The 142,865-nt window shown below is 39.6% G+C and overlaps 6 protein-coding genes across 13 annotated transcripts; 3 read left to right on the top strand and 3 right to left on the bottom strand.

Annotated features, from left to right (window-relative positions):
- Nucleotides 1-21,829: 21,829 nt before the first annotated feature.
- On the bottom strand, nucleotides 21,830-36,853 carry SLC40A1 (solute carrier family 40 member 1). Its single transcript, XM_086751506.1, has 8 exons — nucleotides 36,583-36,853; nucleotides 36,306-36,373; nucleotides 31,628-31,787; nucleotides 30,641-30,756; nucleotides 30,197-30,323; nucleotides 26,787-27,029; nucleotides 24,289-24,954; nucleotides 21,830-23,190 (listed from the first exon to the last, which is right to left on the bottom strand). The coding sequence occupies exons 1-8, from the start codon at nucleotides 36,623-36,625 to the stop codon at nucleotides 22,871-22,873; spliced, it is 1,743 nt and encodes a 580-aa protein (XP_086607632.1). The 5' UTR covers nucleotides 36,626-36,853; the 3' UTR covers nucleotides 21,830-22,870.
- Nucleotides 36,854-60,616: 23,763 nt separating this feature from the next.
- On the top strand, nucleotides 60,617-65,414 carry ASDURF (ASNSD1 upstream open reading frame). Its single transcript, XM_086750425.1, has 4 exons — nucleotides 60,617-60,701; nucleotides 62,093-62,146; nucleotides 64,316-64,391; nucleotides 65,275-65,414. The coding sequence occupies exons 1-4, from the start codon at nucleotides 60,633-60,635 to the stop codon at nucleotides 65,343-65,345; spliced, it is 270 nt and encodes an 89-aa protein (XP_086606551.1). The 5' UTR covers nucleotides 60,617-60,632; the 3' UTR covers nucleotides 65,346-65,414.
- ASNSD1 (asparagine synthetase domain containing 1) lies at nucleotides 65,368-70,085 on the top strand. The gene is made up of 3 exons (XM_010126929.2): nucleotides 65,368-66,834; nucleotides 68,435-68,616; nucleotides 69,756-70,085. Exons 1-3 carry the CDS (start codon nucleotides 65,368-65,370, stop codon nucleotides 70,015-70,017), a joined length of 1,911 nt encoding a protein of 636 aa, XP_010125231.2. The 3' UTR covers nucleotides 70,018-70,085.
- Nucleotides 70,086-75,939: 5,854 nt separating this feature from the next.
- OSGEPL1 (O-sialoglycoprotein endopeptidase like 1) lies at nucleotides 75,940-80,308 on the bottom strand. 3 transcript variants are annotated; one of them, XM_086750422.1, is made up of 8 exons: nucleotides 80,202-80,308; nucleotides 79,700-80,061; nucleotides 78,650-79,037; nucleotides 78,267-78,471; nucleotides 78,038-78,186; nucleotides 77,394-77,524; nucleotides 77,175-77,246; nucleotides 75,940-76,089 (listed from the first exon to the last, which is right to left on the bottom strand). In XM_086750422.1, the coding sequence occupies exons 2-8, from the start codon at nucleotides 79,909-79,911 to the stop codon at nucleotides 75,999-76,001; spliced, it is 1,248 nt and encodes a 415-aa protein (XP_086606548.1). In that variant the 5' UTR covers nucleotides 79,912-80,061; nucleotides 80,202-80,308; the 3' UTR covers nucleotides 75,940-75,998. The 3 variants fall into 3 exon arrangements, with proteins under 3 accessions (XP_086606548.1, XP_086606549.1, XP_086606550.1); XM_086750423.1 differs by lacking the exon at nucleotides 80,202-80,308 and having other exon boundaries at nucleotides 78,650-79,035; nucleotides 79,700-79,897; XM_086750424.1 differs by lacking the exon at nucleotides 80,202-80,308 and having other exon boundaries at nucleotides 78,650-79,032; nucleotides 79,700-79,897.
- A 440-nt stretch (nucleotides 80,309-80,748) lies between these two features.
- ORMDL1 (ORMDL sphingolipid biosynthesis regulator 1) lies at nucleotides 80,749-88,112 on the bottom strand. Of its 2 annotated transcripts, none has more exons than XM_086750790.1 (4): nucleotides 87,962-88,112; nucleotides 86,290-86,470; nucleotides 83,696-83,847; nucleotides 80,749-82,179 (listed from the first exon to the last, which is right to left on the bottom strand). In XM_086750790.1, the coding sequence occupies exons 2-4, from the start codon at nucleotides 86,461-86,463 to the stop codon at nucleotides 82,044-82,046; spliced, it is 462 nt and encodes a 153-aa protein (XP_086606916.1). In that variant the 5' UTR covers nucleotides 86,464-86,470; nucleotides 87,962-88,112; the 3' UTR covers nucleotides 80,749-82,043. The 2 variants fall into 2 exon arrangements, with proteins under 2 accessions (XP_086606916.1, XP_086606915.1); XM_086750789.1 differs by lacking the exon at nucleotides 87,962-88,112 and adding an exon at nucleotides 86,601-86,898.
- Nucleotides 88,113-88,119: 7 nt separating this feature from the next.
- PMS1 (PMS1 homolog 1, mismatch repair system component) lies at nucleotides 88,120-136,273 on the top strand. 5 transcript variants are annotated; one of them, XM_086750788.1, is made up of 13 exons: nucleotides 88,120-88,153; nucleotides 91,373-91,526; nucleotides 96,302-96,484; nucleotides 98,565-98,667; nucleotides 100,208-100,371; nucleotides 110,421-110,537; nucleotides 114,349-114,471; nucleotides 116,380-116,523; nucleotides 117,898-118,793; nucleotides 123,983-124,438; nucleotides 124,985-125,115; nucleotides 133,035-133,195; nucleotides 135,889-136,273. In XM_086750788.1, exons 2-13 carry the CDS (start codon nucleotides 91,395-91,397, stop codon nucleotides 136,078-136,080), a joined length of 2,802 nt encoding a protein of 933 aa, XP_086606914.1. In that variant the 5' UTR covers nucleotides 88,120-88,153; nucleotides 91,373-91,394; the 3' UTR covers nucleotides 136,081-136,273. The 5 variants fall into 5 exon arrangements, 4 of the variants coding, with proteins under 4 accessions (XP_086606914.1, XP_086606911.1, XP_086606913.1 ...); XM_086750785.1 differs by lacking the exon at nucleotides 88,120-88,153 and adding an exon at nucleotides 90,141-90,259; XM_086750787.1 differs by lacking the exon at nucleotides 88,120-88,153 and adding an exon at nucleotides 90,141-90,259 and having other exon boundaries at nucleotides 133,035-133,202; nucleotides 135,889-136,095.
- The last annotated feature ends 6,592 nt before the right edge of the window (nucleotides 136,274-142,865 follow it).

Below are 142,865 nucleotides of genomic sequence, written 5' to 3'. Positions count from 1 at the left end.
CTGCATAGCCAACTGGAGGTACCTATGTTCAAGACAGTAGTGCCTCCAAGTACACTGGGGATGTTTCAATACATACATGTTTCTCTTTCACTTCTGGAGAAACTAAAGCAATCACAATTGATGATCACAGACTCAGAAAATATGTGCCAAAATCAAAATATCATGTGAAACTAGACAGTTTTGAGGTCTGAGAGATCCCAAAGATGAAAGCTAAACACATGATCCACAACTATTTATGCTATCGAGAATGCTGATCTCACATGGGAACAGTAATTTTGCTGTGGACAGTACATGGAAGCAGTTTGGTCTACTTTAATATTTTGTAGTTTTTAATTTCTCACACGTGGCTTTTAAATTTATATTTTTCCATGTGCAATATTTTTTCTTTTAGTAAATCAAAGCTGAAAACCATGCCTAACTTTGCCTTAATCCCAAGAATATATTCTCCAGATCAAAATCACATGATTTAAGGGTCATTTTCATTCCTTAACTGTTACTTCAGAAACGTCTGGTCATTGAACCGGTCACAAGCCAGGGCACTTCTCTCCTGCTACCAGCACCTAAACCGATGAGAAAGCTGACGCAGCAAATACACTGTGGCTTGGCTCGTTTACAAAAGGGGATCTTTCGTGCTTAGCAATCTTCACAGTTGTGCAGGGAAAGGACAGTTTGACTAACCACAAAAAAACAAAACAACTATTGAGTAATGCTCCGTCTTCATTTTAGCGCTCTCACCGAGTCCGGTTTTCAACATATTTTTCAGCTTTTCCTTTAACTTTTCATACACCGTTTATTTTAAGTATTCTGCCAAAGAATGAACCACCCAGTAGATAAAGTAAGGGAACTGGGTTTGTAGCTTCACTGGAATATATTCCCACAGAGACCTCCAGGGCCACAGAAAGGACCGAAACAAGAAACAAAACCAATCCTTCATCATTTACTTCCCACAAAGCATACCGTGTGCTGCGTGGCCTCATTCCACTCAAGCATCTTTTAGACTGTCGCAAAGTGTAACTTTGGTCCTAGACAAAAATCTATTTTTAAAAAAGAACTGTAAAATATCTGAGATGGAGAAAGCATGAAGCACGCCGCTCACCGAGTGCTTTTATTTTCCATTTGTGATGTATGGCCAACTATATGACTGCAGGAAAAATATACCATTTTTCCTATTAAAAATATGCCTATACCAAGGATTCTGTACCATGTTTGAGTTCCAAAGAGGAAAGACATTCTGACATTAGCAACTTACACATTTCTTTTCCTACTGACAAACTGCAACTTGGTTATATTAATCACAAAAGTAGCTGTAGAGTCTTTGGGGCTAATATGAAACAGGAAAAGTATTTCCTTCCTCTAGTTCCTGAGAGCTGACTTCCTTCATGAGACACAATATATTTCATATGGCCGGCCATGGAAGCAGCTCTCCTGCTCTCAGCCCCACCACGTAGCCATCCTGACAGAAATTAAATTGTGGAGGAAAAAAGGAAAAAATTTAAAAAAAAAAAACAAAAACCCAGAACATGCAAATTCACCCTGTCCACTGCTGAAGGAGAACAACGGAGTGATGACTTCCATTATGCCCTGGTTACCTGAAACAGTTTAAATTTTCAAGGTTTTCTGCCCCTTACTATGCAAATTAGCCACAGATGGATAGAGCCACTAAAGAGTCTGACACGTGGGAGAATCGGACTGAGCAGCGGGGTTAATGGAGTTCATGTTATTCCCCTTGGATTTGACTCCAAGCAAGTCTGGCAGTCTGAACAAACAAGTCAGTCTGAAGGCAGGCGGAGTCGTCTACGGGCAACTGAAGAGATAAGAATAAAGCACAATGTCTAAACTGGACTCCTTAGACACTTTGTTTTTAGTTCTCTTTCCAAGACCCCTTTCTTGGGCTGGCACAGAAAGAAATGCATCGCACTGAAGAACTGAGGGTCATAAGTAGAAAAAGAAAATATAGAGGTTTAAAGTAAAAAACTAAAATAGAAATGTTAACAGCACTGTGTAACAAGTAGTTAGACACTAAGGAGAGATATTTAGTTGTTACTCCTGAGTGGGATTCTGCCCGAGATGGAGGTTTGGGGCCGAGGGGTGAGACTTGCCTGTTCTGAGAGGAGCCTTTGCCCATCTGAGTCAGCCAGCCAGGAAGACAAGGGTTTGCATCTGCAATAGCGCACATCTCTGCTCTTGCTGTTACCAGCGTAACTCTGGCCTGGAACGCAAAATGCTTTTGCTAACTCAGCTCCTGACCACAAAGAACCTGAGTAGGAAAGAAAACAATTTTTGTCTTAGTTTTGCTCTTGAATCTCACCAGGACCTATCTCCATTTAAAAAACTTCAAGTCTAAAGAGCATTTTAAGAAAGGGTTATAATAGAGTCAAAGGTAATACTGAAAACCAACTGCTCTCACCCCTTTCTGCATGGAGGCATACAGCTGCCTGAGAGAGCTACACACATACTGGCTCGAACGGAGAGTTTACTGTGAACACATTACAAAAATCAAAGCCATTTTAAGCTTCTCGGAAAACAGAAACAACAATCAATTGACACAAGTTTCGGAATGAGTGTGAATCTCAAAAGCAAAACATTCACAACTGGCTCTCTGCACATGATCTGCAGAACCAGCGATTTTCACCGGCAGAATTGAGAGTATGGCAGTCCAGGACGGTCACACCACCACGGCGGCAAACGCCACACACAGTTCCACCAAGGAATCACAGACCAGGCTTTGAGCTGTTCTATGATTCAATCAGCATGAGGGTAGAAATATTACTCCCCACATTTTTACTAGTTAACATTGAACTCTTACTTGGAGGATGAAATAAATTGTCTAATCCTCGGATCAAAAAGTCAAGATTATTATGGAAGGTTGCCTCTGTTCAACGGTTGTGCATATTGATAGACTCTTCCAGTACAATATGTAGAACATGTAGATTTTTATAGTATGAGTAATCCCATTTCTGGTTTTAATTCATTTTTTCCAAGTATTTTAGTTGCATCAGAAACACGGTGTTGAACAAACACATTTTCAGACGGCAGTTCAATCCATTAAGCATAAGACAACAGGCCTGTTTGTTTTGTTTTTGTTGGTTTGTTGTTGTTTTTTTTTTTCCCTAACTCTTACCCATAGGAACATTGCAAGCAGCAAGAAGAGTATGATCCTGAGGGATAAAATTATAGTATTTAGGACTAGACCTCCCAGATCCCCAAAACTGGAATACTTGGAGATGTATCAGACTGTAATCACGCTACAATCACACAGCAGGTAAGGTATGGAAATGACTGCTTTTATAATTCTTTGCAAAAGTTGAAGGATTTAGCAACAATTAGCAGTGGTCCTTAACCTGAAACAGCAAACCATATTTTCTTTCTGGTGAGCAGCTGAGTTATTAAAGTTTGTAAAATATACCAAGATCTATCAAGAGAAAGCGTACTAGGAGCGGAAAACACATCACCACCCACATGTTATACAGACCTGCATCAATTTTACTCCTTTGAAATCTAGTTTGAATTAAAGACTACATAAAACTTTGATGTAAAGCAAATAATTACTCCACTCAAAACACAAGTTGCTTTTGTGCTTTGAAGATGCGTGGCAGTACAGAGCGGGAAGTCACAAATGATTTCCATGGGAAACACATGACTCCACAGTACTCCTATCATCGCTCAGACATCTACTCCTGGGTCTTCTGATTACGTCTGAAAGGATGTGAAACCCCAGAAATATTATTTCTTGTATATTTTTACATGTCATGAGCACAATGAATGTGATTGCTCCCAAGGGCAAGTCACAGAGCATGCTTATTGCTAGAAGGAGAACACACTAAACTCCGGGTTTGATCTATTCAAGGAGACTATTTACAGCTAAGGTTTCCTTTTTGAAAAAAACTTCCCCTTCTGAAATATCAATTATTTTGCACATTTAGAGTCTGATAGTACATGTATGCTTACATGAGGACGCACCATTCTGCATGGTGCGCATATCATGGTTTTGGGTACGAAATAGCAAACCCTGATATAGCATAGCCTACTTTCCCTTGAGCATGCAGTTCTCCACCAGAGAGAACCACCAAAACTAAGCTGAGAAACCCACTTTCCCTGTTTGTAGACGCCCGAGTATTTTCAGGACTTCTAAACAAAAAAAAAAAAAAAATTGCTTTTCTGATGCTGTAGTAAATAAATTTTAAAAGGCAGAAACGACACCTGACCGACTACCTTTAGCAGATGACACGTAAGAAAATGTGTTCTTACAGCTTTATAGGCAGACAGAGCACATGCTTTTACATACCTTCCTGGATTGTATCCTGTTCTAGTTAAGTTTTCACGATGCCCCTCTCCAAGCGTCTGAACATCTTTGCAGCGTTTTCCTGCTCAGTGCCTCTTAGCAACACGCAGCCATTTCGTATTTCGTAGCTGCTGCCTGTCACCTCTGCTCTTCTGGCAAGTGTCTCTGTGATGTGCCCAGTAACCTTTGGCCCATCATACCAATTCTACAAAACCACTTCTTAACTAAAATGTCACTTGAGAATCACTTCTTATCCTAGCACCTGAAATTACTCAAAACAAATATTATACATGAATTTATAACTCATAAAATACTTATCTTCAGTTTTAAGTTTCTCTTTTTTTTTTTTTTTTTAAATTTCTAGTCCACGTTAGGGAAAAAAAATTACTTCTCTGAAAGTGTGTGAACAGGAGCTAGGGGTTCATTCCAGACCACATGCAAGGTGAAAGAGCACATTCGCTCTCTTCAAGGAAAAAAAAAAAAGATCATGTGAGGCATGTGCCAACTTTCCATAGATAACCAATAGACAGCGATTTGACTTCCTAATTGCATTTCTGTTTTTCCAAGGGCAGAGGAAAGAGAAGAGCTTCAAGGAAATGAAACTCCCCAATGTCAAGTATCAGCATGAACATATTTGCTATATCTGTACTGAGAAACATGACTTTTCTTTCAGTACAGAAATAGCAAATATTCTAACAAGTGATCCTGAGGTAAGGGGTACCACGTGAATTTTGTGGTTCACATAGAGATAATGTTTTGGAGTTGACAGATTCTTGTTTTAAAAGTCATAGTAAACCCTCCTGATGTTGAATAGGCACTGGAGCAGGCTCTTCAACGGCCGACGCGTCCTTGCAGATCAATCTGCTCTCCCACACAATGTTTCTTCTGTATCAGAGGCTGTGTGGAAGATATATATTTAATGGCTGAGGTGAAGTTCATTGTATTTAATTAAGCATAGATTTTGTACACTACAGATGGTTTTTTATACATCGCTGACCTCATATCCACATCTTTTTGATGCGCATAGAAATGTTTTACTGTACCCTGCATCTCTCTGTAAGGAAGTATTTCCACTATTTTGTCAACAAATTCATGTTTGAAGCCTAACAAAATATAATGAAGACTACTTATTTTCCATCAAAAGTAGCTTAAAAATTGCCAGTAGTAGATACACAATGACAGGACTGTGGTGTAAGAACTAAGCCCTGTGTCACAGTGTCTTTAGAGATGCAGAGCTCCAGGAGGAGGCAGGGGAGATGGCAAAGGAGCTCTGAGCCATTTCCTAATGAATCCTTTTAAAGTGCTGCCACTTAGGTGGAAGCTCAGGAGAGGAAGAACTAGGACAAGCCAGGACATCAGGCTAAAGATGATCAGCAGGTCTGAATGTTAATGCAACCTTTAAAGTTGGTTGACTGCTGGTTTATAGAGAACCTTTGTATTCACTCTGTTAGAGAGCAGGACAGCTGGAATTTCCACCTTGTTGGTAGTTGTTAAATAGAAGTTTCCCAGAATCAGACAAATTTCTGTTGCTTTTCTGCAATGGGTGATGAACAACAATCTGTTCTCAAAACATGAGAGCTTCTTTTAGGGTATTGGTTATTGCAGATATTTTCTTTCTTGTGTCCACTCCTACATCTCAGCCAGTCAACAGAACTTACTTAGGCTCCTCTGAAAAACTTCTTCTATGCACATTTTTCACTTGCAGTCTCTCAACTTAAACTGTGTAGTTTTCCTAGCCTCTGTTTAACTCAAACCAGAACCAATAATGAGCACTATTACAGGCAGAGAGAGAAATAAATATTTGAGCTGGAGTGCCACTAGGTTCATAAAGCTTAAATCATTCTAGAGATTGCTCCCTGTCATTCCTTGTAGGTGCAGCCTAACTTAAAAAGGAAACTTGAACTTGGAAAAAATCTAAAAATCCTAACAACTGGATTATTGCTATTTTACATCAAAGCAACAAATTGTTTCCTACTTCAGGAGCTACGTTACTGTGTTCTGCAACAGCTGTTTTGTGACTCGATAATCAGAATTCAGGATTGTGATTTAAAGCAGTGCAAAATATATATTACTAGTCATAAACCTGCCTTACAGTAGACAACACACACTTCCTGACCCTGTGAGTAGAATCTACTCATGTCAGTGAAGAATCAAAGCCTGCAGTCGGAAGGGCGGACTGTTATTCTCTGATCAGCGTAACTGCCATTCTGACGATACTCGACTGGTACGACAAGCAATGCTTTTAGTTCCTTCTAACTCCTGACGGCAATAGTCCATTCAGGGAATCTATTTGTGTAAAGTGCTTGCTGCAACAGTTTAAAATGAAAGTTTACTAAAAAAAAACCAAAAAATTGTTTAGGCCTCAAATCAATAGTCTCATCAGATTTATGGCATCCAACCTTTACCTTTATATCCTTCTCATTCTAATAACAAACATTTTCAGACTCTGAAATGAAAGATGGCAAGATTGTTTTATCTTTCGAATAATGGAAGGTTCCGTACAGATTTCTCTCTGTTCTCATTAAACACTGTTACCCAGGTGAGGTGATTTCAGAGCCGGCTTTCAAAGGGTGCCTGGTTTTCCAGGTGTACAGCACCACCTGCGTGTACAGTTTGAGTAGCGTGGTGTTTTACATAGAAGAGTGAAGCTAAAGCAGGTAAAAGCAAGTCACGTCTCCATCCGGAAACACAATGTGTACTGGTAAGGGACTTTCATACATGGAGGGGGAAAAAAAACCCAACCAACCAAACCCCCAAAAACCCCAATAAACAGAAAGAAAATGCTGTCACCACCTAGGAATTTCACAAGCACTTTTGCTACAAGAATCTAAAATAAGTGCAAGATATTGAAAAATCATTACTTTTACTAGCACTCTGGTTTGCCACAGATTTCTGTTTAAGAGAAGCATCTGTTTGAAGTGTTCCAAACTTCCAATCAAATTTCCATACTTAAAGAATTTCTCAAGGAACACACACGGCAGTATCAAGAGTTAGTTTTATTTTTTCTCCCCACAAAAGAAGACCCAGGTATAATGTCAGATGTCCTCTGTCAGCTTTCTCAGAGACTAAAATAGGGAGACATTCAAAGCAGCCGTGGCAGGGCTCCAGCAGTGGTAGGAGGAAAGCTTTGTCCCGCCTGCCAAGAATCTCAGCGATGGAGAGCACAGCGCTGAACTTTGCCTTACATAGTGGCTGGCGAGCCCAGAGATCTGGGAGGCTTTCATATTTTTGTTTGGCTTTACTTGCTTACAACAATGTAAACTCTGCGGGAATTCAGAAAAAAAGCGCTTTCATTGTAAGTTACTAATTCATACTGTGTTAAACCAGTAGTCACAGGTCAGCTTTCGTTATGGTATCCAGCTGCTACACATTTCCTTTAACATACCTTCTCATAAATACTTTTTTTCCCACCCTTTATTGACTGATAGGGTGGCTTTATTCATCTCTTGCCCTAAACAGCCCTGCTTTGCTGACGTGCCTCACATGTGCATTTCACTGCCAGTGTTTAACCTTGCCTGTGAACAGCTGCAGGAACACAGGAGCCCCAAAACCTCCACCAGCCTTTTTCTTAACTTACCTTTGCCAAAGGACAACTGATTTGTTCTTGGAGGGGTTCTATTTTCTTAATTCTTTGGTTTGTTGCTATTCTGGTGCCCTGACGTGACACAACATTCATTCTTACCGTTTCATTTTCATACCTCTTGTAACCCCCGAAATACAAATCACCAGGCTGGAACTATAGCTTTAAGGAAGTTTTGTTGTGACTTTGGTTTAAATCACAGAACAGCTTCAACCAAAATAAGCAGATTTTCCTCTTCACTTGAGTAAAAAAACAAAATCAGTTGTTTGGGGTTTGACATTTAAAAACATTTTAATGTTCTACTTTGCAGAGTTACTTTTGTTTAGAGAATGTTGATTTTTAAGTCATGCTTTGGATAAGGCTCAATATTTTGGCTTTCCCAAAATATATTTTGGAGTGTGGGTTCTTTTGTTGTTAATTTTTTGTTGTTTTTGCCAAGAACATTCAAGTTTTTGAGGCTGAGCAAGACTCATGTTTTTGGGGTGGTTTTTCTTTTTTTTCCTTTCTCAAGAAATCTCTTTTTCCCCAGTTCCCACTGAACCAATATCTAGTTTTATTGCCTAGATGTAAACTTTACTTTAGTTCTATATCACGGATTGAATCTGCAGAGGCATTCAGGTGCCTCACTCCCATATGAACAACAGGAATCAGTCAGTTCCACTGATTATTCTCTGCTTTCCCAGTGAGCACTGTGCTATCAGGTCGGATTCTTTCCACCTCCCATTCCCTGCCCCTCCCTACAAACAAAATACCATTAATTTTTTCTCTGGAGTAATCTGTTTGATTTTATGCATACTGGAAGCTGCCCTTTACAAACCCACTAATCTTCACGCCCCACAGAAGCCAAACGGGCCGGGCAGTTCCTGGCCGGGTTGTTTCTGCGGGGAGCTGCAAGGCCACTTGCGGGGCCGGGGCCACCTCACAACTCTGTCAACGGTAGCAGCTCCCATGGGCAGCATCTTACATACAGGCTCTTCCATCTTACACACAGGCTTTTCCATCTTACACACAGGCTTTTCCACTCCATGCAAAAAAAAAGGGGTGGACACGTCCAGGCGTATCAAGGTGTGCTGCATCCTATTTTCTGCCTGAAAATTGAGGAGCAGCTGTAAAAGCTGAGTTTGGGGGACAAGTGGGCTCCCGCAGCAAGGGGGCCAAAGTGCTTTCCCACAGCGAGGACCGTATCAGGATTCTGACCGGGGAAGCTGAAGGAGGAGGTGCCCCTACACACGGTATTAGCCAGCTACCCAGCGAGATGGCAGGGCAGTGGGGAGAGGGGATCTGCGCAAAGCGTTCCTGTGTGAATGACAAAAGGGGATTTATAAACTGCTGAAGTGTCCATCACGTGAGTTTTGTTTCCTTTTCAGTTCTACTCAAGCTTTTTATGACAAAGGCAGCAAGAACACTGCTTGCTGCTCACGTTGCTGTATTTCTGATGCTGCACAGACCTCAACACATGGCAGACACAGTAATGCACATCTGACCGCAGATAAAGCAAGAGCATCTCACACACGCATCCCGTACTTTAAGACAGCTGAATCCTACCTTTTTCATTATGCTTATGTTCACACAGATGCTGTCAGATCAAATTTCCAGCCTTACAGCTGAGCTCTGATCACTGTATATTTTTGTTGTCAATGTCAAATGCATAACTGCAACCAGAACCCAAATCCAGAAAATACATACAAGTTGCTTCCTCTGTGTTAGTAACCTTGAGAGGATTGCTAATCCTCCCACCTGTGTGCAAAGTGACATAAAAGCAGCATGGTGCAATACAAACGAGTTGACCATGCCAGGGCTATACTTCTTGGGCTTCGGGGCTCTTTAGTTCACATTTAATTTTCTCTCAAGAACTGAAGCCCCTTAAAGAGTACCATAGACAACTATATTCAATGGAAATACCTTTAGAGATCAGTGTACCCATTTGACTGAGTCCTCTCACTAGATTGTGTAACCTAACATACCCCCAGACTTATTAATGGGTGATACATTAATAGATTTACTATATAATCACAGATAAAGTAAGAGTGGAAAACTGTTACTAAGAAACATGTGATAGTGAGTCTTAAAATACTCCGGGATAGGTTTGAACTACTTGCTGGCTAGGAAACTGCTGAATCATGCCCGTCAGCTCATACCCAAAATATTATTTCATTTGGCAAAGCACATACAAGCTATTAACATTCTTTATTGTTGCAAGCCTGCTGAACAGCTGCTGATCCACAATGTATGAAGAACGACTCTCCTAACTTTTCTGCCTCCTTGAGAGCAAGAAAATAGCGAGGGTGTTTTCTCCTACAGTACTTCGCCCTTTGACAACATTAGCTTTTAACAGAAAAAGAAAGTCCCCAAAACATTTTCAAAGCATTCAGTGAGCTTTCAGAATTTGAGACAGCTTAGAAGAAACTTTACTTGTCTTTTTACACACATAGCATTGATGGGTAGCAGATACCACCCGTCTCTCAGCTGTAGTCCTCTCTGGTGAGAATGCAGTGTTGTCAGTACGTGGTCTGCAAGTTATTTCTTAGACCTAGGAGAAGAAAGGAGCCTTTCTTGATCATTTAAAGGAGATGATTGAATTAATATGAGGAAAGTGGTTCTCTCTAAGATCCTGGAAAAGGTGACTGCTTAATGCTGTTAACAAGGAGGGAGAGGTTTTAGAAAGTTGAGTTCAAAAGCCCCAGCTGGAGTTAATTATGCTCTCTAATAGGCTTTGTAATGACTGTGTTTCCTGGCCTTTGGCATCCCATAGGCAGAAGGAGAGACAAGAGTGGCCCTGTGAATTTCTCTGGGTGCCTCGTTACCTTCTCCCTTATTCCTTCTGCCCTGGAGTGACGGAGCCCTAGACTGAAGTCCTAGGTTTATCAGCAGAAAAGGTGCCGTGCAGGCTGCTGGTATGAGCTTGGCAAAGTCCGCCTGAGATGGCTGGGCACCCCTCTTCCAGCAGCACGAGTTTCATCCTCTTTCTGGCCCCTGTGCCAGTGTGCAGGGTCTCTTGCTTTGGGGGTCTCTTGCTGTGGGGGCTCTGACGCATCACGGCTGCTGCTGGCCCCACCCAGGAGCGCTGGCCATGCTGGAGAGATGGGTCATGCAGAGCAGCCCCTTCATCAGAGCTGCTAGGGGTCAAGAGAAGCCCAAGAAGGGAAGAAATATTATTGCAGTTTTCTCTGGTCAATCTGGGAGTGTTACTTCTCACCCCTTCGGCTGACCAGACCTCCTCACTGACTGCCATCCATGTGATATCTGACCATTTAAAACACGTTGGTGTTTTTTAAAAGAACACAAAGTACATTACCATAAGTATATTACCTTTTAGCCATCTACCCTGCAACCTTCATACGAGGGTTTGGGTATCACATAATGAAACATTCTCACACACTTTTTAATACAGGAGAGGTCAGAAAAATGTCTGTGGTGACACAGCCACCTGAAGTTGCAGCTCTTGCATTTTGTCTATAACTCACACATAATCATGTAATTTTTCTTGCATATAAAATCCATCTTTGAAGAGCAAAATAATCTCTAGGCAGGAAGCGTGGGCAGCCCGTCTCTCCAGTCTTCGTGGAGGGCAGTTTACTCTGAAAGCAGAGGATGGTATTTCCAGAGTTTCCTTTATGGAACTTTAAATTGTGGTAGGTTGGGCACCTGAGGTCTACTGAGGAGACATCCTGAGTTAATCTGCTGCTTTAGCAAAGCTGCCGGGCACAGGCCATCTGCTGTATCCGCACTGCATCGGGGGTTATAGGTACTTTGTGCTATATATTTCTGCTATAGAGAACGAACCCTCAACACATGATAATGAGTTACCTTTGTGCTGCGAGTTCCTCTCAAGTTCATGAGTAATTCACTGAACTCTTCAGCACAGCTGTAACTAGGTAATTCCTCCCGGTCCCTGCTGAATAGGTTACTCTTTTTTTCCTGAAATCCACAAACACGTTTTGCTTCTTGGTCCTACTTTTTTAGATTTCAACAGCAAACAAGTGAGACTATCAATCCAGAAATGGCAATCTCCTGCATTTATCAAGCCAAAGACACAAACGACTTGTATTAATTAACCTTCAGCCGGTATCATCAGGATGGCACAGAACCATCTCACTCCAGATGACTTCAGAGGCAGGAGCAAGATCTAGAGGCAGTTTACTGTGGTGAGACAAATGAGTGCTTCAGAGTAAGGTGGCAGGGAAAGATGGGAACATCCACTGAATAAAGTAAAGGTCTGAAGGATGCAGGGATTTAAACAATGACTGGAAGCAAGGTAGTCACGTGAAACCGATGAATCTCACTCTGCAGTATGTGTGTGTCCTCTGTCACATGCTCCTGGCGGGCTGCCATACTTCTCACTTCCTTAGCGCGTTACGCATTTTTATCATCCCAGTCTGAGCTCTCCGATATGCTCTTCTGCAGGTGCTGGACAAGTATTCCTTTACAGAAACTGCTTTTTCCCATGCCGCTCTTGCTACCAGCCATAATTTGTTGCTCTGTGAAACCCAGTCAGAACTGTCTTTTCCACTTCTAACCAACATTTGTACTTACGGCTTCCAGAATTGGTTTACTTTCCCCATCCTATTGTTTTGTGATCGTAGCCAAACTTCTGGTATAATTTATTTGGCACGATGCAAGATATGAACTGCTGACTCATCCTCAAGCACATCTAATAATGCCTTGTATCACTTCCTCAGGATGGTCTTGCGAAACTGATCTTTCCCTTTTTGTTTGGAACAGTGTTATTCGCATTAAGAGAATTAGAAGACCAAAATGGTCACAGAGAAATGATTCTCTGAACATATATCTTTATTAATTTGGTACAACGTTTGCTTGTTGTTCATTCCAAAGGTGAAGGTTATTGGAATTTATAATAGCAGTGCATGGAGGTCTGCACAGAATGACCTTAAGTAATGCCCAAGTATGATCCAAAATAATGCTGCACACACTCCGTAAACTACAAAAACGCAAGTTGCTGCTGCCTTGGTCATCCTGTTTGGCACCAGGCTACAAGTAAGGCCTGCACCCTGAAGCTTAGGCCATGAAAACCACTGATAATCCTGCTGAAGTGCCACTGATTGGGTAGCTCCTCTAAATCCCTCTTTTCTGGTGTCAAATTTGTCAATGAATACAAAACTATCTTCAGCAAACAGGTGATGCACGGGAAATGTACTTATCCAGAAATCAGCACCTATCCTGCACACACCGGTGCAACTTCTGTGGATTGGAGCTCTGTGGACGTGGAGGTGCGTGGCTGGGGTTGAGGAGAATGCTGATCTGTTCTTCAGTTCCTTTATCACATTTAAGAGGGTTTACAATTCCCAGAAAGTGCTGAGGTTATAAATATGATCTTCCAGCACTTCTGTTTCCATGCTCTGACACTCATCTAATCCATGTCCTCTGTGGCCGAGCGGGGAATGCCAGCTGGACAGCAGATGCCACATGGGAAAGAAGAACAAAATCACTCTGAGGTTACAGCTTTCTGCTGAACATCCAGCTACCAGCCTCGGTCTCTTCTGTTTGCTCTGTTCCATTTAGATAAGACAACATTTGGATTTTACCACAGCTAAGCAAATAAAATTAAACCGTACGTTCCTCTATAGCCCTGTACTTGAACTGGCAACCTATGTTAGTAACCCAAGTAAATAAGTCAAGTTACCATTTATTTACTGAAAATGTAGTCTCAGCTAGCAAAGCAGAACTGGATAAGAATTCATTATTTGTAGAGAGAGGCTATACCTAAGCATTCACCTTAAGAAAAAAAAAATTCTGTTACCGTCTGATCAGGCTGCTTTTGCTTTGAATCCAAAGATGAGACATCCTCAGGTCTGATTCCTCTGTTCACCGAATTCCTCTGTTTGGAAAATCTATTCCTCCTTGTGTCCACACAGTCACACAAAATTAAAGAAACAGAGGAAATAAACAGTGGGAGAACAGTGTCTTTTCCCTCTTTTGGCTAAGTATGACCCTAATGACACAGATTTGGGGGAAGGCATTAAAGGCAATGAGCCGTGTTTTATTCTTTTGTAGATTATGTGGATTTTGCACTGAGGCTAGTGGTATCTGCTAGCTTCAGGCACTAACTAGAGCAAGGAAGGCAGTGGAAAACAAAAGAGCCAAAGCATGACTCTACTTCTTTGACAACTGAGAACCCCTGGAAAGGCCATCCTGGGACAGTAAAGGCAGTAAAAAGGCTGTAAAGTTAAAGGTTCTTGAAGTCTGCATGACAAAAATGGCTGTTGCTTTGTAATAAGACATACAGTAAGAGAAACATTCTGTCTTAAAAATAAGTAAATAAAGGCTTCTCAACACATATGAAGTTTCTTGGTATTTCAGATGGGGAAGAAACTTTTCAAAGGACATTCAGGAGACTTTCTTGTACAAAACGTTTATCCAGGGAGAAACATTTATTTTTTTTCACCTTCCTTTCATGGCCATGTACTACTTTTAGTGCTATTTTGTGTGTTTCTCTCCAGAAACTGTTTGTATTCCATCTGCCTCGCTGTGTGCAGGGGTTAGTTCCTCATGCCATCCACACTCAGTCTAGTGACACCTGATTATGCTACTGAAATCTGCAGAGGGCTTCTGCAAAGCGGCTCCGTCTGTGCTCAGGCACCCACCAAGGAAGCTCTGCAGCTCAGATGGGCCGCTTAGTGTTTCTTTGGTTCCTGGCTGTGTCACAGTTTGCTCCTTTCAGGTACGGCTGAGCAATGCCAAGGTCAGTACAGGATGACAGGGAGTCATTGCAGCCAAGCAAATTTAAAAAAAAAAAAGGTCCTAACGTTTCAAGTAATTTTTATTACTCTGAAACTTTTGTCAAAACTGTCCCAAAGAATGGATTCTTTATCTTGTTTTGTTATCTTTAGGAGATAAATGCACTGCAGCACACTTCATACTGTAAACAGTAACTTTGACTGGCCCAGTAGCAGCTGAACAAATATTTCTAACAGAAATATAACTCCTCCTCCCTCTTTCTCAGCTGGACACACCACATATTTTTATAACTCCCTGTCAGTTTTTATGTCCAATGTGGTCAGTCAGGGGAAAGAAGCTCCCAGAAGTAAAGGAATCCAAACATTGCGTTTACCTTTTCAGCAGTCTTAGGACCAAAATGCGCCTTTCTAGGAGCAGCCCCAAAAACCACACTGTCCAAATTCTCCAAGTTAAGGTCTGCAGCTCTTACTGAAATCAGCAGGCTACAGACAGCTAAAAAAGCTTAGATATAAAAGATTAGATGTTAGGAAAAAAATTTTTACATTGAGGGTGGTGGAGCACTGGCACAGGTTGCCCAGAGAGGTGGTGGATGCCCCATCCCTGGAAACGTTCAAGGCCAGGCTGGATGAGGCTCTGAGCAACCTGATCTGGTTGGAGATGTCCCTGCTCCTGGCAGGGGGGTTGGACTGGATGGGCTTTAAAGGTCCCTTTCAACCCAAACCATTCTATGATTCTGTGATTCTAAGGTCAACGAAGCAGAATGTATAGGATATGTACACATACAATGCAGGCAGGCTCTGCACAGGAATATTATATGTGAGCATTTTGGAAAACAGTTTTGGCAAGTCTGCTTAATGAAAACAGGGAATATTTGTACTGTTGTACCAAAACAACTTGAGGGAAAATCTAATATACCTGTCATGCTAAATCATTCCGAAGACTTTGTTTAGTTAAAGAAGATTGTCTGCTGAAATTATATGAACATTAATCAAGAGGCATCAGTTTGAGTCCTTCTGCTCAAGATAAAATAGCTGAAATTGTTTGAACTGTATTGAAAATGTTAATGTGAGGAATGTGTGTTTTCTTCACTTTAGGTGTCCTGCTTAAAGAGGATCCTTAGATGAAAAGGTGCTGAAGCTGCTTTACTTGTACGTTCTAAGCATAAAGAGGATTTTTTCACATTGACCATTTTGTTCTTTCAACCACATTTTAACTTTCTACCTTCAGCAGCACCCCTTTGAAGATCTGCTGTATTGGGAAAAAAAAAGCTTTAATATATAAAAGATGCCTGAATGCTTTAATAATCCTGCAGAACAGCTTGGAATAGTGAATTCAGAGATTGCTTATAAACTGAAAGCAAACATTAAGGCATTAAATGAAAAGACACATTTATTGATGGACAAGCTATCCATCGGACAGATCTCTGGAGGGAAAGTGACTGGTGGATAGCTGGTGTGAAAAGCCAGTGTGAACTAGTCTACTCTCTCAGCAGTAGTTCTAGAGGAAATACTGAACTGGAAGAACTGCAGAAGTACACTGCATGCAATTGGAGAAAAACAGAGATGGAAAAATGGTACCTGCTCTTGAAGATATTTGGGATTAGAAACTCCATAACTTCCAGGGTTTCAAGCATGCTGTAATCTAACTTTGTTAATGCTTTTCTTCTCAGACAAGACTACACATTATTCCCATCCCCCTTTACATAGTCCAGTATTGTTAGCACATCACCTCTCAGTCTCTAAATGACCCTAATTCTTTCACTCTTGCCTTGTTTCCTACAGCTCTGATTACAGCTGTTGCACTCTGGTTAAAAAAAAAAACTGATAACGTGGCTATTGAAGACAGACATAAATGAAAAAAGGGATGCAGTACTCCATTTTTCCCAATTCCAAAGAGAAAAGCAGCCTGTACAATTCACTTCATGAACCATACACGCTATAGACCTGTTCCCATTTAGTTATGTTACTTATGTTTGGCCTTTGTTGTGTCATAACCTCACAGTTCTTTTCTGCAAAACCAGACAGGTTTTCCCTATCCAGTCTTTGAGCGGACTGTTGGTCCTGCCTAAATGTAGTACCTTGCACTTTTCTACATTGGATTTCATCTTATCTTTTTCTGGACCATTTTATCAGTTTGTTTAGATAGGCTGTTGGCAACAGACATACAGCCGTATTGCACATCACATTACAGGCATAACACATTTTTACCCATTTTTTTGAAGGACACAGGACTTAGGCAATCACACATGTTCGCTGTCACCCCCATCACTTCCTGACAAACAGCTTTTGAACCACTTGGTTAATTCCATCTAAATACGATGAAAGAGAAAGGTCTCAAAGATTGACTTTAACAGTTTCATGAGAATCAGCAGCTGGGTAAAGGAGAAGCCTGAAACCGTTTCTGTTCCCTGAGGGAAAGGCCTTTGGCATGAGCACAAGACTTGTGTGTGCTGTTGGTTCTGTCAGCTGGCTCATCAGCCCCCGGGCACGCACGGGCCCGCAGCACACGCGTGGCTCCTGAGGATCAGGCAGAGCACATGCTCTACTCTGCTCTGCTGATAAAACAGGGAAGAGGGGAGCACTGCAAGGAGACCTCATGGAAGAGCTAGCATTACACCAGGCAGGGCTGGGAGCTACGGTTACAGCAGCTGTGGATGTGTAGGGAGTGAGGACTCGGAAATAGAGAAAACCATGCTTTGTTAGTCCTGCTGTTCGAGGAAGAACTTATTTTCAGACTCTGGTAGGGCGTTACTGGGATGTGGATATTCTGTGTATTGTCCTTCCCCTAACTGAAGTGGAAAATGGCTTACCAGGAGCAAAGTGAGTGTGTTTTCTGAGCCAATCTGTACAGCTTTAACACGTGTTTTGCTCCTTTGAGTGGTTTTGTTTTTTTTTAAAATGAGTTAAGCTTAGATACTTACTGAAGTTGTAACAGCAGCATCTACTGTACATTCTCTTTGCCTTATCTGCCAAAGGAGGAGAATCAGATTTTCTAAATATACATCAAGCAACTTCCCATGTATTTACAAAGGATTAAGAACTCTTTAACTCTGCATGTATGGAAACAGATTGCTCCATCACTCTATACCTAGAAGAGTGGAAAGCACATGGTTGCATGCTTCTCTTGTGACCAAATGAAATAAAGTTTAACTAGAGAGAAATATTGACCCACACAAGGACAGGCTGAAGTATTTGAAAAAGCATTATTGAACAGCATGCACTTTGTCCATGCACTTTGCAAGCCTTTAAGCAAACATCCTTGTTCAGTTCTTTCTGCCCTTCAGAGTTGCAAAATATAGTCTGTCTTATTTAAAGCAGAAGCTAAAGGGATAGTCTTACTCTAGCAATAAAATACTTTTAATACTACAGTGATTATTACACCATGCAGTTAACAGCACCCACAAGGAGGAAAAAGAATGTGTAAGTACAGAGGGCAAGACAATGTGGACTATCACTCTAATGCTTACTACTACCTTCCCTAGTATTAAGCACCGGAGAAAGATAGGAATGCAGAGTGTAGCACAATATATTCCTCAAGGACCAGAAAACAGGTCAATCTTGAGGCAGATTTTAAAAAGCATTATTATTAAAGCCTGTTCATTTCTACTACAGAACGTTTGATTTCTTTATGAAGCTTTATCTGCAAATTGTGATCCTTTGTAGATTAAGAGTTTATATATATGCTTTGCAAAACTAATTGCATAGGAGGGTGTGAAAGAAGCCTCTGTCCATTGGGAAAGAAGGGTAACATTATGATGTGAAAAGATGTGATCTTTGAACAGGGGTCACTGAGGGAACACTCAGCCAGCTTACGAAGGACATGAGCTAGCTCTGCTGGCCTGGGACATACACACCATGTATTTTGTAGAAGCACACACAGCAGTAATTGTAGTATTTTAAAACTACTGGATGTGAACCTAGTTACTCTTTCAGAGTTTCTAAGAGACTGTTTTCTCATTAAAGAAACAGAAATAGTTTAAATTGAAGGGACTGAGTTCACTTTTTCCTTTAACAAGATTCAATTTTCAATTTTTTTTATCATCAGTGCTCAGTTTAAGAAAATCCTTTTGAAAATAAAAGCAATTAAATATTCCAGAGCAAAATAATAAAATATGTAATGTACAATATGCATTGCCTTCTACAAGCAGGGTTGTTATCTCAACTACCTAGTAAGCAAAGTAGAGCAACAAGCAAGTAAACAGTGGTAGGTATCTTCAAGCATTCTGCCTTTGGTTGCTGAGTACTGAATTCCACGGGGTCTTAGAAAACTCAGAACTTTCCGAAATGTCAACACTTGAGTAAAGGAAAATAGTGAAACCATCAAATGGTAAACTGTAAAGGGCCTTTTTCAGTCTAAAAAGTGTTCTTTATCCATTAAGTTATCTACACAAAACCATTCAAAATTATTTGGCTTTGTACCTACAGGGGTGGATCAGTGTAACTAAATTTTCAAGTCAGTATTCTAACACTTGTCTTAAGTGAAAGAGGTAAACATTCCTAAAAATGACAATTGGTAATCTGACTTAACATTGACATTTTGGTAGCTCTTATTAAAGAGGAACATCACTTACTCTAATGCTACCAAAGTCTGATCCATGGAACAAAGCCTGCAATTTTAACTCGCCACATTCTAATTCCCACATGGGAATAAGTAACTGTTACTAATTCTCATTCCCACAGGAGAATAACATGGTAATAACGTAACTGGGGACAACCCATAAAGGTATTCCTCTAGGAAAACATCTAGTCCAAAGAGGAATCAGTTCAGGGAAATGCTAGTGAATGAGAACAGTATCATTCTTAAGATCAATTAATCAAGCAAGCATATCCTAAATAAATGTAACAAGAAGCAGTCCTGTATGAAATACTCAATTGAGGTACTATTCAAGACTAAAACCAGAATATTACAGTATCACATTTATTTGTGTCCACTCTTACGCCTAGCATCCTCACCTACAGGTTGCTGCTACCATCATCTCAAATTCAATATGGCACAAAGATGACTGGGAAGGTAAAATAATTTGCTTTCTGTTGCTCAGCAAGCCAATACACAACTGCTGTGTCACCAATGCTGGTCCTCAGCTGAGGTTGTAAGTCCACAACTTCACTTTCAGCTACAGCGTCCCAAGTTACCACTGTGGGTGGTAAATAAAAATCAGGTCACTGAAGACAGAGCTATAGGGTCTCTGAAAGGCTTGTACTACACTTGTCACTTGCTTCCTCCTCAAAGCTATTTGTTTGTGCTCCATCGCTGTTTCCATCCTATCACAACAGAAAACCTTCATCTACAGGATCCATGCTAAGTATAGCCTGCTGAGACGCCCACAAACCAAAAAACACAGGACAAATAAATTTTTATGCAAATTTATTCATCAAGCTTTAACAATAGTAATACATAAATCAATACTATGTCCAGCATAAGGTTGTATAATAAAATATGCTCTTCTGGTAAGATTGATTTCTAGTGCGTACATTTTAAGGGCAGTTTTCATCCAAATTGGACACATTTAAAAAAAATAAATAAATACAAGGCCAAAGATGCTTACTTAATGAAAAGTCCTGCTAAGTAAGACTTCAGGCTCCACATTGCTTCAAAGCACTAATCAGTACAGGTGCCTGTGTACATCTTAAGACTTATACACAAATGGGTTGTGCTCAAGCAGCATACATTTTGACATCTGACTCAGACCAATACATGGAAGATTTCCAATTCAGATCTCCTTATTTCTCTTAAAGCTAGCATCCACTTTTCTTTCTCTTTTAGGATTGTCTTGCCTTCCAGCTGTGTATCTGCACATATGAATCCTAGCAACACTGTGTACAAAATACAAAGGTCCAGTCCTGTCTCAATACTACTTTTTTTTTTTTGGCTTGAGATGCAGACTGCACTATCTAGCAGAACTATTTATGAAACAAATTGCTACTGAACTAAAACAAAGGCTACACTGCTCTTGGGGGAGGAAAGAAAAAAAAAAAAAAAAAAAGACTTTGAGAACAGATAGGAACATGGCACACCCCCAGCTCTATTTGTCATGTTTTTGGAGCTCTCTAGATTTGAGTACATCCCCTCTGGGACATCTGGTGCTTAGTGCTACACCATTAAGCGTCAGGCACACTAGGTTCTGTAGGCTACAGACGGTCCACAAGAAGCTGCATCTTCAGCTTTTTTTTGCCTGACGGCCAGTGAGTCCAATATATACAGTGGCATCCAGATGTTCAAAGCACTGTATAGAGGCATTCACTGACATTTGGGCTACCTTTACTTATATTCAGGAATATTAAAATCTGGTCCCAAGTTAGATTAGCTATACATGAAAAAAAAAATGTATTTGGCAAATCAGAGGTATTTTATTTACTAATGTACTTATCGCATACTGTATAGGCTATCCTTTGGCATATTTATTCTACAAATCTAGATAAGCTTGTTTTATTGTCTTCTGACTTTTAAATTCTAATGGCAAAATTCCCTTTTCCTTAAGAAGTTACATTCAGGATTGAGTCACAAATTTTAAAACTACTCTAATTTACATATTTTACTTCATTATATCAAAACAAAACCCAAAAGTTTGGTCAAAGTATAAACACTTAAATCTAGTGAAAACATCCCTGAGAAACTTTCAGTAACATAGCAGTAATGATTCATTTTGGTCCATTAGAGGAGAAAAATTGTTACATCCAGTTATTGAATACTGAGGGCTACAAGTACATTGGCTGTACACTGGATTCCCACTCATTCACTTTCACTTCTCTTACAAAATATTATATCTGAGACAAAAGCCACTAGAGGTTTTTTTTACATTCTATTTAGTTTGATATACAATATAATTATTACAAATTTCAAGATCAATGGCCGAGATTCAGCCCTGGCGTAACGCCTTTAATGTCAATGGAGTTCACACATTTACATTCCAGGGTTGAAGTCTGGCAACACAGGCGACTGTGTGAAGGACAGTACCTAAAATAAAAAACCTTACAGAGGATACTTTTCACAAGTTGCTGACGTATGCTTTTGCATGCTACTTATTTTGCAAACAAACATTTTAGAAAGACTTAAGTTTAGAAGTCATACTTTCATGCTATAAGAAAACTCAGAACACTACTGGGTTCAACTCAACTGAGAGAGCAAAGTGTGTAGAGCAGTCTCCACAAAAGTGCACATAGGGTTAACACTGACATGTGTTAGTGCACATGCAGGGAGAAAAAAAGAAAAAAAAAAAACACCAAAAGAACATCTTGAAAATTAGAGGGATGTATCATTCTTCATTGCTCTGAAGTTGCTTTAAAGGGCCACACAGTTCAGCATCTCACTGTTTTAGCGGTATTTTAGAACCAAGTCAAAACTCACATATGTACAACATAAATGGAAGTAATCCACTTTTTTACTACTTTTGCCTGGAATACTAATAATTTTCCAATGTATCAGGTTTTAATAAGATTTCTGAAAACAATAGCATATGAAAATAAACTAAAGCTGCTTGCACTCTGAGGCAAAAAACTACGCTAGCCCTAGACTTGATCTTTCTGTACCAGTACTCCTGACCTTAGCACTTTCTGCCACATCAAACCTGAGCAGACCTGTCATTTGCAACTAAAAAAAGTCATGCTTTATAATGTTACATTAATAGCTTCTGCTAAAATAAGACTATGTTTTACTTTATGAAGTGCAACAAAAGTGTAATACAATATCTTGTACCTAGCTCTTGTATAATTTGTACTGAAACATGCAAAAACTACATAGGTGTTTCTGTAAAGTTAAACCAAACCAGATGGAATACTAAAAAGCTGTACTGGGAAAACACTGGAACTTAAGAGCCTGCTTCAGGAATCCAAGAAGGATGTTTATACCAATGTGAGAAGACAGGGAGTAGAACTGTTAATGGTAAGGGAAAACCAGATAAAAACCACACAAAACCAAATCCTGCATATCAAATTATCCTAGAAAAACTCTCGTTTGGCTCAATGAGCCCAAAAATTGTTTAGAATTCCTGAACAAACCGAGTATGTACAACCACTAAACAGTATCACTGCAGTGGTCAGCGACAGAAATTCAACATTATTTTTGTGATCAAAAGGTAGATGTATGACTTGTGGGGATCCTTTGAAACAGCAGACATCAAGATCCAACTAAGTGTCCTAGTTTGAGAAAACATTTTTACAGGGTGACTAAGATGAATTCTAGCTCTTTTGGAACAGCTTCTTCAAACAGCTAAGTTACACATTCAACTCTAGAGAAACACCTTAGGGTTGCAAAAGGCAGTATATGTGTTTAACCATGATATCTGTGTAGCAGGTTAGTAAAAGAAGTGGATCCTTTCAGACAGTAGATGTATTACCAGGTCGTGAACTGTCAGAGATTGCTTTGGGATCAGGAGTGCAACAAACAAAAAGTTGTTTTCCCAAGCTTTTTTGAGCAAATCTGAAGTACATTATGTGGCCCATTGCAACAAAAGACACAGAAATAAGAACCAATAAACCAAAAGCTTCAGGGTTTGGGGCCAAGATGACCATGATGAAGTGCAGCAAATCAAGAAGATAATTCATGGAGTTTTGGACACCGTTTATGATGCCTCTTTCAGATTCTACCACATTTTCTTGGAGCAACTGTGTGACAGTCAAATCAAAAGACCAAAGGCCTATGGAAAGGAGAAAAAAAAAAAAAAAGTTATCCATACAACCAGGCTTCTCATGGTAAGCTTTCATTACTGGCACAATTCAATTCATACTTGCAAACACTCACTTCTGCCAAAAACGCGGAGGACAACCTAGCCTCTTGTCAGACTAGAATGGATTTCACACTGACAGTCAAGAGCAATTTACTTTCCCTTTACTAGTATCTCCTGAAATAATACATTCAGCTTGACACATTAACTTCCGTTCCTTACTTAAGTAACTGTTTTACAGCTATTTACAGTTGCTATTACAATCGCTAAGTTTTGCATAAGATGCTTGCAAAAAAAAGTCAAACACATTTTAAAACTATGCAGAATACATAATACTTTAATAGTCTCAGTTGGCATTAGCTTCCATACTGTTTTAGTCCATTAACTATTCAGTTTTAAAAGTTCACCTTGCAAACAAACTAAATATCTATGAATCAAGTACTTTCTTCCTCCAAAATTCAGCAAAAGCCACAGAAATCAAGAGTACAAAAATTCTACAGATGAGAATTACTGTTCATTACATTTATGTATTTGACAGCCTCTTCTGTTGACTAACAGTACACTAACCAGAATTTCCTCAAAAAGTTAAGCTGTAATCCAAATCAAAGTTTCTGTTCTAAACTCTTCCAGTGGTCACAAAGGTTAAATAGTTTATTTAATGAATGGATTCATTTAGTAAACTACTAACTACTAACTACTTTTACTAAATTTTACTTCATTAAGTAAACTACTAAGTTTCCTATTAACAAATGGTTTCATTTGGTTGTGAATTAAGATAATTTAGAGATAAGCATTCCAAAAACCAAGTTACATTCATCTCCAAATGTGGTAACTTTTCTGCTATTAGCGACATATGGTAGGCAAGATTTTAGTCCTATAGTTTCTGCACTGGTGGTATTACCACAAGATAATTTCATTTTTATGCAAAGTGTAACGAATTAGCCTTAGAAATATAACACTTCAACTGTAGCCTACAATTGTAAACTTAAATTTATATTTAGCTGACAGGCACTGTGATTTCTTGAATTAAAAGCAGTCAATAGATCAGATTTCAACAGACATAATACTTACCAACTCTAGCAGCAATGACTCCTGCAAACAGGAGGCTAACAGAGATCAAAGGCACGGGCTCAGGACTCATCTCTGGGTCGCTGTCAGCAGGAGTAGTAGACCCGTTTAACAAGTTGGGCATTCCAGTTGCAAAAACCATTTCAGGCTTATCTTCTGGAGATGCGATAGTAGGTAATGGCTCACTTTCAAACAGCCTGGCACTGATGTCAGCAAATGGGGAAACAGTCAAATCCAGAGGACTTCCAGGCATGAACACAGAGATGGCACATAAGACCAGACAAGCAAATTGAGCAACTCCAGAAATAAGGCCTGTGCGAACCAGGCCGCATTTCCGACGAAGCCAAGTGAAAGCTACTGTTCCCATGATTCCAGTGACTGCCGAGGCACCCATCAGGAGGCTTAGCACAGAGCCACTCAAACCCTGAGTGTATGCATAGCCTGTAGTAATACAATCAAAGCCCAGAACAGTCATATACAGAAATGCAAGACCCATGCCTGCAAGAAAAACTGGCTGGTTGTAGTACGCAACCCATCCATCACGAAACGTGATGAAGGGTTCAGCAATCCGGGCAGCGCAGCTGACTTCCTTCTCCTGTTGAGGCTCAAAGCCAGTTACATCTTTCTCAACAATTAACTGCACTCCTTCAGCAGGTTTCACATCACTCTCTGTAAACAGAAACGTAACCATTAGATGCAATCCTGCCTGGAAAGTGCGGAGTGTAAACTGCAAGACAATTGTTCGCAGTCAGTAAGTTCACTGCAGCAGAAGTGCATCAGTTATATTCTGCAATCAGCCTTCCTCTGATTATGTAAACATTTTAAAGTGTCCTTAAATCCAATCTGTATGGAAAGATCAAGTGAATTTTATCCTTATCAATTTAAACTCCTGCTTGTTTAATTAAACTGTGGTAGGAGAAAGCATAGCCTGCTTCTTTTCAACAGGCTTGTCACTGAATGCTCCATTTCCATAATGAAATTGTTTGCTTAATGAATGCCAATGTTAGCTGGCATTTTAACAAAGCTTTGTATGTTTAAATACACTAACCACAGAAAGCAGGGAATATGTAAACATCTGTCAATATCTCATGTCATGGTAGAAGAAGCAAGGCAGAGATGCTTGCTGAAGCACACCAAGCCAAAAGCTTTCAAAACTTGACTTAAAAATAAAAGTCTCAGATCATGCTTTTCTGCAATTTCATTTTCACTCTAATGTAGGAGAAAGGCACTTCCACGGGTCACAAACAAATTAAAAAAATCCACAGCAGTATTTAGATTAGCAATGTGGATAGAAACGATACAAGCGTTTGGATGCCTGAACAGTGTCTTTACACTGTCAAGTTTGAAACAAACTCCACATACAGCAAGTTAGACACATGGAGTTCTTCTGCAAGTGTTAAAAATGCAAGTCTTCTACTGAAATCAGAACACTGCAATAGGAAAGTTTAAGAGATGTCCCCTACATAGTGACATTTGCTAAATGCTTCCTTCCTCCGGAGCATTCAAGAGCCAGTTCCAATCCTATGGAGCCTCCTACGCTCTCTACCTTGCTCCCCTATCCCAGGCTGCCATCAGCCTGGTCCAGTGGCTTACTGGACCAGCTATTACCACAACGGATCTGCTGGCTGGGAAGACGATCTGTCTCTTCAGCACTTCTATTAGCAGCCTCCTATCTCACTATCCATTAAACAAAGGGCAGATTGCTAGCTAGCTTTCCAAGAAAAATCAGAAATTCTTTATAACCTTTCTTTAAAAAAAGATCCCACAACATGTTGCAGCTGGGAACTCATAGCTTGAGCTTTCAAGAGTATTCACATACTGCTATCTTAAAAATGGGAAAATGCTTAAGTTTTCTGTTCCAGTATCTGATGTGTCAAATACTTCTTAACAAAAATCCGACTCCAAAACAGTTTTAATTTCTGATATTAAGACTATCTAAAGTAATGTTAATATCAAGTTTAAGGTTGCCTATAGTCACAGCCATCTACACTGCAAATCCCAGTTGTTCAGCTTGGCAAAAAGGTCAAAGTAGGTGGGGTTTTTTTTCCTGCAGCATGTGGGACTCACTGAAGCATGTAAGAATAGAAATATTACTCTACAACCTCCTGAAAGCCTGCTAGCACTATGCATAAGCAGAGGTGAGTTAGCAAGGAAGAGTCCTACGCAGGCTGTTTTGCCTGTAGACACTACAGACAGGCTTTGTCAGCTTCTTAGCTATGGTACAGATGGATAGGAGCATTCCTCACTATCAGCCCTAAGTAACAGGGCAGGCTTACTCTAAAGGATTAATTAAGAGGAGAGAAATCATTCTTTGGCTGCACAAAGTATTGTTACTTAGAGTCTATGGTTATCTATATCCAAAATCTGAAATCTTTGAGCTATGAGTAGAAAGCCATACAGCCTAAAAGCAGTGTCTGTAGAAGACAAACATCAACACTTCAGTTTGACTGATACAGTGCATATACTGTGAATTTAAACAGTTACTTTTGCGTTTTCAATACCTTTCTTTACATTCAGCTGTTTCAGTTCCGATTCGTCAACTTTTGCAGATTTGAGAGCCAGAGTAGGGGTTTTCTGATAAACCTTCCAGAGCAGCAGGTATTCCACACACATCGACATCAGGTTCCAGCCAGAAATGAATCCACAGCCAATCATCGGGGAGCCAAATGTCATTATCTGACCAACTGCCATTGGGGCCAAGATGTTGGTCAACTGATCAATTCTTCTTATTGTGGCATTCATATCTGTCAGAAATGATTTGATGAGATGAAGTAATTGCTGAATGCTTACAGTGAAATATTCACTAACATAACTGGGGATTGGACATGTATACACAACAAGCTAAGAAGTCTTGCTCCAACTGTAAGTAGTTCCAGCAGGAGCAGGAGTTAGATTGCTAACCAGAGGCACCTTTAGAGTGTTCCAACATTTAAGTTTACTGGCACCATCCGAAGTGTTTGTAAGCCAAATCTCTACTCCCGCTAGTTGTGCCTGTATGAGGTCTTTCAGGTTTAGCATGCTGGCTTACAGTGGAAGCGTACTGCTGCAGGTAAAACCGTTAGCCATGAGACCAGATTGCCCTCACATCCTAGTGACATTACGGACTCCTAAGCCTGTCTCTGTAACATTCAAACCCAGCATGCACAACTCCAGACATTAAGAGGAATCTCGTATGGTGGAAGTCTTCCTGTAAAGATAATTTTAGCAACTACTAACTCCCAATACTGGACCCTGTATTTCTTAATCTTCTCTATTTATGTCTAACAACTGGTGACCACAGTATCCACTGTGATAGCAGCAGACCTTTGAAAGGGCTTTAAATTTCCTTATCAAGTCACACTGCCTACAACTGCCACCAACCACTCTCAGAACTTACTGAGCAAAGTCCTCGCTCCTTTCTGTTCCACGCTTTGATGTTTATGGTCAAAACAAGCAGCCCATTCTTAGCATCTTCCATTTACTGGTAGGAAATGTCTCATTCTCCCTAATCTTATCAGCTGTAGTGTCATTACACCCTCTGGGCTCCTCTAAGTTTCCAATTAATGGTACCATTATTCCACCTCTAGGAGTTGCTAGATGCTCAATGGTTTTGCACAGCAGGGTTTCAGGCTGCTCGGAAATACATCTCAAACATATTTGAGAGTCCTCCTCTGAATACGTAGAGAATTACTCCATGCCATTCAAAGAAAGGCTTAGGTTATTCTACTTAGAACTCAAAGTCAATTCAATGTTAACTATTTGACTGTTAACTAAGATAAGTAAGTTAGATGCCTGCATGATATTTGGCTTTAGAAATTCCAAGAACTAAGCTTTACTTTTTGAGTTATTTGAGGAAGGCTAGTATTTACATTCAGGAAAGGTACAAAGAGTGAATGGGAAAACTAATCAAGCACAAAGAAGGAAAAGCCAAGGCAATTTTTATTTCCCTATGCCACTAACTTATTTAACTAAGGCTCTTCTTTGAGGAAGGTAACAGTGCAGTGACGGGCACCAGTATTTGCCACAATGTCATTGCTAGCATTTAATATTTTAAGTTAAGGAATTTCAACAGTCTCCAAATAACATGATGATTAGAAACATAACAACCTTATTCAGCCTGGAAGAGATCATTTAGATAGATCTGTTGAACTAAGGTGCTTAGTTCAATAGGGGGTTTTTTTTGTTTTAAATTAAGTTACGTGAGAATTTAGAGTAACCTCTTGCCTGATTTTTTAGTACAGAATACAAGTAGTCATATAATTCTGACATCATGACGCAGTACAAAGGCAGGACTGCCTCCCATGCAACAGTCCTCTGCAGGTGTGGTCTGTACCTTATCTCATGTGTATTAAGTAGTACATAGACTGTGGAGACTATTTGTAATAAGATGTGATGAAAGAAGAAAGGTTAATGAGAACCATTAGAACTTTAAGGCTTTTACAAATGAGATGATGTTTTCCTACTTGTGAGTCACACGCATGAAGAAAGCTAATCTGTACTGGTGCTCTACAAAAGGCATGACGTAGAAAAGCACTGCAAGGTCAAAATTAAAGACCATGCTGGAAAATCTGTACACTGCGAAATGAAAGCAAGACACTTTCAGTGCATCTAATTAAGAATTAGCCTCTCCTGGATGAGATGGGGAAGTAAGATTCCTTCACTGGAGGTAAGCATCAAAAATAAATCTGCAGTACAGGATTCAAATCCCTAAAAGGACTCTGGCATGTAAACTGAACTTTATGGACATATTAGGCAGCTTCCTACAGAATTAGGGTCCAGAAGCTGACCTGCTGTCTAGGCCTGGAGGAATCTAAACGCCATAAGGGTCAGACTTAAAACTTCAGTCCCAGAGTTACTTTAGTGAGCTATAAATGTCTTGGCAATGTTAAGCTGCTCTGTGCCTTGCTTGCACTTCATTATCAGTTCCTCTATCTGGGAAGGCTTTAGGTGCCCTTATAGGGTTGATTTAGAGCCCACATATAGCCTGCCCAAATTCATCACAAAAAATGCTGCTTCCCACACTGTGACAATCAGAGCAGCAGCACAGCCAAGGATCAATCATACATCCCTTAGTGTGAAAGGCCGTGCAGCTAGGAGTAACCTCCAGCAAAGGAAAGTCAGGTTCAATGCATCCTTGAGGAGGATCCCAAACAATCTCTCACATCCAAGTAGTGTCATGACCACCAAGCTGCAGTAGAATTTGAATGGGAACTCATTCTCTCTCCTAATAATGCCATGCCACTGTGCAAGAAAGGGGAAAAAAGGAAAAATATTTACTAGGCAAAAAAGAAGATTAAGTCTGTAGTCTAATACCAAACGTATCAGATTTCAAAGGAATACCGAGCTTTCAGTTCCAAAGAAAAGCATTCACAGCCCCGAGTTAGACGTCTAATGCTAGCGAAGTGCAAGATTTCAAATATATCTGCATGCGCAGCATTTCCTACTGGCAATTTCCTGATCCACCTACTTTACTGTTCTGGACTTCATTCTCATGTACCTCTGTCTTTGATCCCTACGAGAGGAGCCCAGTTACGAAACAGTCTTCTGTTTCATTCCAGGGACCTAAAAATAAAGTATTGCAACACTTGGCTTTAAGTGCCTGGAAGTTAAATAGCTTTTCTATTAAGCACTGGTTATTTGATTTAAGAGTGTGGTGTACATTTATTTGTTCAGCAAGAATAAAGTTTTCCTGACAAAGCTGCAGTAGGACAAAACAAGTTTAGAGATGCCTAAGTGAACTGTAACAACAGTAGCTTCTAATCTGAGTAAGTGCACTCCAGAGCAGGGAATAGGAAAACAAAAGGTACTCTTTTTACCTGCTGTTTCTCAATATCTGGAACTCAAAGATGTGCTGACCTCTGTAAAACGCTAATCTAAAAATCAAGCTCGTAAAGTAAGACATTTAAGGTATTAAAAAGGCAATATATTTCACCTGCCAGTTTGCTTCTGTCTTCCCCTGCAACCACAACAATCCAGTCCCTCTGAATTGTGATCGCTGTGGCAGTGCTGGCCAAATTGGCAATATTTGCTATTGTGATAACCAGGATATAGCACATCGTCTAGAGAAACAGGGGGAAAAAGTTACAACATAAGAAACTGATGAAGGGGTATCTCCACTCCTATCCTGTACATCCAGAAAAGACACTTTTACATTTGAATCCATTTTAGTGCTATTCTTCAGACAAAATAAGATCAAGTCTGCTTTACAGGAAACAATCACCTTTGATTACTCAACTAGCTTAAAGCTCCCTTGCCAGTTCTAGCTCACAGGAATGTCTAAACAGACTAGAGAGAAAAAATAAAAATTGATCTGTCTACCACGCTCCCCAAAGTTTCTTTGTAAGTTAATTCCTTATTAACAAGTTCAGGCACTCACAAGAAGCCATCCATGGTATAAGGTCAAAAGCTGTGTCTTAAACAAGAAGACAACCATCAGGATAATACCACAGAGGATGACAGACGCATTCTGTACAACCAAGGATGTCTGGGCCACTGTTTTAAATCAAAAGAGAAAGCAACAGTTATAAACATAAGAATGAACTAATTACATGCTTAAGGAGGCTATAATTAAGGAACATGCACAGATTCTTTAAATATTTTTATTTTCCTATTCTTCCCCCAAAAATATAAGATATCACATTAGATATTAAGTATTAATAATCTAATCATATTAGATTTTGAGTATTCCATTGTCTTAGAGAAACAAATTAATGTCTGATGTAACCTCACAGCTCTTAACAACTTAAAGTCCAAGTAGGTCTTTCCTCAATCATAAACCAAACTCTACCTGTTTAAACACTGACACTGTATTTAAAGGGGTAAAAACAAGACTTAGCTTGAGTCTGTAAAATTTATCTTCAGCATGCCATGGAATGATACTACTTGGTAAACTCTTGGAAAATAAAAATGTGTATGAAGAACTCGATGCCATGTTATTTATAAAACAGACTAGAGCACACGTATTTAAAGTCTGCACAATGCAAACGCAGTGCGTGTTTACACTTAAGTGGAAGATGTTTGTATCCAGAAGACAACAAATAATGCAAGTGTATGTTAGTATTGCCTATAAAGAACTTGGTCCGTAGTACTTAAAGTTACATGCTTTTTACCTTCTGCATTCCTGCATATCTTTACATATTGCACAGGGTTAGCCTGAGTAGTGGACATATTGTGACATAAAACTGTTTTTCTCCTGTCTTTGACACTATCTTTGTATAATCATTACCACTCTGAAACACCATCCTTAAAAAACTGAGCAAGCCCCGTTCTCTTATTTGACTTTGAGGAGTTAACTCAAACAGCTTTAGCTTTTTACATTAATTTGATCCATCCTTAAGTAAATAACCTGCTCTAGGCATCTAACCTTTGAGCCTGGAGTTCTTGTCCACCCAGTCTCCAATAATGGCTCCCAGGAGAAGAACTGATCCCGCCACAACCAGTCCATAGACTGCAGTCAGGAGTAAGCTGTTTCCATACAGCTCAACCAGGAACACAGACACAGCAAAATGCCACATACGGTCTCCCTTTAAGAAGAGTAACAGAGAGCACACAGACAACATTACCATACGCACTTTGAAAGCACACGAGCTGACTATTTTACCAATGCGCTGACGAAAGTCTGTATTAAAATACAGGTTTGTTACACAGGAAGGTGGGGGTGTGGGGTTGGTTTCTGCAGTTTTGTTTTGGTTTTTTTTTTTTTTTTTTATTTTGGGGGTTGTTTGGTTTTTTTACAACTACATCCTGTCACCATTGATTTTATCCCAGTATCACTAAGATCATCTGTCTTAATCAAGTGCAACATTACAGCTTGTAATACCACATCCAAAATCACAGATATTTTCTGTTATAATATTACAGGACAAAGTCTATTACCAGTCACATCCAACAAGTTTCAGAAAGTTTACACAGACTCTCCAGCACATATCAAATACAGGCAACGGATTTATTGACTACTAATACTGTTTAAGTAACTTTTCAAGATGTCAGTTTGCTTTTAGATGATCAACTCTTAAAAGCTGCTTTAAAACACAAAAGTCAGTCAAGTCAAAGCACGTCGTACTACAATTTGGAACAGACATGGGTAAATCAAGGAAGGTGGTGTCCTAAATGTTAACTGAAGTTTCTAAAGTCAATGGACTTAAGCTCTTTTTAATAATGTTAAGCATTGGCCCATTCTCAGAGGTAGAATATCAGAGCTAGTTTATCCTATTGCAAACCCATTGCTAGTTCAGCCTATTTAGCTTATTGTTAGCTTAACCTAGTGCTTAGAACACAAAATTTTCATGTTCTGATACCACTTACTGAAAGTTTAAAAAAAAAAAAAGCCCAAAATGCTAAATATGTCCAAGGGAAGGAATTTCCCTACCATTTCAAACATGTTAAACATGTTCAGGTTTGCTACCAAGCAGACCTGTGCCTTGCTAATGACTATAACGAGGTTTTTATGTTGTCGCAAGGTAGGAGTCATATCTCACTTAATTCTTAAACATATTGCAAGAAATGCACTACAGAAAATGCTTTATGTAATCAATAACAAAGTAGATTAATAGAAATCATTCATACTATTCTAGGGCACATAGTTTGTTTAATAAGGGTCCCTAATATTAGTCTTTTATAAATCAAACTGTTTTATTCTGCTGCCTTATCTTAAATACACAACTGCTATGTGATACAGCAATACAGTACAAATTTCCAAGGACCTCAAGTATTCTAAAGGGCTGGGGGAGGTGTAACATAAGAGGACTTTCATATAGCAAAGTCTGCCAAATCTAACATATCACGTAACACAGCAATCAATACATACTTTAAAAGCATGCTATTTAGAGGGTCAAAATAACCGCAGCTTGAAAAAAGGCTTCCACGTAGCACAGACACACAAAAAGAATTTGCCTTTTAATGTTACTGAATTTCTCTGAAGGAGATTTCTTCAAATACTATAATGTGTAAACAATTCATATTTGTCTCCTTAACCATTTAAGCAGAAAAAAAACAATTACATCCCAGTCATGTGGGAACAAAATTTCACCTGTTAAAAAAAAAAAAAAACCAAAAAAAACCACCTGGGTATTTTATATGTTTTCTAACTAAAGCCAATTACAATATGCAAATATAAGCACAATCTTAGATATGCCCTCTCATATATAATAACCCAATTTTCACTCTCCAGAGGCCCCTAAAGTCTTCTTTAAAATATGTTCCACTTTTATTCCACGGTTAGGAGAAGTACATGGAAAGTATTCCAGCAATGAATCCACAGGAACATAATTTCCCAAGTCTAGCATTCAGTTAAACTTAGTATGACCTGAGGTACCTCTCTACCAAATTTCACTGAAAATACATGCAGGTGGATTAACTAAGTTTTTATTAGTCTGGGTAACTGTTTATTAAGCTAGAAAAATAAGCCAAGAGAGTACTTTCACATTAAAATTTCGTACCAGAAGTTTGAGGTTTTTTTCTTTATGCAGAGATGTTTCAGTTACTAAACTCTGACAGGATGAGACGATGACCCTTTTTTTTTTTTTAAAAAAAAAAAAAAAAAAAACAACAAAAAAAAAAAAGTATGTGAAAGTCAGTCCCAGCCACTGCCACCAGAGTGAAAAATCTAACCTCACTTGAAACTCATAGGAAGATTCCTTTGACTCCAGTGAGATCGTGATTTTGCTATACAATTCATTTAAGGAGCCTGTGAACTCTGGTCAACCTTACCCAACACATTTACCCATAGCGTCTTGATCAGGCCAAGCCACACAGATAATTTTTGTGCTAACTAAAGCTGTTCCAACCTGGAAGCATGAGCTTCTTTCAAGAATTAAAAACCATACGGAGCAAGCAAATACAAATTAGTGCCACAGAAGAATAAGATTAGTGAATTACAGAGGTTTGAAGCAGGTTTGTAATTTCAAGCTAAGTTCTACTGAAATTTAAACCATAAATACTGCCGTCACAAGACAGCAAAGCCTTGATCATATATACTTCATCCCACTTTAAAATGTCTCAAACCATGTATATTCAACCCTTAAATAAATAATTACAGCTGTTTAGGCTCCCCATCCTTTTAAAGATGATTCTCGCTCTTCTGTCATTATAACTACACTACCCTTACAGTCATCTCAGACTGAATGCATACAATCCCATCTCAGAACCGAAGACCACAAGTTCGCCAGTAGCCAGGCTACTGCCTACTGACAGGCCTCCTGCGGGCCGAGTGGCACAGGTAAGGCTGGCAAGTTGCAACCGGCCTCCTGGTAAGCATTAGGCCTGGCACCAACAAAGTGAACCCAGTTTCTTTCTCTACTGCTGATTGACAGATAGCAATGAATTAAAAACATAAAGGTAACAGCATAAGGTCAGATGCTCCGGGTCAGCAGTGCAGTCCAGCCTATGAACACCACTGAGGCCAAGCACACCTTCAAATGCTTTAGGGAACAAGAGCCTAAGACATAGTCCAGACTTTGTTCGAATCTGAATTGTGGAAATGTGACACATTTAATCATTTACAGCTTCCCTCTGTATTTGGAAATGGCTTAGTAACACAGAAACCAAATTAGTGCTCTCAATTACAGCAAAACCACTTTTCTATCAGGTTTTGTAATGTGGACAGCCATTTTAGAACAAAGATGATCTATGACTGTGAATTTTGAAGATTAAGGTGCTTGTTTATTGTTCCTGCTAGCAAAAACATTCAGACTACAGAAATACTAAAGCTTAGGAGATACAAAAGGTGCAGCCTTGCACCCAGTTCTGGCAAAATAAGCTGTATTTCTGTTCTTTCAGCAGGTTTGGATAGGTTTTTTTGGACTCAATATTTTTAGCACAAAAGAAAACACACTGCAACAAGGAGCCTGCTATTAATATTGCTAAACAGCTGAACAGACATCCTGCTGTCTATTGTTGGCCATGGTGTGTGACGTTGTTTCCAAACTCTACTTTGTCACCTTTACTCGCGTACTCTGAGAGCAGTCCCACTGCCAAGCTCTGAAGCACTCGTCAGAGAGGAGTAAGCAGGGCTGGCCAAATCGCCAGTTAGGCACTTTGTGGGCCTCACCGACAAAAACTGTTGCAGGAACAACCCTGGCCTCTGAAAAGCAATGAGCCAAACAGAAACATTACCACTCGGCTCCTCCAATATATTAGTAATTGCTAAAATCCTGCACTTGTTTAAACAAGCGTTTGATACTACTCCAAGCCTTCTTCTAGTAACAGAAACTTCAATATGACCTTTCAGGCTAGTGAAAGCAAGAAGCTGCCAGAGTTCGGCACAGCAATGATGTAACTGTAGATCAGCTATTTGCTCCATGTTATACAAAGCACACATTAAACCAGACCAAATCCAGGACTAAAGACAAAAGAGGGAATATTAGGGAGGAAACTTTCCCCTTCTTTTTTAATTGAGCCATTGGATGGAGACTTAAGGTTTCATTATAAGATACATATATTCTTAATTTTAATACATGGAATAGAACCAGATTGTCTATTTTTACTGCGTATTTAAAGATTATTTTTAGTATCCTTCAAGTGAGTAAAAACTGGTGTAGTAAGTCACTTTAGGACAGAAGGAAAACATCTCAGAGGGTAAACATTTTGATATAAAGAGACACACCTCCCGACACTCTCAACAGGTTCGCTAATCAGGAGTCCATTACTATTTCCCATCAGTAAATGTAGTAAGTATACAAGTTCTTCAAATACATCTTGCAACGGACCATCCTTCACTTTGCTATGGACTCTGCTTCATTTCTTTCACTCAGAACTTACCCTGCAAGTAGTTTCACTAGTTCTGTAGTTACTTATCAACATTTAAAAGGTGCAGAACCAGGAAACTGAGTACTGCACCACCCTGCATTAACGAAAACGGAATCTACCGCAACATTTCACGTCACAATTACAAAGGCTTTTACCAGCAAGGTGTTGTAACAAGACTCTGTCTTTGGGGTGGCGTGCTATTTCGTGAAGGTTTTTTGGAAAGTACCAGTAACGCTGAGGCAAGTCGTAGCTGGATTAATAAAATCCTACTGCTACCAGGCCAACGTTTTACTTACCCAAGTGGACAGTGCATGTCCCAGATAAAGAAGAAACTTTGCAGACGTAAAATAGGCAACCACAGATCCTAAAGGAGAAATAAGAAACAAACGCTAAGGGAGACTCGGGCACGCCCACGCGTGTCGGCACCCACCGGGCGCTACTCGCTGCCGCGGACGAGCCCAACGCCGTTCCCCGAGCCGGGACGCGCCGGCTTGGGCAGCCCAGCGCCCGCGGGCAGCCTCGGCGGGGCCCCTCGCCGCCCGGCCCGGCCCGGCCCCCCCGCCGCGCACTGACCGCAGGGCCGCCGCCGGCCCGCCGGCTCCGCTCCCCGCGCCATGCCGGCCCGCTCAGCCGCTGCCAGAGCCCGATGCCGAGAGGAGGCGGGGGGACGCGCGGCTTCGCTCCGTGTTGCCTTCCCCGACTTAGCCAGCACTGTAGCTGAAGTCGGAAAAGCCTTGGCCTTATGCGCCGCGGGTGGACGGGGACGCTCCGCCGCCGAAACGGGGGAAGAACCGAGCGCCCTGCGACGCCCGGCTCGGTCTGCGGGGCCGCGGCTACCGGAGGCGCGGAGGCTCCGGGGCTGGGCGCTGGCTCTCGCACCGCCCTTTGTAGGAAGCTGCGGGCCCCGCCCCCGCCCGGCCCGGCCCCGGGGGCGGCCCCTCGCCCCGCACCGCCCGCACGCCCCCGGGAGAGGTCGCAGCGGGGCCCCGCGGCCGCACCGGGCTGCGCGGTGGCCTCCCCCGTGTGGTTTGGCTCCCGCTCGTTGCCTTCGTCTTTTCTGACACTGTTACAAGTATGAAATGCTTGAGTACACAAACACACCGAGAAGCTGGGGTTGTAAGGTAAGCACCGCATAGCACAAGACTCTGGCTGAAACACCTGCAAATGACAGTGCTTTCAAAAAAAACAAACCCCAGGTACCAAAATTTTAGCTATTTAACTGAAATAAGCTTCTGTTCTAACAAAGATGGTGCAGAAGTTGCTCATTTGATGGTGGCTCAGATCAAGTATCCCAGTTCCTGCCATAAATATTTGTTTCGCAGCCTATGTGACCTACTTCTGGTATTGACCACCAGCAAAACCTGCCTTTTTTTAGAACTTAAAAAAAAAATGTACAATAGGCTAGGTTTTTTTTCAGGATACTATGAAAATAATTAAGAAGTATCTGCCCTCGTGCTTCAGAAAACATAATGATTGCTCTGGGTTGCTGGGGCTGAAATATTTTTTTTCATTGTGTAATACTGCAAAGTTCCGTCCTGTATGTGTAAAATTGCTTTGGGCTTGTTTGTGGTTTGTTTGTTTGTTTTTTTTTTCCCCCTCAAATATATAGGCCATCCCAGAAGCAAATGCCTGACGTAAGAGACCAATAATCTGTTCTGGTTTTGCCACTCCTGTGATCTTGTTCAAAGTATTTCTTGTATTAATTAGATGACTTTCTATGCATGAATCACAGTTTATCCTTTGCATAAAGGGAAATACACCTTGGGAAAAAAAAAGTAATACAGAAATAAAAATTCATATAAACATAGGAAGCCTAAAATTACTATTTTAATGGGATTGGTTATCCTACGTGAGTTAAGTGTTTCTTCTTATGGTATGTTCCTTAGAAAATGCCCCAAAACTTTGCTCAGATTGACACCAAAAGTAGAGAAAATTTTCCGGATGGCTCATCTTATAAAGCCTTACTGGTTAAACTCTATTCTTCTTTACTAACCAATAAAAAGAATTTTTTTTTTCCCTAAAACATAACATTTTTATTATTAGCCCATATTAAATAAATAACCCACAGTTTATCAAAATCAACTGATACTTTGTTGGTTTTAAGCCTATTAACTGTCAGTGCTTGCATCTTTACTGACAATTTTGGTGTACTCTGCAACTTGGTGCACTGAATTAACTCGGGTTTCTCCTGAAGTAAGATCCTGACTGGTATCTTCACTTATTCATACCTTAAGCACTGAGGGGACGCACAATTTCTAGCAGCACTGTGAGGTGCCTGTAGTGGTCCATACAGGCCAACACACGTGACTTGCAGCTTTTCCACCCCTGTCCCTGGTGGCACTTCTGGCCACCGTTGCCGTTGGTCACGGGACCAGGTGGGTCTGGGGTCAGATCTGGTCTGTCAGGCACCGCACGTAACACAGCAGCAGCAGAACTGGATCCTAAAGAGATTTACTCTCCATACAGCAACACTAGGAACGCTTACCAGAAGAGCACTGCTGATTAGGCCTTTTTTGTTACTACGGAACAACTTGGATGAATTAGAGTTTAAATAATCATTTCTGACTGAATGCTCGCTGTACCTTACACATGTGCATTGGATTATATAGGTGAAATCACCTTCATTATTTTTTCCTACTGGGTAATGCATCTTTTTTGTGATATTTAAGGCATGAGAAAAGGCCAAAAAAACATACCTACCATCCTTTGAAAGTTAAAAAGCAATGGTTCCAGCATCTCTCTGGAATTTCTCATATGGAAGTATGTATAGTCTATCCAGTACGCACACAGTGAATCCGATGTGTCTATGAAATGTATTGGATGTCAGTGAAAGATCGTACTGTATGCAACCTGGAACTGATCTGCACGCAACAGTCAGCCTGTCCACAGTGCACAATGTGTGATGCATACTGCAAATAAACCGTGCCGTTCATACGCGGTACGTCGTGTATGTCCCAGACGTACCACAGTCACTGCACATGTGAGACAGAGTCAACCAGTGGAGCTGGTAGGTAGTGGAAATCCGTTTTTTTTTTCTCCTGAATTTGCCACCACTTTGCTGCATGATCTTTCCCCAGATGCTTATTAAAATGTCTGTGCTCAGGTTTCTTTCCCTGTCAAACAGGGAATGACAGAACATTCCTTACCAGACTGATGTTAAACCTAATACAGTAGCTTGAGCACTTTGATTTTTACATCTAAGATGCTGCTAAAAAAAGGCCCAAATATTCTTATTAATACTCCACTAAATCCAAATTTTATTAGATTGCTTTGTGAAGCCCTTGTGAATAGTTTTAAGGAGGCAGCTCGTTTCACGTTGGCTGGCTCACCGGAGTCTTTTCACCACAATATTTACAGATTTCTGATGCATTTAGGGAGGTGTTTAATAGCTGGAAGCTGTATGAGAGGAGTTACCAGTTTTACTCGGTATAGACTCGACTCAGCAGCCTTACGGCAATCATTTACATAATGGGACAGCACAGCAGCTGTGGATTTGAGCCCAGGTCTGACTAATTGTCACTGGCAGAGTGGAAGTGGAGATAAAAAAAGTGGGATTTTTGAGACAAGTGTCGACCAAAACAGTAAGACAATCTTGCTAAGCAGATAACCCTGGCTTTCCCCCACTCCTTGGAATATCCATGTTTGTGGGCTGCCCTATAGCTGCTCCTATCACAAGGCTAGCCCTAGCCTCCAACTTAACAACTTGATGTTTCCTGTTCTTACCTACAGCTCTGCTTTTCCTATGGGGAAGGCTTAACAATTTATTTTATTACTTTTATATACTTTCCCAGATTATTAGATAGCACAATTTATCTTTGTTTTGCTTCTTTTCTCACGTGAGGAAAACCCTTTCAGAATTTAAATTTACTGCTATTGGAGCCCTCACAAAAGCATTTTATTCTCAACAGAAATCTCTTAATTCTTTACAGCCCATCAACAGAGATGCGCAGGAATTAACAAGAGTTGTATTTATGTTATAATCTTCCTAGCCAAAGTTACTCAGTGGATAAATTCCTTATGCTTTATTAAAAATATATGACTAATGTAATCTTGCTAGTCATTATTTGAGTGAAGAAATGTAACTACTGGATTATTTTTTAGAATTTTTAAGTTTCAGATGAAAATACAAAAATAATTTCACCCAGAAGACACAAATATTATTCAAAATGTTTCTTATGAGACAGCTGTCTAGAACTGAAAAAAAAGTTATCGTATATTTAACGTGTCTGGCAACAAGGGCAACAATTCAACTACAAGATGTAAACAACTGAAAATGTTTTGATTATTGGTAAGCACAGAACTATGATGCCAAGAATATTCAAAGATACGCCTCCAGGAAAGACATGTCTTGAAAAATAAGAGAGGATATATTTTCGCTTTAAACAACTGCCCACATGAGTGGCAGCTTCCTTAAGCACTATGCTTGTAATAGAGCTGCTGAATCTAGAGCAATAGCAATTTTACAAAATAATGCCCATGAATGTCATCGTGGTTTAACCAAAGAGCTGTGAATAATAGTGAGAGACCTCATGTTAAGCTCAGATCTTACACTCAGCTGAAAGGTTTTATAAAGCTTAATTATTATGATGTTACCATTCTTCATTAAGACACCCCTCTTGGTGTGCAAAGTGGTTTTTTTACTCATTTAGCTTACACATGGCCTAGCAAAACTGGAAAGAATATATATATAATCTGTGCCTACTGAAGGGTGAAGCACAGAAGCCCTTACTGAACTGACCTCTGCTCTGACTTAGGCGAGGAAAGCCGTGGCTCAGTTGCTCATAACCCCACACAGTCAACTATCAGAACTACCATCATCCTATCAGCTGACACTCAGCGTTCAGAGTTTGCGATGCACTTCCACAGGGAAACAGGCAGAGACAGGGCGGAGAAAACTCTCCCAGGCTTCTTAGGTCTCCTGCTTCCCTTCAAAACAGATGCTTCTGACTCCAAAACTGTTCATTTCACTTACATATAAGTAATCTGAATATCTATACATACTAATCCTCAGTAAGTGTCTACTCCCTCCCACTTTCCCTGAGAGGCATAGTGTGATGCTCCTATTGGATTTGTTTCTCTCAAAGTGACAGCTCCTGTCTCTCAGGACTAGATGACAGACTGCAGCCATTTTAACATGAAACAATCATCATTTTCATGACCAGAGCTAGGCTCCTGTGACAAACTCTTGTAGAAAAACTATGCAGAAACTATAGCAAATTCAGAGGTTTATTTGGAGAGGCTAGAATTACCTAGTTTACACAAAACTCCAGCTCAGGGGGTTGAACCAGCTCTGTGCTCACATGCCCAAACTAAGATGATTGTAAATGAAAAGTGACGGCCTAAATAGTGAGCAAAACAACTTGCTTAAAATCCTACATTATGTGTGACAACTTGTTTTGGTGAGAGACTCCTTCTGTGTGATCTTTCTCATTCATAAGAAAACACTGTACCCAAAACACAAATAAGGAAAGCATCTTGTACCACATGAGAAAAAAAAAAAAGTAATTAAAAGAAAGGAAAACACCACATCTGCTATGAACAAGTGGATGTTTCCCATCAAAATGTCATTTGTGCAGTCGCTATATGACACTTAACATTCATTCTCAAGAGTGGGAATTATTGACTTGAGTTGGAACACTGTGTTGATGAGGAGACTGAAATGAGTCTGGAGGGTAAGATAACAGCCTATCTGCAATTTAAACTTGTTTTGTTTCATTTTCTTTGTTAGAACTTACTGCAGTTTGTCTCCTACAGGGTGTCATTGTTCTGTTACCTAAAAATACAACAATGCTTAATAAACTATTTTGTTTCCCCTCTGTATTTTAGTTAAATAGAAAAATATTGGGATTTGTTATTTTCCCCACAGCCTTCTAATACCTATGAATTTTGCCTTTATTTCTAAATTCAATGTTCAGGAATTTTGATATATACACTAAAATCAAATGTGAAAGCAAGTCAGACAGTATTTGTATCCCTTTAAGAAAGAAACCCTGTTATAAGTAGAAGGCATTCTTCTCTTGAACAACTCCTGTTGAAGATTATGGTTGATCTCTTTAAGACAGTCAGATTTTGACATCCCTGTTCACCTTTCTGCAATATTCTACCCTGATTATATGCCACGAAAATACTTAAAAGCACATTTTTAACTTCAGGCACATGTTTAGTTTCCACTGATTTAAATGAAATTTAAAAAAATATCCTAGATTTAAGACAACGTTGAAAGACTTTTTAGAATAGACGCGAACAAGGGAGTAAAAGCTTCTTCTGACCTGCCATTAGTTTGACCTGAACAATCTGTAGTATCAGCGATCTCACAGCACGAAAAGGCAAGTCCCTTAGAAGAGCTTCAGTTGCGCTATCAATTTCTGTTTCTGGGTGTCTCCCAGAACAGTCTTTAGAAAAACATGTTTGTCTCTGGAGACCAATATTAACTTATGTTCAAACTCGCCACCCCTTTAAAGTAATTTTTTGGAAGGCAAAGCATGAAGTACTTAGAACTCCATGATGAAATAAGTATATGTCAGCAAATAAAACCATTAATTTGAACTGTTCTGCAGTTATACAAGTAACATCCACCCCAACAGCCATCAGTTTTGTATGCATCAGTTTCGCAGGTGAATGAATATGGGTGGAGCCCTCTGCCCGTATCCATCACCCTGTGTGAACAGGGCCCTGCACTGGGGCATGAGACTTGGCCAAATACATCTTCAGAAAAACCTGCACAGATGATTCTGCCATGAATTTATCCATATGAGGAAAAACCTGATACTACCATCTGACCGCACCTGATGTTAGACACTAATTAACTAATTTGTCATATCTTATTAAGAATTAATAAGCCAGTCTTGTCCTCTTTTGCAGTATCATTAATATAATCCTTTGGTGTTAGTGCTGTATTGATTATTCATTTAGTAATTAGCCATCAGTCTACAATTACTTAGCTTTCACAATGCTCATAAATTCTAGCCTTAGCTTACGACGAGTGTTTTACCCATCAGACTCAACATGGTATTGTTTTGTCACTGATGGTATATGACTTCACTAACACTAGTAAACATCAACTATTTTTTCAGTCAGGTAAAGCTGTTCACATAGAAAGCTTTTTTCATCTTCAGGCTTTGTTCTTAAAAGGTGCTTAGCATTAATTGAAAAATTAAAAAGAAAACCTGAACATGTAAGTTTGCTCTAAAATTTCCTTTATAGTGACTCTAACAAGAACATTCATATTAATATTGTTATGTTAATTTTCTAGTTTATCTGAAGTGAAAGTTAAGTTAATACCAAGGGAAGCACTCCATTCCGTTAATGACACCCATCGCCTGAATCATATTACAGATCCATATTACAGACCCCCCCACGCCCCCCAAAATCCGAAACGGTATGTGAAGTCTGTTGGCACCAGTAGATTTATGTAGCTGTGCTTGGGGACAGGATACAAACCCCTCTGCCTCAGGCGGTTTTTCAAAGAGATAGTCTTTGGCCACAACGGTGGTCTTAGCCCTCATTTTCAGCTTTGTGCAAGCACTGCTCTATCAGAGCTGAAAATATGGCTTACAGTATTTGCAGAGCTCTTTTTCATCAGTATCTTAAGCACAAATCTACTCATTAGCTTAAATCAATCTAACAAGAAAACACAAATATGACTGATGGCTTGCTGTTATCTTGCTATAATATTTCTCCACCCTATTATTACGGCTAGCACTCCCAAATGGATGGAATGGCCTGTTATCCCAACCCAAACAGCTGGCTAAAGTACAATTTTTCCTGGAATAATCCTGCTCAGTGGCCCAATTTGTGCTACATTTAAATAATTCGGGAAATCAAGTCTCAATATAAGTGCCCACTGAAAATGTGAAAAACAAGCGTGGTCAACATTTCAACAAAAAGTTCACCAGAAGCAATTTCAAAGTCTTACATCTGGGATGGAATAACTCAATTCAACAGTACAGGCTGGGGAACAACTGTGTAAGGATCAGCTTTGAAGAGATGGACTGGGGAGACCTGGTGGGCAATAAGTTGAACATGAATCAGTTGAACATGAAGCAGTGTCTCCTTGCAGCAAAGGCAGCCAACTGCATCCTGAGCTGTTTTAAGAGAAGTGTAGTCAGCAGGCCCAGGGAACTGATCCTTTCCCCTGTTTGGCAGCTGTGAGACTGCATCTTGAGTACTGTGGCCAGTTTTTGACTCCTCTGGACAAGAAAGACATTGACATATTAGAGTGAGTTCAGCACAGGGCCACCAAGATGGTCACATAAGAGGAGAGGCTGAGGGAGCAGGGCCTATTCATACTAGAGAAGAGAAGGTTCAGGGCACACCTTAACACTGTCAGAGGATCCAGAGAAGATGGAGCCAGACTCTTCTCAGAGGGGCACGGTAATAGGATGAGAAGCAACAGACACAAGTTGGAACATGAGAAATTCCAATAGCTACAAGAATTTATATTTTTTTTTACCACAAAAGTGGTCAAATACTGGAATAGTCTTCCCAGAAAGGCTGAGGAATTTCCATCCTGGGGATGTCCAATACACTAATGGACAAGTCCTTGAGTAACATGCACTTGGATCTACTTTGAACAGGGCATTGGACTAGACCTCCAGAGGTCACTTCCAACCTAAATGATTCTATGATCATGGAAACGTTATCACCTCAATTTTTCAAACTGCAAGCTGTGGACCTCTCTTTTAGGGGAATTGTAAATAAATCCTATTACAGATCCACCAAGTAGACTCAGTGTATGTGAAGAAGAAATGGTCAAAAATTGATCCTGGTTGTATATAGGTAGACGTTACAGAAGAATCTCTCATAAAAAATAAGCACTCATTCAGCGCTCATGAGTCAATTCAATTTAAATCAAGGCTAAATTAATATAATAAACAAAATCAGATCTTTAAGATTTTGCACATCAGGAGATCGAGTATTAATAAATTAAGGGAACCGATACAGAAAGTTAGCAACATCATGGGGGTTCTGGTCATATGAAGCTTGGCACATGAGACAAACGTGAGTTAGCAAGAATCCTTTCCTGCCATTTTAGTGTCAGGAAAAAGAGCAAATATTTTCAAGCAACTTCAAAAAAAACTATGAGAAGAAAAAAACCTAACAAAGTCTGTATATTACTGGTACTGCAAAAAACAGCTGTGTATTAGCTATATTCTTCAACTACACTGCATGGGTTCGCACGCAGAAGAAGTAAAACTACGGCAAGATCAATTGATTTCCAATTGTCTCTTAATACAATATACTGATATTATTTTTTTCTGACCTCAATCTGGGGCTGAGGCAGGGCTCTTACTTCACTGCAAAAAAGATCGACTTAAGTTGCTTTTAAAGGTAAAATTCAAGTAAGTAGTCTTTTAAATCTATGGGCTGCTTACTAATTATGTCTTCAGTCCTATTAAAACACGTAATTGCCCATTACTGTATTCAGTAGAAATAGTCAAGTATTTATTATGCACGTGCTTCCAAGTGTTTTGAGGATGAGAATCCATGCCAAAGTCAATTAAGCATAGGGCTCTAAAGTGGTTGGGAAATTATATAGGATAAACAGGCAGAGGATGTTTCTTAAGTGAAGGTGCAATTCTGGATGTCAGACATGGTCAGAAGCATTGCTGTGATGTATTTAACCTTGTGAACAAACAGAAGAGTTGTTGTAACCTATAATTATTAAAGAAATCATTGACACAATTAAACCTCTAACTAATGTCTATTTACACAATATTCACATCCATCCTGAGGAGCACAGGTTTTTCATTTGTGAATTCCTTTCTTCTGTAGTCTTTCTGTTTTGACCACATTCTTATTGTCAGACATCAATTTCGTACCTCCCCTTGCAAAACAAGTATTTTGTTTATGCTGTTGTGCATAACAAGTTTCAAAATGTTGGTTAATTTAGCTGAAAAACCGCACAGTGACTACATGCTACGTAGGGCCAAAAGAAGCTGCCTGAACATACGCATCGAATTTGAGAGACCCTTGCATATCTGAAACACCCAAAAGGCAAATGGAACATAGGTCCTGGAAGAGATCTGTGCTCTTCTGAACACAGCAGCTCTTCTGGGTGGCAGACAGGATACTCTCTGTCATCTCAGATAATAACAGATGTCTAAATGTAGAAAAACAGATGAAACTCTCACTCTCTAAAAACCTTACTGAGGCTGTTGGAGACACTCCAAATCTTTAGGACAGCATGTGATCATTAATATGGTGAGTCTTTGGTTATCCTCATAGTACTTTGCGAATATTTGTACGTTCAGACTCAGCAGAACTTCTGCACTATGTATGACAGCTTCACTGTGGAAAAACTGAGGTTCGGGGAGATCGAGAGCCACATTCAGTTTTCCCAAATTCTACTTCAGTGTTTGTATCCAGCATTTTTCACTCAAAAAAGTCTACAGCCAACAAACTGAAACACTATCACTGAGTTGCAATTTGGATGGTGTTGAGTTTGGCCTTATGTAATTTCCTCCAAGATGATCGCTAGGAGCCATCAGAACCCTTGGATGGCATCCTAATGGGGAACTTGTCCTGACTGATTTTTAGACGGCAGCCTGCAAGGACAAAATGAGCAATCTACAATACCTGAGCTTGTGCTGTTTTAGTGAATAGCAGGTTGTAGCAGTAACTGAAGGAGGTACTCACTAGGAAGGTGAGAATCATTCCAAATTGTCCAGGGGAACATGCCTGTCTTCACAATTATTATTCCTTAGATAAGTAAATACATGGAAACTGGCTGTGGGTACCACTGTTTGGAATAAAATGGTTCAATCCCTTAACATTTTGTATAGGTGTCTAGATTTGGAGATTTAAAGGAAGCTATCAAAAGAAGTATTTCATAAACTAATTCAAGGCATGAGATTCATTCTTGTGATTTAGCTTTGTTATATATAAATGTTATTTTTTGTTGTTGTTTATAGCCATTTAATTAGTAAAATTACACAATTACACTCTGATATATCAAATTAGCAAACGCAAGGTACATTCAATTCAAGATTTATGACTTTCTGTAAAATGCACAGGCCAAAGACAGGACCTAAGAGAGTAAGAAGGCTGGACATTTACTTAAGTAGGAAAGGATGGAGGAAGAAAGAAAATTAAAGACTGTACCTGCCAATGGGGACATGATCTGATCTCCAGTGGGGCCTGTGAAAAGTAGAAGGCAAATGGGAAGAAAGTAAGGGAAAAAAAAAAGAAAAAAAAGGCTTTGGCACACAGGAAGACAGGACTAAGAAAGAGACTTAAGTCCAGTGACTGACCAACAGGCTGGGTGCCAGGCACTTCTGGATTTTGATTCATTGCTGACTCACCATGTGGCCACGAACAAATGACTTCACCTTTATGTTTCAGTTTCTCATAAGCAGATTATATTTATCTACTAGTCTCACGGAATGTTGTAAAGATAATTAATAAATGTTTGGAAAGTACTTTGAAGATTAAACACCGAATTCACAGTAATGGCTAGGAGGGCATCAAACTGATTTGCTCATTGCTTTTCAACAAAAACAGTCTATACTTACAGAAAGCATGCAAAAAAATGCCAACATATATTTGTTACTGCTGTTTACTCTCTCCTCTACCTATTGTCACTTACGACAACACTGTATTTAGCTAATGCTTGATTCGAGCAAATCATATGTGTACAACTACTTATCAGTTAATCATGCGCCCAACTGATTGTCAGATTAGATTATAAGGTGTGTAGAGGGCTGTCTTTTATCATTTATCTACTGAAATATCTCATAAACACTCTTTCAAATATAAATAATAATAATAATAGCTGGTAGGTTATAAAAAAGTGACAAACACATTTAGCATTGGTCATCAGCTCTCTGAAGCTGGGACCATTTTTAAGGTCTATTTTTGTGCCCTAGCATCCAAGTACACCATTGATGGCGGATGCTCATTAGAATTTTATATTATTAAAACTAATTTTTAAAAATCACCTGAAACTGGTAAGATATATTTATTACTTAATCTAATGTCAAAATCTACTACATCTTAGGCAGCTTTGTGTTTCTTTGGTCACAGTCAGACCAGAACCAGACTGGTATTCTGGGCTGGCAGAATTCTGGTTACTTACTTTCCCTAATGATTCCTCTGTTCAAGGCAGAGGTCTTTCAGGAAGGCAAAACAGTCTTAGCTGTTAGGCCATTAGTGTCTTATGGGTGCCGTATGTCAACTGTAATTTCTATCCAACTTAATACTCCTGTCCTTTCTACAAGTCTATCTAAAGTTGTGTGTGTCAGCCTTTATATATGCATCTATGAAATCACAACAACTTAACCTAATTTGAATAACAGAAGAAAGCTCAGTTGAGAAAGTTCATTATCCATCCCTAAATAAAATTTGTTCGTAAACTATTCAAAGAAATTATTTAATAAATATCTTTGAACTATATATTTAGTTTGTTGCCAATTCAGATTTGCTGTGTTTGGGTCAGGTACTGCCACTGACTTAAGTAAATTATCATGATCTAATACAGCAATAGAAAAGACTGCTATTCAGTGTGAATTAGTCCATGAAATACCACACATGCCATACTAATCAAGTGATTAGTCCACTTCTGCTTCTCCTGTACCTAGTCAGTGAGTAAACTGGTTTTTTCAATCTAAGGAGAACAAGAAAACCTGCTGAAAGACCAAAATATTATTAAATCCTGAGACAAAATTTGCTTTTATGCCCTAATATACTTCTAGCTTTGGGCAACCCAGCGAAAAATAATTTATCATCTCTGCAATGTAGGAAGCAAGGGTGTGTGCTTTATTTGCCAAACAAAAATAAAACTGTTGTCCAGCCCATTTTCAAATGGGAACACAACCAAGCACGCACATAGGTTTTGTAAAAAAAGACAGTAAGTTGTAATTATTTAGCAAATGAAATTACAGCTAGTTGAAAAACAAACACAGCCTGTATCTCCAAACTATAGCACACAATCACTAGTTTTCAAGAACACCACAAACAACATCACTTGAGGAGCTGCAAAAAGGGACATTACATTAAATATTCACATCTGAATATGAAAGAAAAACAACAATATTTTTGTGGCTTGAGTGGCTTAACTGAAAATTGTATGGAACCACTGATAATTCACCGCTTGCTTTCTCCCTACTGATACCAAAATGAAATGATGCAGCAGCTTGCTAATCAGTCACGCTGGATTCATCCTGTCTCAGGCTTTGTCACTGATACAGGGTGCACCTATACCGCAGTTTCTAATACCAATCTAGTTATGGCAGCACTGAGTTGAGCAGAAGCTACACAGGCTGTCTAGGAAATGCTCAGTTAGTCCATGTCAAGCTTTATGCTTCGTACCTACTGGTACTGATACTGAACTAAGACTGCACAGCCTGCTACCTCTAGGAAAAACATATCAGTCGTGTGTCACATTTTCCTTTATGCTTTATCAGCAGCTTGATAGCTGTAGAGTGACAATCCACTGGTTAGAGTCTCTTTTTGGTTCTATCATGGGTCTTTTGTGTATTCCTAAACAAGTGCATATTTTGTCGTCGTTTTCTGCACTATAAAAAGAGAGATATTTTCTAAAGTCTTTTAAGATTTGTGGATGAATAGTGTCCTGCACAGTAGAATCAGAGTGCTGTCACATGCAGTCGTGTCTGGTTTTATATCCTCCAATTTCCTCATCTGTAGAATGAGAATTATTTATTGTCTTATAATTAACGGGTCACTAAGAGGTTAAATTAATGAATGTCGGTCAAGCAGTCTGAAAACCTGAAAATGGAGACAGCATTCAGAGAATATTATTATTAGTTTCACCACATACATATTACATAAAGCTTAACTCTACAGAGAGGGCAGGGAGCAGGAGACAGGGAACAGTGATGTTATTGTGCCCTGAGTGATATTAGAACAATGACCATTATAATCCAATGATACTTTATCAACTGAACAGAACAATGGCCGAGGCATAGCACCCAGTCCTTTATTAGTTGTGACACTATAAATCAGAGAGATCACAAAAATGAGGTCAGTTCTCTGGGCTAATTGTGTTTGGCTATTTGTTTAGAGTTGTTTGTATAGGAAAAGATAAGTAGCTCAGTTTACAGATATACTGTACTAAAAAATGAGAAATTCAAAAGGGCTAAAACTCAGCTGAGCTCCTCCCCTAGAGCTACCAGTCAGGTTCCTTTGTGGCAGGATACCAAGCACTTTTAAAAACCCCAGTGGAAAGTGTGCAGTTTGCAGGATTCATGTGTCATGATCCGTTCTTTGGGAGGAAAAGTCACACTGTTAACACCTAAAACATGTTTACACACTGTCCACAGTACTGTGTGCTCCTTAGGGAACAAAGCAGTTGGACAAAGCTAAGTATTGGCGCTACCACTGTATTTTGTCTCACCTACCTGGTTACTAGGTATATATATATATATATATATATTACACTAGATGTTTGGGTAATTCAACCACCATTCTATATATCTCTGTATATAAATACAGCTAACATCACTGGACTCACCACACTGAACACTACTGACCACCCAATACCCAGTGCGTCTAACCTTACTGCAGTTCTCCCAAGGAAAGAAGATCCTTACGTAGTCAGTGAAGAGGTACTGAAGTTCAGAGAGACACCACCTTCCTTGAAGGTGCCTTCAGAGGCACCTTCAGAGCCCTCTCACCGCTGCATGCCTTCCCAATGTACTTGCCATGTGCTTTCTGATCTGAAGCAGCTTTTTGGTGACCAATCTGCACAAGGATTGTGCGATAAAGTACAGCCGTTACAGAAGTGACTCTGCAGCAGTACAGCAAATGTAGCTGCAGGAGCAAAGAAAGCTTCTCTGTTAAATGGAGGGGACAAGAGGGGAAGAGGAATTAATAAAAGTAAAATCTGAAATGCAAGATGTGATTCAGTTATTTTAAGTGTTAGAAAAAATATGGGAATTAAAGATCGGCTGAAAGTGGCTTGGCTTGCCAGGTCAAAAAGTTCATTGTATTGCAAACAGTGTGATAAAAGCATAAAAGGTAAGAAAACAAGTTAATTGATCACATACAGGAGTATTACCAGCATGAAAGAGGTAATGCAATTAACTTCAGTAGTTCAGCACACAGAAGAAAATAAGACTTCCTGCAAATATAATGACTATGGTACACAATGTCTTTGTTCTGTCCTCCCTGCAGTATAACTTCATGGAAGTTAAACAGAAATTCCGTTGCAGCCTTGGGGACAACTGATCAGTACAATCTTTGTACTGGGGTCTGAGGCCGATGAGTGGATATGGGAAATGGGTTTTAGGTAGCATTCCACACAGATGCAGGTCATCTAACAGAAGCAGAAGATGTGAGCAGCCTCACTGGAAAGAAAGGCTAAATCAATTAAAGGAAGATGTTGCAGGTAAACATCAGGCCAGATTGTGGCAGGTTTTATGGGCCTTGTGAGATGCTAGACACCTTCGAGCTTTTCTTGATCTCAAAGATTTGAATAATAATTCATGTGGAAAGGACCTCAGAAGGTCTCTTGTCTAGCCTCCTGCTCCAAGAAAGGTCTGCTATGCGATCAGGTTACTCAAAGCTTTTACCCAGTCTGGTCTTGAAAACCTCCAAGGTTGGAGACTGCACAACCTCCCCAGACAACCTGTTCCACTGCTTCACTGTCGTCATCTGCATCTTCCTTTATCTCATCTGAGAAAGTAATTAATGGTTCCAGTTGCCAAATATCTCCTGTATCTGTTTCTGCTTCATCCTTATTGATATTGGCACCTTGGAATTGCTTTTATTCTGCTAAGGAGTCGTAACTAGCTGAAATTTTTTTTTTACAGAGTTCATAGAGTATGAGCTGTGGCAACGTGATGAGAATAAAATACAAGTGAGATGATGCTGTGCTACAAACCCAAAAAACTCCACCTTTGTTCAGGGCATTGCAAAGCATTAGCAGATGGCACTGCCATGTTATGAACAGTCTCACAGTTGGTATATTTAAATTCTGTAGGCTAAAAGGCTCTAATGTAGTGATTTTCAGAGCTCCCACCTGACTTCAGTACAAGCTGAAAACATTCTCACTGTCATCTAAACAAAAATTGCAGTCCCCAGTGATGTTTTAGGAAAGAAGAGAAGCAGCTGTGCAAGCATTCCTGCCAAAATAATCAACAAAACAGTAACTAACAGTAACTGGATTAAGTGGCTGTATACTTCGCACCCTGAGAACCACAGGGAGTCAAAGTGAAAGCGACAGCTGTGGAAGTAGTCAGGGAAACAGAAAAGGACAGCAAGATACTCCATGATACAGATTTTTAGTCATTCTGATGTATGCATATGTGCCTTCTGAGACAAGGGCCAGGATGCTTATCACCTCAGAGAATTAAAAATCAGCAATGTCATTTGTGTCCCAGACAAAGCAACGATAAATTCTTCCCGCACCCATGCACAGAGGTGTGGTGCTCTGGTCTTTCATCAAATCTCTATTTGCAGGAAAACAACTTGCTAAATAAAGCTCCTGCATAGTAAGAGCCTTTCATAATGCACACTCTAAACTTGGCTGGGTTACCGAGGAAATTTCCCCCAATTAATAATCCTTCCTGTTTGAAGAAGGCTTTTTTGGATAAATCTGTAGAGACCGCAGTGTGCTCAAGGACAGAATATTGGCCCCATTACACTGTACTCCCTCCTCAGATAAAATGGAAGATTTTCAGTCAGGATGTTGCAGCTGTTCCACCGCTGTGCACACAGCGATACGACGCAATCATTTAGGCCAGGAAACGGAGATTACTTCATACTAATGCATGTGATGATTTTTAAAAATTCTCAGAGGTAAAGTTTTATTTCACAAAAAAAAAAAAACAATAAGTAAAGAAATACATGAAGCAATGGCACCGAAGTCAAGCTGCTTAACTTTCAAATATGAAGGACGAACAGTACAGTCTAACATAAAGTGACAGTAACACATGGAACAAATAAAAGTATCCTGCGCCATTTCACCTCAACTGCTGAGTTTACCAAAAATATTTAGGCTGTTACTGGATCGCACAGAAGCTGCTCCATAGGCAGTAAGAACTACTTGATACATGCACGCACTACACTCTGTTTGAGGAGAAACAAACTATTAAGAATTAAATAATGAAGTGCTGCTAACTAATTATTCTATGCATGAGGTCAGTACTATTTGAAAACAACTGCCATCTATTCTGCTAATCAGAAATGTACAGACAGATAATAAACCTTTGCAAAAAGACCTATTTACTATCTACAGCTATATTATAAACTCTTACTTTTAAACATTAACTAATTAGAAAAATAACTTCAAATGAATCATGTTAATGCCTAAGAGTATTCCCTTTTTTTTGTATCTCTCAGTACAGTGAAAAGCATAGTGGAAAAGCGTCAGTGGAAAAACAAAACCAACTTTCTAATGCTAAAATGCAAATGCAAAGAACGTCAGTGAATCCAGTTATCTTTCATTAATCATGCTAATTAGCATAGTAAAAATCTCAAAAGGGAAGATGATAACCAAAGGCTAGCATTGCTAACTGCCTGTCCTCCCATACAATAAGACAACTTAGGACTACACTGGCATTTGTGAAATTATTTTATTACTTAACAGCTAGCAGTAGTTAGGTACAGCACAAGATACCGTGCCATTTTGTTGTTGCTGTTGACTTCTTAAAGGGAGTATTTGATACTGGAGCGTAAGATCTATCACATTCATCTAAGTGTCTGACATTCTGGCCTTGCTCTGACCAACAGCCAGTCCTACAGAGCAAGGCCAGAATGAACAGTAGATGTGCAATTTGCGGTTGCATTTGCAGACACTAGTGCAGAAGGAGACTGCAGGGCTTAAACCAATTCCTTTCTGACACCTGTTTAGATACTGAAGCATGAGATTTGGTTCCCGTTGTTATACTGTACCCTATGACAAAAAATATCATCAGTGCTCCTAAAATGAGTCTATTAAAAAAAACAAATCAGCATTTTAAACTAGGAATTTCTGTGGCATTACATTTCACCCACCCTGTGCAACATGAATACTTTCAGTTCTAAATATATTACAACCCCACCACCCATTAGTGCTTTTTCTGTTATAAAATAAAATTCAGAAGAGGCAACTATCCCTATTATTTGTATTTCTCATTCAACCATTTTTCCAGTTCTACCTAATACAATTATAAATAAATTCTCCCACACATCAGCCATATACCAGTGAAATGGTAGACTAGGAAGATAATTAATGCCAATAATGTCAACACTGTTAGCAATCATCTTGCCAATAATCTGGCGCATATTTCCTCATTGTTCTGTGTAAGGCCAGATACGTAGGCAGAACAGACGCTGCAACCTGTCATTAGAAGCTCTGCTGGGAAGAGGCTGCAAAGGCTGACTACGAGGCCTTTTCAGCAGGTATTTGCCAAACCTGTCTGTTCTGCCTTAACTGTGCTGAATACAGTATGAATTCTTTAACAGCTGTGACAATCTTATCACTCTGTGCACCAATAAGCCAGGCACCGCCAGTGACACTACTGTTCATGGGCTTGTGTGTGTTTTTTGTTCCCTACTGGGACAGATGCCTCAAGAATCCTTGCAGTCTGACTGTCAACAACATACCCATACTCTTTATGCCTAAGAATTGCTTTAGATTTTGAATTGCCTTTTGAGTTTTGAACACTGTTCACAAGAGGATTTTGACCACACGTTCAGACTACAAAATGTGAAGCTTGAGGACTTTCTCAAGAGGAAGTAGCAGAGTCTTGTGCATTCTACATAGCAACAAACCAGGGACTAAATTATAATCCTGACAGGGACATAAACAGTGAGAATGGGGCAGATCAATTTACTACAGTCCCCTATTTAACTTATGTTATGCACAAATTAAAATGGTTTCCAACCGCTATTTTGGGAAGTAATTACTTAGCACTTACTTACTTTCTGCATACTATAAACACACATTACTGCAATAGATCTTCTTTTACAGATTGGTACTGCAAGAAATTCTCTGTGATATTTAGACTTTAAATAAGATGACAATCATAATAATGTTGTGTCCTATGCATAACTCCCTTCTCCAAACCTGGAAAAACTACATTTTTCTTTCCTTGCTGTCCAAGCGGCTATATTTGCTCACTAGCAAGCACTAAGTCCAAATGTTTGTAACAAGGAGAACAAAGGGACAAAAAGCACTTGAGAGCAACACATTTAATACATCAGTCTAGGTAAGATCCTAATTCAACCAGGCATCTTAGGACAAACAGCTATACCTTCACTCTTGCCTCAGAAAGCTTTGCAAACGTTATTAGGCATTTCCTCCTTTCTCCAGCCTGTTTAGACGTGCTCTGGTCTGACGAAGCTCACACTTAGGCAGGTCCGTTTTGTGTCTATGGGAATATGCTTTATGGGACTGTAACCCATCTCAGCCAAAATGACCAAGTCCCTGATTCCAGGAGACCCATATTAGAATAACACAAGCAGGCTGCTACCTCATCGTACTCAGGCCTGCCTACTCCTTCAAAGCAATCTAATCTCTGTGTTTTATCTTCAAGAAAATAAATATCAGTTGTACATATTATTAAACACAGTACTTACTGTCAGGGAGGCATTCCCGACAGGAAACAGAAGCAAGTACATAATTATCCCTCTAGTCTTCTCCAGGCTTCCTAGCTCAGCTTGCAAAAGGCAGACTTCCTCGGCAGGCTGACTCCACTCAGAGTGTATTTTGTGCAGTCCACTTTTCCTTTTCTCATTAGGCAGAAATATTAGTGCTGGTCTGATTTTGCATCAAGATGCCCCAATCCAAGGTAACACATGGGTCCATCTGGTCTTCACGAGCAGTTCTAAGCCACTCACACCCCTGCTCCTTAGTGGCACCAACAGAAGGGCTTCCGGCCACCAGGCTTCCAGCTTCATACTGCAAAGAAAATGTTTGTTGTTGTAAAAGCACTTCATTTTTTAAGATCCCTGAACATTCACAGCTCAGAATGTATATCTGGAAATCTGATCCCATATTCCAAGTACATTGTAACAATAGTAAACCTGTGTGTTGGTTATTAAAAGCCTGTGAGGGACTGCCAGGCCAGGTTACGAACTCTCTATAACAAAAGGGAGTTCATGAACGAGACAAAACCAAATCTTTTACTTCTACCTTTCCAAGTCAAACTACCACTCACAAAAACTTCTCAACTCTTTTAAACTCTAGCAAAGTGCACAACAAGGTGTTAGAAGCTTTTAAGAATGCAATGCAAAAACTAATGATAGACTGATGCTATGCAAGTTCTCAGCTATTTTCACAACAGCCTTAAAATCTTCCATGTGAAAGTAAGAAATTCTGCCTTTAATTAAAAAATCAAGAACGTTATGCACCTGACCTATGCGGAAGTTTTGTGCAAAAGAGTTCTTAGATTGCTTTAACAGTGTATCAGAAGTAAATAAGGAAAAAACTGACTGTAGTTCAAGCTCATAAAAGTGGTCAGACTTCTTTTGTTTGCAGTAACAGGACTTTTAAAGTAGAATGACTAAAGGGTTTGCAAGGTTTCTTGTGCAATTGATAATCTAGAAGCCTAACCTAAGGAAACAAACCACAACTTTACATAGATTCCAGTACATAGCTCCAGATCCCTGGTTGTGTAAACTAACCAAACTCCCTTTAAATCCTAACGTATCAATCAAATTAGCAGAAGGATTACCATAAAACAAACCCAACTAATTTCAATGATTTTAATTTTCTTACATGAGTATAAGCAAGTTATTAAAATACAGGTTCAACTGAGAGGTTAACATAGAGATCAGTATTACATCTCAGAATTTACTCACGTATTCTGACGTTACAATGTCTGAATACAAAATAATCCAAGATCAGAATTGAAAATGTTCCAAAGAATACGAAAAAAACATAAATGCAAATACCCTCTGACCGTGCTCTCCCCCTTTTAGAGACCTCATCTACCTGTCTTATATCCCAGGCTCCGTTCTTTGACTATCTCTGGATTCACCAAACAGCAGCACAGTTTCAGCTTGCTCTCTTGTGGCCAGCAGTAGAGTTACAATTGTCCTGGTACTGTTCAGTTCCGAGGACCTTCACGAGCTGTTCTTCTAAAGCCTAAATTTCCTCAGATTACTGTCACTTACACTAGTAAATGACACAAGTTTGAAGCCATAATCAAGTTATCGTGGCTTAACTTGTTACCAAGCATCAGCTTAGACAGAGAACTGAGTACATGCAGATTTCCAGCCCACAGCACAGCATGGAAACTTGGCACTGCTAAGCCCCAAAGGCATTATCAATGCTGCCCCGTACCTCTCCCATCTGTAAAATAATCTGACACAAACCTACTGCCAACATCTTGAAAAGAGATCTTCAAGACTGATAGCGGTTTTCAGAAGGACAGCCTAACATTTTTAGCATGTTTTTAAAAACAGTCTGTCAGAGCTTGAGCTTGGTTATTTGAGGATACTGTTGGTCATGTGTTTGCTAAGTGATGGCAACTTCAAATATTTTCTGGCATCAGCAACTACTGCCTGTTTTGTAACTGTTTACATTGTGTGTTGGCTAACTTGTATTATTTTGTATATTTTTAAAGATCCCAGATGCTAAAAAGGTGAGGACTTTAAAAGACTCTGAAATATTCTTTGATACTTTATTAACATTGCATCAGGCATTATAGCAGCAAAAGTAAACGCTCCTGCCTCACTCACTAAAAGCAGTTTTATGCTACAAGAAAGATGGGGAGAGGCTGTTCAGTAGGGCCTACTGTGATACGACAAGGGGTAATGGTTTTAAACTAAAAGAGAGTAGATCTAGACTAGATATAAGGAATAAAATTTTTACAATGAGGGTTGTAGAACACTGGCACAGGCTGCCCAGAGAGGTGGTGGATGCCCCATCCCTGGAAACGTTCAAGGCCAGGCTGGACGGGGCTCTGAGCAACCTGATCTGGTTGGAGATGTCCCTGCTCCTTGCAGGGGGGTTGGACTGGATGACCTTTGAAGGTCCCTTCCAACCCAAACCATTCTATGATTCTATGATTCTGTGATTCTATGAAATAGTTCAGAGCACCACAGCTGGCGCAAGAGATGTGCACAGACAGAAGCAGATTGACCAGAGATGTATCACTGAACTACATTGCCACTTCGTTGACAGCCAGGTGGGCTCCCCAGTCACCTCACCACCTGTCACGAAGAACCAGTGCAAGCACATCGCAAACAATAGGACGACAGCAGCCCTGAAATAAGGTTGAATTAAGATGTCACAGCTCTGCACAGGGAGATAAAAGGTGCCGACCTTTTGCTTTGTTGAGTTTTAAACACAGCTGCTCTTACAGTGGGTATGAATGTGGGTCACTTCAGGAGTAATCTATCAGGAATCCATTTATTTTAAAAAGGACTTATCAAAAGCACATTCCATATCAGTAGAAGAATCAGTAATTTGTGGTAAGACCAGATATTGAAAACTTTCCACATTTGCTATTATGCCTCAAGACCATTACCATCGCTCTTATGAGCCAAGTGATGAAACACTCTCAGGAATAGGGTGATGATTTTTTGATTAATAAACATTAACTGTATTTATTACTGCACATGAAGGGATCATCAGTACAGAAATTATACTTTACTACTATGTTACTCGATCATCAACCTTTGTAACATATTAACAGCAAATAAAATACCCAGACACAAGAGGGTTGGGAGGTACTCAGATGAAACAAATTACTCTGCAGGACAAGAGTGACAAACTACAAAGCACACTGAGTGTTGTATCAGAACTGTTGTATGTGACCTAGGTATGCATATTTCTTCTAGAATCTGAAGGACAACCTCCAGAACCTCTCCAACACCGAGAAGCTTCAGTGAATCTGCTTTGGGACTGCCAAAATCACACAAGCACTGGTAAACTGCAGAGAAAGCCAGATCAGCTACCCAACCTGTCTCACCACACAATCCCACATGTGGCCATGCTGATGCAAGGGTGAAGGCAGACGTGTGCGGCTGAAGGCGGAGGGAAGAGCAAGACTGACCTCTTATGAAACTGTAACCTCTCTCTCTCTTTTTCTGTTAAAGGCAAATAAGCATAACATTTGCAAGTTACTGTATTGATAAATATTCTTATAGCCAAATTGTCTTTTTTTCATACTTCTACTAGGAGCAAAAAATCCTTATTGTCCCTATACCGCTGCCAAAAATTACAATCAACATCACAGACATCCCAACCAAGCTCACGGATACCATCAAAACAAGGTGTAATCTTGCTCACAAGCTCTAAGCATTATCAAAATAGATAACATGTATGATTATGTGAGCCACAAATCACAAAGCAGTAAACACTCCTGCCTCAGTCACTCAAGTAGCAAATATTTCAAAGACTTCATGAAGATTTGCACAATATTTGGAGCACAGTCAGTAGGATAACGACTCGTAGGATTTTATGAGATTTCTATCCCAACTGAGCTATCGGTAGTGGTCTCCAAGTTTGGAACAGCTCGAGTCTTTAGAACAATGACACAATATTTAAAAACAGGAAAGGTATAAAATGAGACCAAAGAATAACTGTAATTTTCCTACATCAACCAGCTTGACAAAGTCTTCCCCAAACTCCTCACTGATATCCACTAATACTCATTAATAAATATATTATTTATTTTCCATCAAAATCGGCAGACTTATAACTTCCTGCAATACGCAGTGCATTCATCAATTAACTCAGTGATCAAAGCATGTAATTCCTTTAAGGAAACCAAATTCCATCTGAATTTTTTGTTCCTCATTGGTGCTACTGGAAGACATTTTCACAACCTTCTTGTCACACTAATTGGCTCCTTCGACCATTTCTCTGCCTAAATGTATTTATGGTAGCAAATAACAATACTATTTTTTGCCCTTGTACTGCCATCCTCCTGCCACTTAAACGGGTTCTTCCCTGACATGTTTTTGAAGACAGATGCATCACTGCAATATATCTATAGTAGAACGGAAGAGACAGAGAAATATTAAGACCATCCTGCCAAAAAGGAAAACACATGATCTTAGTATCTGTAAATATTACATAGTTTGCATGTCCTCCAGAGTACCTTTACGCAAACTGCTTAAGCAAATTCCAAAAAAAAAAGGAGTACCTTAAAGGAAACTGCTTAAAGGTGTTTCAGACCAAGCTGCCTGACTTGGGTCCAGCCAAGCAGTTCCAAGGCAAAACACTTCATTTTCTTGTTCTTTTTTTTTCTTTTTTTATTTTTTCTTCACACGCTATGAGCCTAGTTTCAAGTTCCAAACAGCAATTTCTCCTTGGCCTCGCCAACACCCTCACACCTGGCAAGGTGACAGCTCACCAGGAGCACACAATTCCGAAGAGCTCTTTCACTATTCCAGGACGGGGCCCACGGCCCATGGGAACGGCAGAGACCGGTACCGGGGAACGCAAACCCCCGCACCCCGCACCCCGCACCCCGCACCACCAGGCGCGACGCCACCCGCTCACTCCCGCCTGCCGCTCTGCGCATGCTCACTCCCGCCTGCCGAGCGGTGCCCCGCGCGGCCCTGCCGCACGCATGCGCATACGTCCCGCCGCCGGGCTGTTTGCGCATGCTCCGCGGCGGCTGGCTGGGGCGGTTGGTGCGTGGGGAGCCGGCGCTGCAGCTGCAGCTGCGTCCTCGTTTCTGGAGGGGTGCGCTCCTCGGGGCGGGGGGGGAGGGTGCGGGGGGATGTCGGGCCGTCCACCGGAGCAGGAGGAGAGCGCGAAGCTGCGCCAGAAGGAGGAGCTGAGCCGCAGGGTGAGCCGAGGGGACCTACTGCCGGGCCGGGCCTGGCCGAGCCGCGGCCTTGTGTGTCCGTGTGTGTCCGTGTGTGTCCGTGTGTCCCGCGTATCCCTGCCGCGCTGAGTGGGCTGAGCCGCCCGCGGGTGGGGAGGGGGGAGCTCGGATGTCATCTGTGTGAGGAAGAGGAGGGCCAGCCCCGTCTGGGAACCGGGGTGCTCGGGGGAGAGCGTCTGTCGGGCGGCGAGTGGTTGCCGGCGTCGCTGTTAGCTCTCTCGTCAAATTGGGGGGTTTTTGTTTGTTTTTACTGCTTCAAGCTGAGCTTGAAATGGCAGGTGAGGTGTTGCTGTGTAGAGTCTACTTCAGCCGTGTCTGCTCAAGAAGTCCCCGGGGATTTCAGTCGCACAGGCAGGCACTCCTCCTCAGTCTGCTCTGTTTTCCCTGGTGCTTTGTTTTAGTGTGAAATCTGCTTTCTCTCAAACCATGCATTTCTTTCCATGTGGCCATATTATATAAAGTCGGGGGTATTTTTGATTGCCTGGGAAGCTGTAAAGGATATAACAGTGTTGTGATTTCTGTTATGCTTAAGTGGCTGGTTTAGTCCATAACAAAAGATGACACTGCTGTTTTCGTTGTTGGAATTGTAAATACAAGATACTGATGTAGCTGCTGGAAAAATTGTATTATCTATATGCCACGTTCAGTTTGGCTAACCTCGCACTGTGGCAGCTTTCTCCTGTTGCACCAATTCCAGGAGAAACAAAGGAAGAACAAGGCATTAAGTGCCCACTAAGCAGATTTTGTTTCGCGTTTTGGCTTTTATGACGATCTTCCTGGTTGCTCTTTAGCATTGACAGTTGCCATTTAAAAGGGAATGGGAATGCCTGCCATCTCTGCCGGTGGTAAATCCCACTAAGGAAGTTTGTGCAGAACTCCGGAGCAGTAGAAAGGCTTCCAGTGTTCTTAATACAGTTTTAGGGTTTTGGATTTGTGTTGGTTTCATTTTTATTCTGGAGAGTACTTGTCATTATATAGTCTGTTGTAGATATTATGCTACGTTTTATTTTCTAAAGTTATTTGATGTTTTATTAGTTGTTTGTGTGTTTTCTTCTCTTCTAAGGGAAAAATGTGATTTCTGATTATAAATAGCTAGAGATACTCTGGCTTCTCAGTAATGATTGCTTTTGAGGGTAGGAGAAATATCAGTCCATGTAAAATAACCTTTTCTAGAGAGGTTACTTAGTATTTCATTTTTATCTCTACTTCCACTTTGTCTTCAGTGGTCCATTTAGAGAGCTGCAACTATGTATGCATATAGCTGTCTTAACATCAGTTTTAAGGACCACCAGGATGATAATACAGTGGTTTATTTTTAATAATTAAATTGAGGTGCGTCTTTTGCCTTTCAGATTAAAGAGCAGAAGGTTGTAGTTGATGAGCTTTCTAATTTGAAGAAGAACCGGGTAAGTATTTACAAATTTACTTTTGACTGTTTCATTTTAGCATCAGAGAAATAGAATCATAGAATGGTTAGGGTTGGAAGGGACCTTCAAAGGTCATCTAGTCCAACCCCCCTGCAAGGAGCAGGGACATCCCTGACTAGGTCAGGTTGCTCAGAGCCTCATCCAGCCTGGCCTTGAACGTTTCCAGAGATGGGGCCTCCACCACCTTTCTGGGCAACCTGTTCCAGTGTTCTATAACTCGCATCGTAAAAAATTTTTTCCTAATTTCTAATCTAAATCTACCCCCCTCTATTTTAAAACCATTACCTCTCGTCCTATCGCAACAGGCCCTACTAAACAGCCTATCCCCATCTTTCTTGTAGGCCCCCTTGAGGTATTGGAAGACCACTATCAGGTCTCCCCGGAGCCTCCTCTTCTGCAGGCTGAACAGCCCCAACTCTCTCAGCCTGTCCTCATAAGAGAGGTGCTCCAGCCCTTTTATCATCTTTGTGGCCCTCCTCTGGACCTTCTCCAACTGGTCCATGTCCTTCTTGTGCTGGGGGCTCCAGAACTGGACACAGTACTCCAGGTGGGGTCTCACCAGGGCAGAGTAGAGGGGCAGAATCACCTCCCTCGACCTGCTGGCCACGCTCCTCTTGATGCAGCCCAGGATGCGGTTGGCCTTCTGGGCCGCAAGGGCGCATTGCCTGCTCATGTTGAGCTTCTCATCCACCAGCACTCCCAAGTCCTTCTCCTCAGGGCTGCTCTCAATCCATTCCCCGCCCAGCCTGTATTTGTGCCTGGGATTGCCATGACCCAGGTGCAGGACCTTGCACTTGGCCTGGTTGAACTTCATGAGGTTGGCACGGGCCCACCTCTCCAGCCTGTCAAGGTCCCTCTGGATGGCATCCCTTCCTTCCAGCGTGTCGACGGCACCACACAACTTGGTGTCGTCGGCAAACTTGCTGAGGGTGCACTCTATCCCACCGTCCATGTTGCCGACAAAGATGTTGAACAGGGCCGGGCCCAACACGGACCCCTGAGGGACGCCACTCGTGACCGGTCTCCACTTGGACATTGAGCCGTTGACCACCACTCTCTGAGTGCGGCCATCCAGCCAACTCCTTATCCACCGAGTGGTCCGTCCATCAAACCCATGTCTCTCTAGTTTAGAGAGAAGGATGTCGTGCGGGACAGTGTCAAAAGCTTTGCACAAGTCCAGGTAGATGATGTCAGTTGCTCGTCCCTTGTCCACCGATGCCGTCACCCCGTCATAGAAGGCCACCAAATTGGTCAGGCACGATCTGCCCTTGGTGAAGCCATGTTGGCTGTCACCAACCACCTCCTTGCTCTCCATGTGCCTTAGCATGGTTTCCAGGAGAATCTGCTCCATGACCTTGCCAGGCATAGAGGTGAGGCTGACCGGCCTGTAGTTACCTGGGTCTTCCTTATTCCCCTTTTTAAAAATTGGGGTTATGTTCCCCCTCTTCCAGTCATCGGGGACCTCACCAGACTGCCACGACTTCTCAAATATGATGGCCAGTGGCTTGGCAACTTCATCCGCCAGTTCCCTCAGGACCCGCGGATGGATCTCATCAGGACCCATGGACTTGTGCACCTTCAGGTTCCTCAGATGATCCCGAACCTGCTCTTCGAGTACAATGGGCAGTTCTTCATTCTCGCAGTCCCTGCTTGCACCTTCTAAGTACAGAGACGAGGGGAAACCAAATTGTAGCACACTGTCTTTAATTTGTTCTAATCCAGATTTTAGTACAGATATGGTCTGCTGTTCTCAGAATAATTTGTCCTCCAAATGATTTGATTATGTACACCTGTGCAGTATGCTGTTGGGGTTTTTTGCCTTTTTATGTTTTATCTGAGTTACTTCATTAAGATGTTTGAGTTGATTGGAAGACTTCATTAAGTATTCTTATGCTTAATGCATGTGTGTTTTGAAATAGAATGTGATCCTCTATGTATGAGGAAAAGAGAAGTGCGGAGTAGTCGTGTGTTGATCATGAAACGTTTTTGGTGGTATGACATGAGAATGTTGGTGTTGTCAGGGCAGAATTTACCCTTCTGACATAAAAAGTGAAGGAGTATCTCGGTGGACCTACATCAGCTTCTGCTGCGGTGTGGTTGCCAGGGTTTGCTACTTTGACTTAATGCAGTGTTGTTCTTGTTTTACAGAAAGTTTATAGGCAGCAACCCAATAGCAACATATTCTTCCTTGTAGACCGAACCGAAACGCTATCTCAATGCAAAAGTAAGTTTGCAGTGTAAAGTTGATCAAATAATTAACTATTTAAAAGCTGCATTTGTAGCTGTTAATGATTTCAAAGGTATATTAAAATGCATTTGATATACAGTTGACAGTTTTTCAAAGTAGATTTCAGACACATGTTTGGTTTTTTGGGTTTGATGAAAGTGAAAGTGTTTCCAATTGATACATGCATGTGATAAAAGAGCAAGTGCTGAAGATACAGGAAGAGCAAGAACGCCTGCCCCACAGAGGAGTGGCTGTTCTCAGTGCCCTTTGGGAAGCTGTGTAGCGCTTTGTCCCTTCAAAAAAAAAAAGTCTAAAACTTGCATGGGATGAGTAGGAAGGAAATAATGACAAGTTAAATTGGAGGCTAAGCTAGAAATCTTTAGGTAGTTGAAAGAATGGATCTGTAGGATTATGAACATAGGAGAATGGATGATAAAGAGTTGAGGATTGCACAAAAGTTAGAAAAGTATAAATTTATTTTCTGGAATGAACTATTGCTACTTTCACTTTCTTTGATTTGAGTTAATAGTGTTGACATTTTAATTGACAGTTCACTTTTCTTGTTATTACATACTATAAATCATACTGGTTATATAAGCAACAGAAGGCCAGTCCCCTAATTCTTATACTTGTAGTGTGTCTTTCTTTGGGAAGAAAAAAAAAATCATGATCTTTGTGTAGTTAAAGAGGAATTATGTTTGTGTTACATCAATACTATAGCACCTTTGTAACTTAGCATTTCAAGTTTCTCTCTTTAATAGAACAAGTGTCTGAAGTTACTAATTTCTTAGATATACTCTTAAACTTATCTACTCATAAACTGACTCATAAACTTGTTGGTTTATGGAACTGATTATTTGTGTGTTTTTCTCTTACACAGATACATTAGATGAATTAAAGAAGGCACATCAGGAGATGGAAAATTCGGAAAAGACTAAAATCAAGAAATAGTCCATCTGAATTCAAAGTCACAATGTGTGGTATTTGCTGTGTTGTTACCTTGGGTAGCCAGCATGCTGTTCATGATTTCTTTAACGAAGATGTACTCTGCCATCTCAGAAGAAGAGGACCAGACAGTAGCCAACAGTTGATAAAAAATGTATCTGATCTCTCTTACGAGTGTCTGTTTTCTGGCCATGTACTTCACTTGAGGGGACTGTTGACTCCTCAGCCTCTGGAAGATGCCAACAACAATATTTTTCTTTGGAATGGAGAAATTTTCAATGGAGTGCATGTAGGAGATCTAGAGAATGACACTGAAGTAATGTTTCATCATCTTGCATTATGCAGTAGTGAAGCAGACATTTTGTCACTCTTTTCATCACTTCAGGGTCCGTGGTCTTTTATTTATTACCAAGCATCTAGACACAGTTTGTGGTTTGGTAGAGATTATTTTGGTCGTCGTAGTTTGCTTTGGCAATTCAGTAATGAAGCTGACAGTGCTTTCTGTCTCACATCTGTAAGTGTTTATTCCCAGTCAGGTAACCAATGCCAAGAAGTCCCAGCATCTGGAATTTTCAAAATGGATCTCAAAGCTTGTGCAACAACGAAATCTTTGTCTTTAACCTTGTTTCCGTGGAAGTACAGCTGCACAGAGAAAACAGGAGAAGAAGTATTCATTAATGTTCTGAACCAAGCTTCAAAAGACTTACCGAACCACGTCTCTCTTGTGATGAATGAATCAAAACTGTGTCTCAAAGCACCAGTTATCCCCTTGAATAAAACACTGTCTGAAGTTTCAGGTGAATGTCCAGGCACTAATATGAGCAATGTTACCAATATGGTTTCTGTAGAAACCCTCCAAGGTTTTCTTGCAAAGCAACACAAGAAAAAAAATGTTCATCAGTTTATCAATGTTTTAAATGAAGCGGTGAAGAGGCGGGTGTTATCCCTCTTTAGAGGTGAAGATCAGAAAACAGAAGTTCCATGCTTGTCTGATAGGAAAGCACACATTGCGGTGCTCTTTTCTGGTGGCATTGATTCTATGGTTATTGCAGCTCTTGCTGACAAACATGTGCCTTTAGGGGAACCAATTGATCTTCTCAATGTAGCTTTCATGATAAAAGAACAAGCTAAGCAAAAGGGTACCACTAAAAAACAAGTACAGCGTGATTTGCTTTGTCCTCCAGAAGGCTGTAAAGATTTTGATGCTAAAACTGGTGCGCATTTACCTTGCTTTGATGTTCCGGACAGAGTCACTGGTAGGGCAGGACTGAAGGAATTACAAGGCATTAACCCTTCAAGAACCTGGAACTTTGTGGAAATTAATGTTACACTAGAGGAATTGAAAAAAATGAGACAACAATGCATTAATCACTTAATTTATCCACTGGATACAGTGCTGGATGACAGCATTGGCTGCGCAATTTGGTTTGCTTCCAGAGGAGAGGGTTTTATTAGCAACCAAGGAGAACTGAAACCATATAAAAGTCCTGCAAAGGTACTGGTTGTTTTCTGCCTTGTGCTTGATATGTGAATGTAAAAACATTTCTGTTGTTTCAGAAATCAGCAGGGGTCTTCAATATTCATAAGGCTTCTGAAATTCAGTGGCAGAATATACAACAGTTCTGTACTGATAATCTTTGTGTAGTTCTGGAGTTAAAAACTGCATTCATTTCTTTTGTCATGTAATGTGTATGGCTTTTCATTAAACTTGAATAAGCAACAGTGTGACTAGGGAAAAAATAACAATAATCATCTATCACTCAGTGTTACACCTCCAGTAGTGGGTGACTGCTATTCAATCCAAACTGAATAGGTTAAAAAACTTAGAGATAAACATTACTAAAGTATTAAGTAATACTGTTTTGTGCCAGCATCTCAACTGGCACGCTGTTTCTTAGGCACGCTGTGTAACAAGTGGCAGAAAAGATGACTACTTGGAATCTTTTGCAATTGGAGTCTGAATGACAGACCTACAAAAAGTAGTCGTTTCTTTTTTTGTAACTTATTTTTGTGTGTAATTTTAAGTGAAATCTTTTTAGTAAGTAGATTATTTTTTTAGGAATTTGATTCTTATTTCTCACTTCCCAATTCCTGATGGTTTGTGCAGGGAAGAACAAACTGTTTAATTTCAGGAGTTTGCAGTTCACTGCTGCCTTTGCTTTTTGAGGCTTCTGTTAATTTCCTACTAATTGCTGTATGTTGAAAACACAAGAACCCAACAACAAAAACCTCAACAAACGCAATAGTTTGCATGAAAACTACTGCTATAGGACTCAGTTGATTTAGTTGACTGATCTACTTAAGGATGTGCATCTCGGATTTGCAAAACACACAGATTCATCCTAGGTCCAGAAAATGTTGAAATGGGTCATGAGTTAATAAAATCTAAACTGAAATTGCCATTCTCCAATCAGTCAGTTACTAGTGTGCACAGGTAAAGTTAGTTGACCACCAGCTGGTGTCAGATTAGTGAAGCACACTTGACTGTTCATGTTAAGAGACTTCTGCTTTTATAGTGCATTGCTGTTGAAGGCACAGTAATGGACCAGATGTAGTAGTATTTTTCTATATGTGCTTGTAGTTGAGTAGACAGAACAATACATTTTTATTTTGTGTAATGCAGTTGTTATTAACTCAGTAGCTGATAATTAATATTAGTCTGAGTGTACATTCAGATGACTGTTTAGAACCTATGACATACCATAGTCTGCAGCAAGACTTTTTTTTTTTTTTTAATAAGGGTTGGTGTTTAACAAGTGCCGTTTATTGTAATAGAAACTAACATGTATTCTTCAAAGGTACTAGTGTATTTGTGATGCACACAACATTATTTTGGTGTTTTTTTCCTGCCTGGATAGAAATGTTTGTGTGTACTTTTAGGTCTGATTGTGAACCTACTTCACGTTGCTAGTGACTTTATTTGGACCTGTTTCAGGCTTTGTGAATATGTAAGGCACATCCCATCATGATAGGCAATATATTTAAAGATGTGTATTAAAGTGGTTATCCTTAAAATGTAGTTAAGCATTTAAGATTTGTTACATATTCTTAGCTTGCGTAGCTGTTGAAGATTTATTTTTATTCTGTTTACTTAGGTTGTGCTTACAGGAATTGGAGCAGATGAACAGCTTGCTGGGTATTCTCGACATCGTGTTTGCTTCAAAAAATATGGCTTAGAGGGTCTGAATAAAGAACTTGAGATGGAGTTGGATCGCATTTCTTCTAGAAATCTTGGTAGAGATGACAGGATTATTGGTGATCATGGAAAAGAAGCCAGGTATGTTTTAACATCGAGCAAAACTGGTTTTGCCGATTAGATTCTGCTTCTAACACTCCAACAGAAAGCTTAATTGAAACTTCGGTGCATTTTATTGTCTCCAGGTTCTGTTGCAGTTTCATTAATGTCTACTGTGTTGTGGGGGAGGGTTGTTTTTTAAAAAGTGGTCTGTAGTGCTTTGGAAACATTACTTCAGTAAATTCCGCAGCTTGAACATTGGATTTCCATTGGGAAGTTTTAAGAAGCAGCAACAGATGTGGAAACAGTCAAAATCAAGTTGGTTTTATCATTTTACATGGAACAGTGTTCTGCACAACTTTGAAAGGTTCTGGTGCGGTCTTTGGGGAGTGACTTTGGAGAATGACAACATAACGTAGAAGCCACAAATTCCTGTCCATGCAATAAAGGCACAATCAATTTGCACTGTATTTCCTGGTTGTTAAGTCAGAAGAGTTAAAGAATCCTTTTATTTGTATTTACTTCCTCCATGCTACCACCAACTTGCAAAAAATTCCTCAGGCGTTGTCCAGTAGCAGAGGCTGCTCGGGTGGTGTGAAAGGTCTTTCCATGTGGTCTCCGTGCTGGTGTTTTTCCAAATCTCTTCGTAGTTGCGCATTTTCAGTTCAGCAGTTGCAGTGGTGGACAGGCAATGCTGTTAGTCATGCTTGTGATTAGATATTAATGCCTGGAATTTGGAATGTTGTCAGAATTTGTTGTGTAAATATTTTTGTTTCAAAGTTACTATGTAGCTTCATGCAGTATTTTTAAATACTTAGACTTTATCTTGAGAAGTGATACTTAAAAATTGGTCTTGCCTTCCATTGTATTTTCTGATTTTCTTCATAACTTGTTTTGTATAAACCCAGCATTTCTGATGCTTGTTCTTACTCTTTTCTTTGCTTGAGTTTTGAAAACTTCCAGGCTTCTGAGTTTAATTATGATGTATTATATTTTCTTTCTCCAAGACAGTGTAACTGCTTTGGAGACTTGCCTCAGTGCTGTGACACTGACATTTAAGGTACAGCTAAAGTTAGGAACTGACACAGACTCTGAAGTCTTTGCAGGTGGTGAAGGGGAAAACCAAGAGTATTTCAATGACACTTTAAAAGGGTCTTTCCCCCTGTATATCTTTCCTTTAGGTTTCCTTTTCTTGACGAAGATGTTGTTTCATTCCTCAATTCTCTGCCCATCTCAGAAAAAGCTGACTTGACTTTACCTCGAGGAATTGGTGAGAAATTGATTCTGCGCCTTGCAGCCAAGGAGTTGGGCCTTACAGCCTCAACCATTTTGCCAAAAAGGGCTGTACAGTTTGGATCTCGGATTGCAAAACTGGAGAGCAACAGTGAAAAAGCATCGGACACGTGCAGCAGACTGAAGTTATTTTCAGGAGATGAATTGTAACGCTGCACCTTGAGATGTTGCTTTTATCCTATATGCAAATTCAGTAAATCTTTGGAGTTTTCTTAGAATGTTTGGTCTGGTTTTTTACACACTTTGACATCATTATTAATCATCAAAGTATACATGTAGATGTGTGCTTGTAGTAGAGACTTGATATGAATGCATCCTCAGGGAGCAAGGGAATACTGGACTCTGGGGAAGAGAGAGGATAGCTAGAGGCTGGCTTTCCCACCCTTCCGAACCAGTGTCAGTGTTGCAAAAAGTGCATTCAGTCTGTCCAATCTGTCACGCATACTGAATTTGGTACAGTAGATTTTCCTCTGTTGTAGAACAGGGCTGGTCTTGCAGCTGTGCTTTAGGAGAGGGTTCAGAGGGGAGGCTGCAGTGAGGAGCTGGCCTGCGTTGCCAGAGCCAGAAAGAACTGAGAGTCTTGGGCCTTGTCGCCTCTTGGAGATCTGCCCTCCCAATATCATGCTTGCCCTTTCATTACTTGAGAAACAGACACCCCTCAGACACCCTTGGTGTTTTGGGCTCATACCATGCAGCCTCCCAGTCCTCGGCCAGTTCTGCAGGGCTGGGTTGCTTGGTGGTCTGCAGCCTGGGACTCCCTCTGCTTCCAGAGAAACTGGGAAGCTCCCTCCAAGCTGTTCTTTGTTCCTCGATGACTTCCCTAGCTTGCTGTCTTTCCTTTTAGCTTTAGCTCTGCTATTTTTACTTCTAAAGTTGCAAAGCATCCATTGTGTATTTCAAGGAAGATCTCTTTTAAACAAAACAAAACAAAAAAAGCCTCAAAAAAAAAAATAAAAGGCATTCTGGGTGAGTATGAGTATGGGGTTGAAATAGAAATATGAATGGACTTCCTTGGAAGAGAAGCTTGAGTTAGCTTGTTTTTCTGTGGCTTGTTTTTCTAATTGTGTGTGGAAGGATTCAAAAGTTAATGTAAGAAAACTGGATACGTGCTCTCCAGTGCATGGTGGGGTCAGAGCTTAGTACTCAACATGGTACCTTAACAGTTCTAGTTCTTATGTTTATCTAAGTAGAGAAAGGAAAAATCATACCAGGAAAAAAAAAAAAAACAGTTTTCATACAGAGCATAATATATCTGTTCCTACAAAGTATCTCTTAAGGATGTGAGTAGATTTTCAAAATAATTTGTCAAGTCTGTAAAGAAATACTTATTACAAAAAGTTAAGTTTCAGACTGCTTCAGAGCACTGGCAGATTTCTTACTGGTGCTCTGAGGAAAAGTGGCTCCCTAATACCTTTCGCTGGGATGTTTACAAGAGTTCTTGCGTCATGCTCTAAAGCAGGTGGAGACTGGAGCAAGAGGAACATTACGCTGATGAAATGTGACTGTTGTTCATTATCTCTGTAGTAGTGTTGCACTATTCCTGGAAGTTCTGTGTCAGCTAGGACCCAAAAGAAAAAAAGTTGTGCTTTTTATATCTGGGCAAATAGTTTATTTTCCAAACTAAGGCCTCTGAGATTTAGAGAAACAGGAGAAATAACTTTGGAAGGCTTCTTCAGGTAGTAGAAAGAGACCATATAATTTTGTGTTGGCAGACTTTTCCATTCATCCAGTTATTCATAAGAGATTAATTTATTATTATTATTTATAGTACACTTATTTATAGTTTCTTGACCAAATGTTTGGTTCTGGAGAAGGGGAAGACATTTAAAAATATTTGAAGTATTGAAATCACATTCCATGTAATATTTTAGAGCAACCTACAGAAATGTTACTGTCTCTTAATCTTGTCCTTAAAAGCTTTATTGCTTTCTTGCAAATACTGGTATAGTTCTTAATGTAGTAGTATTCTCTTCCCCCCCCCCACTACCCTCTGTAAATGTGGTATTTTAGCAACTGGATGGTACTCTTGAAGAATGATCAGGCCTGATAAAAACATTCCCTAGAGCTGAATAAGCTGATGAGGAAACCTGCTTGTCAGACTTTGTAGCACAGAAAAATACTAGTGCCTTGTTTGCAAAATTCAAATTTAAGTAAATGTCTTCAGCCATACTCTAGTAAGAAAACCGTAAATCTACTAGTTTTTTTTAAATTCAAATTTGACATTGATATTTTTTATATCTTCTAGGTATTGTATCTTGTGGGTTTTTATATGTTTAAATGAGAATATATCCTGTTATATGCTTTGTGTATTAATTGCTAAAATAATGTTTTAAGCTGTTGTCATATTGCTACTTCTAAAAAAGAAAATAAATAATTTTTTTTAAATAACTTGTGGAGTTAAAACTGAAAGAGAACTGACACTGGTTTTTTTGTGGTGGTTTTTTTGTTTGTTTGGGTTTTTTACCAAATTTCAAATGTTAACATTTTCAATATGCACAGAATGAGTAATTTTTATGTCCATGGGGAAACTGAGTTTGATGTTGGTACTCCATCAGCAAAGGATATTTCATTAAAAGTCACAATTTTAGTTTGCCCTCTGTCTTCTAATGTACGCATGTGTATGTCTTTATGGCTAATAATGTATGAGAAAATATTGTACTCAGTTTAAAATAGCATCAGAGATAAGGAAAAAAACCTGCTTGCACCAGGAGTTTGTCCAGAGTGTGCTGTTGCTTGGTTATCTAGGTAGATCTTACAGACCAGGCTAACACAGCTCAGTACTTATTTCTCGAATGAGTATGCTGTAAGAATACTTGCTGCTAATACTGAGCTGCACAAGCTGGCACAAGGTACCTTAATCATAAGGACAGCATTGCCCTAAAAAAAGCACAGCCTTCGGGTGACGATTCTGCATGGCACAGTAGCAGTCTGAAGAATGATCAAAACAGTTTCACCTGAGAAGGTATAAACTATTCCCTGAGGGATGCTTCTCATTAGGTACGGGTTTAATTTGCCATGACATGTGCAAATGATCTGTATAAAGAGGCAAAGCACTTTTAAACATGGAAGGAAATCAAAATTGTACTTCAGCTTCTATATTTGCTGACCATTGGTAAGGCTTGTGAAGCTGCAATTCTGTCTGTCATGTTATTGATGTAAGCAGTTAGGTGTTGATGTAAACAGTCCTTACAGCTGATTTAGCAACTGTTTTCTCATAGGCTGCCTGTCATGCATCAGACTAAAAGGCTCAGTTGTTTGACATGAACAAGCCAGGTAGAGAACACTACGCCATTCCAGTCATGGAATTTCACAGTAAGAGGTAAGGAATGTGCACAGTAATATAGATACTATAGTTTAATCTTTAGGATAATGGACGTCCTATCTGATTTCAGATTGGCATTTACTGTACTGGAATTACTGAGTATACTATGAAAGTTTGAGAGGAATAAAGATTTTCATAGCTTAAGAAAGAAAATGTATTTTGATTCCAGTTTGATTTTTTTTTTTTTTTTTTTTTTTAAACAGATGAAGCAACACTCACCATTAAATACTAGTTAAGGTTCTGTACATGTAGTGCAGTTGCTGGCTAAATACTGTGCAAGCATTTATTTTCTATAATGCAGTTACTTTTTTTTTTTTGAAATAGCGAAACAAAAGTTCTGTAGAAACAAATTAAAAACAGCATTGTTCATCAAAATAACAACTTGGTTTTTTCAGTGCTTTAAATTTAAGCATGTGAAAATATTCTTACGAAAGCAAGATAAAGCTCAGGTTTAAATTGTAAACAAGCAGAGACTGTGGTTGGAGGTTTTTTTCTTTCCCTTATTTGAGCACTGTAAGACTTCAAAATGCCCTATAGGAGGCAGTGGTTGTATTACTGCCTGTAAGAAAACTGTGCATCTTGCTATAGATATATTAAATTCCAAGTATATGTTTTCATTTGTACTAACTACCCTAAAACTTATTCATACATATTTTATGAAGATAGAATATCAAGATGAAATTGTTTTTAGGTTTAAAATCTTAATAGTGGTTTGACTGGCAGAGTATGCTTTAAAAACAAAATTACATCTAAGGTGATTTAGAATTAATTATGTTCTGTGGGTTTAATAATATCCAGAAGGTTTGTGCGCAGTGAGGGCAAGGCGTGTATATTGTGTACACTACAGCAGTGCAGCGCTGCAAGGGATCTCCAGAGGTTATCTTGTTTACAGCCTTGTTCTGAATGAAGAATTAAGTATTTGCAGGGCATTCTAAGTTACTGTAATACATAACGTGCAGTGATTGAGGAATCTATTTCAATAGGTAACATGCTCCATTACTTCCCTTACTTAAAATAGAAAGCTTTTCCTAACAGTTTTTTAAGCCTTTTCTGCAAATTAAGCTAAATACTTTAATCCTTCCTGTAACAGAGAACAACTGAGCACTGGTTTTATAACACATTTGAATAGACTGAGAGTTCTTCAGCGTATTGCCTTCATTGTTTTAGTCAGCCTCTTACTGCAGTAAAAAACCCAACCCTCTATTTCTTGTCTCTTACGCGTTATTCCTATAATAAAGACCAAATACATGCCTCTTTTAGCACAATATTGTGGATTCATATTAGATTTGATTCCTACCTTATTATTCCTAGTTGATATTTTGTATTTGCTTGTCTTTACTTGTACTAGTCTACTGAATTTTATTATTGATTTTTTTTTTAAACCAAAGATCATCATATTTGTAAGTACGTTTTCAGAAGTGTTAGCAGCTGCTTTCAAAATGGTATGAACTGCAATTTCACCACTTCCCTTTGTGCTTTCAATTTTCAGCCACAAATATAAAAAAAAAATGTACAAAATAAGACATTGAAGCAAACCTTTCAAGACCTTGTCTGCTCTTTAATCACAGTTCATCAAAAAGCCATCAATAACCACTCAGTGAGCACAGATTTTTCAACTGTGTAGTCTGTTTTACTTGATTTACTGAGATAGACCAGGAGATTGTCATGATAGCATTTCTAATTCCTTGTCACAAGGTATCTCCACTTAGATATTTCAAAAGGGTTTGGTACAATTACTTGGGGCATTGCTCCCATATACTTGTTTTGGAAGAGCTTTAAGTATTTTTTTAATTTAAAAAAATAATTTTTGCTGTGTAAACTCTCAAAACGCTTTGTTGAGATTAGATAAATATAATAGTGATCTGTTAACTGTGTCTGTAGTATCTGTGGTGGTAGAATCAAGCTCTCTGGTCTAGAGAACAGTAGTGTTTTGGGAGGTGTGGGACGTACTAGAGCGACTACACCTCCAGTTCTTAAGGCTAATATGTATTGTATTTTATCAGGATTTTATCAGCATTTACTGTATCACAAAATACAGCTATTTAGGGATTTCTTTCTCGCCAACATTCAGAAAGTTTGGAAGCAGGGAGAGACTGTTGGGCAGCAAGACTGGCTGCTTAATCCGAAGGAAGGTATGACGAGCACTAAAAACTGGGATAATTGAGATATTAGGTGCAATACGGAGGAAAAAAGGTTTTCCTCACTGTTAATTTCACAAATTCCAATCTTACATCTATGTTGAAATCAGTGAGACAGATGTATAAACATACTGCTGGATACAGCCTATGAAATGTGATTGTTTAAATTTATGAAATGATATATTACTTTACCGAGAAGATAAAACTACTTATTGATACAGATACTATTCCAGAAGATTAATTCCTTGTAGCTGAAATCCCATGAAAATGAGACCCCAGAAATGCTATGTAACAAAATGTAAATACTGTGTACTCTTCCAATGCTTTTTGTTCAATGAGGGATCTTAATCTTCTTCCAAAAATTAAGTACTGGTGAAAGAAAAAAAATAAATATATGGACCTTATAATAAGTTATAAAGAGTAAAAAACAGAGATATTTGTTTACATTTACATTTATTAGAAAATGCACCTTTTTTTTGTTATTGTTTTAATACCAAGAACTCTTAGACATTTGTGGAACAGTAAGTGGAATCATTTTGGTGTTACCACACAGCATTTATTTCTCTGACAACTGGTTTTCAACACTTGTAAACCAAGTACCCTCGGTAAATGTAAGATCATTAAAACAGTTTCTGTTGAACAATTTATAGTTGCATTTACTAAGTTACTTTTCAAGATGCCAACCATCGTATCTTCTTTAGTTTTGGCACCTTGATGGACTCTTCTTCAACTCTTTTTGAAATATCAATTCCAAGGGGAGCTCTAGAAAATAATAAAAGTATGTATTCGTTAAAAGTAAGTAACATTATTGCCGTATCACACAGATGTGCAGATTCAGAGACCTTGTTCGCAATAAGCACGGGCATCAGTATTTGTGCGGATTCCCTGCAGTGTAAGACTGGGTGACCATTGAAATGGTCCATCTGAAGCTGTATCTAGAAACATCTCTCCATTGAGGAAATGATTGTATTTGTAGCCATCTCAAATGCAGAAGAAACAGCTGTGATTTCAAAACATCTTTTGGGGATGTAGTTTTAGATTCTGATTTTAATTGATAATTGATTTTACATCTCACTGATGAATGCAAGACACACTAGAGATTCAGAGTTATCTTTCTGTGATAATCCTAAAGAACGTGCAGTCTACAGCAAATACAACTTAGTATTTTATTCACTGAGATATATAAAGCAAGTTATTTTTGGAGAAGAGTATTTTATCATTTTTCATGTGAAAATTATAAAACATTTTTTTCTGTCCGGAAACCTTACAAGTCTGTTTTCCTGGAACTGAAAAAAATTTCAAGTTTAAGAGCAGCTGGTACTTTTGAAATACTGGACTGTTGTTTGGCCTTAAGCCTAGGATCTACTTAAATCCATAGAACAAGTCTTACCCAAGAAGTCACTTTAAAATATCAGTATTATTAGTAAAAAGCCCAATATGATCAGATGTTGCACGTCAAATTCCTTTTTTAAATTGATTGCTTATTATGAATACAGTTTGACTTGGAGCATTTTTATTTCTGTCTACAGTGACTGAGAAGCTAGGGGGGGAGTGTATTACGGCTTAACTTGCTCCAGTTTTCCCATACCATAATGGTAATAGGAAAATGCATAGAATTATTATTGTGTGTGGTAATTTAAGTTTCTAAGGGAAAACAAACATACAGTATAATTTGTATTTCACAACTATGTTGAAAAGGAAGTGCTGGTAACTTTTAAAGCTTATCTGCAATGCAAAGACACTCCTCATCAGCTTCTGCTCCTCTTCTTAGTCTGCACCTCCTTCCACTTTCATTAAGCACAGCGAATAAGCGAAGAAAGGGACTGTGAATAAATGGAATCACTTACTTTGGTTCATAGCGGATGCCATCAGTGCTATGTAGAACGCCAAGTCCTGCACGTAACCTTTCAATGCCGTTCCTAAGCAAGAAAGCAATTATGTAAAACTACATCATAACTGTCTGAATATGCGTATGTGGTTCATTCACCATAAGCAGAAGTTCTTGACTCTGATGCCAGCTTTTAAAGAACATTACAGAAACACGCACAAAGAGAAACAACTCTTACCATGCAATCATAACACCGTTATCAGTGCACAGCCTTGGAGGAGGACACCGAAAGGCAAAATTATTTGCATCTGCCAAAGTCTGTAGACCTTTTCGGATATACTGATTACTTGCAACTCCTCCTGAAACAACCTGACAGCAGTGTTTCCAAAAGAAAAAAAGGCATTAACTGAGAAATACTGATGGGTCACACTCAACTAACATCCTATTTCCAAAAAGGCTGTCAGATGAAGTTCTGAAGACAGCAATAAATAATGCATTTGAAGATTAAAACATATCTTTGAAGATGAAAACATATCAGAAGAGAATATAAGTGACCTTATGCCAAAAGAGATGGCTGAATAAAAGCATGTCAAGGACAGCTGTCAAGTATTCGGGAGCATTAAGTCAAATTATGTGACCTTCACTGTTATGGAAGGTCAGGTTAGATGGTAAGAAAATATCTTTCTAGCTTCAAACAAAACTATGAAAGACTGCCTTGTAAATATTTCTATGACTGTTACTTTAATCCTGGTATTTTAACAATGTAATACATATTGACATCTTCCTCACCTGTCAAGGGAGAAAGTACAACAAGGCAACTGCATCTTTAAATGATGTTATACAGTGAAATATAAAAAGGAAAAAAAAATAACATCTACCCACCAAAGTTGCATTTTTTGATGATAATATGCTGTTCTTTATGCAGAACAGCATGGCTCGATAGGTGCGCTGGATAATATGGAGAGCCACTGTGCGCTGTACAGCAGCAGCAATATCCTTAGCACAGGAAAGGATCTCACCTTCTCGAATACCTATAAAAATGTATCATCAAATGGGTTTTCCTGAGTATAGGTCATCAAAAACATGGTTATCTGACTTTGTTTAAAAATACCTTCTTCTTTTTCTTTTTGTATAATGACTTTATTGACAAGGTTCTGAAGTCCAGAAAAAGAAAAATCACAGTTACGATATTGTTGCATGGGAAGTCTGAATGTGTGCTGTTGCTGGTTTCCAGTTTGAGCCAAGTGCTCTATCGCCTTCCCTCCAGCCATGCTGTGGCACTCTGGGTGCTTTTTTAAAGAGAGTCTTCTTGCTACCTAAGGAGATAATAAACAATAGAGAGCTAAATTAACTCCTCCTGTAACTGCATCACTGTATTGTAGCCCATGCAGTAAAATTAGACCCCACAAAATCCAATCCAATGTGAAATTACAAACAAGGCACAATAAGGACAGGATGTATGCCAGCTGATTCACTTAGGTAAGGAAATATTACCTTATCCAGCATGTCACCCGGTGCTATATCTATGGACTGTCCAAGCAGAAGGAAATCTGAAACGCCTTGTGCTACTGCCAAGATGCAGTGGCCTCCAGAGACTAAAAGAACTAAGAAGGGAAATTCCACGTGATGTGTCAGTCTGATGGTCAGTGCGTGAGCCTCCATGTGATGAATGGGTATGAACGGCTTCTGGTACCTGCTCACCAAGTCCAAGCTGTACTGCAGCCCCACTTCAAGGCTCAGTGCAAGTCCTGGTTTTACTGTAGTTGCGATAGCTGCAAGTTCGTGTACAGAAACTCCGCTGGCACTCAGCGCCTCTTTTACTACTTGCTCGATGTTTTCTCTGTGAAGTTGCTGTGCCACCACAGGAATTATTCCACCTGCTCTAGTGAAAACAAAGAATTACAATACATTTGTGTTTCAGAACAGATAGAACGGCATGAAAATAGATTTTAAACACCTCTTGACCTTGCCATACCCTGCATATTTCCTTAGGATTTCCTCAAATGTCACACCCTGCCTGTTTCCTCAACTGCTCTGAAAAGGGCATTGGTGCACTGAAGAGAGCATGATTATCACCAGAAGGTTAGAAAAAGGTGTACGTTGTCCTTTTTTTGGTACACATACTTTTAAATGTATCTCAATGCTGTTCCAAAACAACGTCTGTAACTTAATATTCACAACCTCTCACTTGTCCGTCCATGTACTTAGCCACCAATGCCTATATCTAATTAATTTTTCCTTTAAAAAGTTGAGACATTTGTTGGTTTTAACAGTAATAATGATTTCATCTTTTATTCAAGCTAGAAAAGTACTCTGTCTCCTTTTGAAAGAAAATACTGGAGGAAACTTGTTAAATGCGCAGCATTTCTTTCCTCACCCTTTGTAATATCTCAAGCAGAACGTGGTGTGGCCTAACAGACAGGTCTTTGCACCTACCCACTTCTTAATGAGTTTTCTGGAGAAGGCTTTTATACAGATGATGTCACAAGTAAGAATAACAATAAAACCAGTAAAGTGGAAGCCCCGAGAGAAGTATATTCTTACTGTAAATGGACTTCTCTCTGAGACTGCAGCGCTTCGCCCAGAACGCTGCCGGCATCGTCCACCACAGCAGCGCCGGTGTCGTCGCAGCTCGTCTCTATGCCCAGAACCAGTTTCCGAAGATGCTGCCTGCCAGGGAGAGCAGAGCTGCTTCTCAGCCACGCAGCTGGGCCGCGTTTAACAGATTTCAAAAGGCTTTTGGCAATGTTGTTCATTGTTAAAAATCCACCTGGTAGTTGTGTCTAGAAAAGAACTGTGCAGTTTGCTATTACTGGAGAGTTTTCACGCCTGTGCTGCAGTTTGACGTTCTGAAGAGCTGGTATGACTTTTAAAGTTACGGATGACCACACACGATTCTTAACACCCTAAGGAAAAAATAAGTAAATTTCAGAGTTGGGAGCTCATGTTTTTGTTGTACCTTAACCACACGGCAGGCCAGCCTAGCCCCTCGGCGCGCTGCCCGATTCCCGGCTCCAGGCATCGTCGTTGCAGTTTCATCACTTACTTCCAGCCCCGGCGGGCCTACGGAACAGCCTCACGCCGCGCCGGCCGCCCGGCACCACCGGCGGCCGGTCACCGCACCTTCGTACCGCGACTGACCGCCGACCCCCAGCCCAGGCCAGGCCGCGGCGCAATCCCGCCCCTCCCGCAGGCCGGCGCAGGCGCGGAGCGGGGCGGGCCTGGCCGGCAGCAGGGCGCAGGCGCGGAGCGGCGCGGTTGCGATGGTCGGTGCGCTCCCGCCTCCCAGCAAGGCCGGAAGGAAAAGGCCGCCGTCCCCGGGGCGGGCGGGTTTAATTCCGCAAGGCAGGAGCTTCGTACGGCCGCCACCCGTACCCACAGCAGTGGTTTGCAAAGGGCGAGCGCAGCCTTGCCGCGGCCACTCTTTAAAAATCTGCCAGTTACGACATCCCTGGCTTTCTGCACAAATAACACAAAGAATTAATTACTTCCAAGTGCATCTTTATCAATAAAGTAAATATCCAGAAAAGTCTCTTAGCAAGAAAAGTATGGCACTGTGGGCTTTGGGTTTTTGTTTGTGGGGTTTTTTTCTCTTTTTCTTTTTTTTTTTTTTCCCCCAGCTCACCAGCTGTCACTGCAACCACAATGTACATCAAGTCTTAAATGGAGTCTTCTGTCAAATCTGAGCAGGTTTTGGCCAGCAGATGTATGGTAGACTCCAAAATTCATCGTTTTTCCAAGACAGAGAAGGAAGTGCTCAGAGCTCTAGACATAAGCTCCCTCGCTCCAGCTCCAGAGTTGATTACATATAAGATTATTCAGTATTACACAGTACCCCTAAAACACAGCATTCCTCCACATTTCCAAGACATGCATATTATTTCTACCTTTTTCTGCAAAAGCACACAGTTAGCCCATGCCATTTGCCTATTTGCCTGCTTCTAGTTCAGCTTCTGTTCCAACTTATGACCTACTCAGAGCTTCTATTACGTGTTCCGACATTGTCGCTCTGTAAGGGAGCCGCTTCTCCCACAACAGCAGCAACCCTTTCCCCCACCATTACAGGACACTCAACTGCTGAGAAACAACCCATCAGTCAAGTATCGGAGAAAACAGTCGAAAACCCACACCTTAAAAGAAATTTCAATTTTTCAGGATGTCCCATTTATGCATAGAAGAGTCAGCATCCTGGCAAGCAAAATGAAATAAACACAACGGTAGCAATTTGTAAAAGCGGACATAAACTGAGTTACCAAGTTGATGTAGAAATCCCCTGAGCTGACAGTTAAGGACTTTCTTCGGTCTTTGTGCCAAAAAAACCACAAGAGCAGATAAGGCATGAATTACACCAACAGTTTATGCTAGCTGTCACAGTATTTACTGTGAGACAAACTTTTACAACGCAGTTACAAGCACAACCACCTACAATCCATACAGCAGGAACTAGCTACTTTCACCTAATCTAAGAATGCGGCCTCACCAGTCCTTTGCAGTGAGGATCCTGGATTTATATGGAAAGTATTTGTGAGTATTTGTGAAATGTTACTCCCGATTTCAACCATTACTCGCATCTTCCTTACAAGTTACTTGCACCAGCCAGGCACGCATACAGTCTTAGCAGTGATTATGCTCTAGAGCTGGGCCTGCCCAGTTCTTCACTGAAATCTTTCTTCCAGTGGTTTCCGATTCACATTAAGTATCTGAAGGCATCTTCTTATAAACTCAACTTTAATCCCAGACAACGCTGCAGGAAGCGGGAACTGCATCTCAGATGCAAAAGCATCTGTCATTGCATACGGTTAGAAACACGGCACAGCAGACTACTCGTTTCCTTCACCTGGGGAGCAGCACTAGCCATGTCAAGGGCAGTCAGTGTCAGACCTTCTGCTTAGTATTTATTGATGCCAAAGATTCGAACGCCGTGCAGCTGTGGCAGCTTGGGGATAAGCACGGTCAGGAGAGAGGTTGTGTTGAGGATAAAGTGTGTTGGATCGTATTTTGTGTAGAAACTCGCCAGGAAGTACCTGCGGGAGAAAAGGGAGCAAGCTTAGCTGGTAACACCCTTGTCTACGAAGGAAACAAACAAAGCATAGCTGAAAAAAGCGCTTTAGTAGTCAGTAATATTTTACTGGTTAACAACTGATCTATTACTGTACTGAATACCTCAGGTTCTAGAATATCTACAGCAAAATTATGAACTAAGTCTCTTCTTTCCATACTTCTGGAGGTGCTAAAAAGCAACCCTCAGCTAGTATTTTCCTCAAGAACTTCTCCCCTGCCCTCAAGCTGGAGCCTCTCACTGCTGCAGCTACAAGCCAGATTTAGGATACAGGTTTTAAAAAGTGTAAGATCTGTTACCAAAATACTTGCAGTTCTGCTACCCTAGCAAGCTGCATTTGACATTTCTCAGTGCAAAAATAATTTACGCTGAGCACATCTGTGATTGGCATGATTTTAAAATGCTTCCCATCTGGCAGACGTTTCCAGCACATTATTTTTTTAAGCTAATCCACAACCTGTTCAGCTGGAAGAATAAGGGAATGCACCTCAGGAAATCCAATTCACTACAAACTTCTTTACACTTTGAGACAATAATTTCATCTCATGCTTTGCAAAAACTAGTCACAGAAATTAGGCTATTAGATTTAGTTTTTTCTGATTTTTTCCCAGCAAAAGGGAGATGTTTGTTTAGCTGATTATGCATTATTAGTGTATGAAGAGAACCATGGACAAGTGTTAAACAAACTTCCCACTGCAAAGTGGGAAGCTGTCTTTGAAGAAAGAGGGGATTTTTTTTTTTGAGGAGTTAAATATATTTTTTCAGTTTCTATCCTTTGTGACCCAACTTTGTAAACACAATGCTGTTTCCTCCCTTCCCCCCATCCCACCATGCAAGTGGACAACTTCCTTGACTGGAAAAACAGAAAGACTTTTTATAATTGGATATTAAATACGTATCTGATTTCCTTTAGTTACGCAACCATACTTTTGTCAACAGAGACAGCCTGTGTAGAATTGCTAATCTCTTTACATAACTAGTGTAAACAGAAGACAATCTGTACAAAGCAAAACTGACATGCAAAATCCTGGACCCCATTTAGTGAGATTCTGCCACGGTCCTCGTAACTCACAAGTTGCAAAAGGGTTAATAAATGCTGTCATGTGCGTGCATTAAAGGCAATTAGCTTAGATTTTTCAATATTTATGACTTCACAATATCTTAAAGACCTTTAGGAGTTAACAGTAAGTTCTCCTCTTAATGTTTCTTATCTTTAAAACCCACCCCCATTAATGACTGTTTACAAACTTCAACTTCAGTAATGTGACCTGGAGTGTTGAAAGCTGCAGGAAGACAGACAGTTGATTACATGGCCTGGAAACATGCACTCCCTACCTCTCTGATGTGGAAACAAACAAACAAGCAAAAAAAAAAAACAAGAGAGAGAATGATTTTAGAATGAAAATTGCAACCCATTTGTTGCAGCTTTTGAAATAATGGTTTTAAGATTCAGTTAATCCATAATACAGTTTTGAACTCACAGAATTATAGGAGAGATTGTGAAGAATTTTCTTGAAGATGTAAATTGTACTCCATAATCCAGTTGTTCCCAGTGTGTTAGTAGCCTAGCTTTCCCCTGATCAGGCGTTTCAAACGGAGTTCCCTTTACTGCATGCAAAAACACATACATTCCCTGGGGAAAACAAAAAATGAATACAGTGGCACTTTTAGATGTATTTTTTTAATAATTGTTACATTGTTCAATGCATTGTAAAAAAAAAAAAAAAAGAGAGTAAATGAATTCTCACCCAGAAGAGTTGCTAGCCTGTAATGACAAATTATAGAAGAAGAAGGAAGGGACAAGAAGTGATTTGCCCAAGGCTGCGCAGTCAGTGGCACAGTCAGAATTAAAATCAAAGTCTATGTGACATCTGATCCACTGCCTTGTCTTCTACATTAGATGGCAAAAATTGCATTAAATCAGCTGAATTTTAACAAGCACTAACAAGTTCAGGGTTGCCAATTTATATTACCGCTGTCCTAAAACAGCGTTCAATGAGTTATGGACAAAGCAAAAAACTGTCTATGACTACTGGCAATATTACAAGAACTTTGGAAAGCTTTCTCAGCCTCCACCAGCTTCAGATACTTAGAAGATGACTACCAGAATTTTGCTGAATACTATCTGTCCATCTCTTTGCTGCTTCTCTTTAACCAGACTGGACTGTTCTCTGCGATTGTTCCTGGTTGATGGGAGCATGCCAGGCCCAGTCTGTTCTGAAAGATCAGTCTGGGCCCAAAGATCAGGCCGGGGAGTCCAGCCTCTTCCAGTTTTAATGAACATTTGTTTTCTATCAAAGAGAGCACAAATCCTCCAAGCAAGTCTCTATCAGAAAATATCAAATACTTCAATTTTCATTCTTTCAGGTACGTTCACTTCATATGGACATACAGAAATGATGAGAGAAAGCTTTATACTGAAGAAATTTTTCAGAACAGAAATTGTTACAGAAAGCTTTATACAGAAGAAATGTTTCACATTTCTCTGACAAAGGAAATGAAAGTTGAGCAAGTCACTTTGTATCTTTTTCCACTTTTTTTTTTTTTTTAACAGTCCCCTGACCAGAGGCCTATTAACCTAAGGGAATTAATTTGATTAATTAATTCTTCAATTCCTGATGTTTGCAGCAACTCAGTTTTAATAACTTAATCAAAAAGGCACTGTGAGGACAGATCCAAATGCTTACTACACATTTTATTTCGCACTTGTACTTGCAGAAAGACCCACCAAGGTCAGCTAAGCAATTTCCATTAATGGAAATATAAGATTTTTTTTGGTTGTCAAACCATTCAAGGGTTTGATTCCAAAAAAGCGCCATTTACATGCTGAAATATCCCAAAGTGCAGTTTATACTCATCTTCTAGTGCTCCACTAGAAAACTACTTGCCAGTGCATGCTCTCATCCTTGTTGTCATTATAGCTACTTGCAATTAATTTGTTAAGGCATTTTGGAAATATTTAGTAATACTTGTCTCTGCCAACATCTTCCAAAGTCAGGCATGTCTGGTGCTGTCAAAGATAACGTACAAAATGCTCTAATGATGCTTACAATCCCATTATTAGTTTTAAGCCTATCTACAAAAATAAAAAGCTTGAATAAAAAACAAAAAACTTTTTTTTACAGCATTCTAGCAGATACTATCCAACCTCTTTAAAGTGAACCATCATTTTCCTAAATAAGGAAGAAGCTATCTTTTTGTCAAAACTTCTTTGCTATTAATCTTAGAAAGCTGCCTTAGCAAACCTCAAGTATGATGTAAATTACTGGATTACATCTCTCTGTTCTCTAAGCTTGGCAGGACCAATATATATACCAGCATTCCTTTAAATTATTACAACCAAGTTATAGCATCCTGGGGAGAGAAGGCAGAAAGATTCTTAAGGTCTTCAGCTTCCAAAAACTTTTGCGTACAAAAGTCATCATGAAAATCACAGCCCACCAAATAACAAATGGTTTCAGGGCTTGGGTCAAGGTAGTCCAGTTTTTCTCACAGTTTTCAAGTAAGATTTTTTCTTATGTCATGTACAGTGACAAAGTTGTACCCTGAAGTGATTCTGAGCTAAAATTTATCCAGCTTGGCCAGAAATAACAGCAAGAAGAAAAAGAACACAAACGTTTCTGGCCAAGGAACAGGTAAAGTGCTGAAATTAAACAATTTGGGATACTAACAGATTTATACAGAAACACTAGTAGATCATATCCAAGAATTAAAAATGTAGGATATTTTATGGATTCAGCATAGCTCTCTAATAATATAGAAAACACTACAAAAGTTGTTTCGCATGATTTTATGTTTGCAACATTCTCGCTTAATTAAATGCCTTCTACAAGAATACCTAAAATATGTAAGGAAGATTTCACGTCTTTTGTGCTTAAACCCGAAGTGATCATGCATCACTCCTCCTCCCAAAACCAGCCAACTCATTTAATAGTGGATAAGCCAAGTAGAGATAGTGTTCTGGGTAGCTGGATTTCATTATCCATACAACCTGGCTATTTTGCTCTTCTCCTGCTACTAAAAATAAATATGTATGAACAACTTCTCAAATTTTGTTACAAGAGAGGGTACTTACCAGGTTGTGAATGACGTTTGTTAAAGTCCAGGCAACAGGGACACTAAAGAAAGGAATGCTGAGCAAGACAATGTGCAGCATGCCAACTCCGAGTGCGTACGTCAGCCACATTCCACGACTGTTCATCACCCGTGTGTTTGGATTTACCTCGCTGTGGGCAACTCCTACGTTCATTTTTACCCTATAAAAAAGTATGAAGACTGAGACTACTGTTATAAAGAGGTACAACAGATATGCCATTTTCAATTTTGGGAAAGGCTGTTTTAAATAAGCGGGTCTGGAAGGAACACAGTGCATAAGCCAAGATGTACCTCAAGATCTTCAAAGCATGGTTTATAGGGAAGTCAGGACAAAGGGGCTGTCGGGAACTGTTTGCTTAAAAAAAGCCCAAACAAATAAAACCCACAAGCCAGCTACAGAAGGGACATTTTAAAAAAAAGTAGTAAGATGTGCTGTTAGAAGCTGAAGTTGCAAACCTGTCAGAAACCAAGCTTTGTAACTTTTGTACTCTAAATTCCTTTCTCCATCCACAACAATATCCGCAGTTCTTTTCCACTTCCTATACCAGACAATTTTCCTCCTATTTCTCATTCGTGTAACAGCTAATGAAGACTTCTTCAGATAGCAATTGCCCAGCCACCTACTGCTAGAGAGAACGAATAAAAACTAATTCACGCCTGCCTGCCTTGCAGCGGAACGCAGACTTCACATTTTCCTCCTCTCCCCATCTGCTCGTTTTCAGACAGACATTTCTGTCTTTCAAGTCTGGCTGAAATTAGCCAACGGGTTCAAAGTTTTCTCATTGACAGACGTGCGCAGCGATAAGACAGAAGAGTTTAATAATGCTGATTTCTGCAGGAGACTGACAGAACTTACTGGAGGTGGCTCACTTGGCCTGTTGTACTAAAATTTGTAATGATAATTAAAAAAAAACCCTCATTGCATGCTGCATATTCACGTGAACTGTAAGACTATTTATATTCATTTACGGGTCCGGGATAGAGATTTTTTTAACTCCCTTCTAAGTCAGTCTACAGGAGCGTTGCTTAACGAGAATAAACAGTTCGCTTTTGGTAGGAAGTTTGCTCCTGGTACTCGCATGGCGCTGTAAAGCGCCGTAACACCCAGGTGTTTTGCGGTACTAACAGCCGGCTGCAGAATGAAAACAGATGCGGTGAAACTGAAGCGGGGCAAGGCCGATTTTAAACCAACGCTTGCCGCGAAGCGTTCCAAAACGTGCGGGCAGGGGGAACGCGTTACCCGGGACGGGGGAAGTCAGTCAGGCTGTTCCTCCCTCTCCGGGATGCCGCACCGCCGGGGAGCGAGTACCTGAGCACACCTCACGCCATAGCCTGCCGTCTCTTCCAATCCACCCCCCACTCCCCCGCCTCAGGTTTCGTGTCCAAATCAGATGGGCACCTTCCCTCGGCTCCGCGCTGTCTCTCTCACGGCCGGCTGCCCAGCCGCACGGAAAAAGCGGGACGTTGTGCCCGCAGGAGCCGGGGCCTCCCCACCGAACCCAGTCCCCTCCCTGCGGCCTCCCCTCCCGGCAGACCCCCGCCTCAGGGCCGGGCCTGGCAGCAGCAGCAGCCCCGGGGCCTGCCGGCAAGCAGCGGCGGCGGCGGCTGCCCAGCCCGCCTTCCCGCCCTCCGCCTCCCGAGCGCGGCCCCACCTTTCCGGGAGACCCGCCGGCCCCCAGCGTCGCCGGCCCGGCGGCCGAGGAGCAGGAGTAGAGCTGCGGGCTGCCGTTAGAGCCCGCCGGCCGCCCCGTGGGCAGGGCTGCCGGCGAGGGGAGGGGCTGGGCCGGGCCGCCCGCACCGCCCACGGTAGCGGCGGCGGGAGAGGGGGCGCGGCGGACGCGCAGGTAGCGCAGCCCCCGGGGGCCCGCGGGGGAGGCGGGCGCCCGGGAAGGGCGGAGGGGAGAGGGGCGGCGTGGGGCGGTTGCCTGCCCGCCTGCCTGCCGCGGGAAACGCCGCCGCTCCGGGCTGTGCGGGACGGGCCTGGGCTCGGGCCTGGCGGGGCGCGGCGGCCCCGAAGCTGGGCCGGGCCGGGCCGTGCTGGGGAGTGAGGCCCTCTGGCCGGGGCGGGAGCCGCTTCCCCCTGCGGCGGTGGCTGCCTCCCCTCCCCTCCCCTCAGTTCGGCGAGGGGCTCGGCGGCCTTGCTGCCGGCGTCGTTTCGGCGCGGCGCTCCCCGTGCTGTTCTTAACCAAAAGCAGAAGCGGGAACTGGGGGCCGTTTGTGTGGTTTTAGGTAAAACCCAAAGGGCGACCGTCCGCGGGTTTTGTCTGCGGGTTTCCTCTGCTTTACTTTTCTCATAAACTGAAGAATTCCCTGAGTGCGTGTTCGGGTGGACCCCTAAGCAGGGTGGCTGTTGGAGAGGGGTTTGGGTGCTGCTCTGGAGCTGGGTGAGGCTGCAGCTGTGGAGTGTAAGGAGGTTTTGGTTGTGGTTTACCTGATGGTGTGCAGTGTGACAGCCAGGACAAGGAGTAATGGTAACAGGAGTAATAGGACAAGGGGTAATGGTTTTAAATTAGAATGGGGGTAATTTATATTAAATATAAGGAAGACATTTTTCACAAAGAGGGTGGTGGAGCACTGGCACAGGTTGCCCAGAGAGGTGGTGGATGCCTCATCCCTGGAAACATTCCAGGCCAGGTTGGCTGGGGCTCTGAGCAACCTGATCTGGTTGGAGATGTCCCTGCTCCTTGCAGGGGGGTTGGACTGGATGGGCTTCAAAGGTCCCTTCCAACCCTAACCATTCTATTCTGTTTGGAGAGCCCGCGTTTCAGGGATGTCTGACATCTTTTAGAGGGGCAGAAGGGCTGTATCAGTGGTGGTGCTCAAGCACAGGAAATACTATGCCTTCCCCACTGAGCACAGATTATAATATGCCCAGTCAGTAAAAAGTTATAGTAGTAATGTGTCTTGACTGAAATATGTATCTTTTAGCTAAAAAGTACTCAGAGGTTGGATGCATTTCCATAGGTATGCCTACCCTTCCCAGCAGGTGCTTGAGATGTGGCCAGCGTAGCTGTATGAGCATGTGTGTCCTCCCTCTGCCATCCAGCGAGCGCTGGCAGCCCTGTGTGGGGTGGTTTGGGTTCAGGGAAGGCGAGTGCACACTAGGAGCAGGTTCCTGTCCCAAAACTGCCTTTGTCAGTCACACCTCATAGAAAATTTGACTCTGAAATCTGCAACGTTTCTGTTTTAAGACCGTCCCTTGTCTCAGTTAGTGTCTTTTGGTAATGATATTCAGCTCTGATCTGGCGCTTGTCATTAGTTAATCCTGAAGAACTTGACATGGGAGTCCTCTATAACACGTAAATGTGTGAGGAAACCTGCCTCTCTGAATGCGTGTACATGATTAATGTTGGTCGGTCTTCAACAGCACATGTCTTCCCATGCTCCTCCTCTTTTCCAGTTTGTTTGGTGGAAAACGGATTTGTCATATATTTTTACCACATCTGAAAGGCAAACTCCCTTTGGAATGTAAATAACCAGTATAAAGAGATAACCCCTCTGTAGCTGTTCTCAGAAAAGCTTTAATTCTACTTCCTTTTCAAAACACTGTACCTTTTTTTTCCCCCCAAGTAACCATGTTTCTTCTTTGTCTTTTATGTTTAAAGAGTGGCAGTCTTCAGAAGGATATCAAGGCAGAGAAGAGTCCTATAATTGTTGTATCAGCTGCATATCACCTGCAAGATAGTGGTGCTCTGGTGTGTTGGCTGCAGTTCCTCACTGTGTCCTGGCTGTGTCAGGAGGAAATCAGAGTTTATTCCATGCCTCCACACGTGCTCATATCCCTGGGACGGGTGCTGAGATTGTGATCTATGTTCTCCAGCAGATAGCTTGGACTGACCGGATTGTTTGCCTTTCAATGTAAACAGCATTACGTAACATAACCCAGTAAAGACTGCCTCTGTGGAGCGAAGAAACGTTCCTTGTAGGACAGAGAGCAACCCAAGCCTGAGGTGTGAAGAGCTGTCTGGCAGTGCTCTTTATCCCCCCTTTCTCATATGCATAAGAAACTGTGGTTGAGTTCTTTGTGTCAAGCTACAGAGATAGATAAAGATTTTTCCTGGAGCTTGGTTAATTGTGTCTATTTGGGTACTTGAACAGAAATACATGCAAAAATTTGCAGATCCACTTACAAACTCTTTGTGGTAGAGTGTTTGTGTAATGCAGCGGTAATTTTATAACCTTTGTAAGTGTTTTCAGTGATTAAAAAAAAAAAAACAACCAAACTCCATTGGCTTGTAATATGAGGCATCTCTGTTTTCAAGTGGAAGATACAGAGACACAGAGGTAAACTGACCTGCTTGAGGGCACACAGTAAGTCAGATCAGAAAGGCAAGGTTATAATTCAGCAGTTTTTTGTTTTGCTTTGGTTTTCATTCTTGCCAGTAGATGGCATTGCCATTGAATATGACTTTTGCCTCAGCACCACTGTGCTTCCTCCCCACTTCTTTCCCGACTCCAAAACGGTTACCTTCAGGTTGTATTTCTTCCATGAATTTTTAGGTACCAGGAATCATGCACGCAAGACAGAAGTGCTGAGCTCAGAAATGTTAAATGTAAGGGGAAGAAATGATGGGAGGAGTTTGATTCCTCCCCCACTATCTCCCGTCAGTGCTGGAATTAGACCTGATGCTGGGTAAATATCCTAGCTGAAGACATTTCTGACTACCACTCTGCATTATCCTGTGGTCTGTCTAGTTGGTTGTAATTGCAAGACCGAAACCACCTGTGGTAGTAATTCAGAGGAGATGACTGTATAAATGTGAGATAACACACTGTTTTGTTCAGTATATCTCTGAATTCTTAAGGTTTTTCGTTAAAAGTTTCATCTACTTAAAATAGTGTTTTCTAGTCTAGACCTGTGTTTTGTTTCTTCCACAAGTCAAACTTACCTTGGAGTTACTTGTGACTGTGGAGGAAGCTGGGTCTTGCTGTATCTTGAAAATTTTACTCTTTAGCCATAATGTTGTTTTGCCCACATTTAAAAGTTGCTGGAAAACAATTACTTAGAAATGTATATTTGTAATATGCCTTTTACAATCTTCTCCTATTATCTTTCTGTGCAGCTTCTCTGAATCCTGTTCCACTATGAAACAGCTGCCAGCAGAAACTATTCGTCTCCTTTCAAGTTCTCAGGTGATTACATCAGTTGTCAGTGTGGTGAAGGAGCTGATAGAAAATTCCTTGGATGCCAGTGCCACAAATCTCGATATTAAACTGGTAAATCTTCTTTCTTTCTTTTACTCTCACAAAGAATTGGAAGTAAAATGAGATGCAAGAAAAGTTGTTTCACTGCAAACTTTTTATTTTTAGGCTATCGTGGTTTTGGGAATGGAAGGGTATGAATAGCATTTATATATATGTTTTTTAACCTCAAATAAAAATGGTCCAAAATCAGTTTCCCTTAACTTTTTGGAGGCTCCACTGAAATACTAAGTCATATTTGTGCTGTTAGGTGTATCTCAAGGAAGAACTGTCAACTTCTTTAATACTTCTTTTCCTACTTAGGAATTTACTTAATTTACTTTTTCTGACTGCTAGCTTGTTTTAAAAGATCTTGCACTTCTGTTTCACTGCTAGGCTGCCATGCGCAATTCTTGTTACAAAATATTGTCAAGAAGGTGAAAATGGGAACAATGGAAGAGGTCGGTGATGGTCATGTTAAATGTTTTGGTAATACAAGTTACCACATGATCCCTTATCAGCATGATGAGCACTGGCTACTTCTAACATTTTATTTTTCTAAGATGTTAAAAAAAAAAATTGGCATACCACTCAAGGATCGTTTCTGAAAAAATAAAATTGTTTATAGTAAGAAACTTGTGCTTTTTTCTCCCTAATTGGGTGAAATGGCTAACTGATCAGCTTCTCTTGCCTCCAGTGTTTCTGGGTTTGCATTATTTTGTCAACAGTGGCATAGTGGCAGTATCTCCTACTTGGTAAGAAAGTATGTTGTTACAGTCTGTATAAATGAATTTGTCCAGAATTGCATCCAATTTCCTTTCCTGCAAATAACAGTGAATATGTAAGCTATTCTCAAATTAAGTGTTAGACAAGTGCTCTTAATTAGGAGGAGGATGATTCAATTTCTGCTTGTTTCCTTGTCCATGTCACTGCTGTCTGTTCTGAATGAGTCTCAAGTGTTTCCCATCTGAGTATGGTTTCCTGCAGATACCAAGGAACATTTGTTGTTTGCCTTAAGTGAGCTGAAGATGTTCTGTCTTCACTGTGGTCTGTGATGACCTCTATCTTCTCAATATTTAGACAACATAGTATCTTGCTTCATGAGTAACTCCAAAGTGAGTAGTTTGTGCATAGTTCTGGGGATAAGGGTATCACAATCAGATCCTGTGAGCTGATCAATAACTGGAAGAAGTCAACAGAAAGTTTTGGAGCCTTCAAAACTTGTTAAAGCAGACCTTATCTCTTTTGATGCAGAGCTGATTATAGAGCCATGCAGATGGCCAGAGGAGAGAGCCCTCTAATCAGCATGGGTTTCACAGTGCAATAACCAGCTGTTTCCATAGTGAGAGATCCCAAATAAATTAAAAAGAGATTTTTAAAAATTTCAACCATTTCCAGTGCGTGAGTTGTCTCCACTACTGTTACATTGTTTGTCATTTCAGCTCCATCCAAATTGCTGTGTTTCCAAAACAAACAAACCAACCAACCTGGCTTTACACAGGTTGTCAGTGAGTAAATGAGATTTGCTAATTGTTATTCTGGGGGTACTAGGGCAAAAGGGAACACTTGCACTTTGCACAGCTGTACACAATAATACTGTGAAACAGTGAATTCTTGTTCTGTGATTTTTTTTTTCAATAAGAATATTTTTATATTAGAATACTATTTTTATTGCGTGACATTTAAATAAGGTCAACCACATAATAGAGCTCAATGACCACATTAACTCTGGATTGGTTCAGAAGCATAATAGAGAACAGAAACTTTGAGATTTCATTTTACAGCTTGATAGTTTTTGCCTGAAACTTGCAGCATTTTCATTGTTTTAACCTTTTCCGGATGAATTAGAAGGGCTAGCTTGTTACCCAGTTTGCCTGAACAGAGGCAGAAATGGCTTTTTTGGAGACACAGACGGAGGTTAACCTGCAGGTGGAATGGTTCTTGGGTAGAAACCATGGCAGTGGTCAGTTGTATTGGGAAGCTTTGGCTAGTGTCTTATTCTGGTTAACTTCTTGGTTGACCAGACTCCAATAGGTGATGTTATTGAGCCTCTTTGCACCATGCATCAGCTAGCTTTACACAACACTGGGAAAAATATCAGTTTATGTTGTAGTTTTAGATAATGTGATACTACTTTAATTAGAGTTATAAGCCAGTCGTTTGATTAGAAGCGGAACTGTGGCCTTTCTGTAAGGTGTTGAGTGGCATCTGTTTATTAATTTGAACTTCAGCTTTGTTACTTTTAGAAATACAAACGTGGTGGAGCTTGCCTGGTTGTTAGCAGCAGGGTCAACTGCCCCTGTGCACGGCTGTGCATTAAGCATATGTAGAATGATGGTTTTATTCTTGATGTGATGTCCTGGCTTCAGGTATGCTAAAACCCATTGATGCAGCAGCATAATTGCTTGTGTATGGATAAAGAGACTCCACGGGCATCAGTCTGTCAGTTTCTCTACTGACCCCTAACAACAGGAATTTATGAGAATAATTTTCACAGTCTGACTGAGACCTGCATATTTTAATTAACAGAGAAGATAAGCAACAGCCTGTGTAGTAGTTGGAGCAGACTGCAATTTGGGAAGAACAAATCTTAGCTACAGGCTTGCTACTGTTATACAAAATGGCTGTTGTAAAAGGCAGACACTCATTTCTGCTCCTTTTTTTCCAATGTGTGAAGTGGGAGCTTTAATCCTTAGAACCTTGTTAGAGGAAGCTTAGCTCAAGGTGAGGTTCCACTGTACACCTGATCCATCTCATTGCCGGAAAAGCAGAGTCCTACATCCATCTGCATGACATTGCTGGACGTTTCTGCGCCTCGTAATCCATTAATCTTGCTGATGGAAAAGAAAAGTAAGCCAGCAAGAAAACTGTATTATTTGTGCCGGTTTAATAAGCTGAATTGACCTTAGAGTTCTCAAGAGTTGTACCAGAAGCAAAGATGCAACTGTGCAGCTGTAAGTAAAGGAGGAAGTTGAACCATGAGGTTTGGCATCAGTGATCTGGTAGAGCAAGTTTAACATCTCACGGCATCACGACCTCAGTAGTATTTAGGTCGTGTAGCATGGTGGAGGGTGTTGCAGAATACAAAGTTCAGGCATTGTAATATTTTAAGTAAAATGTGTGCAAGAAAAAAGGAGTAATATTAAAAAGAAATAGAGACTGATTCATGTAACATTTTGATTCAAGTTAAAGAAGATAAATCTCACTTATTGTAAAATGGTCAAACTCTTTGTTAGAGCGTACAGCTGCGGAGTAGGTGGTTTCCCCGTTATGTCTCCTTATGTATTTCATGTTTAGTTGAGGTGTATTACTTAGGTTCTGGTTTGCTTTCTGGTAGGAGGGTGACTCAAATATTAGCAAAAGCATTGTTTTTCACCTGATGATAGCTTTGGCACCATTAATTAATATGGAAAGTGAAATGTATCCACATTTATATTGTGTATCAGTTCATTAAATACATATAGTTCTGTGCCTACCTTGGAGGCTTTTGATGTTTCCAAATGCAGATTATGTGTGAATCCAGATAATATCTTTAGATCCCTTCCTTTTGTTTTTAATTGCATTATTTTTTTTTACTTCAAGAAATAACCGTCAGGGTACACTATATTTTTTTCATAACTGCCTCTGCCCAGATGGGACGACAAAGTTGGTTCTGTTTCATCAGTCAGCTTTCTGTGAGCAACGCGCTCTCTACAGCATCAGTGGTGGTAGCCACTCATTCAACATATTCTTTATAAGCAAAACCACTCTTAAGGTCTCCTAGGTGTATTATACAATACAGCACATTTTTCTGTATATTACATCATAATCTTTTCAAAGAGCCAGGTGTGTGTCTGTAAAAGAAGCTTAGTTAGTGATCCTGCTGCTGTAATTACCTTCTCCTCCTGGCTTGTGATTTTTTTTTTTTTTTTTTTGGATGTGATTTACATGTGCAGATTATAATGTAGCAGGAAGGAAGCATTTGTTTGCTGCACCTGTTGGAGATGTTATAGAACCTGAATTCCATATTTCATTTAGCTATCCTAATTATCTGCATTTTCAGAGTTTTACGTTATTTATGCTGGTATTTATTGAAATGACATATTTAAATCGGAATTCAGTAAAATATATATTGCATATATCTAAAGGTAAATCACAAAGATTGAACTTTGCTTCCTTGAAACCTGTTTTTAGAAGAGCCTTTAAGAACCTTTATTTCTTTTTGTAACATATTGTACCTTTTTACAAGCTCTCTTATTTCTGTCTTGTCCCCTTTCATGCCCTGCTCCCATGAGAAATGCAGCTTCTCTATACTGAGAGACAGTATAGAGACTGGAAAACCTCTGCAATAGTGAAATCACCTAAATAGAGTGAAGTTGAAACAATTCTAAGTAAGGGGTCACTGACTTTAACAGACACAGGGCTGTGGTGGTTTGAAAAAATTGATACCAGACAGGTAAGAGAAATGAAATGAAAATATGTGAAAAGTCTTTATCTTTCCAGCTATAGATCCTTTTCTTGAGCTTAGATTTTTTGCATTTCATCACAGTTTAAACAATATACTTAATTGCTGTTTCAATTTACTGTATTTATATTTATCTGCTATTTCCAAACTACAGGGTATGAATTACATTGACTTTTTCTTTTCTTGTCTTTTTTTTTTTTTTTTTTTTTTTTTTAACCAGACATTTAATGGTTGGTCAGTTTCTTCAAAAAAGCAAAACTCCTGCTTCTATCTGGATGGCTATAACCTGTAACCTTAGCTGCTTCAAACTTCTGTCTTAATTTATTTGTCTGTTTTAGTACTCCTTTTATGTTTTGTTCATTTTTAGGAGAATTATGGGTTTAACAAAATAGAAGTAAGAGACAATGGCAATGGAATCAAGGTTGCTGATGTTCCAGTTATGGCAGTTAAACACTACACCTCAAAAATAAGCTCTTCTGAGGACCTTGAAAAGCTGACAACGTATGGTTTTCGTGGGGAGGCTTTGGGATCAATTTGCTGCATATCAGAGGTGAGCAGTTGCTATAAATGTGTCTAGTCTTTTGTGTTGTGATTGTTTTGTGTGTGTGTGTTTGTGAAAGTTTTATTAAAATACCAGTGCAAAGACTTGGAGTTGTTCCAGCAGCCTGCCAGGGTTATGTTTTCTGAACAGTTTGGCTTGTGTATGCTGCCTTTCTCTACCTCCCCAGAGGTCATGTTATATGGTTAGGAAGCCGTATGGATTTCTTGAGTGTGTGTGTAAGTCCTGTCTTTCTGTCATACTGGTCGCAGCAGTGCTCTGTTTGTTTTCCACAGTCAGAATAGGTCAGAGACAGATTACTTAGTGTTTCCTTCTCTTTTGTGTCAGGGTATAGATACATGATTCCTTAGAACACTGGCTTACCCTCTTCAGTGTTACCAGCAAATACAATGTCAAAGAGTATGGCTGAGTTTGCTACTTGAATTAGAGTAAGTCAAAATGAGGAACAGCAGAGAGTGGCCAGGAGAAATCATTTCAGGGAACCAATGGCACACATAGCCACCACTCCAGTAACAATTTCTGCATTGATGTTATCTAGGTGATCAGAAGTAATGGGATCTTGTTGGGCTCCCTATGACTCCTTGACATGTATATGACTGCAGTGGCGCAAACTTTGTTGTGTATATGAGTAAACAGGAACTTGCTCCCTGTCCTGTCTGAATCTGATCCATATGTTTGTATTAAGAGGACAGTGTACTGATATTTAGGATTTAACTTGTGGACTGAGATTAAGTAAGTTGATTCAAAACCATCTGAAGAGTTTTCAGGCTGTTAAGGGCATAGCATCTATCTGTTCCTTTGTGCTCTGCCTTTCTGTATGCGTGCTGCACTGAGGTCAAGTTTTTGATTCGTCTTTCTAAGTCTGCCAAGGATTAGATCCTGCAAGAAGATACTGATACCTGTGTCTGGTTGGAACAGTCAACTGTCAAGGTCAGGAGAGATCTTAGAGCTTGACTCCTTGCTGCCTTCGGCCACGTTCACATTGCACTAAGCAGGAGTGGGTTGTGTGTTTTGATGGAGATTTCCAAAGATGCTTTCAAAAGTGTTGGTGTTTTGACAGATGATGACAGACCTCAATCATTGCTTCCTTCTAGTGAGTTGTCAGAGCAGGATGCCGACTGTTCTGAGCTTTTAATCAGCTCTGTGGTACGTTTCATAAGAGATGGGAGGTGACCTGAGTGTATTATGTACTTTAATAGATATTACTTTAATGCTTGGATCAGTAATTATGTTAATTAAACACTCCTGGCATTTAATTGCATTCTGCCTACCCAAACTGCTCCCTGAAGTTTCAGTTAAGAAGTACTTTACTATTGGTCCTTAAGTAGGTCCATAGTATTGTAATTTCCGATTAATCAGTTACTGTTTTTCTCTCCAGAGGCATGGCTGAACTCTGAATGATTCATATGAGACACTAAAATACACCAGAATATCCTGAAGCTCTGTGTGTGCGATAACCTTTTTGTCTTTCAGGTGGTTAAAGTGTCGTGGTTCAGTTGATCAAAATGTTGATACCTGAACTCAGGGAACTGTGGTTTTAGTGAACGTCTGGTTTATGACTGGTCTTACTAAAGCAAATCTGTGTATTACCTTAACAGCTTACAAAACATTGCTACTCCTGATTGCTAGATACATTTGGGTGTGGAAAGATAATATACTGTTTGTTTGATAGGTATGTTTGTAGAATCCAACATGAGTTCAAGTTGTCATAGTATGCTTTCTCTGACGAAGGATGAAAATGCAAAATTATCAGTTGATTTAGCTGTTTATTTAACCTGTTTTGGAATAGAAAATAACAGGAGTGTGTGTTGTAGGTAGTAGGGATTGCTGTGCTTCGTGTATTAGTGTGATAGAAATTCATGGCTTTTAATTGAATGGATGGAAGTATGAGTAATAATGCTGACTGTTTCTGTGACTGTAATCTGTAGAAGAAAAATTCTATAAACTAAGTAGATGTAATTGTGGTGACTAAAATAACACAATGGTAAGAGTGGTAGCGAAGCTTATCTAAGCTTCTTTTGAACTTTGCAAATCCTTGATTGACACATTTTTTTTAAATCATTCTTTTCAGGTTTTGATCACAACAAAGACAGCTGCTGATGATTTCAGCACTCAGTATGCTTTAGATAACAATGGTCATATAACTTCTAAAAAGCCTTCACATCTTGGGCAAGGTAAGGTATTGTTCTGGTGTTGCACTGTAACAGAAGTATTTTATGTTTCTCTGAGGCTCTATTTGATGTTGAAATACCTGTTCTAGACTTGAGGCTAGATAGGAAGTCTTTGCAGCTGTAAGCATTTCTTGCCTTATGTCTGTCAGCTGAGAATGTGTTGTTATTGTAAGAAATAATATGTCTTACAAGTTGCTTTAGATACTAATTATAAACTAATTTCTCCTTCTCTGATTATGTCTTCAAGCTGAAATAGTGGAAATAAAAGCTATAAAAATATAATGCCCCAGGTCCAGGCAAAGTTACTATATAAGTATATGTAAGATTTGTTCAGGACCAAAGTAATATTTCTGTATGTAGCAAAATCCTTGCTTAAAGGAGGAGTTGCCCTGCTGCTATACGAAGGAGTTGCTGGAAGCAGCATGGCTATAGGACCAGGCAAAGTCACGGTTCTTTCTAACCTGCAGGAAGGGTGTGTTGCTAGGAACCCTTCTGCATGTTTGTGTGAAAGGTTAAAGGCTGCCCCCACGTCAGAGGCAGGCCTTGGTGGTTCAGACATGGTGTAGGTTTGGGGTAGCATCTGCTCTACTTTGTGCTCTGCTCAGCTAGTTGTTGCTCAGCGAGGACCATTAAGACCATGCTGTGGTCTCACATTCATGCTCCATCCAGCGTGTATTCCCAGAAGAGAAGTAGTGTACTCCTTTGTTGAGATGAGGATGTGCTCCTGAGGAAGCAGTTGCAGCTTTTCCATAAAGCTCAGCTTTCCTAGCTGAGCCACAGCGGCTGCTTGTCCATATTACGCCCACAAGCTGTCCCCAGTTGGCTGCAGTGCTCATACGCCAATGAGGGGCTAGCTGACTGTCCACCCAGCTCCCTTCCTCCTCAGCACTCACTGGCTGCAGGGAGCTGTTAAGCCAGAAGCTGCCAAGGGCTAGTCAGTGGGCAAATACTGAAGAGCTAAAGCAGAGAACTCTATTTTTAGCTAATTTTAACCAGGGACTCTCTTTAAAATTTAAACTGTAGTCTTTTCCGTGACTGGAAAGCCTGTGGGTTCGGTTGTCTTGTCTTTCATTGAAATCGTTGAATGATTGACTAAATTCTGTGACATTTATTTAATACTTTGCAATATCCTTACAGGCTAGGAATTTATGTTATTGCGGTGGTAGATGAATATTCCTCCTCTTGCTGTGTACTGTGCCTTGAACAGAGGTATCTGGCTCTTCGGGCACTACCCTAAAGCAACTGGTTGTCAAGGGCCTTAACAGAGCTCAGTGTTAATACTGCACTTATAACTAAATAAAGGAGGGGAATCACAGCTCTTGAGATCTATAGGTACTTTTTTGGGGAAGGATGACTGCTAATTTGAAGTATTTCTTCTCTAATTTCTTCTGCTAATATAATCTAATTTAGTGTCAATAGGGTTTATTTTGTGTGCAGCAGCATACAGACAAGTCTCTTCAAATAAAAATGAAGTTTCCTCAATATCCCGTCAGTGCTATGCTTTCAGTGTAATGTCTACTTGTTTTTTGTCACCTGCTTGCAGGTACTACAGTAACAGTCCTGAAGTTGTTTAAGAATCTTCCTGTAAGAAAGCAGTTTTACTCAACAAATAGAAAATGTAAGGAAGAACTGAAAAAAGTCCAAGATCTACTGATAGCATATGGTATCATAAAACCAGACCTGAGGATAACTTTAACACATAATAAGGTAATAATGAGTTTTTCTCTATTATCTATCTTAAGGATCAATTTTGTGATGAATTTATGCAGTTCATCTAATACTTAGATAAAATATATCATTCCTAAGAATTTGCTTTCATCCTAGGTTTGCTTTGGACGTCTTTCTTCCCTTCATAGATATGTATATATAGTCATTACAGATTTTGATCCTAAACTTCTAAAACTCAGGCTCAGATCTGCCTTTTGGTCTGTTCCAATGGATGCCTGGTTAGATAAATGAAGTATGAAAATTATTTTGCGTGCTAGCGGTTAGTAAAGATGGTGGTGGTGTCCTGCACAACAGAGCAGTGAGACCTGACTGGGCCACGAGGCCTGATCAAGTGTTGGCCTAAGGCAACTGAAAAATCTCTCAAAACTCAATTTGTTAGGCTATCTGTCTGAGTAGGTGGCTTGCTGTATGCTGAGTCATAATTACTCAGTACATAATGATGGTTTTATTTAAAAAAATTTTAAAATTCCAAATAATTTGCTACATTAGTGTGAGTAAGAGTAACATATATTATAACAACAGGCTTTAGTTGAGCTAGTTGATTTTTGTTTAGACTTGGGGGAATGGATGCAGAGGCTACTTGGAAGCCACTTCGACTTCACAGCATACCAAACAGTGATTTTACAACACAGCTACAGAAATTGCACACACAGCTATGGAAATAACACACTGAGTAGTTCTTCTTTACCTGACCCCAATTTAACGTAGCTAACGTTATTGTCTGTACCTCCGGTTTTTGGCACCTCTGAGAGGAAAGCTATGCAAAAGAATTTCCAAGTTGCCACAGAGTAGAGAGTGACATGTTGTGGCCACATCCCTCGCCAATTCTTTTTCTGTGAGAAAATACTTTTGTTTGTTATCTTGCTATTTGACCTGTTCATTGAGCAATTTTGATCAGTTACTCTGTCAACCAAACATTCACACTTCAGTTCCCTTTCTGGAGGAATGATTAATGACGCTGTGCTTTCCTGAGAAGAAAACAAATTGCCCATCCTTTTCTGGAGTTGTATAACATGCTCTGATTATATTGCTGTATGTATTTCTAAATATCAAAGTGTAGATCCTGTGGAAAACAAAAGCCTGCTTTGTGGCTACAGAGGAAATATTCCAAAGCTGAGTAAGCATAGCTACTTCCAGTTTTCTTTCATTGTGACTACAGAAAGTTTGAAACCAGAGATCTCAGGATCATGCGCTTCTTAATTTGTGTTCTGCTCCCTGACATATCTAACAGTGCTTTCACAGTATTGGTCTTAAATGTTGGTTATTAAAACTGTTTTCATCTTTTATTGGTGATTTGGTTTTGCCCTCTCTGATGGATGTGGTATTTTTTTTCTGTAGTTAAGCTGAGGCTTTTATTCTTGGCTACTGCAAGGAGTTAGTACAGTTCATTGCCAGTGCCTTCTGTGGACCGTTATTTGCCCTCTGTGGCAACTCTAGCTTGTAATCTTCTATTACAGATCTTAAGTTTGATATACTGTGTTGGGAAACATCTTATTTTTGAAGATGGTTGCTCAGTTGACTTTTCTGAACTAGACATCTATTGCATGGTTGCCTAGGGAGTTTGTGTGAGCCTTTGTGGTCTGTTTGGAAATTCCTGTTGATGCCTCTGGGTGCTGGCATAGAGGCATGGGAATGTGACTCCTGAGTAAGACAGTAGTAATTTGGGGGAAAAGAGGAACAAGGAGAGGGGAGCAGCAGTGAGATTGCTGCTGACAAGTTGCAGGTTTTTTTCACGGTGCTTTGGTTTTTATCCTCTTTGATTAGACTATTACATATCTTGGTTTTCTTTTTGCATGCTTATTTTAATACAATGGCAGTAATGTGCAAGAAGTTTGTCAAGTGTCTTTTTCACAATAATTACTGCAAAAATGGTGTGGAGAGCATATGATAGTGGCTATCGCATATTGGTTTTGATTACCTATCATATTAGCTTCAGAGCACAATACACAATTTGAGTAGGCAGAGTAAATCAGTACGAATGCTATCTGCAGGCAGTATATATTCATTGTAATGAGAGAGATGGTCTCTTCATTCAGCACTGCCAGCCTTGTGCTCATTTAATTTATTTAGAGAAGAAAAAAAAGAAAAGAACTGCTCAGACATGTTTCAACACAAGAGGTCGCTCAGTAGCTGCTGCTGAGCTGGGAAAATCAAAGGCTGAAGAGATTGTATGGTAAATGTGTATGTGTAAATGCTTTAAAATAGTCTGGCAATCATAGAATAGTTAGGGTTGCAAGGGACCTTTAAAGGTCAATGTTAAAATACTTGTTAAAGTATTGTTAAAATACAATGTTAAAAAAACTTTGAGGATTCCTGTATTTCTACTGCTGTTTTAGTTCCTGACAAAATAAAAATTACCTATTGCATCATACCTTTTAAGAAAGTTGAAATTACGAAATTCCAATGCAGAACAACTTTCAACAGGTTTATGTGCATCCATTTTACCATAATATCACAAAAGATGAATATTCATTAGTTCTTTTTCCTTCAGATGCTAAATATTGTTGTCATTTTTAATTCAGATCAGAAGATGTTTTTTCCTATAGTGATACTACAGTATATCTGTACTTGAATAATACTCTACTTGATAGGGTTGTCTGTGATTTTTTTTTTTTTTTTTCTTCCTTTTGGTGGTGACTGTTGTACTTCTGTTTGAAATGCACTAGGAGAAATAATCTGCTTCTTAGAATGCCTTTTCATAGATTATATATTAGTTTTTAAAAAAATGTATGTGCCATTATTCAGAGGAGTTCCTAGAATCCCAAATTCTTGAGGCTGAGCCAATACTTTCTGTTGCAATGGAAGAAGATATACATCAGGAGTGAGATCAGGTTCCAAGGCTTAAAAGAGCAAGAAGGTAGCAGAGATGAGGTATTACAGAAGTAGACTAAGAAAGATGGGTTGAAAGTGTTGAAAGGGTAGTGCAATACAGTGTATTTAAGAAATCTTGAAAATAAGTGACAAAACCAGTACATTTTTAAAAAATAATTTTTAAAGTCCTGTATTTTCTGAGGAATGAAAGGAGAATGGAAGAAAGCATAGCCCTGGCTTTACCAAGGAAAAACATAATGAGACTGAAAATTTCATAAAAGTGTCTGAGATTAGGCATCTGAAAATGGTTGCCTAATTGGTTCTAGCAGAAACTTATTTTGGAAAGTCAGGCATCTTATTGAGCTGTTGAATGTATATATGTTTTTAGGATGGACAATACTTTGCATGTTTTATTCCCGCCATGGGAATAAAATACTTTTTTTTTTTAATGGTACATGTCTTGTGCTTCTGAATTAAATTTCCAGAATTTTTTCTTGCTGCTGTGCCACATTCATATCTGTGTTAGCTCAGATGAAAATATTACCATTAAGTGTCTGATTTCTTTTCTGTGAAGTACTGCAATGCTCTTCCTGCCTTTGGGTTGTTTTCTAGTAAGAAAGAAAATAGATATCCTAAGGTTCGTTTGTTGTGTATTCTCTGTCCGTGGATTTCCAAGATAGGAAATACTCACTTGCTCTTTCTGCTTAGAATGTTTTGTTTGCATTAGCAATAAATAATGAATCGCTTTGCAGATCAACCCTTGAAGTACTATTGCTATTTTGACAACTTGGATTAGCTAGTGCTCCTTCTTTTTATGAAGGTTTATCCTGCCAAGACATTCTTTGAATACTGATAATGTTGATCCTCTTGCCAGTATGGTTATGTTAGAAAGAGGTATTTTTCTTCTTTCATCACCATGTTCCTTGAAAGCATATTGAATAATGAGACAGCCAAATGGAAATAATTTACATGAGTATTCAGCAAGTTTATTTAAAGTTACCATTATCTGAAGGCGTGCTAAGGACATTCTAAAGTCAGCTACCGCTTAAACCATGTCAGACTCTTCAGCCTGAAATGCCACGTTCTAGCTACCTACGAGCTCTGGCTGTATTTTACCTGAAGTGCTGCAGGGCTCTTCCCTAGAACAACAATTTTCACACACTTCACTGTTTAACACCAGTAGCCCTTGACTCAGTCTTAAAAGCCATTGATGTTCAAGAAATGTGCATTGAAATGCTGATGATACGGAATACTTTAATTCTGTTCTAGTTGCCTTATTCCACAGGAAGGGAGGACACCCAATAACTATATCTGTTTTAACAATTTCAGATATAATATGGCAACATGTGGTTTAGATGGTGCCTATCAGCAAGTTGTACCATACACAACTGGTCCCGAGTCTTGAGTGAAGCACAAGTGAACCATAAGTAGAGTCAATACCTTTTCCAGTTCCTTTTGAGGAAAAATCTGCATAAGGGAGTATTTTTTTCCCAGTGTTTTTCATGTATAATATCTTGAAGCCTGGTCACACACAGTTTTGCCTACAGCTATGTCTTGTTTGCTTCTTGAGAGAGACATGGGTCAGAACTTCTGGATGCAGGAGGTCCATTATTATAACTGTGGATGGTATTCTTCCCCAAATCCCATTTGTGGTTGTGGTTGGTGTTGACCTAAAGGATACTATCTTGATTTTTTTTTTTTTTTTAATTCTTTACAGTAAGTCTCCCCTTATTTCCAAAGTTGGATAATCTCAACCTATAGTCTGTATCCAGTAGTCCAAAACCAGTCTGTTTTCTGCGTCTGAGTCCTCATTCATTGTGCTTCCAAACTCTGCTGTAGCTGCATGTTAAAAAGAAATCTGCACTGAGTAGGAACAGCGGCATGTAAGGTCTTTCTTGAATTGGAACAGCTACTCTGTTTAATGTAATGATGATAAATTAAGTCTCTCCCTAATCTGTGTGTCTTAAAATATAAAGAGGAATTATGATTAAGAACCTGCAGTGCTCTGGAGCCAACATGCTTTCATGCTGACCTGGAATATATCTCAGTCTTTACTTACTTTCATTGTTCAGTGGCTTTGCTGAGAAAGGCAAACAGAGAGTTAATTATGGTGTTTTTTGTGCTGAGGACACCTGTCCACTAGGAAATGCGCTGAGACCCTCAACTCAATTTACATCAGCCAGAGAACAGCTGCCAGATGGTAACTACTTTTGGTCACTACCAACCTGGTTGAATTTGAACTGGTGACCTAGAGGTGAAATGCTTTATATCCTATTACTAATTCCTTGGGGTTTCCAGTTTCTCATCCATCACTTTTTTCAAATGACAGCACAGTATATGTCTGAAATCTCAAAACAATTACTGTTTCACATATGCGGTGTGTGTTGCAGAATCCGAGATGTGCCTTTAGCTCTTGCAAGGCTTTCACACTTGCTTTGTACGCTTAAAAAAGGTTAGCAGAAAAAAGATGTTTCCAAAGCCGCCTGGGGGTTTGCCTTCTTCCTTACCAATGCACTTTGTCACAGTTAGGTATGCTCTCTGTTACTTTTGTTAACAACTATTTTACAAAAGACTTCTAAATCTCCTTTATTTAAGTGGAATTCACTATAATGATGTACATCCTCTGAATGCCAGTTTGGGATTAGAAACAGTGGGTTTTTGACAGTAGTTTAACCATTTGTTTAGGTTTGTTTGGTTGGGTTTTTTTTGTTCTATGGAAGTGTAATTTCTCTAAACACCTGCAGTTGAACATGTGTGGTTAAAGCAGCCAAAAAACTCAGAAGTCTCTCTGTAGTCTTTGTAATTCTTGAAAAGCTCTGAAGACTTGTGTTGCCAGATGAAAGTCCTTGTCTCCTTGTAATATCTCTTAGCTCCTCTCCTAATTTACCTTCCAGCTCCCAAATCCAAGCATTTCTCCACTGCATGATGCTCAAAAAAGCCTTTTCATTGAGAGGGTGCTCTTGTATCACAAAAGGGAAATATGTCAGAACATTACTGTCTTTCAACAAATCCCCTTGATAGCTGTAATGGCTGATGTGCATGAGATAGATAGGTATGTCATCTGCATCTGCTAAGGGGAAAAATGGTGTTTTGACCTCTGCTGGTAGTTGTCCCATCATCACTTATGAAGTGGATGGGACAACTGATCCCTCAGGGGCAAGTATAAAATATATGGAAGAATAGTTCTGATTATGTAGAGAGTTGCATTACTCTTCTCAATACTACACTGAAAAACTGCCGTGATCCCTGTTTTCAAGGGAAGATTATGCAAGAGCTCTCTTTTAGTAGGATAACTTACCATTGCCGTTGAAACAAGACACCAATTACGGCATGAAGATGATAAACAACATCAATGCTTTTCAAGGCTGGGATTTTAAAGAATGTGATTAAGACTTTATCTTGGTGTCTTCTTGATCATAGCTGATAGGTTTTCTTCCACTGAAAAGAACGTGCCAGCCCTTGCAGTTAGGCATCTGTGCATCATAAGCAGAAGAAGGTGGTGTCTTTTTGTTTCCCTTTGGCTGAAGTCAAACTTTTGATATTACTGCCTGTTTCTGTTCCTGTTTGTATGCCCTCCTAACAGGCAGGCAGCAATGTTTTCAGTTTTGTTGGAGCCTACTAGGTTTTAAGCTCTTATTCTCCTTAGTGCCATATACTAGGGACCCCAGTGGGAAGAGATTGTATACTGTTTTTCCACTCTTTACCTATTTTTCAAGGAATCCTTTTGGGCTACGTGTATGCATCCTGAAATAATAGAGATGCGTGCTCCATGCGTGCACGTACTTGGAGAGAGAGGAGCCCACGCTGGAGCACGTTCCTGGCAGGACTTGTGACTCCATGGGGGGCCTGCACTGGAGCAGCCTGTTCCTGAAGGACTGCACCCCATGGAAAGTACCCACACTGGAGCAGTTCGTGAAGAACTGCAGCACATGGGAAGGATCCACACTGGAGAAGTTAATGGAGGATTGTCTCCCGTGGGATGGACCCCACATTGTAGCAGGGGAAGAATGCGGGGAGACCTCCCCCTGAGGAGGAAGGAGTGGCAGAGACAACCCATGATGAACTGACAACAACTCCCGTTCCCCATCCTCCTGCGTCACTTGAGGGGAAGAGGTAGAGAATTCAGGAGTAAAGCTAAGCCCGGGAAGAAGGGAGGGATAGAGGTGTTTTGAGATTTGGTTTTATTTCTCATTACCCTACCCTGTTTTGATTGGTCATAAATTAAACTGATTTCCCCAAGTTGAGCCTGCATTGCCCATGACAGTAACTGGTGAGTGATCTCTCTGTCCTTAGCTCCACCCACGAGCCTTTTGTTATATTTTCTGTCCCCTGTCCAGCTGAGGAGGGGAGTGACAGAGCGGCTTTGGTGGGCTTGGCTTTGGAGAAATACATACGCACAGACGCAAACACACGTACTTATCTTCTATATATGTGCAATAGATTTTACATATGTTATGACATTTTGTAAGCTTTAGATCATGTAATCTCCTTCAATGAAACAAGGAGGGAGGTGGGATATATTTGACTAGCTCTAGCAAAACCTAAGATGGGCCGTATGTAATAATATATCTTTGAGTAGGCTGTTTCTGCAGTGTCATCATACTGACTAGAGTCAGATTCTTCCTTGGCTCATCCTGGACACCCGCTTTGTATGACCTAGAAAAAAAATATGGGGGGTGTGTGTGGGTGTGTATTTTTAGCTAAACTAAAGGGTATAAGCAAGGTTAAAAAAATAGGGTGTTGCAGGGGTCTCATGGAAACAGGCACATTCTGAAATAAATTAAATTGAACAGGCATTGTTTCTTTGTGGATTTTTTTTAAATGCCTGTTGATACATTTAGAGACTCTAGAAAAATAATTTTCTTTAAATTACTGGCTGTTTCTGTGTTGTTGCTTCATAATGTGCAGTCAGGGCTAAAAATGAATGCACAATCTGTGTTTATATGGCATAGAAATTTGGAAGTTGTCTGGCCTCTTTAGCATGTAGGCTTTTATTTAACCTACAGTCGTAACTAGTTCCTAAAATTTTGTCTATAGTTCTGAGTCTTAATATCTGATAAATATATCACTAGTTAAAAAATACCTCTTGAACTTACTAACAGTATCTACTTTTAACAAGTTTGCATTTAGTAAGTTCTCCTTTTCCACAGCTTTCTTAAAACCAACTTAGTGAAGTGATCTTTTCACAGTCCTGAGTATCAGCCATTCAGCAGGTCAAGAGTGTAATAACCTTCCCTTAATCAGCAGCTAAGATTTATATCTGTACCTGCGGCATCACACTAGTATAACCTAAAATAAACAGCATGATGTTTATATTAGTCATGTAACAAGTGTCTTTTTCAGTTTGGTCACAAGCATTTAATTTAAAATATATCCCGCAAAGAACAAATTGCTTGGCACTTTGTGTTTCCATTTTAAGTAATCGATTTTAAAATAGAAGCAGTACAGGATGTGTTTTATAAGAGGAGCTCTAAAGAAGAGGACAAATTCTTTCATCACTCCAAAATGTCTTTGAGGAGATTTACAGCAGGTGTAGAGGAGAGAAGCTGGGAGGCAGCAAGCTTTGGGCAACCCCAGGCTCTCCTTTGCTGCTGCCTGCTGCTGAAGCATGGTGGGGACTGTCCTTGCCAGAGCTGTGAACACCCGGCCTGTGGCTCTACTCGCTTGTTTCTCCTTCTCCGCTTTTTGTATTCCCTGTCCTCCCTGACGCACATTGTCTTTTACGCTTAGGGGGTTTGCACTCGTGGCAGGATGGCAGAGCTGTGGTCACAGCATGTGCAAAGGGCTGTCAGGCTGGTGTGCAGGAGGTGAGTTAGATTCAGGCAGGACTAAAAAGCCCCACTTGACAAATGCTGCAGAGTGACTTGGAAATGGAAAATTAAATATTTGGGAAACAGTTTGAGGCTCAACAGTCTCAAAGCTTTAAAATTCCACCTGTCCTGTAAGAAGGGAATATCATTTTACAGGAGCACTGTGTTCTTCTGTGGAATTCGCCCCTCAAGGCCAGCAAATATCCCATTAGACAGGTGGAATTTTAAGGCAATGTATTGCATTTCTTGAGATGGATGTATGTGTATTCTTTGCTTGCTTACCATGCTTTCACATAACATCCTGTACCGGAATACTATGAACTCATTTTGAATTTATTGGACACCTAGCATCTATATAAAACATCAATTTTAAACTTGTAATGTCAGATTTCGTGTGCAACTTGCTGCATTTTTTTTCTTTTGTGTTTGAACGTTGCATGTTTAAATGCACTCAAGTCAGCTAACAGTGACAGAAATAGATGTAAAGCGTTATCTGAATCTAGCAGTCTCAGTTGCCTAGGAGCAGAAAGCCAACTAAGCAAAAATGTTTTTCTTCCTGATACACAGCAATAAAAGACAGCAGATTCAGAGTTAAATTTGTGACTCTTTAGGATAGGGCTTCTGATTAGTGAGAGAAAAATTTCACCTCCTGAAGTAGCTCGTCCTTTATGTAAGTGAACTTAACAGGTGACTTCTGACGCAAGTTGAGTTCATGCTGCCTTAGTGTATTTATCAAATCTTTGCAGTAGTATTGCAAGATATGTAGCTGGTAGAGCAGATATCCCTCTATCCTAACTTGACAAAAGTTTTCATTAGACAAACAACTACTTTCCTTATAAATACTTCCTTAGAAACTGTTTTCCTTTTTAACAGGCTTGTCATAGACCTAGAGTATCCAGGTGATGAATGGACATCTGGATGATTAATAGCCAGATTTCTACCAAACCAGCCTGTCTTTTAAGTATCATAAGCATTGAAGTGTCCACCTTCAAATGCTGACCAAAATGCCAGAGACACTTCATAAACCCTCAATTTATATACTCGATAAAAAAACACATGACCTACTGCTATATATCAAAGAGGGGAAGTAGTATTTTTATTGATGTGTTTTTAACAATTGTTTCAAGTGCAGAAGTCCAGATTAGCCATGTAACATCCATAAATACAAGCTTTGCTTAATTTTCCGATTGCTACGAGTTGAAATAAGTAATACAGTATGAGAACACATGCCAAAAAGCACCATATCGTGTGTGCTAACACTGAAAGTTGTGGATGTAAGAGGGTCAAAGTACAGAATGTTACATATACAGTATGTGTGCAGTTGCATATGCATGTTCATAGATACGACTTGAGTTCAACAAATATAAATATAACGTCAAAAATTTGACTCTGTGCCATTTGTTTCAGGCAGTTATTTGGCAGAAGACCAGGGTGTCGGATCACAAAATGGCCTGTATGTCAGTTCTGGGAACAGCCGTTATGGGCAGTATGGTACCTTTTCAACACCGCTGTGAAGATCCTGAGGTGAGTTTAAACTTCCTTCTCCCAGATCCACTTAAAGCCGGTCAGTGAAGAGAGCTAAATCAGTACTCGAAAAGGAGACTTTGAAAAAGAGAATATTATCTCCAGATTGACATCTGATTGATGCATTTGATTCTATTACTGTCCTCTCAGTAAAATTAATTGGTTTGGTGATTGAAAATCCACTCCAAGAATCATCTAGTCAGGACTCATGTGGCACTGATCAAATGGCAGTAAAAACAGTTGTGATGACAAATGCAGAATTGCTGATTGCTCAGAGCTGTCTAATTTGGGATTCCTGGCCCACAGGCAGGTTGTCCTCTGATTAATATCTAAGCATTTATATCGTTCTTACCCTCATGGCCTCTTAGCCTTATATTCTAAAGAATATCCCCTCAGTTTCAGTGAGGGGCACCTGAGTAGCAAAAGAAGCACATATTTAGAAGGCAAGTTATGCCAAATTTCCACTAAACATATTTCAAGGAAATACTAGTTAGTTTAAAAAAAAAAAATTGTGCACTTGTCTTTCTTTGCCCCTCTTGAAATTGACGGAATTCCCCATTATATTCTACTTTGTTTAATATTTTCCAAATTTTTTACACTCTGCTCCCATTTTTGTTGGAGACATTCTTATAAAGGGTTGTCTTGCTACTGCTGATCCTTCAAAATTGCATTTTCGTGTATCTTGTAGTAATAAATCTTGACCAGTCACATAGATTAGATGAATCACCATCTGTGAAGTCACAGTTTCTATTAAAAACAACTTACCATGCTGAATGCAGCATCGTAAGTTGTGTTTGGTAGTGTTGTTCGGACTTCAATAGCACTAAAATCTGAATAGCATTCACCTGAAAAAAATATATATATTAAAGTTTAATAGCATTATTCAGACTTAAATCTTGAGTTTGTAAGAATGCTTGTATTTTATATATATATGTATGCTGGGTAATGACTGGAAAAAATAAAAGTTGCTTCTTGTAGTTTACAAAGTTTTAGTTGCTTATGTTGAACAGAACATCCAGAGTCATTCATACCTGAATGCAGGCTGGGTGTGCCTCACAGGGCAAGTGCAGGGGGCTCTTGACATAGGGGTGTTTAGAAGGAACTAGCTTGAAGGAGGCACTCAAGTTCTCACATTACATCTCTGCTATATCATGAGGCATCCATATTCCTTGAATAGAAGTTGGGGAACATTCCATTTCTCTCTGTCTCTAAATAGTGTGTAAAATACCACGTGCATCATTTATAGGTGTATTAGTGATCCATGCATATTGCTCACGCACAAATCTACATTCAGAAACCACGGAGATTTCTAAACTAAACAGCCAAACACTATGAAATGGCAGAATTAAGGTTGCCTGTGTAACCCTTTCTTTCTCCCTTGTGTGCAGGTATTGGGATTGGTATTTAATGACAAGGCACATGCTGCTTTTTTCCTTCCCATTAGATCCATGCCTCATTCAGTACACAGAACAGAGGGCAGCTTTTTAATTCTTTTCCTTTCCTACTTGTTCATTGTGTAGCTTCATACTCCTTTGCTGCAATGTCTACTCTGAAGACAAAACTAATGTTATTAATAAACAACTTTCTGTAAGCTGTACCTTACTAACTGTGGAGTTAAAACTTCTGTAACAAGTGATCCAGGGATTTTAAAGACTGGCCGCCTTCAAAACATCTCCATTATGAGCACTGAATGAAACAAGAACACATTTCAGGCTGACTCCAAAGCATGCAAACTCAGGAGCTACTTGTAAAATAAAAAGAAAACTAAGAAAGTAAAAATTTACATGACTTCTTACGTGTACAAAAGAACATCTATGCTTTTCACATCTGCACTCTTGTAAATGGATGGATTTATTTTGGCTGAAAGCTTTCACACAGGAAATTCTCTCCTTCTTCTGTGGAGGTTAAGTTTAGCAGATACACATGCTACTGGGAAAAAGATAAGTACTTAAGACAGACATTCTACTCTCAACTCAACACAGATGTATTTTAATACATATGTTAGTTTTTATTAAAGTATTGATTTTGAAAACAGTTGATCAAATTTAAAAGCAAAAATTCTGTAATATTTTCCAGTATCTGTAATTTTGTCTTTGTGCTTCATGTGCTTTTGCATATGAAAATTCTAGTAATTAAGTCTACTTTTGGAAAATGTTGCTAACTATTAATGAGCATACTGATATCCTGTGTGGCTTTAAATACTAACAGCAGTCAGTCATTTCTAAATCTGGCAACTTCTTAAATCAGTTATTCAGAGACTTTTAGTTTTGCTTTAATGTTGTCTGTTTATAAAAATACTGTTTGAAGTGAAAGATTGTACAAATATTTGGGAATTAGAAAAGGAGCTTGAAGCATAGAGGAGGAACATTCAGGATGTTCTAAAGTTGCAGAATAAAATCTAGAAGTGCTGCATGTTGTTTTCTGATAATCATCCAACAGATATTTGACACCTCTTTAACTTGACCAGTGGTGTTTGGTTATGTGCGACGTTGCTGACCAGAACACTCCAGCTTTAGAATGCTTATTACAAGGTCAAGAGGGAATAAGGGAGCACATGAGCAGATAGCTGGCATGACGTAGGTGAATGGGAAGGATAGGCCAAATCCCAGGGATTTTAAATTCCGTTTCAAATGTATGATAATGTGGATTTTAGTAAATAGAAGTGGTTCTGCCAAAAGCAAAGCTAACGAGGTCTGATTTCTGTGTTCTGTGATCCACCCTGCTACCAGACAATTCTGCAGACTTTCCTCTGTCTCTAAAATCTCCATCCTTGTGATGCCCTAGTGTTCCTTCACCTATTTGGGCGAGTGGCAGTGGGACCACGTATGGGGCAGTATGTGGGCTGGTCAGCATGTCAATGTTTACATGCTGGTGGATCCTGTCTCTTGAAAAGTTACAATTGCTTCTTCCTCAGTAAGGTCGTTATCTTGAGGCTCTTCTCTCCAAACAGCTGTCAGTTATCAGGGAAATTGTGGAAATGTAGTACCTTTGGGATTTCTGCTGCTTCATCAGATTGAATTAAAATCTATCCAACAGTTTCAAAGTTGCTTGGTGGAGGAGAGGGAGAGGTGATGGGACAGGCAGCACAAGTAATCGGCCTCACTTGACCTAAAAAAACCCTAACCTAAAGATTCTCAACAGAAGAATCTTAAACCTTGAAGTTAACGTGGGGTACTCGAACCATGTGATTTTTTTTTTTCTGAGGCTCCTTGGCAGTGGTATGCGCTCCCAGGTTCTACTGCGGTCTGTGAATTGTGGGTGCTCAGCACTCTTGGGAGTCAGATGATTTGGGTACAGGTGGCGTAGGTAAATTTAGGTGCCCTGAATAAATGCCTTATGACAGGCTATTTAAGGTGCCTTGCATGTAGAAAGGGAGGGATTGTGTGTTTTGGGCTTTCCCCGTGAGCGTAACTCACTACTGCCTTCACCAGGCTGGGCAGCAGTGCGTACCTTTAGCTCGTACAGGGGTTAAGTTGGCAAGTCAGCAATCCTGGAACGGGCTGGCATTGTTCTCTGCCACTCTCAGCTGCAGACAGCAACCTGGTGCAACTGGCAGTCCAAGCAGGAATTTTCTCAATAAATTGATCAAGGAAAATATATGCAAACCTATCCTTCTCAACCCTTTTTTTTTTTTTTTTTTTTTTTAAGTACTTTCTTTTTTTTTTTTTGTATCGTAACTTTAAAGAAGTAGTGTGTGGATTTGAATGACCTGGACTCCTGTACAATTTCATTTCAGTATCTCACCTCAAAAAAACTTTTTTTGAGATTCTCTTTAAAAGACTTTTGTACTGTATTTGTTTTATCTTTGCAGATAAATCTTTCCGGATTTTTCCCAAAAGCTGAGTCAGACAGTTCTTTGACAAGCCTTTCAAGTTCAGAAAGGAGTTTCATTTTTATAAATAATCGTCCTGTTCATCAGAAGGAAATACTGAAGGTAACATCCTATAGCTTTTATTCAAGGAATAGAAACGTGACTTCTTTGAGGACAGAGACACCTATGCAATCTACAACCTGTAGAATAATAACAAGAGCATTGCAGGTGAAGATATTAGCATTTACAACAGAAACCTCTTCCACAACTCTGATGCTCCTTGTGCTTCAGTTCTACTCCATTTGCTGCAGTCACTTATGCTCACAGAGCTGGAGGTTATGTTTATGGCTGTTGAAAAAAATGTAATTTCAGATACTCTGTGCAAGAAACCAGAATAGTTGATTCTTTCTTTGTGTTAGCCTGCAGACATACACCTGGTGCAGTTTTCCATGAGGGAATTTTATGTGGTTTCTTGCAAGAGAATTCTTCTGAAAATAAAATTTTGATTTTTGTCCGTTTCTTGCTGTAGGCTTATCAAGCAAATACACATACTTTTGCTTTAAATTTGTTATGCATTGGATAAAAATGAAAGTGATAGTGCAGCAGCGTTGGCTACAGCTAGGCATTGTGTAGGCAGAATTTGATACTGTTGGGTTTCTCGTACTACTGAACCTTGCAGCACCTCTCTTGGAGCAGCCTTGCTGTCCTAATCCTTGCCCTCCCCAGGAAAGAAAATCATGTTCGTGCCGAAGTGTATGCGTAGGTTTTAAAGTGGAGATAATAAAGTGGTTTTCAATTGCAAGCAGAGCTTGGTAGGTGTAAACCCTGAACTTGTGTTGGTACGTTAAGTGACAAATAAGGCTCATACATCTTCATGCAGTAGTTGATGTGCCAGGTTCTTCCAGGAGTTCAAAGCTCAGCTGATTCTTATGACAGAGAGAGCTTTTTAGCCAGAGCATGGAGGCCTAGTTTCAAGATGAGTTTGAGAGCATTATCATACAAAGTAAAACTACGTTGCCCTTCATTTAGGGCTGTTCTTCTAGTCGTGCAAGGGATAGCCTTCCACTGCCTGGTGCTGGTGGACATCTTATTACTACAGTTCAGTGCCAGCTGAGGACAGACTGTGAGAATATTAAGGTTAAAATAACATGAAAATATTTAAGTAAGTTGAATGTTATTTAAGGAATATTTAAGAATTTAAAATTAGTTTTAAAAATAAAATTTTATCTGCAGCAGCTCTTCATTTTTTTATGCTTTCAATTTTTTTTTGTCTTGTTAACATATAATTTTTTCCAGTACGTCTGTTGAAGGATCCCTGATACTAGAGGGAAATGCAAGGATCTTTTTGATCCTTCTAGTTAGTGAGACCAAAATCCTGAAGCAAGTAAATAATTTTGTAATCTTCTGAAGGAGTTTTTGGGGGATGTGTAGCGAAAATAGTAAGGGCAAGCAGAGTTTGGGAAAAACTGTAAATTTATAATTGGGTTAATAAAAGAACAAATTAATCCTGTTCTGGGAAAAGGGCAGGTCTGTGGTGCAAGTGCTACTTTCTCAACCAGACTTTAGTTTATCTGAAAGAGACATCAATGTAATTGCATGCTATAAGATTTTTTTTTTTTTTTTTAAATACCAAACAGATAATAGTATGTGTGTTGATTGAGGAAGCAGGTATTGAATTTGCAGTCCAATTTGATCATATCACATCTTTTCTTCCAAGTGTGATCAATACATTCATTCAGAAGGTCAAAGTAGCTACCATTAGTGTCTTGGAATTGGTCTTTTTTTTTTTTTTTTTTTCTCCTTTTTTTTTAAATTAGCTGTGGAGATGTGGAAATCACCAATGGCTGAATTCACCTTTTGGTGAATATTCTGTCATACATGTATATCCACGAGGAACTTTTTGGTGTTCCTTTAACTTCAAAGAAACCCTCAACAAACCAATTATGCTTTTATAATGTCAAATTTTGTTTCTGTGCCTTCACGTCTATTTTATTGCCTGTACTGACATCTCTCTGTTGAATCAATCTGTAGTTAATTCGACAGTACTACAGTGTGGTGACGCAGAAGGACTGTACTCGTTTATATCCTGTTTTCTTTTTGACTATTACTGTCCCTGGCTCTGCTGTGGATGTGAATTTAACGCCTGATAAAACTCAGGTTTTACTGCATTATAAGGTAACTAAGATTTTAATCTGTTTTTGAGTTGTCACCTTTCACTGAAGCATAATAAGGGCTTCTGGGACTACCGAAATGTTTAAAGGTAAACAGTGCCACTGAGTTTTGTTTGGGTTTTGTTTGGTTTGTTTTTTTTTTAGTTACATGATAGCTTACCTTTATCCTAGGACTGTTTTGTTTGAAAAGTGTTGAACAGGCTAAGTGGAGGATTATTCAAAATTAATTTTCTAGTTAATTTCAAAGATAATTTTTACACTGTCAGATATAAGTGTGTGTATCACTTTGTTTTCAGATGGCTTTATAGTGCAGGAAGCTAAATGGAGTTATGATTTGTGTCCCTACAGAAATCTCATACTTAACTTTATAATGACACTAAGTAGTCACTTTTTAAATACCACGTACATTAATGTGGGAGTGGGGATGGGGAGTTGATTTCTGGTAAAAGCAATATTTTGCAGTTATGTGTATAGATTATTGTTGACATGGCTTAAGTTTCAAGATATCCTGTTCATACTATGAAGACCTGAACTGTAGACCATCTGTGTAGAACATGTATGTTTTAGAAGCTATGTAGTGATAGATTTCTATCAGCTCACTTTCACTTATTAGCACTTAATGTGAAAAATAGTGCAACAGAAATTACGAAGCCTACATAGGTAAGGTGGTTATTCAAAGAGAATGTAGGTAGTCACATAAGTATGTTAATCCCCATCTTCACTGGAAGTTTTTATATTTGTTTATGTTTATCCTATAAATATACTGCTTGTTAAGTGTCACTTGTATGAAAATTAACACAGCATTCTCACATTTGATCTAGTTTAAAACTTTCATTTGGCATTAGAAAAAGGGCTGGTTTATTTCTTAAAAATTTTGTGGGGTTTTTCATCTTTTTTTTCTTTTCCATTATTTGGTGCAAAGCTGTCTTGGAAGCATGCACCATAAAAGCACCTGCACAAACACGCTTACATGAAACGGGATGTTGTTGGTGCATCTTTCCTGACTATAAGCTTCTGACTCCATAGTAGGTGGGAATAGCTTTACCTGATACTGGTTTAAGCAGTCAATACACTGTTATAAAGAAAGCAGTTAATTGGTTTTGTGATATCGGAGTAAACCTGTGAAGCACAATAGCTATGACAAAATATTTGAGGCTAAAGGTGTCCAGTTCAGAGTCTTTTTGAGCATGTGTGAACAACTGATGCAATAATCTATCCACATTTGTCTGAAAAAATATTCTGAATAATGTAACTTTGCTTATTGTTCTATATTCTCAATATCTGTCAGTTACATTTTCAGGTGTGCTTATGTGTGTGCCTTTTCTGTTAGGTGGTTTGTTGCTTTGGTTTTTTTTTTTTCTCTGTTTTTTTTCCCCAGGAATCGGTCTTACTTGCTGTTGAAAATGTGTTGAAATCACTGTATGGGCCACTACCTGCTACAGTCCCTGGTGAAAGTAATAAAACAGATGTTACCTCAGAAGACATGTTTGTTTATAGAACAGAACAAACAGATGTGGTTGTTAATGAAATGGGACCATCTGGAAACGATGATGTACATGCTCATACTTCATTCCTTTCATTCAGCAGCGATGTGCAAAACTGTCAAGCAGGAAAAAACACAGAGATCTGCTTAAATCATCAGACATTTTGTGGTGATAATGTACATAGTCGCCTGGACAAAAAAGAGGTTTCTAAGAGTAATGCCTTTCCAGACAGTTCCTTAAATTTATTGTGTGAGGGGGAACAGAATGGCCAGAATATGGCTGATATTCAAAGTAACAGTGTTCCTGTGGACCCCAAGTCTAAAAAGGCCGATGAGCATCTTTTGAGTTCTGATAATATTGATGAAGTAGAAAAAAATGAGGAAACCTTAGTCCCTAAAGACTTACCTGAAATCTCTGCTGATAATTGGAGTATGGGAAGTGGATTTAAAAACAGTCTAGGAGAGAACCTGGAACCTATTAAGATTTTTATTCCTGAAGTTGGAGAAAGAATTAATAAGCAAAATGAGCATGCTGGTGAACAAAACAATGATCCACAAATATCAAATCAAAGCATAAAGAAAAGAAATGTGATAAGTGATAAATTCGGACATGTGACAGCTTATGACTTAATTAGTAGTAGAATAATAAGGAAACCAAAGTCTGCAATTGAGTTTTTCACTCAAGAATGTCGTCCAAAATTGATAACTGATAATCCAAAGACCAGTATGGAGGACATCCTACTGAAAATTGAAGAGCAGTGGAAGAATTTGAACGAAGAAGAAAAAGAGAAGTAAGTTTTCAGGCTGTCTTGCTTCTAAACCTGGTAGTTACCCATCGGTCACCTGTAGTGAACTTAAAAAAAGAAAAGTGACTTCCCAGTTATCTATGAAAAAAATAGAATAGCAAATGATTTTTGGCTTATCAAGATCATCATCAATATTGTGAGCTGTCATCTTTTGCTGTGTGCATAGGTGCACCGCCGATTTGTGTTACTCATTCTGCAACTGTGCCATGCAGCAGTAAGGTAGGGACAGTTTTGCTGAATTGTTATTTGGAGATGACAGGCAAGAAAATATACTGTTTGAATCCTCCAAACTTTTTTTTTTTTTTTTTTTCCCTAAGGACTGGCTGTATATTGTCACTCCTGATGACAAGTCAAAGAAAACCAGCATGGGGATGGGCGAGGCACTGTATAGTTCCTCCAGAGCTTTTTCCAACTCACAGTTCTTTTTTATTGCTACAAAGTCAGAACTCTTTTTCAGGGTCTTAGTACTTGAACATTTGGTAAACTCCTTTCCTCTAAATTTAGTACATATCCCAACCCAGGCTACCTCAGAATTGTATTTATAAAACCCAATCAAATGACACTCGGCATTTCTTTTTCCCCTAAAAGAAGACAACTATTCCAGTGCTGGTTCAGAGAGTATAGCTCAGTTTGAATTTTAATCTGTTTCAGTGAAAACCAAGTCTCTTTTTAGATTACAATCTGAATTCTAAATTCCGTATTTTTCTGAAAAGAATTGTCGCTGAGTTTTTGAAGCCCACCTGCAAGTACGGGGAAATATTTTAGCCTAATTTGGGGAAGGAGTTGGATATGTTGGCCTTTATGTGGAACTTATATTATGGTAAAAGATGAATTAGAATAATAGATTTTGAGACATTCCAAGTTTAAAAAAAAAACAAACAAAACCAAACACCAAACCTTCCACATTTTCTTTGTAATTTTCTAAAATGTAAAACACTCTAGGGCATTACACAAATGAGGAAAATAGAAGTAATTCTTCAATAGTTTTACATGTTATGATTTGAATGTATATTACGATTTGTGGCAGAAAGTTTGGGAAATGAAATTTTTCTTCTGAAGAACAAACTTACTGGAAGTATTCTGCAAATGTGTTTTCTTCATGTTATGGAAGCAAGGAAAGGGAAAAGACCACTGACAAGGAAATTATATTAGCCAAAATAGTGTAATTTTAACACTAATGAGAGATTTGATTAGGAGAATGGTAAGAAAGAGAAGCTATACCCATTGAATTACTTTTAACATATCTGTATTTTCCTTGACTTCCTGACTTTGTTTGCAAACATCTGCATTGTTCTGAACACCAGCTATATCAGAGTTAAGTAAAACCTTTGTATCTAGCTTCTGGTTTACTTAATTTAAAACTCACTAAGCAAGCAACATGCCATGATCACAAAACCATACATCTGAGAAAGTGTTTGTCCATCTCTGCATTAGCAGAAATACTAATGTAATAGTAGAAATCTACTCCAATTATATACATGCTTCTAAGGAAATGAAACAAAAGGTTCTGCCAGCTGTTTCAGAAAATTTTAATTTGCTCTGCTTTAGCTTTTGAGATTTCATGGTTGCTTTCCTGGTGCAACTGTTATGTTTAAGAGTGTGCCTACAGATTAGCTTTGTATTAGTTCAGGACGGAGACCTCTCTGGTAATGAGGTTTTCCTTATATGTAGAAATGAATGCAGTACGGTTCAGTGGATGCTGAAATGAATGAAAAATGTACCACTAGTTTTATCCACAAGTTTCCGCTTTGATGTACCTCTTTTCCGCTTTTAATCTTAAAAAATGGCCTCAGAAAATAACAAATAGAAGGAGACAGGCAGACATCTTTTTCTCCAAGGCAACAATCTAGAATAACTTGTACTGGCAGAGAACCTAAGTCTTGCCTACCAGATACTCTGGATAAATTGGGCCACCTAGAGGTAACAACAACTATGTATACAACAGAGCAGCCAAACTGCCATAGTTCTACTGAGCACACTACCTCCAACTTCATACAGCCTCGCTGGCAAGACACCGCTTTTCCTGGGCTCTAGTCCTCCATCCTTCTCTGATAAAGTCATACGTTTATGTTACAATGGGTGTGCTTTGCTCCAGCATCTCCATTTCTCTCAGTGGCTCCTCCAGCAGGTCTAAATGAGTTTAAATCCCTTTTGGGAGCAGTACAACCAACAGATGTCTCATAGCGACATAAGATAGCCTTTTCAAAACAAGCTAGCATGTATTACTCAACCGGAATGTAAAATGTTATGGTCTTTAGCTTATAGTAGAAGAGGAAAGCTTCCATGCATGTCCATGTTGGCAGCATCGCATATCCCTCTGCTTTGCAAAGCCAGGATTTAATCTCTTGCACCCACTCTGTTCTTACCTAATACAGCTTGTGTATGTTTCTGGCCTTAGTGTTTCTTGCATATCAGGTTCAGGTAGGAGTGGGAGAAATCCCTCCAAGTGTCATGACAGTGGCAGCAGTAGTTATCCTGAAGATGTAGGAAAGCTTCAGAGCTACACACACATTATCGTAGGACTAACAAAGTGCCGTGTCAGCACTCTACAGTAATTCTTCATGAGTATATTTGTACCTTGAGAGAGACATGATTTCAGGTAGCGTGGCCTTTGCTGTCTGTTGGACAGGTAAGAGCATGCACATAGACAGTCTTTAGCGCTAGTAGTAACCAGCTCATGTGTGGAAGCTTTTTATTATCTGATAAACTTCCCATGAATCTCAGGGCTTGTGTGTGTGTATGTGTTATTTGCAACTCTTTCACATTGGGGTAAATATGCTTGCTTAGAAATTCCACAAAAAATCCTTTTTTACTGTATGTTAACCTTTCAGTTCCAAGTTCTCTTTCCTTTGGGTGGAGGTCATTTGGTGGTACCAGCTGGTCATCAACTACCCATCGTATCTGTAGCCAGCTCCATTCATATACTGTCAGATCTTAATCGTGAACAATGGTATTAATAACTGGTATCAGTCCTTCCATACCGTTGCTTGTCCCCAGCATCTCTTCAGTTGTAACGGTAGGCCCATGTTGTCCACTCCTAGGAAAGAGTGCTAGTTACCTGAAACCCATGCATTTCAGAAGCAAACTGAAAAGCTGATATGGGCAATTAAAAGCTTTTTTTAATTTTCCTCTTCGCAAAGCAAGGAAACACAGAAATAGAATGTAATACTTATTCCTGGTGATAGTTTGAGTTGATTTAGTTTTCATTATGTGAAGAGGCTGATGCTGAGATGCATTATGTTCAGAATAGGATGCCTCTCTATTTTGGATACTTATGAATATACACAAGTGACCATTTCCAGTCAGAGTTTACTCCAAATGGTCAAATTCAGGGGTTTTTTTTTGGTCTTCTAAGGTCTGAGAGACCTTATATTAAAATTGTTTTTGTTATATGCTAAATATTTCATTTGGGTTTAAGATGCAGGGGGGAAATAATAAATTGTGGATCCGTTTTTCCAGTTAAACCAAAGCTGCCTTTGAAACTAGACTTGATTCTAGTCTTCCACTCCCTCCTTACACCCAGTTTTGCAAATTTACTTGGCTTTAGATTTTGTAGCTTCAGGAAGGGATCCTGAATTTAGAGTCTTAATTAATAAAGCAGAGAAGAAACTTGTTGATTATACTTGCCTCTGTGGAAGGATTTTTCAAAAGGCAAAGGTTCGTAAAGCTGCTGTTTTCTTGGATTCTGAGCAAATAACTGATAGTGATGTGTAAGAATCTGAAAACCTTCACAATCAAAACTTGTAAGGCTAGAATTTTTCTGTTGGTAGCCTAAAATTACAGGCAAGTTGGACTTTCTGTGGAAGTGCTTTTGTTTTAGATTATCAGTGTATCACTGAAAGCTCAATTCTCTTATAGTTAAATATTCTCCTACACTACAATTGGGTCTATTCAGAACAAAATATTTATTGATCTGGTCAAAGCTATCAATGTATTTAGGATTTTTAAAAATTCTGTTCAAGTTATTTCATCCATTCATTTTAAAAGGAGCAGATGTTTTTTATCTTAACGTTTACTCCATATTTTCTAGGACATGATTTATTGCAAGAAAGTATTTAAGCCGACTTTTTTAGTTAACTAAATATTGGTACCATATGTGAATGCTAGCACATCATAATTAATTGCAAATGGTGACCCTTTTGTTGACCTTAATTTTCCAGCATGCATACACATAATTGAATCAAACTGTTCCAGCAAGTAGCAATAAATAAAAGTGACCAGCTAAAATACTCATTTCCAATACTTACATATGATAGTACTGCTTTTTTTTTTTTTTTTTGTTGAAGATTGGACTAGTTTGAATTAACTGCTAGAATTCAGGATATCAAATAAGGGCAAAATGAGGGAGTTCAGGAAATCACTCCTTTAGCCTTCAAAAAAGTAAGACTCTTATGCAGTAGGCAAGCATAAACCAGGCATCTATAAAAGTTTAGCTGTCTTCCTGGCATCTGTAAGCTCATTGAGAATCCATTCAGGTTGTAGAGATGTAGTATGTGGGAATATTTTAACCATTTAGACAGCATCTAGGAGTCATTCATTATTGAATGCTTTCTGAAAAATCTGTAAGTGTATTAGTTACAGAACTCTGTGCTAATCATATCTGTTCTGTATTCTCACGCTTTTTATTTATGTGGTTAATTTTAGGCCATTTGAAAGCAAATGTACTTCTTTATATAAAGTGAAGCCGGAGGCTTATGAAGTTATGTAGGCTCCAAACTCTTCTCTAACTGCATGGACTCCTCTTGAAGTCTGTAGATCTCTAAAAGCTTAAATAACTTTGTGAATTGGTCAGGATGTGCCTGTGACAAACCTCCTTCCAAAACTACTTATCTGATAGCAAATCAGGGTTAAACACAGTCTTTGGGACTGTGGTCAAAAGCAACTTGCCATAGCTCTTTGTATGTCTACTCCTCCTTCATCAGTAGTTCAGGTTTTGCTGGCTGTCGTGATAAAGGAAAATTTCCAACTCATCATCATCAAAGTGTAATGTAATACAGGCACATCTTCTTCCGCCTCTGTCGTAGTGGAAAGCATATTGATGGGCTACTTAAATGAACCATGGGAGTTGTTCTTGTCTGTTGAAATGGTTACCTTGCCTTTTTTTTTAGTATTTTAGGAGCTGGGGTTTGGGGTTTTTTGTCAGATTATGCTACTGGTTTGTTCTCTCTTTTAAGTTATGAAATAAAAGCTTCTAAAGACCTGGAGCGGTACAACAGAGAGGTCAAGAAAGCTATGGGACAAACAGTGCACCGACCAACAAAGGAGGCAGAAAAACAGAAACCCAAGCTGAAGACTTCCCCATCCGACCAGCAGAAGCTTGACAAGATATTTCATGCGCAAATTGAAAAGAAGCGGAAACCTGAACAGCCTAGGAAAACTGTGACGGTACCTTTTTCTCTGAGTTCCTGTAGACATCAGCTTCAGAGACATGAGAAAAATTATTCAGATGAACACAAGCTTTTCCTGATCCGTCGTCAGAGTTTTCCTGATGTCTGGATATTTGCTACTGAAAAAAAGCTAATGCTGCTGAATCCATATAGATTGGAAGAAGCCCTGCTACATAAAAGATTACTGATGAATCATAAGCTTCCAGTAGAGAAACTGGACAAGCCAATTGTGTTAACAGACAGGTATAGTACAAATGAGCAAAAATTTGTATGTTATTTCAAGTATTATTTGATAATCATTTACAGTAAACTCTGGTAAGGCCCTGTTTGCTAATTCTGTGATTATTTGTATGTTAATTTATCTGTAAGAACAGATTTTTATGTTTTGTCTGCTTTTACCTTATAGTAATGAGCAGGCTTGGTCATACTCCGGTTGAAATAAGTATGAATTTTTACCAGTTTCATTGGTAATGCAGCAATGACAAATTTCTTCTCCAAAGGAAAATTAAATCCTCCACATTTTCACGACTTCACCCTAAGCTAACTTTTCCCAATGGATTAGGGAATGGTTGATGTAATTATTATTGTATACCTAAACTTGCAGCTCTTTAAGGTACGTGAATAGTTGGAATTTTGTTTCTTCTAACAAATTGCTTTTTCAGAATACTTTTTAAAATCTTGATCATTCCTCAGCACGTACTACTTTTTTTGTGTGTTTTTCTCAGGGCTTTAAGTTTCACATTAAGGATTTTGGTTTTTAACACATTGGGGATTTTTTTTTTTTTCCAGTCTTATTGGTGGATCTCTGTATATGGCTGCTCTTTATAAAATGCAGAAGGATTACCGGAGTTGCAATGGATCAGGTTATTTGTCAGATCCAAGGCTTGTAGCAAATGGATTCCAGATAAAAGTGATAGAAGGTATGATGGTTTTAAAATCTTTTGGTCATACTGGGGCTTGTTTCTTTTGATTTAACAATTTAAATGATTGTTAATGCAGATAATGTTATTCTAGATCACCTTACCATTTATTAGCACTAGCATTCTGCTTTCCTTAACGCTGAGATTTGTACTTGGCAAATAACTTGATCTTGTAATCTTCTGCATAGAACACTGAGTAATGGAAACCGATAACTGAACAAAAAATTTTAACAGTATTTCAAAGAATGGTCTGAAATCCACATTTTCCTGACTCTTATTTTTTCTTCTTTTCTTAAAATGCTGGATCACGATATTCTTAATTGCCATTGTGACAGAATTTAGATTAAACTGATGAGACTTCCTGAGTCCCGGCAGCTTCTTCCAAGATGATACTTGCAGAAGCTTCTGCAAATAATGTGCTTTATCTGACTACTCCTCCTCTGCTGTTGAGAGGTCCAATAAGGAGCTGGATCTTGTTATTGACTTACTTTCATAACAGAGTTGTAACACAGAGCCCAAAGGGGCCAGTAAAGAGAGGATGACAGGGTCACCATCACACCTTTTGGTGAACTTTTTCTTGTGACAGCCTACTTTTCAATGCCTCTATGTTGATCACAGAATAAATCTGTTTCATATAAGATCTTTTTACCTTAGCAAGAGAGATGAAATGTTTATGTTTTTCTGAAGAATGATTTATAGGGATGCTGTTGGAAACCCAGGGGCAACCCAGCCAGAGTTTCAACTACCAGAATTCCCAGAAAATTCCGAGAAAAGCAGACGTCTTTCGGCATAGTACCTAGCTGACGGCTCAGATAAAAGATTCTCTATAAGAGCTGTTAGAAATGCTATAGCTGCGTGTGTTACAGATCCCCACATATGTACAGTGATGACAGATCTACTGTAGCATATGGGATCTTTTAAGGGTAGGTACAAAAAAGGGGTGTAGAGCAACTCCTTCACTGAGAGGCTGGCTTTTGGGAAGAACAGAGCCTAAGCTGTTTAGTGAATCATGCACAGCAAAAACCAAGGAAACTTATTTCTGACTGGCTAAATCCCTAGATAAATAGCAAAATTTGTAGAAGAGGTGTTCGTAGTAATAATCTTAGATCGAATGATTACAGGAATAAAGTGCATATTGTAGGAGGCAGCTCTTAAAAGGTTTATTCAGTCTAGCAGATCAAAAGCTGAGGAGACAGATATGGGAGAAAGGGATTGTGGCTTAGCTTTTTTGCTCACATACCTTTTTTACCTCCTGATATCTTAAGTTTGCTCAAAATATGACTAATGTATAGGCATAAATTGAATGTGAATATTTCAAGGCAGTTTCTAGGCAACAACGGAGGAGAGCTGTTGACCAGTCTTGTGGTACTGGAGTAGTTTTAAGATACCTGGACTAGTTTAAGAGCAGAATTGTACAATATAATAGCAAGGATCTCAACACAATAACTGGGAAGTAGTAACTGTCTTCCAATCCTATGTTCCTAAGTATGTAAAATTAAGGAAGTGGAATCTTGTGAGGAAACTGTTCTCATTTGGTTTGCAGTTGGTGAAAGTCAGAGTGCTTTATATGCACTATACAGATGAACAAACTGTGGCCGTGCACCTGATCAGTACCATATGGCTAGCCCGAATGAAGAATGGCAATCTAATGCAGTTCTTTGTTCCAGTCTTATATTTTAACTACTTGAGTGAAACGTTAATAACATCTGAGGCTTGTCAGTCATGTTTATAAGCTTCTGCTGCTGACATTATAGCAGTTAGAGCCTCTGTTATTAAAAAGAGCATGCCATTGCAGATGAAGGTAGAAGTACCAGCAAACAAATGGAGTTTCTCGCAGCCTTTTTTCCAACTGACCCAAGGATTATTACTTGACACTTCATCAGTCTCTCTTTTTCTCTTTTTTCTTAAACTGATCCCTGAAATATGCTGTCCTCTACAAATATGCTACTGTCTTCGACAAATACTTATTAAAGCCATTTTTTAGAAACGCATGTGTGAATTATTAACACTCTTTACATGTCCTTCTCTGGGAATTTCATTATGCAGTTTGAAGTTCTTTAATCCATATTTTTTTGCTGTATAATCTTCATGGAAAGTGACATCCAGACCAGGAGTGATTTGTACACTGAGACCTGAGTATTCTATAAGATTTCTCAACTTTGAGAGAACAAGTTTGTCTCATAAAACATTCTTCACTGTCCTCATAGAAGCTTTTTTTTGTTTGTTTGATGTCTGCATTTCCTACCTATTTTTGTGGTTTTCTTAAACTCAGACACAGCTTGAAAGGGAAGCGTTCAGATGTTGTTGAACTAGAAGTTGCCTCAGGAGAGTTTTGTTTCTTCAGGATGTATTGTCAATTGTTTGGGGCAGGGTTTGCCACTTTGCATGGTGGATGACAGAAGTCACAGCTTGCTGTGGAGAGTTGGATGACAGAAGTCACAGCTTGCTGTGGAGAGTTGCACTTGTGGCAAACGTGCATTTAACCCACAGTAGCTGGAGAGTTTCACCTTAGCAGCATCCATAGGAGCACACCTGAACCCTGTTCTCTGTGCGTGTATCTTTATAACTATTTTTTTTTCCCAGCTTCTTGGGTGAATTGGGTTACTCTTAGTATTTGCCATTTCTCAACTGAACTATCAAATCTTTCTTGCTGTCAGGGTCTGCTGTAGTACATTTGAAGGTCTGTACTTCCCTTTGGGACTTCAACCCTGACATGGTCCTATTAGATGTCCCTTTCTGATGGCTGGTTGATTTCTTATTAATAGCCACATGGCTTCCTTTTTCATCCTGGGTTAAGTGTTTTATTTTCTGTGGTAGAAAATGTTCCTTTTTCTGAGAGAGACAGCTTTTTTTATGTCACAAGCAAAAGTTTAGTTTCTTTAGCTTTGAATTTAAATGTGAAAGTGGTGTTTCTGGTAATTTCGTCTTGCAAGATAACAAACCTTTCTGTTGATCCATGTTGAATAAGTCTGTGGTGCCATCAGTAGCTCTAAGATACCTTCCAAAATAAGAACTTAGAAAACTTAGCTGCTTCAATTGCATGTTTGGCAGTTTTGGCCACAGAAGAAGCAGCTTTCGTTGACCCATGCTGTCAGTGATGACTCATGACAATCCTGAAGAGGACTGTCGGTCTAGTAGGTTGCATTGATTCTTTGTTTAAATCTTCACACACATTCTGCCGAAGGAGAAGTATTCTGAATATTGCTGCTCATTATGATATATTAAGTCTACTTGTAATACTCAGATATTAATTTGGAACGCGAGACCTCTTGCTTTAGTATGGATCACCTTGCTAGGACTGTTTCCCAGGTGAGTATCATGACTTGAATATGGTTCCATAGATTCATTACATATTTCCTTTTGGTGTGGGAGGTGTTTTACAGGACTGATTGTTTATTTAATAACAGGAAAATCTGAACAGCTGCCTTAATTTGGAAGGTGGCTTTGGTAATTCCCTTTTTGCACTGGGCTTGCGTCTTAATGGGTCTTTGTTAAAGATGCTTCTTCACAGTTTAAATTCCTACCTTTTTCCAACTTAGGGCACTGAGGAACTTTTTGTAAGGGTTTTGATTTTGATACTTTCTTACTTGAAAAAAAAAAAATCCACAATAGTATTCTTTTTTTCCTTGTTTGGATGACTTATCTGTAAGGGACAACTTCTCTCATAGGATAAAAAAAAATTAATTAGTTTTGCACTAGATTTGGCAGGTCTTGGGTTTAATTATCAGAAATTGAATCTTATTCCTTGGCAGTACTTGGAATTCATAGAAATACAACTATAATCTTTAAAGGCCAAAACCTTTTAGCTGCTAGTGAGGTGGTTCTGAATTTTAATTACTCTAACACCAGGAATCTTTCTCACAGGCATAGCAGGGATGTGCCTTATTCTGAACCCCATGGCACCATGTAACACCAGATGCACAAGCAGGCAGAAATTCACCTGTTTCTGGAAGACTGGACTGTCTTCCCAGTATTCAATTGGAAATTATGATACCTGCCCTAAGTCATGTCTTCCATTCTTTTTGTTTTGGCAGGTGCTAAACAACATCTGTATAGTAATGCCGTTTTGTTCCCCTTCTTATCCTCCTCCCTCTCATGCTCCACTTGTTTAGTTGTGGACACTTCTCTTTCTGATTGAGGAGCCCTGATTCTGATGCATTTCTGATTCCGTCGACAGCAAGACTGATAGACTTGAACTCAGCTTGAGCGTTGCCGATACTGTTAGTTGATCAGCAGTCAAGGCAGTTTTAATTTCAGAATTTTGTCTTCTGCTTGGAAACCCCGAACCCTGCCCTTTTTAGCAAATCTCCTGCCGTCTTAGAGTTTGGATGTTGAACTGCTCTTGGAGTTAGGACTGGGCTAGTTTTTTTTTCAATTGGAGAAGATATTTTGATATTAATAACAGAAAGCTATCAACTATTTATTTATTTATTAGATTTATTTGCTTAAGTGGGCAATTATGTCAGCCTTATATTTCCAAGATGTTTTTCTTGCAACTACTCCTAGTAGGTTTTTGAAAGGTCTAATTAGGCCTTTTCTTCCTAACAAGGACTCAGTTCCGCATGGAGTTTAGTTCTTGGTCTTTCATTTCAGAACTGTTTGAACTTCTGGCAGTGTTTTCTTTTTTCACAAATGCAGCCTTTGGATAGTTAGTTTTAGAAGAGTGTGAGAGTTGGAGGCCTTACTTGCCTATTTTATTTAGGATAAGTCTGTCCTTTGAATGCTCTCTCTTGTTGTAAGACAGGTATGTAATTTACCATTATTCCATATTGTTCAAAGACTCTATATGATTGCAGCCAAATCTGTTACAAGTATCCCAGATATTTGGCAGGCCAGTATCTTGTTTTGGTAGACTAAGGTATTCTGTAATGTCTCCTTGTTTCTCTTTATATTGATTGCTCAGCAGTCTAAGGAGTTTTCAACTAGTTTTTTTTCTCTGGGTAGCTGACAGTGAAAAACATGTTGTGAAATAGCTCAGAAAAAGCTTCTTGCTGTAAGTATGTCAGTTAGGCAAAATCAATGGTTTCTTTGTGGAACGTGCCAGTTGTTGTGATTTGCAAAGCTGTGACGCTGAGCTCCAGTCTGTCTTCCACTGCCCTCCCGCCCCTTCATGTTCTGGCCTTGCTGAGCCTTCAAGTGATGCTGCCTTTGGGACAGCAGTCTGTTTGCTTTTACTTAACTCAGTATTCAGGGATCTGCCAGGCATTTGTTTGCTGGGTATAGCTTGCAATGACCCCTACGTACAGAGAAGCATTTCAAGAAGTAAGATGGATTACTTTCCATCCAGTTCTTCTTAAGATGTGTTTGTTATACGTACCTTCACTGCACATCTGTCAGTCTGCCTTTGTGAAAGTCCTAGGGAGAGATGTGAATTCTTGGCTGGAAAGGAACTGAGAGCAAGGAACGCGTCTTACCTGGTTTTGTAACAGTGGGAGGCCTTGGGCCAAGGCAGGCTTTGAGGGTAGAATTGTGTGCCAGATAGAGCATGTGTACTCAACATTCGTGTACACAAAGAATGTGCTTACAAGGCCTCAAGGAGCAGTAACGGGTAAATAACTCATCTTCCTTGGTAATATAAGCTGCCTCAGCTCTTGTAACCGACCAGTGGAAAATCACGCTGCTACTTAATTTCAGTTTGATTTTGAACATAGACTGAGAGATAGTCATAGAGCATCACCTAATCTAGGTGGCAGCTGGAAGAGAACAGTTTTTCCTGGCTATCAAGAAGGAATTACCCAAGGATGATTGTGAATGCTTTGTTTGGAAAGAGAGAGAGGAAATTTGTAGCAATGAGAAACCCACATTTTTAGTCCATTGAAAGCTAGCTTATTTGTTCACTGAAGTATTTTCCTTGGAGGTTGCAAAGCATTTCATAGAAACTACCATGGAAACTGCTTGAAGACTGCTGTTTGAATACTCAAAAATCTTAACGTATATTTTGTAAAAAATTTACAAGTATACTGAGGCTCAGACATCTGCTTATATCATCAAGTGTTGCCGATATCAAAATTCCTGCAGACTTGCAGATAAATTTAAGTTAATCAGCATGCAATAGGCTACTTTTCAGTCTAAAGAATGTAAGCAGAAAAGGAGAATGAGCCACAAACAGAAATACCAAAGAAGAAAACTTTTCTTAGCCAGGACTTGTATAGTTTATTCTCACATTAGATTCTTTAAAGCACCCTTTGACTTTCAAATTAATGAGCATTATGGTGAAGTCAAATCTGGCTGTCAAAATTTACAGACAGGGAAATTGCTATTAGTAAAACTGAAGAGTATCGAGGATTAGCAGTCTTGTTAACAAGCATGTATGATTGGTTTACTGGATTTGGGAAGGAGAGGAGGGAAGTTTTCCATATCCAGAACCTCACTGTCATGAAATTTAAGAGGAAGCACTGGAAATACAGACTTTTAAACTGAAAATCTTAACATAATGAAATGGTCTGGAACAGTTCCTCATATCTAGTCTTTCATTAATTTGGATTAAAACGAAAAGAGCTGAAGGAGATGAAAAACATACTTTATCTTTTGCTCCTGTCTCTCATTGGCAGCCTTTCTCAGGGGGAAATATTGGCATAGTACATCATCTTATTTCACCTCGAATAACTGGTGAACTTTCAGGTAGTTTAACATTTTGCCTTAACCTGAATCTGGTCACAAGCTTACAGCAGTACATAAAAATTTGCTGGCCATGATTAGGGAAGGACAGCTTGAAAAAGAGAAGGAAGACAATGCTAGGTGAAAAAGGAAATAAACTTTAAAATTTAAAGCAGTGTTAAATATGTAGCTGGAAGGAGATTATGTTAAGGGGGGGGGCAGATGGTGTTTATTATATATATCAAATTCCCACTCTTATCATGAAGCTTAAAAAGGCCCAACAACATTATTTACCTGGTGACACACCCATATTTAGAAAATTTGTCAGCCTGCATGGTCCTCCTGTTCATCTATGCTCTTATTTCATGACTGTCAAATGAATAGTGCCTGGTCATAGATGATGGTCTCATTCTACTAGCTAATGGAAGTACATTGTGGTGACTTACGTTGCATATACATTTTTTTTTTTCTCACTTCTGAAATCTTTCACATTGTTCTTAGGATTAGGAACATGAATGATCCACTGTTTGTGGATCATTAGATTCTTTAAAGCACGCTTTGACTTTTAAATTAATGAGCTTGTTAGTTTTGTCCACTTTGTAGCAACCTATTTGTCTCCAGCTTTTTTGATTTTTTTCAAAAAAAAGTGTGTGACCCAAGCAGTGTAGTTTATCCTACCTGGGGCAATTACACGAGAGGGGGTTTATTTTCATTATGAACTGTATTCTTCCATGCTCTCCCTGTGAAGCTCTGTACTTCTTAGACTTGTACTGGAGGAAGAGGAAGGTAGCTGTGCAGGTTGGGTTGAGATTTCTGTGCACCCAACCTGAATGAGAGGAGGAGCTTTGAAGGACTCCATGAGGATATGTGAGCCTGACCCCCAGAGAACGTGCTTCTGACTGGGAGTGGAAGAAAAGTTAGCTGTACTGTCTTTTGCAGTGTGAATAAGAAGCAGTGAAAGAAGGTGTTTTATAACTGGCTTCTACTTTAATGTATGTTTAAAGCCATAGAAGCTTTAATTAAAGCTATGCTTAAACTGGGAATGCTGCAAAATGCTTTAAGCATTTAAATAGTGCCAGCTAGGATTTGAATTGAAATAAGCTCAAACATTTGTGATGTGAATAGGCATATGTCATCATAATGAAACACTGGACAAATAAATGCTTTTCACTCCAGGGGAGGAGCAAAAAAGTTTCCTAGTTGTATTGAATTTGTGAGACTAATTTACCAAGTGATTTTATATCAGTTTAATTTTCTCTGAATTGCTCCAGAATAGAAATTAAAGCAGCATATAAATTACTGTTTTGTTTTTGCATTTTCAGGTGCTTCAGCTACAGAAAGTCATCTGGAAATAGAAGGGATGGCAAATTGTCTGCCATATTATGGTATTTCTGATTTGAAAGAAATCCTGAATGCAGTAGTTAATGGAAATGCAAAGGAAATATATGAATGTAGGCCTCTCAAAGTGATAAATTACTTGGAGGTAAGATGTAAGTTTGGTTTTGAATATTGGCCAACTAAGCTTTTAATAAATCCTTAAACAGCTTGAAAATATTTCTTCAGCTTTCTGTCTTAATTAATGTAGCCCTATTCTAAGGAAAAGTTACTTTTGAAAAGGAGAATGCCATATCCTCTCCAAGGTGTATGGGTTCTGCATTGCTTACCAAAATACTTCCTTCAGACATATCCAAAACTAGTCGTCCAGTGTGAACTGATACATGCTGAGAACTGATGTTCACAAAGTTTCTACAGACAGTTTTCAGACTAGAAAGGCATTTCTCCATATTAGAACAGAACTGCAATTAAATTGCTTACAAAATATAGAAGGCAATTGAGTCCAGAACAGTCCCCAAGATTTAATTTCTTTATAAGTAAATCTATGAAGACGTTATAAAATGATTGAAGGTAATAGTGTATGAAAAGTAGGTGTTAATTGAACCTTAATTCTCATGTAAACCTCATTGTGAAAATCAGAAAGTGCATAATTTCCACTTAAAGAAGAAAAATTCATATGATTCATTCAAAGAAAGGACAGAGAGACAAGTGGAAACATTTTTTGCCAAAAAAAGCAAGCTGTCACTGGAATTAAGACATTGAAGTAAAAAATGAAGTCTCACATGCAGTGAAACCCATATGTTTCTGCAAATTCTTGTGTTTAGTTAACAGCAGTAACTTCTGCAGTTAAAGAAAGCACATACTGACAACCAACAGTCTTGTACGTCCACTCTGTTTAATGCAATAGTGACTGAGTTCTGCAGTGCACTGGCAGAGAGGAAACCATGTGTTCTTCACAAGCAGCCGGCATTATTAGTTGCCAGAAACTCTTCTTCTTGAGTAAGAGAGTCTTTAGTCTGTTTTCTTACAGAAGTTATTATGCAGCATTGGAACTGGAATGACTCTTGTTAATATTTTATATGCAAATAGGTAAAATTGTGCATCCAGAGACAATAATGGCTGTGAAGTTTCAGAGACAACCAATATATGTTGTACTAGTTAAAGCTGGAATAACTAACAATAGTAGTTTTTATCACTTCTTGTCCAGATGTTTCACTAATGCTATCTTTAATCACAGTTCTTAAGATGTCTGTACAAAAAGGTTTCCAAAGTACATGTTAAGTCTCTTCTTATTTTAGCTGTTCCTAACATGCTTTCCTGAATCAGGCTACTGCAAAATGAGGCATTTACACAGAATATGTGTTTTATCTTTTAAACACTTATTATACAAATCTTTCCCTGTCAGTTTTGGGCAGTAAGTTTACAGCTGCCTTTGGAACAAGGGATTCTGTTGTGTACTGCTGAACCACTCTCATGCACTCATGAAAGAAACTTAAAGAAGGGATGCATTAAGTGTTGAGACAGGAATGACTTTTAACTCCGTTTGGAGGTGGAAGCTTTATTTCCTCTACTTATGAATACCTATCAGGCAAATTGAGTGGGATGGAGTCGGTTTATAGAGAGAGAGAGAGAGTGTGTGTGTGTGTATATAGATAGATAGATACATATACACAAATATATGTGTGTATGTATCTACATACAGATAGATATACACACACAAATACATATAAAAGTATATATCAAGAGATTATCAAAGGAAAGCTTATTAAAAGCCATGTTGATCTTGTGAGGAACTGTTAGAAAGAAGATGCATGTGCAGCAGAAACAGTAGGTGGAAAATACATACTAACTAGAAAGTATATGGCTTGCTGTCATGAGAAAAAAAATTATTAAAATAAGCACTGGGTTTTTTCATCATTCTCAGGGGTAAACACTGGAAATGCCATTCACTGACATGGTCAGAATTGCAGCTTTTATCATAGAAGTTTCACGTTTGAGCAAGCAGCACGTCTGCAGCTTTTGCTGTCCTTTGGTAGACCCAGAAGAAACAACAGAGTAATGGTTAAAGAAGCAGCCTTCCTAGGTAAAGAACAGTGATCTTTCTTCCACTTGGAAGAGTGGGAGAAAATCCCAGACAAACATAATGAGAAGATCAGGTTAAAGCATTACAAACGCTGTTTCAGGTTTGTACAATGTGAAGGGAGATTGTATGCCACTTCCATTTCTGTCTAGGGAGCACTACTAAAGTACAGAAGAGAAGGCAACAGCAGGAAAGGCCCATCTTGGAGGAGGAAACAAAAAACCTGACAACTTATTTTTGAAGTTGCTTAATTCTTTGAGCATGGGTGCTTCAGTAATTGTGTTTAGCAGTCATTTCTGCTTTCTAGTATTCCGAGATAACTGGATAATAGTTAATACAACATTAGTCTAAAATTCCACTGTAGTATTTTTAAAACTTTGTTTAGCTGACTATTTGACTTCATTTATATTAGTGCTGAACTGGTAAACATCTTCAGCTGGTACTGGTGCCAACAGGAAATAAGATATTCAGAAACACAAAGCATCTTGCAAAAGTGGACCCTAAAAGAAAAAGAGTGCAAATGTGAGCAGGAGACTGGCTGTGTGTGACTGCATTGTAGAAGTGTCATGAAATGACCAGTAAGATATGTTTAGAGTTACATTTGGGTTTCTGGGATTTGGAATATTTATCAGCAGAAAATATAAGAGTGACCTTTAAACAGTGAATGCTGAATTCCTGCTTTCTGATAGCTCCAGGTTAATGTGTTAAAAAGTGGTACTTTAAAACTATTGGGGTTTTGGTTTTGTTTTTCCTTTCCACAGGGAGAAGCAGTACGTTTAGCTCGGCAGCTGCCCTTACATTTGTCAAAAGAAGATGTACAAAACACAATTAACAGGATGAAGCAACAGCTTGGAAAGGAAAATAAAGGCTGTGTTCATGGTCGTCCTTTTTTTCATCACTTAACAGATATTCCAGAAGCTGACAAGCAGAACTCCATGGAAATTACTCAGTAAATGGAACATTTTGTTTGGGATCATGTTTCTCTTGCTTAATTTTGATCATTACTCTGTATTTTCAGTATGTTTTGTGCAAAGCTTTTTGTATAATGACTTATCAGTATGATATGTTCACCTCCTAGAGACTTTTTTAATTTAAATTCAAATACTACTTCAAAACTTGAAATAAATACTGTAGAGAAACAACTCATCATTCTTTTTTTGAAGATTTTTTTTTTTTTAAAGAAATGTTCTCAACTAGTTTGATGCTTTTCTTATTGCTGCAGGCTTAGAAAATATCAATGTCAAATTTTTTTTTTAGATGCTAAGTGGTTAGAAGTTGCTTTCAACAGAGCCTGGCAAAGTTTATTGTACAAAGGACACAAGATGTTAATTTTCAAAGGAATGCCAGATAGCTGTAGGTATTTAAATGTAGCATTGCCATATGCAGTTATTACAGTTAAGTTTTTATGGTGTTGTATTTCTATTTGGAAATTGTTACCTCATGTAAATGAATATTGAAGTCCTAGTGTCCTGTATCCAAAAAGCTTTTCTCTAAACTGTGCAAATAATTCAGACTTACTTTTAACCTTAGCTTACAAAAGTCTGATTCTTGAAAGGACAGTACACTCTTAAAACTTTAGCTCAACAAAAACCAGCCAGTGACTCAAAAGATGAAAGGATCAGAGTCACAGGAGCACAGGTTAGCACTGGAGGGAGATGCCTGTATGTGTGTGTTATACACAAACTGCTTGGGGGTGGGAAACAGAAAACAGTCCTCACTCAAGGAGAATGCGGCCTAACTAGGGCAAAGTCTGCTGTATAGAGAGCTCCTGATTCTGGTAAAACATGTTCATTCTCTTTCTACCAGAACATAATGTTTACTCCTCTATTTCAAGTCATAGCCTGCTTCCATGAAGCTATCTGATTCTGCCTTCTGTGCATAGCAGATGCAATGTCTCTGGAAGAGTATGTTTCAGAAGTTTCAAGAAAGATCACCTGAAAATTCCTGTCCATCCCCCCTTGTTCTCTTAGCAAATGTCGGCACTATGAAAGTGCGGTGGTAAGACCTAGCTTTGTAGTGTTTCTGTGGCTGCTAGGTAAATGGTTGAAGGCTGCTGAAAGACCTGAGTGCAAGCTAGTTTGTGGGCAGGTGTATCGGACCAGACAAGCAGATACACAATCTGAAAATGTAAGTTGCTGATCTATTGCTCTGTATCGAACAATGCTGAACTGGTGAACTAAGTTAAGAAAACACATCACAGCAGTACATGACAACATATAAATTCCAATGGAAAGGTAATGATTGCATTTATATACCATTAAAGTAAGTTTATCCTTTTTTTTTCATACAGAAGAGAGGTTTATAATTTCAAACTGGAAAAAGGAAAAACAAGTACAGAAAACATTAACTGCACTCTACCAGTCATTTTAAATCACAGTGCTTGTTTTAGGTAGCCACCCCTATTAATTATAGTGTGTTTGCCTCAAAGTAGCTCTGTGAATCTTATGTAGAGTTCCTATATGTGCATTTGGAGTGAACTGCTTAGGGGGATGCTCTTGAGAGCGAGCTGGGAGTACCTTGTGCCCCCAGGTAGGTGAAAGGCAGGCTGCTCTGTTCAGCAGCAGGTGGCTGGGCCGTCAGCACATGTAGACTTCGGCTCCATTCACAACAGATGCTGACTTTTGCCCAGGAGCTATGTAGAGGAAGGTTTAGGGGACAAAGAATGGGAATGCATAGGAAAGTTTTGTTTATTACCTCTTCTGATATATGGAAGAATGGTGCAAATGCCCAAGCTGAGACAAGATGTGTGCTCTCTTCCTGTTGCTGTCTTGGGGTGTGCATCCTTCACAGATGCAAAGGAATAGGAGCACAAGAAAGTGCAGCCTCCTCTGTTGCTGTTTCCCACCTCTGCTGTGTGCATGTGTGAGGTCAGACTGGGAATACCTAAACTGTTGGCCAGACTTTCACCTGAGGCTTCAAGTGAGTGCCATGTGGTGGTAGTTAAGTGTAAATTGGGAAGGAGTTGTCTCTTTCTGGAGGAAGAGAAAGTTTGATATCTACCGCTATGCTAAGGGAGTCTTAAGACACATCCATGAATAAATAACTTTCAGGTAGTGCGCGCCAAAGGAGGGTCAGCAGCACAGGGACTGTTAGGGGAAAGAGCAGGGATGATCGCAAGGCACAAGCAGGCTATCCTTCCAAACTTAACTGGCGAGCGAGGCACAAGATGAGAATGTCACTGGAAAACCGAACACTTGCTGGCTTTAAATGTCACTCGGTGCAGAAGATGTGAATTTTTAGAATGGAAGTGAGAAGGTGGATGGAGACACAGGAAGGAGATGTGACTCTTGGCTGCGAGGTGGAAACAGGATCCCAGCCTTGCGGTGGATGCAGAAGGTTATAGTTTGTTTATTTTTGTTCTTGTTTGGATACAAACTGTGAGAGTTTAGAATAGCCCTTACAGTGAGAAAAGCCAAAGGCAAACTGGAGAATGGAAATTTATTACCAAACTAAGTTTGTTGGAACTTAAATGAATATGTGTGCCAGTTTTAGTCAGTTGGGAATATAATGTGTAGTATTTAATGAGATGAATAATTGCTAGTTCTTTTCCAAAAGGTAAAATAGCTCTATCTGAATTATACTGTAGCAAATGCTAGTATCTTTGATAAGACTAGCATCAACATCAAGTACTGTTGCAGAGGACAGGTTGTTTAATCGGTATTCAGCCTTGTAAGTTGAGGATAAAAAGTGATTGGTAAATTGGTATTCACAGGTGCGAAGCTGAGTTTAGTTGCTATGAAAGCAAATTGGTGTCAGACGTTCCTGTGGGTGCAGGTGCACCGGGTTAGGCAGCTGGGAGCTGGGTCTGCCTCCCTTCCCTCCTTCCTCCCATCTCTCCAAGTTTGCTGCACTTCACCTCAGAGGGCTGCTGTGCATTTCTTCCTTGAGAAAATGTACGTACAGTCTGTTTTCTGTCTCTGTGGGGCACTGGGGGTTGTGGTGTGGCTGGGTGCTGGCAGCGAGTGCCGCAGCACAGCTTTGGAGCTGCAAGCTCGGGTATCCACACCGCAGCACTTGTGGTTATGGGAGCCCAAGCTGAAGTGGTGAGTTGCTGCCATACCCTGCTGATGGGAGATGGCTTTAGGTAGGGTGGGTGTCTCCTTGCTTTATCCAGTGTGGACAGAAGGAAATGTTGCTTTCTGTTTCTAAAGATCCTCTTACCTTAGAGGAAAAACTAGCAGGGCAGGATATGGCAGGCGCCTGTCCCGGCGGGGAGCGGAGAGGCCGCCATGTTGTGCCCCAGGGTGTGGGCCCACACAGCTCTCTCCCCCGCGAGTGGCCAGGCCGGGGCCTTTCAGGGGACTTGCAGTATTTGCGCTGCCCTCTGCTGGCATTTTGGTTTTGTACAGCGTTGCCCAGCTAAAGGGACGGGTAGGCAGGTGTGAGGCTGAGGGTTGAACCAGCATCGGCCATTCCTTGTGCTTGGTTACCACCGGGCCGAAGTGTTATCACTGATGGCGCTGCTCATGGCCTGGGCGTTTGCCCTCCTAAAATATGGCAAGTGCGGGTTTCGGTGTTCCCTAAGCGATAATCGGGAGCTTTCCAGACTAAAGCATGATCTCGTCATGAAACTTAAAAAACCTTTTGTTTGGACGCATTTTTCAGAGAATGGTTGGTGTGGTCAGTTTGGGCAGGTTCTGTTGTGGTGATGTATTTGCAGCTCAAGCGTCCACCTCACCAAAATTCTGAAAAGTGGCATATTCTTTTAATAGGAAACAATTGAACGTCAATTTTCTTTTTAAATACAGGAAAATCTCACTGGAAAAAGAATTTTTTTTTCCCTGCAGATAAATATGGGTTTAAGTGTGAAATGGAGGTAGCGCCTCTTACATGGTTCTTTTCTGAATGTATTATGAATCTTAATCATGAATCTTAATGTTTCCTCTCGGTTAAGTACGTGTGAAGAGATTTGGGGTATTTCTGGGGATTTATTTTCTTCCTTTAGAAGGAATAGTAGCAGTTCAGTGAATAATAGCAAAAGCAGAGGAAGACCTAACTTATTTCAGGCGCACTCAGCAGTCATTTGCAACAGTAAAATCTGTATAATGTACTTTGTGATTTGTTAAAATGGACTTTTCTTCTGCATTTCCAAATTCTAATATGGAATAATTAAAATATCTAGCAATAGAATCAGTACTCTTAAGCAATGCACTGTTTAGTTATACAAGCACCCATTCTTTAGTCTCAGTTTCTGGGAGGAGGCTGACAAGTGGTGGGAGGCCAAAAGAAAAGTAGAGACTGGGAAAAAGGCTTTTTAGGTTTTTGAAAGGGTTGTAATATTTGGTCTTCAGAGCTTGTTTCATCTTGCATGCAAAGCAAGTCTGGTTTTGGTTTGGTAGGATTTTTGGGGTTTTTTAAATTAAACCTATAATACTGAATTAATTTTTCGGTTGTAACAACAATATCGAAGGATTTTGGATGTTTTGTTTCTTTTGTACCCAGCATTTAGCAGCCTAGATTGACAATTGTAAGAAACTTGAGGTACATCCATTTAATGTTGTGAATGGAAAGCTACCAGAAGTAGCTCTTTTTTTTTTTTCTTTTTTTTTTTCTTTTTTTTTTTTCTTTCCCCTCTGTGTGTGTGTCTCTCTAAGTATGGAGTATTATATCTGAAATTATGGAGAGTATAAATGTGGAAATGTTAAATCTTTTGTTAATGGCTTCGAATTAAGCACACATTGTTGCAGATGATTTGGAGGACTTATTTAAAGTAAATATACAATTTCAAGCTCAATTATCATTCATAGTTCAACTGAACATAGTGAGATATTAGGTCTGTGAATTTGATACAGTGTTACTTCATAATTACGATGCTTTTTTACAGTAAATTTGATATAGAACAGTTGCTAAAGGAAAGCTGCTGAATAGTGTGACCAACCAGTTTATGGGACACATCTGGTGCATTAGTTCAGGATGTGTGCTGCAGAAGAACAGAGCCTTTTGCACAAAACGAGAAGGAAGCTAACTCCACATGTATACGTTTTGCGGACATGCGGAGAGGTTAAACAATTACGAGTTAATTGTGTAAGCTAATAGGAGGAGTGTTCGTAATGTCATTTCAAAATTGCTAAGGAGGAAATGGAGGAGAATTATTGTTTTAAAATCTCAAATGAACAGTTTACACCTGTTAATGTTACATTTAGAACAGCTGTTTCTTTTATTATGAGTAAACGGATGCAGAAAGTAATGGAATGTTTTAAAGCAATATGTTAATCCTGTCTTCCACTACTGAACATTCTCACAATATCATGATTAAATATTAACTGCAATGCTGCTGTCATCTGCAGTTACAGAATTCTTACTTATTTTTGTAATTGCTTTTGCATCTGAAGTTGTAGAGGTTTATCCAAAGTTATTGCAGTCTTTCATCAACCCATCGTAAGCCTTTTTGCGCATCAGTAAATTGATTGATTGTTTTATTGGGCTGAATTACTCCACCAAAGCAATCCTGACTTTGGTTTTGCTCAAAGGTTATTTCCATATTTGTAATTTCACCCTGAAATGAAACAAGCTGTATTTATAATACAATACAATACTATGTGTACCTAGAAAAAAAAAAACACAAAACCCAAGTGTTTAAAAATCAGTGCCTAAACTGACCTGAAGTTTCCTAGAAAGCAGCACCTGCCGCTCAGATGCTCAAAGGTGATAGTAGTAGTTCTTCAACTGGAAAATACATCTGTCTTAATTTTAGAATTTCCCTATAAACATTCTAAAAAACATGGCTTTTCAGTGAAATAACATGCGATTGTGGAGCATTACTAACTCAGCACTCCAAGAACGGAAGCGCAGATGATTAATACTGTATAACTTGTTTGGCAGATTAGTTTTCAGGAAATGTAGAGACCAATGAATATGGCAGCTGCATTATTAAAATACTGTATTCAAGCCCAGGTCAAATTGTTCATTCATGCATGGTGTAACTCAGCATTAATTGATACATTACATTTTTTAGATATTTTAGATCACCAATATTTTTTGCTTCAGCACTTAAAATGCCTGTTTAAAATACTTACATGGAGCCAACGTTTTGACAGAGAAGTGCTGTATAAAGCATTTTATGTATGAGCATTCACTTGTCAGGTCATTGCAGTAATAAAATTGTATTGGTAGCACTAAGGTTCTACCTTATTTCTAGTGTCGGGACAGCCTGTTTTTGGAGGATTTTAAAAATGCTTAGTCAGGTTAAATTATCTAAATTGATATAAAATAGCAAAGAGGTAATGCTTTTCCTTGTTCTTGTTAGCCTGGTATTGTTTATGTTAGATAAATGAGAGAAGGTGTTCCTGACGAAAGGTAAGAGAATTTACTTTCTCAGTTTAAAAAAGGGAGAGAGGAACCCTCTTGTGTTTCAGTAGCTTTAAGAAAGTCCTGTCATCTCACTTCAAGAGAATGGAAAGGAAAATTATTTTGGAGGTAATTTGAGTTTATTTCATATAAAGTAGTTGTTGGAAGGCAAATGGTTTCAGCTGTGAGGAGCAGATCTAGGTATGATTCCTGTCAAACTTGGTGGAAACCGACTTGTAATAAATAGATCGTTTCAAAGCAACGTGCTGCTGGATTTCTGTTCTTCACTTAAAGCAGGCAGAGTTTGACGGTTATTTAGTCAGTTAACATTCCTGGTGTTCCCTGGCAGCTTAGGTGTGTATAATTTAGAACAAGAATCTGTTAACAGTTACCAAGATGTGTGAAACTATACATGTGTATTGTTCCCTCATCTGAGGAAGTCACACAGTTA

This window comes from Chlamydotis macqueenii, chromosome 6, assembly GCF_036417535.1.
Source record: "Chlamydotis macqueenii isolate bChlMac1 chromosome 6, bChlMac1.mat, whole genome shotgun sequence".
NCBI classification, from domain to species: Eukaryota; Metazoa; Chordata; class Aves; order Otidiformes; family Otididae; genus Chlamydotis; species Chlamydotis macqueenii.
This window is presented reverse-complemented; position numbering and strand designations above follow the sequence as displayed.

Bases quoted from the DNA above. Each gene is read 5' to 3' on its own strand.
- SLC40A1 (XM_086751506.1), bottom strand. From the start codon at position 36,625: ATGGCGCGGGGAGCGGAGCCGGCGGGCCGGCGGCGGCCCTGCG. The intron at 27,030-30,196 runs GTGAAATATATT...CATTTCTGACAG, and splicing joins AGACAGAAGCAAACTGGCAG to ATATGAATGCCACAATAAGA. The intron at 24,955-26,786 runs GTATTGAAAACG...TTCTGTTTACAG, and splicing joins ACAGCTGAATGTAAAGAAAG to AGAGTGATGTGAAACCTGCT.
- ASDURF (XM_086750425.1), top strand. From the start codon at position 60,633: ATGTCGGGCCGTCCACCGGAGCAGGAGGAGAGCGCGAAGCTGCGCCAG. The intron at 62,147-64,315 runs GTAAGTATTTAC...CTTGTTTTACAG, and splicing joins CTAATTTGAAGAAGAACCGG to AAAGTTTATAGGCAGCAACC. The intron at 64,392-65,274 runs GTAAGTTTGCAG...TCTCTTACACAG, and splicing joins AACGCTATCTCAATGCAAAA to ATACATTAGATGAATTAAAG.
- ASNSD1 (XM_010126929.2), top strand. From the start codon at position 65,368: ATGTGTGGTATTTGCTGTGTTGTTACCTTGGGTAGCCAGCATGCTGTT. The intron at 66,835-68,434 runs GTACTGGTTGTT...CTGTTTACTTAG, and splicing joins CATATAAAAGTCCTGCAAAG to GTTGTGCTTACAGGAATTGG. The intron at 68,617-69,755 runs GTATGTTTTAAC...TCTTTCCTTTAG, and splicing joins GATCATGGAAAAGAAGCCAG to GTTTCCTTTTCTTGACGAAG.
- OSGEPL1 (XM_086750422.1), bottom strand. From the start codon at position 79,911: ATGAACAACATTGCCAAAAGCCTTTTGAAATCTGTTAAACGCGGCCCA. The intron at 77,525-78,037 runs GTGGGTAGATGT...CACTGCTGTCAG, and splicing joins CATCAAAAAATGCAACTTTG to GTTGTTTCAGGAGGAGTTGC. The intron at 76,090-77,174 runs GTAAGTGATTCC...ATTATTTTCTAG, and splicing joins GGCATCCGCTATGAACCAAA to AGCTCCCCTTGGAATTGATA.
- ORMDL1 (XM_086750790.1), bottom strand. From the start codon at position 86,463: ATGAACGTAGGAGTTGCCCACAGCGAGGTAAATCCAAACACACGGGTG. The intron at 83,848-86,289 runs GTAAGTACCCTC...TGTTTTCCCCAG, and splicing joins CAAACGTCATTCACAACCTG to GGAATGTATGTGTTTTTGCA. The intron at 82,180-83,695 runs GTGAGTTCAAAA...TTTCTCCCGCAG, and splicing joins ACAATCTCTCCTATAATTCT to GTACTTCCTGGCGAGTTTCT.
- PMS1 (XM_086750788.1), top strand. From the start codon at position 91,395: ATGAAACAGCTGCCAGCAGAAACTATTCGTCTCCTTTCAAGTTCTCAG. The intron at 100,372-110,420 runs GTAATAATGAGT...CATTTGTTTCAG, and splicing joins TAACTTTAACACATAATAAG to GCAGTTATTTGGCAGAAGAC. The intron at 133,196-135,888 runs GTAAGATGTAAG...TCCTTTCCACAG, and splicing joins AAGTGATAAATTACTTGGAG to GGAGAAGCAGTACGTTTAGC.